The sequence below is a fragment of the Calidris pugnax genome, unplaced genomic scaffold (genome assembly GCF_001431845.1).
Source record: "Calidris pugnax isolate Ruff unplaced genomic scaffold, ASM143184v1 scaffold38, whole genome shotgun sequence".
Lineage (NCBI taxonomy): Eukaryota > Metazoa > Chordata > Aves > Charadriiformes > Scolopacidae > Calidris > Calidris pugnax.
Genome location: NW_015090995.1, coordinates 2,958,956 through 3,101,922, shown reverse-complemented (window position 1 = coordinate 3,101,922; position 142,967 = coordinate 2,958,956). Strand labels below are relative to the sequence as shown.

The 142,967-nt window shown below is 46.7% G+C and overlaps 2 protein-coding genes across 5 annotated transcripts in view; one reads left to right on the top strand and one right to left on the bottom strand.

The window, feature by feature from the left end:
• The first annotated feature begins 66,925 nt into the window (after nucleotides 1–66,925).
• Nucleotides 66,926–127,153, top strand: AR (androgen receptor). Of its 2 annotated transcripts, XR_001413433.1 has the most exons (9): nucleotides 67,357–68,348; nucleotides 99,402–99,553; nucleotides 108,440–108,556; nucleotides 114,566–114,853; nucleotides 122,180–122,324; nucleotides 123,188–123,318; nucleotides 123,857–124,014; nucleotides 124,929–125,259; nucleotides 125,627–127,153. XR_001413433.1 is itself a non-coding variant. In XM_014954960.1 (8 exons), exons 1-8 carry the CDS (start codon nucleotides 67,357–67,359, stop codon nucleotides 125,082–125,084), a joined length of 2,139 nt encoding a protein of 712 aa, XP_014810446.1. In that variant the 5' UTR covers nucleotides 66,926–67,356; the 3' UTR covers nucleotides 125,085–125,093. The 2 variants fall into 2 exon arrangements, 1 of the variants encoding a protein (XP_014810446.1); XM_014954960.1 differs by lacking the exon at nucleotides 125,627–127,153 and having other exon boundaries at nucleotides 66,926–68,348; nucleotides 124,929–125,093.
• A 15,441-nt stretch (nucleotides 127,154–142,594) lies between these two features.
• OPHN1 (oligophrenin 1) overlaps nucleotides 142,595–142,967 on the bottom strand; it is a 68,522-nt gene continuing 68,149 nt past the window's right edge. For all 3 annotated transcript variants that reach the window (XR_001413479.1, XM_014955215.1, XM_014955216.1), the window contains exon 24: nucleotides 142,595–142,967. This exon is cut by the window's right edge and continues 2,150 nt beyond it. The gene's annotated coding sequence lies outside the window, so the exon portion shown is untranslated.

Here is a 142,967-nt window from a genome sequence, read left to right as displayed (position 1 = left end):
GAGCCTTATAATTAAATCTCATCCTATCAAAGGCAATGGCTTACTGTGACTTTTGAATGACAATAACAATTTGAAATAAAAAGCTCTATCAATATGAATGGGCTGCCCAGGGAGGTGGTTTTTTTTTTTTTTGTGGGTTTTTTTTTTTTTTTTTTTTTTTTTTTTTTTTTTGTTTGTTTTGGTTTTTGGTGTTTTTTTTTTTTGGTTTTTTTTTTTTTGTTTTTTTTTTTTTTTTTTTTTTTGGTGGTTGGACTCGATGATCTCTGAGGCCCCTTCCAACCACTATGATTCTGTGATTCTGTGAAAATTGTGCATCCTGTACTTTAAACAGTTATTTCAATGTCTAACAGTTACTTCTAGTAATAATCAATAATCCTGGGAATTGCTCTTGCAGGTGTACAGCATAAAAATGATGAGCTCATTTTCATTTGCTCATTAAAACAGCACAAACAAAAAATATTGTACCTATATTTTTCCCTGCTATGCATGGCTTAGCCATTAATATCCAAAACATCCCCATCTAGCATTAACGTAGATAAATAATCCTACCTCAGATAAAAAAAAAAAAAAGAAAAAAGAGCATTATCACCATTCCACAGATTTCAGTTCCATTTTCTTGATATTATATAAGTAGAGAAAAACCTACAGAATCAGTTATAAACTTAGCATGAAACAAAGTTTAAAGAAGGGGGAAAACCCATATTCTGGTAGCAATGAGATGTTAATAAAAATCCTCAAAGGTTATTTTCCATGAATTTTCTTCTTAACCCGTCTCACAAATTGTTCTGTACAGAGAAAGGAATCGGTTAAATGTTTTGCAGAAAGAGGAAATACTGAGTTTCTTTAAGAAGCAAGGGAAACACATACAGATAACTGTGTGAAACTTGGATTTCAGCTGGATTGTCACCCACTCCATGATGGCAACACCCAGAATTTCATCATTAATCATGCAATGTTCAGATTTTATAGCTTCAGCTCCTGGTGCCAGATGACTACATTCAAACATCAGTCTCATTGTTTGATTGTTTTGAAAGCAGAATTTTAAAGCAAAGCCCTCCCAGTTGCAGAGGTTAACCAAAAAATGGTCTGAAAGTTGAAAAACAAAGCCTTTTTTTTTTTTTTCCACAGTACTCTTTTCAGAAAAATTAGTAACGAATGATTTTGAAGCACTGTCTCCTGGTATTTTAGAGTCTCACCTACGATTCTGATAGATGGGATTACAGCATTACTGTTTACCTTCCCTGAAAGAACATACCAGCAGCGACTGTCTGTCAACGATGTCTCTTTTTAACCTGGTTTCTTAAGTGAGCAGGACTTATCTAATTATATTTTCTGTCCTTACAGCTATTTGTTAATAGCCTCCTCATTAGCTTTTGAAGCCCTTGCCAGCTTCACTCAGATGTGGCTCAACAGCAAAGTTCTTACAGAGACCAAGTCCCTACAGGTTTTGCACGTGGTGTCGGTGGTAGCTGAGAGAGATCCCAAATAATACTCTCACGAAGGGAAAAGCCACAGTGTGAGCTCAGGCACAACCCCGTTCTGCTGTTTGTGTGCTGCTGCCCAGGTGGCAGCTGGGAGAACGGGAGGGAGGCAAGAGGATGTCCCAAATAATACTCTCACGAAGGGAAAAGCCACAGTGTGAGCTCAGGCACAACCCCGTTCTGCTGTTTGTGTGCTGCTGCCCAGGTGGCAGCTGGGAGAACGGGAGGGAGGCAAGAGTAGCAGAATTGGATCAGACAACAGGGGTGGACTCTACACCAGGAGAAGTCAGGAGGCTGTTGGGAGAGATGGAAAGGGATGTGGAATGAACACTGGCAAAGAGATCAGGTGGCGGTGCTGGAAAGACAGCTTGTTTTCAAGGGATGTTGCCTCTTGGTCCATATGGCTAGTACTTGAAGCCTGACGGAATTGTTTCTGTTAAGAGGTGAAAATGATGATGTGAGTCAGATCTTTTTTTGGTTCATTCCTTCCTATTTACAGGTGTCGAAAGTTCTGTTTCTATAAACATGGTAAAGGTCAGCAATAGCTAGAATTTTCCATGCTAGCAGTTTCCAAGCACACTTTTCTAGTCAGTTCTGTGCCCTGAAGCACTTTTTTTGCTCTCTCTCCTTGCACCAAACTTCCAGTGAGTTCTCAGGCTTTCCAATTGCCTTCCACCTGGAACACAAAACCAGACGACGCTGCAATGCCCACAAGCACTGATAGCCAGTTTCCCAGGAAAACATCTTGTTTCGCCACAGTTATTTCTTGTTTAGGGCTTGCAAAGGAACATTTCATCTTGGGCAATGGTTGCTATTGTTTATACTGTTGTTACAAAAAGGCGCATAGTGATGCTTTCCATTTATCAGGATGAGAGGTTGCCACCTCCTCCATTAGCTTTATCAAGAAGTTTGGTTCCCAGCACCCCAAGCACGTCTGTTAACCATCGTTAGTATCTTTTGGTGCAACAGCTCTTTTTCCATAAGGAGGCAGCCTTAAATTGTGATTTCCACCATTCTTAAGGAGGTGTGTGAAGGAGGATTATTGTTCAGTGGAGGACACCTATCACAGTGTTACACGACTGGAGAAACAGGAAAGTGAAAAAATGACTTACTTTCCAAAAATGGATCTTTATCATGCTCTGTAGCTGAATTACATGTTGGAACATGCACACGAGTCATAGATAGCAGATATCCTGACTTTAGATCATAGTTTACAACAACATAAAGCTGAAATGTAAAACCAGTAGAGATTAAAACCAGAAGGGGACAAGCAGATGTTAGCAATAGAAGAACAGAAGGTATCAGAAGGTTGTGTTAGAATCACAGAGGAAAGAGAAGAATCAGATCTGTAGAGCTGAAAGTAAAAGGACTTGCTGACTGATTTGTTTCCCAAATTTCTAAGCAAACTCCAACACACGACAAGGCAGCCAAGGAGATGAAAGGTAAAACTGCATATTTTTTTTTTTACAGCTGAAGCCTTCATATTGATCTCATATACCCGAACCTCTAAAGATGAAACAAATAACCTATGCTGCCAGGCCAGCCTTCCAGTGGCCCTGCTGCACATAAACACACCATGGTTTTGTGCCCAGGGCTTGACTGTTTCGCTTCAGAACTAGCAGCGGGGTTGGAAAAAGCAAAAAGCTTTGCCTGGCTTGTGCGGAGTGGGAGCGAACGCTGCCTGCTGTTCTGCAGTGACCCCCTCTGACTAATCTGGAAGCCGTTCAGGTCCGTGGGAGGCAGAGAAAAGTTCTTAAAGGAAAAAAGGTGAGAAGCTTTACGCCACTCCTCCTCAGTGCAGGCATTTCTGTGCTGAATTCTAAAAACCGTCAATGAGATCTTGCCTAATGTAAGAGAGGAGTTTCTGGAGAATTGGAGGATTCATGCTGAGGCTCACACAGTGGTGTGCTGAGGTGTGCCAAAGTGAAGTTGCGTTTTGTTTCTTCAGTGGCATCTCAGGACACATGCAGGCACACAAGACATAAGAGGCAGGATCATAAAACACACCAGGAAGGCAGCGCCGTGTGTCTGCAATATTTGCCACGCTAAGGCATTACCATCTGACTAGCAAATGTAACAGATTTATAGGTTGAGCAGGAATCCTAAACCTTTGGCGTGGAAACCAAAGCAAGGAAACTAAAGCAAAACCAGCAGATAGTGTGAATTCTTGATTGCCCTAGGGGGGAAAGTTCAGAAGTGTGGGCTGGCCAGGGAACTGTATGTGAACAATGATAGCCCCATGCCTGCATCATGAAAAAGGCATCTTAGTCTCCCTGGACAGCATCTTTTTGTTCTAGAAAGAATAAAGACATCTGTGCGTGGAGGAACTGATGGGAGAATGTGAGACCGCCTGAGGAGCTTGGAAGAATGAGGGTGTGTTAATTGAACAGAAAGGGAGGAATTGTTCCAGCACAGCAACAATATGGGAAGGAAGAAACTGGTGACAAAGGTGCTGTTGCGGGTAAGGGAAGACCTATGGAACCCAGTCTCCAAAGCCTGGTATCTTCTGATACCACCAAGACAAAGCAGGTAGAAAGAATTCCACCATAGAATCATAGAATTGTCTAGGTTGGAAGAGACCTTTAGGATCATCTAGTCCAACCATCAACCTAACTCTGATAAAAACCATCACTAAACCATGTCTCTAAGCACTATGACAACCCTCTTTTAAACATCTCCAGGGACAATGCTTCAACCACTTCTCTGGGTAGCCTGTTCCAATACTTAATAACACTTTCAGTGTAAAATTTTTTCCTAATATCCAATCTGAACCTCCTCTGGTGCAACTCGAGGCCATATCCTCTTGTCCTATGGCCTGTGACTTGGGAGAAGAGACCGACACCCTTCTCTCTACACCCTCCTTTCAGGTAGCATCTAACTTCGACTGTAACTTAAACTTTCATAGAGTTAAAGAGGATTTAAAGTAAGAAAGTAGGAACTCAATGAATGAAAGCACAGCACTTTCACTGTGAAGGGAATGGCAAGAAACGGGATCAGTGATGTGTCTTTGTGAGAAGGTTCTTTAGAAGAAAAAGCAATCTGGGGGATTCTGCCACTCCTCACTTTCCTGCAGAAATGGCAAACATAGGAAAACAAAAGGTAGGAAAACAAAGGTAGGAAAACAAAGGTAGGAAAACCAACAGTAAAAGACAAAAATTGAAATCAAGGAGAATTAGAAGATATTTTAAGCACTTTCGCAATTATATGGAGACGAGAAGGGGGAATGTGCCAAGGCAATGTTCCTATCAATGGGAATGGTGTTAGTGACTGGACGGTGAGATATCTGACTGTCTTAAAGCCATGATGCCAGCACACCAGACGATGCTAACTACTTTGGGCAGTAAATTGGCTCTACCAATGGCAACCTACAGGGAGCCATCGTCACCTTTCCCTATTATCCCCGATGACACTGTGGTGAGAAGAGATGGGTGCAGACAAAGAGAGGGGAGCAAGAGCTTGGGTGCTGAGTGGTCATATGGAGCCGGCACTGTGGGGAACCCACAAGGAGATTTCTCATGAGGGTGGGCATCCTGCTCCACCACACACCTCACACCAGCTTTTTAGGATTACTTCGTATTGGAGCACCACACACTCGTGGCAGGCCTTGCCCTTTCCCACAGCGACCACCATCGACACCGCACACTGCAATATCACCACACGGGTGGCGGTGGGGTTCCAGGAGGCCGTGGGACACGCCGGGGCCCCTGCTCCCCCCTGAGGCACCGTCGCTTCCCCGGCCGCAGGGCGGTCAGGGCAGCACAAGATGGCGCCGCTCGCCATCCCGCTCCTCCCGCCGTCGTCCCCGCTGCCCCGCTCGGCGGCGCCACGCATGCGCGGCCGCGCGTGCCCGCTCCCGCCCGCCCGTCCGTCTCTGAGGCGGCGGCCGCCCTTCCCCGGCCCTGTTGTCCTTTTTCGGCCCTGCCGGTCCCCTCTCGTATCTCAGCACAGCTCATGTTCACTCTGAAAAGCGGGCTAACTTGTGTAAAGCTCGTCCAGTTCGGGGGGATGAAGTTAGATTGTCCCTATGGTGGTTTTCACACAGGAAAAAAGCTCCGGTGTTAAGCCATGAGGTGGCAGCCAGGGCGGAGGGGAGGACGATGGAGGAAGATGGAGAATGCTGAGAAGAGACCTAAATGCAGGAGAAGAGAGCTAAAATGTCTGTGGTGGTGGGCTCAGCGGCCCTCCCACCTCGCTGTTGTTCCAGCAGATGCGGTAGCAGGGCCATGTGGTTTGTTGAGAGAAAAAAAATGGCACAGACACTGTTTATACACAGATTTTAGGGCCTGATTTTAAGTCAGAAGCGAGCTCCGCAGGCAAATATTTTCCTGTTGACTGCACAGTGCTGCTTTTAATCAAAAAAGGCCCATTCAGTAAGGTATCACATACCTGTTTTATTCAGCCACCTTCAGTAGGAGATGATGGTCCATGGCACTTCCTGGGATTTTTTTCCTTTGTGAAGGTAAAATCCTTTTGGCGAGCTATTGAATTTATAGCTCACTGCTGCTTGGACTCAGCAAAGACAAGACACCTCCACCAGTATTTAGCAGCGGGCCAGGTTTTGCTTGCTGGAGAAAATCAATGTTTTGGTTTAAACTGGCTGTGAAATGCTGCTGTTCCGCAGTTTTTCTTGGGTGGGCACTTGCTGCTCTGTTCTGAGCTATCTCGACCTAGATGTGGTAAAGCCTGCAAGTCACAGGATGTGGGGTAGACAGCTTATAGAAAAAAAAAAACTAAAATTAAAACCACACAACAAAACGCCTCACTTTAAATAACCTATATAGTACCATTGCTTTGCGTAAGTCACTGGCGTGCCTGTTGCTTGTGGAGCAAGTTCAAAATCCTCATGCAAATACGCAACACCATGTGCCCCTACTGCTTGCTTTACCCTTTGTGCTCTTCTCTCCTCTATTTCCACAGTGACAAAAACCCCCCAGCAGCTTTTTGGGATGTGAAGAAAGCATTCCTCACTGAAGGGGAACGGGTCGAGTCTAAAGAACACAGGGCGGCGTTACTCATTTGGCCAAAGCTCTCGTGCACCTGCAGCTTTGTGTGATGAGGATGCATAAAGAAGGAGCCCTGGGATGATACCGGGTGGTTATAATGAGCTTGAGCAATTAACAGTTTCGCTGTTGTAGCTGCTTACATTGGGGCCGGATTTACTTGGTGCCAGAGGGCAGTTTTGTTGGAAGAGTCACAACTTGAGTTTTGACATCATTGAATAAAATGGGTTCCCCTTGTTGGGACACCGAAGTGGGTTTCTCTGAAGGAAAATAAAGGAATTGGTTTTGGTTGTGTTTGCAACGTCCAGAAGTTATGGCTGGCCAACCAAATGATCACTGCCCTTCCAAACACATTCCAGGCATTTTCCTTCATGGCTGTGGCTGACGTAGCTCACATAAGGCATTTTGGGGACTGTTCTGGAGTAGCCAAGACAGCTTCCCTGCTGCGGAACTGTTGCCAGCACCAGTATTTACCCCATCCTCCACCTCCCTGTGATGGGGTGTTTCTCGTCACCATGGTCTGTGTATCAGCAGCAGAAGATGGAAAGTTCAGGCCTACTTGTGCTCATTTGAAAATGAAGAGTAGCCCTGTTCTACAAAGCAAGTGTAGGGGCATGGAGAGCTGGATGAGTAAATATAAGAGAGCATGGTAAGCAACATAGGCTGAAGCTGAATGAAGTTAAGATGATCACCAAAAGCTTTATATTAATCCTATGTGATCTGCATGGAATATCTGTAGAGGGAAGATGAAACAGTGAACAAAGTGTCCCAGAAGTTCTCATACGCCAGATGTCCACTAGTTCTCAGGTCTTTTGTGGCAGTTTGAAATTATGCCCATGCCCTCCTCTGAGATTTCTCAGTTTGCTGATAGTGGAATGAACAGTCCTAAAATTTTACTTGTTTTTTTTCTTTTTCAGTTCTTCTGTATAATTTTCTCCAGTTTTTCCAAATACTGGCACACTCTTGTGTTCCTTTTCAGCAGTCCTAGAGTCTGCATTTAGAATTTGCGGCAAAAGAGAGTCCATCACTATGCAAGAATATTTATGAGATAGTGCTATTAAAACCAATGCAATAGACTTAATGGCCCTTTAATCCGCACTTCTTTTTCAAACTTTCCACTACCATAATATGTTTTCTCCTTGATGGAGCAGTATTTGTGTTTCATATTTCATGCATAAAATGCATTCAGTTATCAATTCAAAAGCAAAAGTAAGAAGGCAACATTATCTATGCAAATGCTTTAGCTAAATGCTTCCCTCATTGTTCCCAAAAGGAAGAAAATGAGACAGCATGTAGCCATAATGCTCATCTACAGCATTTCGAATCTTTAGTTTTGTCGATAGTGATTAGGTGCACATACCCGGCTTATGTTCCTCTGCTGGATGTGAGTTTTCTTCTTATTGCAACAGCTTGTACATATTCCCTTCAGTGAGATGTTCAAATTACGTGGCAGCATTTCCAGAAAGATGCTCCAATGTACACCCAAAGTGAGGAAATCTCGAAGAAATCATTTGCTGTCTAGCTGAAGGAAATAACTTTACTGTTACATTATAGGATTTGCAAGGTTTAATAGAAAAAATGTCTAAAATTAGAATTACTGAAGGATTGCTAAAAGTGTTCCTAACAGTGGAAATTGTTGGGTTTTTTTCAGATTTATTTTTCTTGGCTGTTACCATCTCTTTCTGCTCTCCAGGAGATGCTTAAAGATGTCTGCTGTAATTTAGCGGGTAAGAGAGAAATGATCTGCAGTGAGAACTGGAGAACAGTTCTATTCTGTGGGTTTTTTTTTCCTCCTGTTTTCTTATTTTGCTTTTAACCTTTGCCCAAAGAAAATTCACTGTCAGCTAGGCTAGAAGGAGCATCTACCTACCCCTGTTCCCCAGGGACCAGCTGTATTTATGTGATTCCCAAAGGTATTTTAACTTGTTTTTAAAAGCTATTGTGACAACTGTATATTCTTCCACATATGCACATAAATGTCCATGTCCATTTAGATACCTTAACCAGGGCAGCATCCTGTTAATACCTCTATGTACACATCTTTGAAATCTGATTGCTCTTTCCACTGTTACTTTTTGTGGGTGAGGTAATTTTACGTTGGCACAAAACTGCTACTTTGCAGTTTGATTCTATGTACTGCTGTTGTTCTAAACTGCTGTTGTCCCACTACCATGATGGCTGCATAGCATTTATACTGTCTGTCCTCAGAATTAATGTGGTGTGCATTACTGTAATATCTGGGATCTCCTTTAGCAAACACAAACTGAGGCTCAAAACACCCAAGAGGGAAACCCATGAAATCTCTTGAGTATTGCAGCATTCAGCACCTGGTGCTTGAAGGTGTGCAGCCTTCAGGCACTCTGAAGCTTTACACTTCAGACTGCGTGGCCACTTTTATACCTGTAGTGTTCTGTAGGTGGACACTTAAGGCACTTAAGGATGTTCAAATGTCAAGAGTCAGGCACGTCCTGAAGGCACCATCATTTCTTTGCAGACCTTTGCCTGTACAACTTTCTCATGGCCCTGTGGAAGGTCTATAGCTCAGCACAGAGTCCTTAGATCTTCTGAGCCAATATAGTAGGCGCCGATTCGTCTTTTCCCTGTGTGTAAAAAATGTAAAATCAGGTTTGAGAGAGTCAGTTTTTAGGCCTCTCAAATTGTGCAACGCTCCTCAAGGGTTTGTGGGATTGTACACCTGGATTTCATTCCACTCTCTCTCATTTCTCATTTCTGATGAAAGATTCATCAGTGCAGCTGGTAGCAGTGATAACAACTTTTGCAATCCCTCCTCTCTATAGACATTTCATGGGAGCTTGAAGCTATGCCTGCTCCCTGTTTCTTCTGCTATTTTAGTTCAAATGACTAGCATTGTGTTCTTCTGTGACCTCTCCTGGAAGACTACTAAAAACCATTAATTTTGCAAACAGCTGCCTGAAGACAGCACTGTCCCAGCTGCTCAGCCCCACTCACAAGCTACAAGTTTCCACCCCCACAGCTCTGTGGGCAGTTGGGATCACGCGAGTCCTCTCTTCTAGACACAACATGTTAGCCTAGCCTAGTGCTCCAGTGGTGAAACTGGGAGAGAGGAGACCTTCACGTTGTGGATGGTGAGGAACCAGCTTCAGCTTAACAAGGCAAGGTCAAGAGAATGTCTGTAAATGGTTGCTGTCCTCATTTACAAATAAACATTTTTTACATTCCTGGACTGTGTACAAATACTGCAGAAACAAAACAGCCTTTCAAAGCAGAATCTGGAGCACTTTGTGATACAGACTTTATCAGGGTAGCACTGTTTGTCTAGAAAGTCCCGCCGATAGGCTCGTTGTATGGGAGGTTACACAGGATGTTCTTAAGGGAGATGTTCATTGCAGTCAGATGGAGCACAACTCTTCATAGTAACGGGCATTATGATGTGATTTACTGTATAGATCCTACTGGCACCAAAAAATACAACACAATACACAAAACAGAGCACTAATGTTAAGCCTTTAATAAGGTCTGTGCTATGTCTATAAATTTAAACAGCAAGCTGTTTGTGTCTGTACCTTATATGCCAGATAACATAAATTCCATTGTGATCCAGAAATTTACCAGATTATCAAGCAGAAACATCTTGAATCCTAAAATACGCGCCTAAAATCTTAACTGTTTTATCGGTGTATCAACTTCATATCTCTTCAGCATAACTCCCATAAACTCATTCCTAACACAGTATGGGATTTATCTTCATATACAGTGTTGGAGTAAGGAAAAGAATAACATTATTTCATAGAATCATAGAATTGTCTAGGTTGAAAGGCACCTTCAGGATCATCTAGTCCAACCATCAACCTAACTCTGATTAAAAAAAACACCCACAAAAAAACCCCAAACAAACAACAAACCCCCCACATCACTAAACCATGTATTAGGCACTATGTCAGCCCATCTTTTAAATACCTCCAGGGATGGTGCCTCAACCACTTCCCTGGGCAGCCCATTCCGATGCTTAATAACCCTTTCAGTGTAAACATTTTTCCTAATATCCAATCTGAACCTCCCCTGGGATTTAGAGGCAATTACGTACCAGATTTGTAACTTAAATGGTCAGCATACCTCAGTGAGAAGCACAATTAAAACTCAGTTCCAACAGCATTAGATTGTTGGTACTGGTACTTCCTGACCAGTTTGGACACAGAGCGTTTATTCCATCTTTGAGTTAAATTCCAAATGAAGAAAGATAACTTTTTATGTTGAAGATTTCTTGAGTCGTTGTCCTGGTTCTGGTGGGGATAGGGTCAGTCACCCAGAAGCTGGAACAGACATCAGTGGGTGACTGACCCAAGGTGGATCCCAATGGAGCTGCTACTGCACAGGAAAGGGTTCAGCTTATATTGAGCCTGAAGGAGAGAGTGTGTCCATGGAACTCTGCAGCCCAGTGCTTGGGGCCATCACATAATGTCATAAAAGTTGTGAATGTATTTGTTTCATTACCTTAAGGATTCTCGTGCAGCGTAACTGCTGTCTTGAGCTGTCTGCTGCCTCCTGGTACAACTTCAGCAAGGTGGAGTGAAGAAGGTAGGATGTCTGAAAGGTCCTTCATGCTACACACTTGGGAGTTGGAAAAGGAGTTTAACCCAGTTGTCAGATTTCTCAGACAAAAGCATTATTTGCTCAGCCAGTCTGCAAAAAGTTATTGTCATTAGCACCCCGTTGACAACATGTGCATGTGAAAGATGTGGGCGCCCTATTCTCAGTGCTGGAACGATTATAAGTATTGTCATTCACAACTAAATCTGGGTCACCACAATAGCTTTTCAGCCACGGCATTGCTTCATAAACTCCACAGAAACATCGGGGTTTAGATGAATGACTGTTTTGAACTTTGTTGTTGTTTCATCTCTGTGGTTTATTGAAGAGCAAGCTGAATGTTTCTGGCACAAGCTGCTTTGAGGTGTTTTGAGGTGTTTGGCTCTGCTGTACGCGTAATCTGGAGTTGTAGAGCTCACTTTTAAAGATCGGAAAATAAGATTGAATCTAGCCTTTGGGCACACTAGTGCCTAATACTTGCATATTGGATCTCAAATACAAAATCTATTTAAGGAGAATTGTACTTTTTTCTGGCATTCTGGTCTTTTTTTCTTTAGGGATGCTGAGATTTCTGCAAAATGCCTCTGTTTCGCTTCTCACGAGTACTCTTTCAGGAACAAAAAAAAAAAAAAACTGTTCTGGAAAGTGCAGTTCTTCTTTCTCACTTTCTGCAACTTGGATCACAAATATCAACTCGTTTTAGCTCATCATGGCTCCTTTCCACAATAGGAAAGCCCATAGGGTGAAGCCATTTGCTAGTAAATAGATTTGCCATAATGGATTTGGCATAATTGTAAAAAATTGTCCTCACATACCCTGCAGTTATTTGGACAAAAGCTTTAATGCTTTTGGAGTCACTCTTGTACGCATTTCTTTATGGAAATTAACACAAGCCCATGGACAGTTAACAGTTCTCCGTGTTCACTGTCCCTGTATAATATTTTATGGCAAAGCAATCTGGCAACTCCAAACTATAACTGCAATAAGAACATTTGCCTTGTAGTGTGTCTTTGGACATCGTGACTTTTGAGATCCATAACCAGTCACTCAGAATAGTCTCTTGACATTGATACAAGATGTGCTGGATGCATCAGTTTACTGAGTATATGTTTTCTATACATTGGGAATGCCATGACTAAACAGAGCGTGAATCAACCGTTCCACACTATTTGGTGTACTTCTGACTACGCTGCTGTTTATTTGGAATGTATCTGTTCTGATTTCTCAGCTGACACCATGCTTCCTAAAAAGTGTACTGTATTCTTTGAAACAAGCACAGCAACAACAATGACAAAAAAAAACCCAACCATCATCCCTCCAATCCCTTCCTTCTTGGCCGTAATTGAATTCTATTTTTTTCCTGACTTATAAGAGTTTCCGAATATTACCCACGTGATTCTCTTAAGTCTTTGCTGTATATAAATACTAGAAGAGTGGAAGCATTGGAAGACAACAGAAGGGAATTGCCACCAATGTGAAGGTGGTAAACATAAATCATGTCGAAGTTGATAGATTTTTTGTCGTGACATGCTAAATAGACATTGTGGGTAGGGAGGATGACTAAAGGCGGCTTGAGGTTTGGCATGTATGGTGATATTATCATAAACAAACTGGAGAAACATGATCACTAGGAGACTTCCTGTGCACAAAAGTGTTTGGAACCAGTACCCGAGGAGGTTTTATCAACAATTACTGATGAAATGTTTCAGGTGACACTTCAAAGTCATCTGTTCTGGGCTCAACTATGTTAACATCTCCTTTAATGTGCTTCATGGGAAATGAAAACTGGTGTTTTGCAGAAACTGGACAACATGGCAGATGTTAAAAGACAATATTAGACTTCTTAGTATTCTTGGCAAATAAGAAGAATGACTGGGGATCTGTAGGTCTCAGAACAGAGAGGAAAAATAGAGATCAATGCAGTTGAGGAGGAGTGACCAAGGACTAAGATCCAAGGTGAGGAGTGAACGGCTGTCCAGAGAAGAATGTAGAGTTATAGTAGGACACAAACTGAACATGAAATAAAGTCTAACTGTTTAAAAAAAACCCTGATAATATGATGTTTATTTAAGAATACAGCCAGCAAAACAGGTGAAGTAATCTTGCGGCTCAACTAAGTTTTGGTAAAGCTTCCAAAAAGCCATGTAGGGAGTTACTCTCCAGAGAAGATACAAATTGGCTGGAGAGCCTGCAGACAAATAACAGAAATTCATCAGAGATCCTATAACCTGTCTTTGTAACCTATAAAGACAGATAACTGTTTGTAAATATGTAAAATGCTTTTCTGCAGAAGGGAATAATCTGTTCTTTGGGCTCATGCTGGATAAGACAAGAAATAATGTATTTGAACTGCAGCAAGAGTGATTAAAGTGAAACATAAAGGAAAAGAAGTATTGGCAGGGGACAATGAAATCACTAGAATGGATTGCCTGGGGAGGTGGTGACGTCTCCATTACTGGAGGTCTCTAAGAACAGGTTGGCCATGCGTCTGTCAGGAGTGGCTGGTTATGGTTAAGCTTGGTTTGTGGTAGAAAGATGGATTATCTGGTCTCTGGGGCCCCTTCTGGTTTTCTGTGATGCTATTGTTTGTCTGATATGATTAGAGTACTCTTTCTTGTGGTCTGGGCGTGCTGTAGGAGACTTAGTAAGGAGTGTGAACTCATTCTTCTAACCCTCCTGTTGTAGCGAATTCTGCCAAGTGTGTGTTGCCATTGTTTACAAATTCTGTAATGGAGAATGGAGACGAATGAGTTTCCACCTAAGTTATCAAGGATCTCTTGAGTTCATGCCTAAGATGTTCCAGACACAACAGAAATAGGGTAGCTTAGATCGTTTTATGAAACCTCAAAATCATGTCTGATTTTGCCTTTCTCTACAATTGCTGGCCAGTGTCATTATTAATTTTCTAAATTAGAGTCTTGTTAGGTTGGTTGTTTCCTTTGAAATTCTGATACATCCTAAATCTGACTCTCTCCTTGCAGCAGTGTGGGCACAGTATCTCCTGTAAGCTTCCCGTTCCCTGTTGCTGAAATTTTGCAAGCTGACAGAAGGGTCGAGTGTTTCATTTGAGATTTTTGAGATGGATATGATTAATCAGAAAAGTTTGTGATATTTAATTCGCATTTCTTCTTAGGGGCATCCTATTTAATTTTGTCAGGGGTTATTGCATAATATGATCAGTAAAGACTCTTTGTACTCTTTTTTATTCCTTATGATGATGTAATACTGACTCTCAACAGTTGGGAGTTTCTTTTGCTGAAATGAGTTAGATGGTTGAAAGTATCCAGCCCTTCATCTGATACTGGCAGTGCTATGGCTTATCTTTACACGTAATCAGAGAGAAATGCTGCAATCCACATAGTCACTCCAGGAAACTTTCGGAATAAAGACCTCTATTTTCTCTTTCTTAGCTGTGGAAATATTCTCTGCTCTCTTCTTTTTTAAAATTAGTGATTTTTCATTATGTTTTTTTTGTTTTTTTTTTCCCCATTTGGCTTGTCTCATTTGGTGTTTTGAAAATTAGTGATTTTTTGTTACAGTTTGGTTTTTTTTTTTGCTATTTGGCTTGTCTCATTTGGTGTTGTGAAGGTTTTGGCAGACTTTGAGAAAGGGACATGTCTTTTTTTCAGGAAGTCATCTTGACAATCTCTTCAGTGACAATGAAAATAGTCCTAGATTGGGCCTCCTCTCCAACTCACCCATTTTTCTGGCAGGCAGTATCATTTGCCAGGGGCGTAACCATGCAAGAAACGTTTAATTTAGAGTAGCACATACAACTTTTGTTATACCCAAATCTTCCGACATCCTATAGAAGATTTAAAACTCTGTAAGACCAAGAACCAAAAATAAATTATATCTTAAGTGTAAAGCAGTAAGATCTAGGACCTGTATCAGCAGTGGATTTGTTGATTAAAACTGTCAGTGTTCTAAAACACTAACCATGCTGCAGATGAGGGTGAAACAGCTTGTTGAGGTCTCCATCAGACTGACCTGGAAGTGAAGTTACATCATAGGCCTTGATCTAGCAATTTTTCTTGCCATGAGTGTATGAACAAAACTTATCAACCAGTCGCCTGCAATACCACTAGAAACACAAGTGCACATTTCCTACATCTTGTCTGTGGCTGAGTCCAAGTGACATCTTATTTCCCTTCAAGGAAGCAAGTGAGACTCTTGAGTCCACAGTGGGAGCAGATCTGTAGAGTAAGAATGGATATAGGTAACACAGCGCTGCTTTAAAGGTGAAAGCAGAACTAGAAAAAATGGAAAGAGGGAAAGAAATTCACGGTTCTTCTGTCATGCCACAGAGATAATTCAAATGCTATTGTACTAGTTTGTAGAGACACCTGTAGCAATCCTGTCTCCAAGTACGCTGCACAGTCACATTGCCTTCCAGTGTCCCTCATTACCTGCATCACTTGTTTTCTCACCTATTTGAAATTTTAAAAAAATACCCATTAAAAAAGGAAATCAAACAGAATGGACACTAAAGTTGTATGGTCAGTGAAAGAGGTACTGAAACAATGAGCATGTAAAAGGTATATACCAAACTTCCCAGGCAGAGGTTTATCCCATCCTATCCTGTCCCATCCCAAAAGCTGGAGTAGAAAATAACATAGCCAAAAAATATAAATTATAGTAATGATAATAAAAAAGCCTGATAGACATAGGGCAAATACTGCTAACACCAATACAGTTGAACAGAGTGTACTGTGGTAAACATTGCTGCACTGGGCACTGGCCAAATTGCTTTATTTGAATGACCTTTGGTTGCAAAACCATGCCTGTTATGTAAAAAAAGTAAATAAATAAATAAATACGAGTTTGCAGTGGTTAGTTGATCAAAGCTATTTGTCACCGTGTCCTCAGCAGAAAGCAATGTTATAACCTACCGACCAGATAGATTTCCTTGTGTGAGGTCTGATGAGAACTGGTAATTCTATAGTCCAAGAAGCTGAGGAAGAAGAAATAGATGTATATCAGTTTTTTGCTTTTGGGTATTTTTTCCCCCAGTGGTTCTTAATTGTATTTTTGAGGTTTGCTTTTCATACGTCCCATATGAGAATTTCTCAGTCAGTGTTAAGCAATGAATTGTATAAGAAGCCAGCTTACAAATGGAATTAAATGGTGTCACAACTCTGTCTTGTGCCATTGTTCCAACATGTTTATCTTAGAAGTAGATTTAGTAATTAATTAGGAGCAGGTGTGGAGAAAGAATATTCAGGAAAACAGCCTTATGTCTCAGAATCACAGAGAATCACAGAATGGTAGGGGTTGGAAGGGACCTTCAGAGATCATCTAGTCCAACTCTTCTGCGAAAGCAAGTTCATCTAGAGCAGGCTGGACAGGAACACATCTGGGTGGGTTTTGGATATCTCCAGAGAAGAAGACTCCACCACCTCTCTGGGCAGCCTGTTCCAGGGCTCTGCCACCCTCACAGTAAAGACGTTTTTCCTCATGTTGAGATGGAATTTCTCGTGTTTCAGTTTGTGCCTGTTATCCTGTAGCTGGACACCACTGAAAAGAGTCTGGCCCATCCTCTTGACACTCACCCTTGAGATATTTATAAGCATTGATGAGATCCCCTCTCAGTCTTCTCTTCTCCAGGCTAAACAGCCCCAGGTCTCTCAGCCTTTCTTCATAAGAGAGATTATCTTTGTAGCCCTTTGCTGGACTCTCTCCAGTAGTACATTGTCTTTCTTGAACTGGGGAGGCCAGAACTTCAGATGTGGCCTCACCAGGGCAGAGTAGAGGGGAAGGATAACCTCTCTTGACCTGCTGGCCATGCTCTGTGATGGTGTTTGATGAATTTCTGAATGGGGTTATATGATACGGTGACAAAAAATTTGAAGAACTTATGACTTGTATTATCTCTTGTGTCCTCTCTCCCTGGGAGAGGGAGAGCTACCAGTCTGTGCTTTTATTCTAGACTGGAAAACCTTGAAGCAACAACTGTCTACGTTTAAAATGCATAAAATAGTTGAGCCTCACCAGTTCCACAAAACAACAACAATGCTGGAGTTTCTGTTCTCTTACATACTCTGGTGGGCAGAGGCATATCTTTAAGGGTTATCTGTACATGAATATATGTCTCTGGTTCTGGTGTCCTGAGAGTTTTCACTTGTAATTTTGCTTTTTTTTTTTTTTAAGAAAAAACATGCAGATGTGATCCCCTGTAAGGTCACCATGGCCAACGTGTGAGAAAGATTCAGTAGTTCCTCATTATCATCACCATCTACTCTTATGCCATTGCAAAAATTTGTACCTTTTATCAGTTGCAAAAACTGACAAGAATTGTGCATGGGAAGGAAATATCTGGGGGAGTGGGGAAGGGAAAATCCTATTTCTTGCTTTCAGGTAGCCATGTGATGCTCAGAACATGTCAGGAAAGCGAGTTCTGTGACAATCTGGCTTTGAGAATATTCACAGCCAGAATCTTTTTATCTTTTATCATCTTTTATCATCTTTTAGTCTTTTAATATGGGGAGAGCAGAGGAAAAGGATAGGCATGCAGATATTGTGCAGGTGGAGTTGTGAGCTTATGCGTGTGTGGGAGACAGACACAGCCCATTCTGGTGGAAGAGGAGACTCTTACTAGCTCAGTAATTGCTGTCTCCAGGAGCAGTCATTTAGGGATCAGCAGCTGAGCCCTGATGAGTTCAACAGGGTCAAAGCCCAAATAATTTAATCCAAAAGAGGAAAAGGTGGCACAGCAACACAATACTTGTGAGATTTGCTCCCACAAGTACAAGATTATAAAAGCAAAGACAAAGACTAGAAGGCGAGACATGCAGATGCAATGCAAGTCATTTAAGGGAAGAATGCAAACAGAAAGTAACTCCTCCTTTCCTCCCACATCGCCTCACCCCATCCGCTAAATACACATATTTTTGTGAATTTTTTCAGTTAATTTTCAGGCAATTATTGCTTCCCACACAGGAAAGAACAGAAGCTGGCTGATATATTGCATGGGTAGCCAGTGCTGGAAATGGATGGAATTGGGTGGATTAGCCCCGGGACACAAACAAACCTGTTAAAGGGTAACTTTCTGAGTGTGACAGTGCCAGGAGTGGGACACTTGGGTACAACAGCGCTGGACCTGTGGAAATCACGTAGCGTCTCTGTGTGAGCAACAGGCAAGCGTTAAAGAATGGTTTGATACTAAGCTGCAGCTCGTGTACTAAGTGCAGTGTAGTGCACAGTACTCTGAGCTGGAAAAGAATAAACTTTCACCATAGTTTTTTGCCTGAAGCAAATGAGACTCGTATCTCCGAGATGTATCGCTAGAGAGGATCCCGGAAAGAACAGTCTGTACTATTATTTATGCCTAGTAGATGCATAACAAAATGCAAGGTCTGAAGACTCGAGTCAGGAAAATGCAATTCAGGAACATAACATGGATTTTAGCGGAGTGGGCAGCCATTGGAACAGGCTATCAGCTGTTAGTTTTTCAGCACTTTCAGTAAATCAGAATTGGAAGCTTTTCTAAAAGATGTTTAGTCCCATGAGCAGTTATTGAGTTATCAAGCTTGATGAGTTTATTTGCACAACAAGGCAGGCTATATCCTAATGTCCTTCATTTCAGGTATTACTGGGCAAAATTGCTATAGCTTGTGTTTCAGAGCTCGTTAGATACTCACAGTGGCCTCCTTTATCCTTGAAGAATACAGAAAGGTTATGGAAGAGGCAAAATGCAAACGTATACTTTTTTGTGCTGTGACTGTTCTCTTACAACAGGCAGATTTTCACCACCATTATGGGACATTATTAGGGAATATGAGAATGGACTTTTTGTAGCTAGTATAGCTGTGTGAATAAATAAAGTCAGCATATCCCTATGAAATAGATTTTGGTTCCTGTAAAAAAGCATTAATGACTGTGTTAATTATGTAGTGTAGAAGCAGCTTACAGTGACACGTACTTAGAAAATTACGATGGTTAGATATTGAAATATTCCTTTCCACAAGGTTTTTTTTTTTGTAAAAGCTCCATCAATTTGATGAAATTTATGTTGTGTTTTAGTGTTTACTAAGGACTATGGTGACTCTCTGAGGAGCCTCAGGGGTCTATGGTGACTGAAGTGACTCAAATTTCTTTCTTGCTGTGTTAGAAGAAAAGAAAATGCACAACATAAGCTTTCCTTTCCATCACCAGGTCTGGTTGGTCAATCAACCACATACGCAGGTCATTAATCCACAGATAGAAATTTGGGGTTACAAACCTCACAGTCTTAAGCTAACAGTCTGGGGAAGAACAGAAGTTCCCCTTATGTTTGTGTATTAATTTGTATCTGCATGTTTTGGAGCCTGTGGAAATAGCATATTAGTCATTCTCAAAAACTTGATACAAGTAGGTCAAAAGTCTTTCCCAGTATTTCAGTGTCTAGATCACTGCAATCTTGTTTAGCCATTTTTAGAATCTATTTTTTCAGTAAGTTTTAAGAATTCTTGCCTTGATGCATTTACTACTTTGTCATGTCTGGAGTGTGGGCAGGCTAATGTTGCACCTAGGTGGAGAAAGAAGGAAAATTACAGGGTTTGGAAATACAAAGAACGCATAAAATTATCCGTCCGTCTGTCTATCCTTAGATAATGTTCTGGCGTCAGCTGCTGAAAGGATTTTTCAACCACTTTGAAGAAGAGATAATTCCACTGTCTTAAAAACACATGGCTATGAAGGGTTTCCAGATATTCAACCTTAGCAGTCTTCTTTAGAAGAAAAGAAATTCTTCTAATTTTCTGTGTTATTTAGTGGGCTGAAGATGCCTGATTTCATCCCAGTTCGCAGCATTTGAGTGATAATTTAGGAAAGGCTGAAAACTGCTGGATTTTCATACTGTAGGTTTTCTTTGAACAATGTCAGCACATTTACTTGAAGCTGTGTGTCTCCTCTGTGTGGATGGACAGCAGAGGAAGTTTTGTTTATATTTAGACTTGTTCCAGCCATGAAATTAGTAAAATAAATAAAGATAAAAGTAGAAAGATTAGAGAGATTTTAATTTGGTACAGGCCTAATTAATGGTTTATTTGCTTTCTGATCTTGGAACTCGTGCCATCTCTTGATAAATAGAAATGCTTCATAGCAGCTGCAAAGAACAATGAGGAGATGAAGACAGAGCCAAAACCAGCAGAAATTAAGTAGCCTGGGACAGGTATTAAAGTCAAGAGCTATAGGGCATGTCAACACACTGTTATTTTTGACTGATGTAGATGGAAAGTTGCAGATCATACAGAAAGGAACTATCGGGACACTTTTTGTCATTGTTTTGTGCATTATTACTATAGTAAATTGTTAATTAAATGATGTTGTAGAGTTGGTAACAACATAGTCTTCTTGAAAATGAGTTAGAAGGCACTTTCTCATCTATGACAGAGGTTAAGACAGAGAGAATTAAGCATGAGCACTAAATATGTAGATAATTTTCATGGCCTTCCCTGAGACTGAGACATGTTTTCATTTGCAGAAGTCCAAGTGAGTTAAACCAGGGCAACTCCTAGGGGTTCCCTTTCTGAGCTCAGGCTTTTGGCCTCTGCTTTCTCAGGGGAAGACACACCATCACTATCACAAGGTGTAGCATTGCAGCCTCTTCATGTTAACCTGTGACCGTTTTAGCATATCTGAAGTCAGGATGGCTCCTGCTGGTTTTATTTATCAGGGACAAAGACCCAATTAAACAGAAAGTGTCATCTTTCACAAAACTTGGAGATATTTATTTCTGAGTTGCATCATAACACAGAAAAAAAAAAATCATAAAACTGCCAAGAATCCAGTCATTACCTGTCATCCGTGGAGGATTTGCTGGTTAAACACAGAAAATCTGGGGTTCTTTGTCTTGTTCTTCTTGACCACCGTAGCTCTAGCTTTACTCTCTGGTCAGATCATGTCTTTTGGACTTTTTTTTGGCTTTGAGTCAGAAGAAATGAATATTTACAGCTTCCATTGTTAGGATAGAAAAGGAAATTCTTTGAAACCTTCACTGCCCACAGAATATACCAATATTCCTGTTTCTTGCCTCTTTCCCCCTGTGTTTCCCACAATTCAGCATTACCGCAGCATTATTTTTTGAAATATTCTAGGTTCACAACATTCTAAAGTATGTCAGGGAACTGTCTGAAATTTTTGCTTACACATTCTCACATCTGCACTTACATTTCTTTCCTAAATAATGGTGCTGTCCTGAATAAGGCATTTTATGAAGGAAAAAATAAAAATGGTTTATCAGAATAGTCAGTGTTTGCAGCAGATGAGAACATTGGCTCAAAGCTGCTTTACTTCAGTTTTATGCCAACATAACTTTTATAATGGGAAAGAAAGGAGACTTTTCCTACTTTTGCAACTGAATTATTCCTTCTCCTCTGCTGATGTGCCCAGGTTTTCCATGTCCCAATTATCTCTCATTCAAAGGGATGTGTTTCATCAAATTACTAAAAGGATGCTTAGCTGGTTCAAATTTGTAAAGTACTGTGTCATTCTTCTTGAAAAATCTCTGTGTAAGTGTTGATGCCATTCCTAATTGTTTTCAGCTTTGTACTATCTGAACTCACATGATTTTTGGTCCTTTTTCCTGTGTTTATTTCTGTCATTATTGAACATATTTATCAAGCTTCTCTTATAAAGTTTGATGTAATTACTACCAGGATTGTGAGAAATGATATTTTCCTGATGTTTTATTTTATTAGCCTTTGCACATATTGGAAAGAAATACCAACTCAGTTCTGGCTTTAGAACAAGTTTTGCTTTTGTTTTCAGTCAAACTAACATTCTTATCCTTTTAATATTATCTTTTTCAAGTCTCGAGAAGAAATTGGCAGAAGTTAGTGGTCTAGTCATCTTTACACCCTCTAGTAATTTCAGTAGCTCTCCTACTTTACCTTGGGGTGGTGCTGGTGGTGGTTGTTTTCTTTCAAAAATCAAAATCTTTTCTGCCTTGGCTATAATGGATACTTTCAGTGCAGATTTAATGCGTATGGAAACATACTGTCAGGTAGGAATAGATGATTGGAAACCGGCTGAAGGCCCAGTACCTTGAGAACTGCAATTGCATGGAATAATTATGATGCTTTCATTGATGTGTTTAGGAGCCATTGAGTAAATATTATCCTTGATTTACATTTAGACCAAGCACCTTGGCCAAGGCCGAATCTGGAGAAACTGGATTTAAAGTTTTCACTCTGATGAGTGCTTGGAAAATAATCATAGGGTATGCTAGGAACTTGCAGTTCCTTGGCATTTTGATTTGCAATTCATGTGAAGACTTGTCCAATTCTTAGTGAGCAGCATCAGAAGAAGTCACACCTTGACCTTTGAGATCTTTACCAGAAAAATCCAAACAATGGAATTCTCTTCTATTCCGTGCTTGAGAGCTGACAGCCAAACAGATAGTGTTCTTTCCATTCTTCGTGAATATCCTAGAAGATACCCTTCCCAAGCTGATGATTTGGCAATGTGTAAAGTCTGTAGTTTATTTAGGCAGTTGGAGTTCTCTGCAGGCTTCAACGAATATCTAGATCCTCTCCAAGTGAACAGTTTGCCATCAGCACTTCCCCAGTCAGATGAGTGCTTGTTTGGTTGATTAATGCTTGCAATCCAGAAAAAGGATAGATTACAATTGCGTAACAGAGTTCATTAACTTAAAAGCACAATTTGGATGAAGCAATGCTTTAAAGAATAGCTCTTTCCCAATAACATAAATAACTAAAGCTCAAATTCACTTTAGTCATAGAATTTATCTACCAGCGTTTTCTCATGCATATGATTGATCTCCATCCATGGAAAGCAGTACAGCTGACACAGTAAGTCCAGGGGAACTCACCACAGCAATGAATTAGTCATGGATCCGTCATTCCACAGGTTCAAGGAGGAGGTTTTTAATTAAATCTCTTTGTTCTGTGCTTTGCCTCAGATAATGTTAGGTGGTTTTGGCAGCCTTTCCAGCATTCGATTTTCCAAATTGACAAAAATCTTGGAGTCTATCGATGAATGGGTGAATCCCTTGTTAGCTCCCGTTTCACTCAGACATTCAGATATTTTTTGATACTAGCACTGTTTTCCTGCTTTGCAGCAGAGGTAATATACAGTAGTGATGATTTCTCTTTATATTATAACCTTTTTTCTTATTTATGTACTAGTTGCTGTCTGATATGATTGCAGTTTATGATTGCAGATAGCAACGGAAGGTGTGGAATACGCTTGCATCTCACTTAATAGCAGATTCTTCTAGTTAGACATGAGCCAGGTGGAGGTCATCAGTACAAACGCAGAGTACAAAATTGCAAATAGCAAGAAAGTACTAATGTTGATTATTTACCAGTAAAATTGCCCAAACAGTAGGCAGAGTTCTTAGTGGAAGTAATGTTAATTATTTTCTGGATCATATGCTCAGAGCAAGACTTGCAGGGCTTCTTTAAATTTCTGCAAAAAAAAGATTTTATTATTCCTCCTTCAGTCTAGTTTGTGTGAACTGTAACAGAACACTTGAAGCAAGTGTGCTAATCATCTGACTTAAAGTCACCTGGCTTTTTGAAATGCCTGACTTTTTAAAAGGCATAGCTATTAAAATACCTCTGAAACCAATCAAAAAAAAAAAAAATCTGAACACAGATTTATAGGAAAGGAAGCAATTACTTTAACATTTTTTTGGGCATGCATTCTTGTAATGTGAGTGCCTGGGGTCTGAGCAGACCAGGTTTGCCAATGAACATCTACTTTAATTTGTTCCTCCACTCTGAATTCTATCACAGTTTTCTAGAAATCCTGCTTTTTTTACCTGAAGAATCTTTGAGCTTCCATCTTCCAAAATACCCTTAATGATAATAGTTTGTGATACTAATACTAGCTAGCTAGATACACAAAGTTGTGAAGAAATCTCCCATTTCTTTGAGTCTTAAGTCAGCGTGTAATGGACCCATGTCCCTAAAATTGTGCTGACACTGCCCTACTTACCTTCAGCAAGATGGAAAGTCTTGAGTTTGTTTTTCCTCTGTCTGTGTAAATGCAGATGACATCACCTGATGGGCAAATTCATTAATAATTCAGATAGCTAGAAGCCAAGTAATTTGAAATTTTCTATTAGCTTCCATCGAAAAACCACAACATACTTCAAAAAAAAAGCTTGTAAGTCCAGATTCTCAATCACTACCAGAGCAAAGGAATAAGTAATGGCTGTTTTACAGATTATGAAAATAACGTATCAAAGCAACAGCATGCAGCTTTTTTGAATATTTCACAAGTGAAGACACATCAAAGAATCACAGAATGGTTGAGGTAGGAAGGGAAGCCCTGGAGATTGGCTAGTCCGACCACCCTGGCCAAAAGCAGGATCAGTTAGAGCAGGCTGCCAGGTTTGGGTATCTCCAAGGATGGAGACTCCACAGCCTCTCAAGACAACTTGTTCCAGTGTTTACTCATCCTTCCAGTAAAAAAAAAATTTACTTAGGTTTAAACGTATTCTGGTTTGTGCCCCAAATCTACATCAGATAAAAGCACACGCCTTCTCTTCATGTTCAGTTACAGAAGACAAGATGGAGACAAATAAGCAGGACATTCCCCTGACTCCTTGTCCTTTGGCCCAAGCATCAAGCAGCTGCTCTCTTGTTTTTCTCATTTGACTGTCATTGCTACTAATATTAGAGACAAGCTGTTAGCAGACATTTCCTAGGACATTTTCTGAGGCAGAATGCAAGCTGAGAAATACTCATCTTCTCAAGTCTCTGAAATTAAGAGACTTATATACAGCAATATTAGTTATACAGCAATATACTGAGAGACTAATATACAGCAAAGGCTGTTTATTAGCAGTGGAAAAAAAACCAAACAACCCAGAAACAAATGCAAAAAGATGCATGGGCGAACAGGCGTGCCACAGCGCTGTGACCATTTCAACAGCTTTATTTATTACTAGCATTTTGGAAGGAAGGACAAAAGTGTAAGCCAGGGGATGATTAAAGAGGGAGCTGGGAAAGTTTAGACTCCTTCAGAATAAATCTGAGTAATGAACAGCATTTATTATGTCTGTTTAAAGGCAAAGTAATAAGGACAAAGGGCAAAGCTACACTAACAATTAACTATGAATTCTGGTTTGTATTTGTGACTGTGCCACGCAGCTACACCCACATCAGATTTCTATACTTGCTTGCCAGAACAAGTGCTTTCCAAGACCATGATTTCTGCTCAGGCAGGCGGTAGATACACACTCCAGCCATGGTCCACAGCTGTACGCAATCAGTGTGCACCGTGCTTGTGAATACAGATAATTCTTCCCAAGAAAAGCTTATTCCAAGCCGAATTCCTTACTCTGCTATCTTCTTATCTTCTGCCAGCGTCAGCTCTCCCAAATGCCAGCTTCAACTGCCCCTTCAGCCTACCTGGAAGTTTAGCTGGCTGTTTGTAAATCCCTGATGTGCATTTAACCCGTGCCAGACTGGGCTTAGCAGATGCAGAATGGTTCCTTCTTTTTGGTATAACCAGGTGCTTTCATTGTGCTGCCTGAGGAACGTGGTGCTGCTGTGTCAGCTCTTAAAGAAACACAGTACACCCCTTGCTCCTGGTCACAGTAGCCCCAGCAGCCACCATGCCTCACCATTTAGAATGGGCATTTAGGACTGGGCATGCCCTGGCCGGAGTGTAGAGTGGAGAAGGTCTCAAACGTCGCTCTCCTGAACAGCAAAGGACACAAACTAGAGGTGTGATCATGCTCAAGATACGTCCTCGCTCTGCAGAGTACAACAAGCATTTGTCAATTCTTCACAACCTCAATCCACTTTCATTTCCCCTCTAACTTTTTTCACCAAGGGGAAAAACGTCATAACACCATGCCATTTTACACAGAGAAAACTGTGTCACTGCGTGTATCCTGCCCTGTGTTATTGTCGTCTGTGACAGTAATACAAGCTCCCTGGTAACTATTTTTGTCATGAGATCTCAAAGATACCTGAGATTAATTATCAGTGCTGGGTATGTTCTGCCATTGAGAGTGATCTCGCTCAAGGGCTTGTAAAGCCGTTTTCAGACAATCTCTGTCATTCACCACGGAAGTTTGAAGTCGTAAAAACCAAAAAGAATGCCATTGAGGCGCAAACTCCCCCTCTCCTCAAGAGAAGTCAGAACTCATGGGGTAACATGCAAAAAATAAAAAGTTTTCTGTAACATGCTGCCTACCTGACAAATTTTTTAACATGCAGCCACTTGCATATGGCACGAGCCGGTTTTTCAGCCACAGAGGAACATCACTCACATCTTTACACGGCTACACAGCTTTCATGCTTCAGTGTTGGTTAAGCTCTTGGACAGAAAGCTTCAGTTCACAACATTTTAACATCTGTGTGTAATTACTGCGTTCTGTCAGCTTTCATCAGATAACGGAGCTAACTTGGGAGCAGCCTAAAGGTTGTGTTTTGTTAGAGAGCAGTCAGAGCAACATCATTTGCAATTGGAAAGTTCAAGTCAAGTGCCTACTTGGTACTTCATTCAGATGCAGATTTGCAAATTACATTATGTTTAGAGGTACTCAGAACTCAGCTTTCCATTTGAGTCTCTCTCAAACTGTTTGCCTATAAGTAATTATTGTCATATGTGATCCTCTGGACATGATTTATTGTATATGCGTAAGCAGAAGCAAGCATTTCCCCGTTTGAATTACTGGATTTTTTTCCCAGTTCAAGCTTTCATCCACTTTTCAGAATATGACCATATGTTTTATTTTTTCTCCCTTTTTTTTTTTTCTGACTTGCACTATTACCTACTAAATTTACAGCCTGTTTATGTTGGTCAGCAGCTTCAGAACTTATACAAGGCTCCCATCCTCTAAGTACTTGGATGAATCACTCTTCTTTGCAAGATGATATCTGCTGCCGCTGTTCCAAAATACCAAGCAAACTAAAGTTTTACTTGTCCTGTTGAATTTAGTAGTTATTTTGCAGGGACTGCAACACAGATGACTTACAATATTTTCTGCTTTATTCATTTGCATTCATTCCTGAGCTTGGGCTGGATATTTTTTGCTGTTTGTTTTAGAAGTTTAAGTGGGAATCCAGTACGAAATTAGAAAGTGGATTCCATTTACATCATTTCCCTGAACACAGTAGTATTTCTCATCTAAGACCAGCAGCTACAAAACCCGTCTGACCAAAGGAAGAAAATGCTTCTGTTTTCCTCTGTAATTGCATATACCTCACAGTGCGCATGGGACCATATTCTAAATCTTGATAGGAACAGCACAAAATATATGACCTTTCTACCTTGCTTTTTTGGTCAGCATTTTAATACCAATGCTGGGTCAGGCATCTGAGGATCAAAAACCCTTGAGGGTTCTGTCTTCAGAGCGTGTCTGTAATACAAAAAAAATGATGATACACTGGGGGAGGGAGGAGAAAGGCTGTTTGATCTACACTGTATTATAGCCGGTAGAATTTTATAATATATCTTACACCCTCTGCAAAGGAACATGCCCCTAAAGTTGTATTCAATTAATTTCTTAATCAAAGCAGAGGAAGGAGAAAAAAAATTCACAAACACTTCTTTGTGTAGCATATATGGCCCATTCCTGCCTAGTCAAATGGGGGGAAAAAAGAGACAATGGCTGGAAGTCCCTGCAAAGTCAGAGAAGCTTAACTAAGAAAATAAGAAAAACAACAAAGTGATTAAACCCTGGAACAAACAGCCTCCACGAAGCCATGATTTTTTTATTCTCATTAGGTCTCTTTCTGGAACTTACTAGGGTATGGTCTTTCATCAAATATGAGTTGCTGAACTCAATAGAATAGGATATACAGAATATCCCTCCTGATCTTGGAGACTAGGAATTTATAGTTTAACATTATGAGAACAGAATATTCTGAGTTCTGTTTCTCACAGAATTTTTAAACAGGAGTTCCACGATGGACTAATAAAAAAAGGCAAAGAGAATTCTAAAAATATATCTCAACATATCTAAGACCTTTTTTTAGGAACTTACAGGCAGACTTCTTATGCCTTCAACCAGAGGAAATACATAAATATTTTTAATGTTAATTTTTAGCACTTTCTTGGGTTTTGTAGGTGCAGAAATTTGCAGAAGCCTATGCATAGCTGAAGAAGCATGCAAGTCTCTGGGACAGGCTGGAGGCCATTTAAGTGTTTGATGAGCTGCTCAATAGGGTTGTAGTTCTTAAAGGATATTGTCTGCGGAGACTGATAGGGCCTGTGTGACATCCCTGTCCCCTGTCACTCCACCTACACTTGTCTTCCCTTTATGTAGGTAGGAGAAACCATGTTTCTGGAGAAGAAAGAACATCCAATTATCAATCTGATATAAAATTTTCTGTCTACTCCTGTCGCTGTCAACCCCTGCTGAAGTGCAAAAGCAATTGCTGAGCTATTAACTCTTTTATTTCCAGTTTCTGCTGAGGGAATGAGCCATTGACCACTGCCCTCTGAATGTAACCATCCGACCAATTCCTCATGCACTGAACAGTCAACACATCAAATCCATATTCTCTTCAATTTAGAGAGAAGGGTGTGATAGGACGCTGTGTCAAAGGCCTTACAGAAGTCCAGATAGACAACATCCATAGCTCTTCCCTTGTCCACTGATGTAGTCACTCCATCATAGAAGGCCACTAGGTTGGTCAGTCATGACTTGCCCTTGGTGAAGCCATGCTGGCTGTCTCGAATCACCGCCCTGTCCTCCATGTGCCTTAGCATAGCTTCTGGGAGGATCTGTTCCATGATCCTCCCAGGCACAGAGGTGAGACTGATGGGTCAGTAGTTCCCAGGGTCCTCATTTCTATCCTTTTTAAAAATGGGTGCAGTGTTTCCCTTTTCCAGTCACCAGGGACTTCACCTGACTGCCATGACTTTTCAAGTATCATGGAGAGTGGCTTGGCAACTGCATCAGCCAATACCTTCAAGACCTTGGGATGCGTCTCACCAGGTCTTCTGTAGACTTCTGTATGTTCGGGTTCCTCAGGTGGTCACAAACCTGATATTCTCTTACTGTGGGAGGGACTTTGCTCCCCGATTCCCTGCCTTGCAGTCCATCCACTCAAGAGGTGTGGGGAGAGAGAAGTTGCCAGTGAAGACTGAGGCAGAAAAGTTGTTGAGTACCTCAGCCTTCTCCTCATTCCTTGTGACCAGTTTTCCAGTCTTGGTCATTGGGGAAGGGGTACACTTTCTTTGGCCTTCTTCTCTTGGCTGCCATAGGAAAGAAGGTGCCATAGCAAACTGTATATATGGCAAATCTCTGTCTGAAACAGGGGGCTGACCCTCTGTGCTCTCTCTGAGTCTCATGAAGCTGAAATCCAATGTCTTTTGAATTCTTGAAGGCGTACAAAGTTATCAAGGGAAATTCAGGTCCTATGAGAAAATTAACATACACAGTCAGCTATATGTAGCACTGTTACATATGTAGCACTGATATGTATGTAGGATTTATATATACAAACTTGTGCTGCTTTCCTTCTGTTTACATTTGCTGTTTAGAATGAGACCAGGGATTTAGAAAGAGTGTAAAGGCCACTGGTTGAAAGCCCCCATGCTCTGGAGAGGAGCCTGTCTGGAAATAACCATTCTTGGAGCGTTTCCTTCAGCCAGAGCACCAAGGCATTCCCCGTGGTAGATACATGTGTTTCTCACCGTTGGGCTGCATTTTCTCTCTTGTTTATTTCAACAAAAATGTCTTTCTTGCTTCTTTGCTCGCCGTTCCTACTGCATGGCCTTGCTGTGACCGCAGGCTGCCTTGACAGAAATCACTAGCTGGAACGATGTGCTTTGCCAAGGTTGTCTTTATTTAGACAAGGTTTCTGCTTTCTGAATTCTCTTGTAGGAACGAAGGGATCATAAAATAATCGTGCTGCCCCTCAGATCATGCAGGCTGTATGGTGCGCTCAGGGGAAAGTACCTTTGACACCCCTACCTTGTTTAGTTTTTTCTCTCAGTTTTTTACAAAGAAAACAGGAACTTCTGAGTAAGTTAGCAGTGTAACAGACAATATGGATTTTTTTTGTGTTCAATATAAGCCTGGGTTGTGGACAATCCTCCTTTCTACTGAGACAGATAGTCAGGGTGGTAGCCTGAGCTCAGACATTCCCCAGACACTCCTTTCTAGAGGAGTGGCAAATGAACTATGGCTTGACTTTTCCTCCTTTCACTGTATACCAGAGCACGGCGGGCTGCAATGCAATCAGTGTATGTGTTGAGCATGCATATTGTAACTGCTGGTATTCCAGGAGTCGGGAGTCTCACACCCATCATCCTCCTCGAGGCACTGTACCTGTAGACACTATTTATACTGACGAGTTTGCATTCAGAAAGGAGAAATGTTACAACCTGGAGATTAAAAGAGCAACAGAAAAGAGATTTTTCCAGGCCAGTGACAAAGCCAGGAATAAAATTTCCTGTTAAACTAACAACTTTTCCTAAATTTATATCAAATGGGCGTAACAGATCGATCTCTGTTTAATATAATCAAGTTCTATACATATTGGTAACATTTTCTGGTTAGGAGTCAAGCCTAAACCAAAAAGCTGAGATATGAAACAGTGTGTATAATAGAACACTTTTCTGTTTTTTGTTTTTTAACTGGAAACAGATCTCAGAGTTGTGAGCCTGTTGCTCAGTATGGGCTGTGAATTCTGATGAATCTCTGCAGAACGATAGGAGGATGGTATGAGAATAGGTATTGGTTTCATATCCCCACACAGATGATTTAGGATGAATATTTCATCAGTTCAGAAAGGTCTTTGGAAATACACATGATAAAAGAAATACCAGTTAGTTTGAAAGAATTTAACATGTATTTTGAGTAGATTTCATGGGGCTTTCAGCAAGATAAATTCGTGTTTCTTTCCTCATTTCTCTGCTGTGAAACAGTCCTCTATTGCTCACTTAATCTTTTCCTTTCATGGAGGTGGGAATAGGAGGCCTCAGACAAAACAGATGATGTTTGGTCAGATAAGGATTTAAATAGGCCAACTAATGTTGCTGATAATGCTGCCTATTTAAGATTTTTATGTGCTGAAGAGAGATATTTTGCAGTAGGCAAGTAATTTATACCTCTAGAGCAGAATCCGAATTATGGGATAGAATGCTCTGTTACCAGTTTCAGCCTCCCTGGTGAAATATGCCTGCGTGCTTTGCACCTTGCCTGTGAGTGGAATTTGTAAATGCCTCTGGCAGAAACAGCCTTCTCACTGTGCTTATGTGATTTATGTGACATAAATTCATACCAGGCAATCCCTAAACATCAGTGTACAGTCGTCATAGAGTGACAACGTTACAGTCATACAGTCACAATAAATCATAAAGCTGGGACTCCCCTTAAATATGTAATTTTCTCAGCTGCATGCAAAAGTCAAGGTAGAAATGCTATTTTTACCATGGGCTTTGCTACAACCAAGTGATTGCACTGATTATGTGCATGATTTTGCTCTAAAATACTTCTAAATGTAGGTGTGTGACATGCTGGGTGAATTCTTTAGTGAGCACTAACTAAACCTACGGACATGACTCTGTGTCTCCTTAACTCAGCTAATGAGATGCAGCTGATAAATTTGTCAAATTCTAAATATAAAGTATATGTTATGGCTGCATCCCTCCTCTGCAATTGTCACATGCTGTTTTGTTCGTTTTAACAGACCTTTCACCGACAAGAAATATGTTTCCTGACATGGGCATATTTTGCTTTAGAACTTTGTCTTTTAGCCTGTAAACAATTTTGAGCAAAAGGTGCCTATACACTCAACATCTGGACTACACCCTGCCCAGCATAGCTGGGCACTAGCAAGGAGTTCCTCACCCTTCTTTTCTTCTTCATGCCTCCAGCAATAATACAACACAAAGCCATGAAGCAAACGCTATTGTCTCCATCCATAACCACATGCATCAACTCTGCCAAACACACATCATGCACTGGATAGTTGAGGATTTTGGAAATGCACTATGTGGCTCTTCTTGACCCAAGCCAGTGGTTCAGAGAAGAACCCTCTGAGGAGTCACTCCAAAATCCAATAGATACCTGATGGTCATTCAACCTGCTCCTGAGCACAGGGTGTTCAACAGTGTTGGAGGTGGTACCTGATTGCCCCAGTAAAGAACTTGCAGTTGGGAAGCCAGGGTGGAGTGTCTGGCAGTGGTCCATTGCCTTGTCACCGATGGTCCCTTTAGGTCTGGGGTTGCCACATTTGCAGGGAAGCCGTAAAGAAGGCAGTTCTGCTGCTTCCCCATCTGCCAGCATCTCACCCGGCCAGCTGGGTAGTGCCAATGAACTCTTGCTTTCTACCAGCACTAAAAAGAACCTTTTATTTGCCATTACATTTAAAAAGAAATCAGCTATTTACAAGCAACCTGGCAGCTGTTTTTCCCTGAGTGTTTCTTGACATCAGCTCTATAGCATTACTGGTGCTTGCCAGGAAGGGGGCCTTTCTGAGACAGACCAGTCTGGCCCCATCCCATCCAGCTGCCAGCCCCAGCCTCAAGGTTGCAGAAAGCTGAGACAGAATATTTGCTTTATTTGCTTTGTTTTCACTTCTTTTAGAGCTTATTTAAATCTTCTTGTGTAAATTGAACATCAAAACCTCTCTGAACAGCAAACTGCACGTGATACCCAGGATTACCAGAGGTTTTTTCCGTGAGGAGTTCTTTCTGTTATTTGCAGCTTGGCACAACAGGTTTTTACTTTCTGTGATATTTTCAAAGGAATTGAAATTTCAAACAAAACTTAAGCTTGTGCCGTGTAAGTACTAAATAGTCTAATTAGAAAGTCTTGAAGGGTTTCTGGGATGGTCAAGTGAATGGGAAAAATAAGCAGGCATTCAGAAATTGGATATTGCTTTAGCTGAAGATACTGTATGCAGTGGAAGGCACTGCAGGTCCTGCCTCGTGCAGAGATGCCTGCATCGTGTTAGGTTGTCAGTTCTCTCTTATAACAACATGGACTTTAATGTGTCTCCTGCTTCCAAATCCACCGTGATTGCTGAATCTCAAAATTGCTTATGTCCTTCTAAATCTAGAACTACGTCTGGTGTTAACTGTGCAAAACATATTCCTAATATATTTGTTAGCAGATAGAAATCCAGCAAATTCTATGCAGATGGAAAGAACACAAAAAGCCTGAACAACTATGAACCTTTGTGTAAGTACGGACGGAAAGAAGGAACCCCTGGAATCCTGGCAAGATGGCTTGGAGAAGATTTCTTGCTAATGAGAAGCACTGTATCCCGGGTGCTTTTCTGATACCTGTTCTGCAGTGATTACTGGATCATACTGGGTGTATACCTGTGACATGTGAGGACCGGTGTTCATAGGAACAAGCCGTTAATAGTGCTATAGGAACATGCAAGTTGGTTTCAGTAACAAGTCACATCAGCTCACCGAGACAAAAACAGCAATGACCTCAGCACTGGTTTTGCAAACTTAAACTGCGTTAGTTGATTAAAAAGAAAGAAGCGGTAAGAAGGGGGTCATGGGAGCAATCCCAGGGGTATCGTTTGTGTTTGATGAAGGGCTGCTTTTGCAAAAGGCCAAGGCAAGAGCAGCAGCGTCTGGGGCTTAAAAGGGGCTGAAGAACATTCAGGCTGGACAGAGGTAACCGCCTGCCAGCCCAGCACAGAGACAGGGACTGGAGCTGACTTGGGCTCTGAAGGGAGGGCTGGGATGAGGTCAAGCCTGTCTAATGGGAGCCCAGAACTGACCCAGTATTAAGTAAGAAATGCTTTGCCTTGATGCTAGAAATACTTGGGGTAAAACTTCCCATCCATCAATGACAGACAGAAGATCCCGATCCATTGGTAAGGGACAATGTGCAGCACCAGTGACGCTGATTTTCTGGCACGAAAAAGTCTCTCTAGAAAGTCCAGGCCTCACAGAGAAACTTCCAGAGCGCATAAAATCTCAAAATGCTGAAAATTCAAACCAGTAATTGCTAAGCACTCTCAGTTATTTGTTACCCTCCCTTCATACAAACACAGCATTCACTATCTCCTCTATTTAATTGGTTTCTTGGGCAGAATTTCAATTGCATCTATTCATTCTTTAAGCACAAAGAAATAGTTTTAAACCTTTTATAAGTATCTGAAAGGATTATTATCTTTTACACACATACACACAGACTAGTTCCTGTATTCACACCAGGAAGAAACTACAAGCCAGACAGAGAAAGGACCTGGAATAATAAGAGCTAATCTTCATGCTGTCTGCTGGATGACAACTAAAAAGCCCAAAGCAAGTCATCACGTACAGCGAATTATGAAGTGCACCTTATGTAGCAGCATTTGGGAAGCTGAGCACGGCTGAATTCTTTCCTAGCTGTGTCTCTGACTCCATCTGTGCACCTGGGTCTCTCACTTCAACCCTGATCAAAATAACTGGCAGGCATTACATGCTTAATGCAGATACTGCAGTCTAATGGGAAGAAAAGTTCCACCTCTCTCAGACTCCCTCGGACTAGGAAGATGCCTTGTTTGGCCTGAAAGTTCCTTTGGACATATGTGGGTCTGATTCTGGGCAAGATAAACTGACCCAGCCCAAGAAGATTAATGAAGAACTACAAATGAAATAGCACCTATGTTGATTTTTGGACTGCTGGCGGTGGTGTTGGTTCTGCTGAATAACATGTCATCTTAGTGAAAGTATTTGTTCCGGCAGGCGGTTATTACACTTGCCTTATTCCACTATTACTAGATTTATTACTATTATTATACTTGTAATTATTTCCTGACCTGGGGGCATCCAAACATGTAAGAGAGGACCACATCCATAATGCTTGTAGACTAACCTCGCTGGTTATATGCAGAAAGGAATGGCTTCCACCATTCCTGTTGATGCCATTTCTTCTCCTAGAAATGAATGCAAGATTTGCAGAGAAAACAAAGTATGTTGTTAGTCCCGAGAAGAGGAACATGAATACGTGGGGCCTCTAATTCTGGCCCCAGTTCCACTGCTGTTTAGGAATTCTCTTAAGTAACAATTGAATAAACCCCAGATTTCTCTTGCTCTGTTTTCTGCTATTTTGGTCCATTCTCCATTTTTCAAATGGTCCTAGTGACTTCCAAAGCTTCAATATATGCCTTTTGTTATTTCACTTTGCAACAATTAGGATCCATTATCACCATAGATTCACCAAGCATTGAGTGGGCTCTATGAGTTGCTCACATCAGATGACAAACAGGCTCTGAGAAATGAACACGTATGTCTGTAAGTTTGTTGCTGATTTCAAACCGTTACGAAGTGCTTTGCTTTTTTATTTTGGATGCAACCCAAAAGTTAAAATTTTGGGTTTCTTTTGGTATGTTTGCTTTTTAAACTTGAGCGAAGAGCTGTGGAATTCTAGATCATCCATTTACTGCAAAATTGTTTTTTCTAAAGAATGGATGGAGGTATTAAAGAGAAAAACAAAAGAGCACTCTCCAAGTTGTTCCCTGGGTGGGAATGAGTCATCTGTAAAACTTCAACTACTACACAGCACAGGATCCTGTCTTTAAAAAGTTCCTGCAATCATTTGAAATTTGGACAAGGATTTTCAGTGTATCAGCTGAATCTCTTACTACTAAGCAAAAAGAGGGGAAATCAGGAAAAAAAAACTGTATTGGAAGGATGAATTCTTTGTTTTCATTTTTAATTAATTTAAGGCTGATAAAATGCGCTGGGGTATTGGTCTCTGACAATCTCATCCCTGGTTGTCTCCAGACCAGATGCAATGTAGGGATCTCCTGCAGGGCCATCTGTGGGTAATGCAGCTTACTCCCAATGCCTGCCCTAAACAGTGTCCTCATTGAAGAGCAGTTGCACGTTGGTGGCCTAGATTTGAAGTAGTTCCTGAACTAGAACTGCCTTTGAGACAAGACCACATCTTTAAGGCCCCTTAAAATACCAGCTGTTTACAAATTCACCTAATTTCACCTAATTCCCCAACATTCGGGTAGCACAACAGGGCTCTAATCCTCCTCCTTAGGACAAGAGGAAGTGGCCTCAAGTTGCACTAGGGGAGGTTTAGATTAGATATTAGGAAAAAAATTTTACACTGAAAGGGTTATCAAACATTGGAACAGGCTGCCCTGGGAAGTGGTGGAATCATCATCCCAGTGGGTATTGAAAATACGGATAGATGTAGTGCTTAGCAATATGGTTTAGTGATGGTTTTTGTCGGTGTTCAGTTGATGGTTGGACTTGGTGACTTGAAAGGTCCCTTCCAACCTGGACAATTCTATGATTCTCTGAAAAAAGTAATCTATCCAATTTAGCGTGAGTTCAAAGAAGCATCTTTGATTTATTTAAGGGTTATTAAGCAGTGGAACAGGCTGCCCAGGGAAGTGGCTGAGAAACCATCCCTAGAGGTATTTAAAAGACAGGGTTGACATAGTGCTTAGAGACATGGTTTAGAGATGGCTTTTATCTGTGCAACCTGCTCTGGGTGCACCTGCTCGGGCAGGGGGTTGGACTAGATGATCTCCAGAGGTCCCTTCCAACCCCATATCATTCTGTGATTCTGTGGGCTTGCACCTGATGTGCTGTTGATGTCCCTGTTGTCACAGAAGCCTTGGGAGTCTGTGCATCTGTCTCTGAAGCTGAGCAGCACTGGCAGGCTGGCGGGCTTGGAATCCATCTGGTAACTTACAGGAATTGTGGTACATTTTTTCTTCACAGAATCCTAGTGACAGTCTGGGGGCAAAGATCAATCCTTTATGTTCTCAGCACTTTTTTTTATCGGATGATTTAAAGCCCACACACACAGACAGAACTTCTTCTTCAGAAATGGGCTTAGGAAATTAGTGGCCACTAAACACCAGAACATCACTAGTAAGCAGGTGGCAAATTATTCAGAAAAAAAACTGTGAAGGGCATGAGGCATCACCAATTCCTTGCTGTTCTTCTTTCAGCCTTCTTTTCCCAGGTGACTGAGTCCACCATCATGTCTCAACCTCCATATTAATTCCTTTGGTGACCCAGCAAACTTAGCAACCTCAGCACAGTGCAGAGCATTGACCTGAAAAGTGGGCTTTTTGAGTCAAAACTGAGAGGAGGATTGCCATAGAGCAAGGGGTGTTCCTTCCATACTGCTCCAAAGCAAAACCGTCCCAACAGAGCCATAGAATAAGCACTAATAATTTACAGCTGGTAAATTGGCATCTGGAAGCCACAGCAGAGCTAGGAATAACCAATGTGTGTGAACACATTCCCCTATTCTCTTCTGTTTTACTAAAGATTAATTGGAAATATTTTATAACAAAAAAGCACTTATTCATTCTAAAGTGGCATTCCAGAAGGAAAGCATCATGGATTGTCATTGACATGGCAGTGCACCACGACCAGGTCTCAAGACTGACTTTTTCAAAAACAGTTGTATACAAAATTCTCATGGCATTCAGAGTCTTTACCAAATGAATATTTTCTGTGTTGGCTATACTACATATCTGTGATATTAGCAGCATTCCAGGCAAAAATAATTATGAAATTATGAGCTAATTCATAATTTTCCCATGGAGGGAAATTGCCTATCAGCTTGTTCCTGGTTCATCTTGATAGTCCAGTGGCAAACTACAACCCATAGACTTCCACTGGGGAACTCTCTGTCAACGTTCTCATCATATTGCCCTGACGCTCAGATTGAGTTAGAGCACAACTGACTGAATTTCTAGCAAAAATGGATCATATTCATTTTGGAAAAAGCACAAATCAAATGAAATACTGAAATGCGTTCATACTGGTCAAAGACCTGCATGTCCTCCTCACTTTAGTTTGGAAAAAATGATGCTGTGTGCAGAGGAGAGCTGCCATGACTATGTATTATAGACATTTAGAAGAGGGGAGAGAAGGTAACTTTAAAATTTCTATTTGATTTTTTAAAGAATATAATCTCTCTTGTGGTTTGTATTAGAGAACACGCAATTTACAGGGCACACAGGTCTCAGACTCTCCCAGTCTGCAAATGGGCCTTTTAAGGCAGTATTGGTAAACTCATGTATCTGTAAGTTTATACATATTTAGGTACAAATGTATACATCTGTTCTGAGGAAGGTCTGGAAGACGGAGGCTGCCTCACTAGACTGAGGAAGAGATTTGATGTTTGGACGAGCAAGAGGAAAGCTCCAGGAGAGTGGTGAAGTGTATAAAGCTGAGGGCACGCCGGGAGCAAGAAGAGAGGAATAGAAAATGACATCTGGGGAGCAGCGGAGCCAGACAGCCCTCGGAGGGAGGACTAGAGGAGTCAGAGCATTTCAGAAGGCAATCAGAAGGCGGCAGAAATGTTCTATCAGGAGGGGAGAAGGGGGAGATTAATTTCCATATGGCAGATAGATGTGTAGGATCTGATGAGCAATGGGCTCATGAGGAGAGAACTATGCTGGGAACTGCCAGAGACCTGCCAGTGTTCAGCCATAGTACTGGGCTCGCTGTAGTGATTGGGAAGGGCAGGTCACAGAGGGGGAGAGCGGACCAAAAAAGCTTGCCCAGAACATGGGCTGGTGGCACAGTCTGAGATTACTGGATTGGATGTTCTGGTACAGCTTCACAGACACCCGAGACCTTAATGGAAATAGAGAGAGAGAGAGAGCAGTGAGAAAGAGAGCAGGGCAGGGGGAGATAAATTAGCAGCAGTAAAAACTAAAACAGCTGAGACTTGCAAGTTTGAACTGCGAGACCTAAAAAGAGCCGGAGGGAGAAGGTAAAAGAGTGGGTCCAGACATATGTTGGCAGCACCAGGTAAGAAAGTCTGCAAAGTTTCTGCCTGCGAGGCCAGCTGTCAGCAGGTGTGAGGGTCTGAGCTCCTCGCGAGGGCCCAGCAATACATCCAGTGTTCAGCTCATCAGTCTGGAAACTGCAGGCTCGAGGCCAGGTCCAGATGCCAAAAGACAAACAATTAGCCACTTCACCACCCTTCTTACCAGCAGGTCCTGCCTCGGAGTCAAAGGAAGCCCCATGAGGATTTTGGGAGCCATGTGGTCACTCCAGCACCGTTCCCGGTGACCTCGGCTGCACTCCCCTGTCAGGAGATGGTGCCATCAACACCTCCACCCTCACCTCTGCCCATGCTGAGAGCTGACACTGGAAGCAATCCCGCGCTTAGGTCTTTCTCTTTCATCATTGCACACACATAACCTTTTATTAAGCAAAGCATTTCGTTCCCCTCTCGAGTCGGTGTTTTCGCATGCAGCAAGAAGCCCAGCATGGACTCTGGTTTACCTTCATCTTCACAGGAACAACAAGGCAGCTACTTTTCTGAAACTGAGTGAAGAATGTGAGTGCCTGTTAGGAGGAGAAGAAATCAAGGACAAGAACAAGCTGCAAAATCCTGGCCTAGACAAGAAATACACAAAGGTTTCCAAGTGTTGGGGTTTTTTTTCCAGAGGAGCTAAATATCAATGACCTACTTTAACTCTGGTTTCTAAAACTGCCAACAGGAATAGTAAGTAACTGTGCAGGTGGGTCCTGATACATGAGATCCTGTTCATCAGCAAGTACACTCAAGAGCCAACACCTGGGCTTGCTGATAATTAATCCTTCTCTTAAGGAGTGTGTTCCTCAGACAATAGCTCATTCACAGTCTTTGTTTTTTCTGTACCTGCTTCGTAGGGCAGAACATGCTCCTTATATATTCTCCACGGCACTGATATTGATCTCCATCAAAACAGTCCAAGAAGAAAGTACAATCACGGCAATGGATAGAATTATAGTACAGTGCCTCGAAGCTACATAGTGACAGCTTAATAGACCTGCAATAAATGAACAGCAAGACAAAAACAATATGCTGTGGGAACCATAAATATGTGATTATGAAATAACAAACCAGGATTCTCTAAGTGCCAACAACGTTCTGGCATTCCATTTAAAAACCATAAATCTGCCATGGCCCAAGTTAAGTAAATTCCCCTCGGTGTATTAAACTCTTTGTTTACAGGGAGGGTAATTACACTGACTCTCAGTGCAAAGAAGCAATGCTCACTCCAGACCGTGTAAAATTAAACAAGGACATTTCATACTAAACTGAAAAGCTCCCTCTGACATTTGGGAAAAGCTCCCATTTTCTCCGGCAGGAATAGTCCATACCCAGCATTGCTGCATACCTGCAGCCTCTGCCTTGGGGTGGTGGGAAGGGGTTAAAGTCTCCTGGTGGTTGTTGTGGGCAGGAATGGCTCATTCCATGTGCCAGTTGTAAACTGAATGGGGAGGTTTTCTGCAGGAGAAGCAAGGTCAGATCCCAGGAACAGGAGCTAAGGATTTCTGAGCTTTAACCTTGATTCTGACATTGACTTTTTTGTGAGCTTGGAGAAAACAGAGAACTTCACTGCGGATAGGTGAAGGATCAGAAAGCTCACCAACCTTAAAAGGAAGTTTTGCACATTAATTGGGGTTTATTTTCATGGTGCTTTGTATGTAAAAGGTGCTAAGAGATACGTCTGATCAGAAAATTTACAAAAGGCCAGAGACCACAGCTGAGAAAGCTGTAAAATATTTGCTGCAAATTCAGTGGGAGGAACAGGAATGGTTCAGATACGAGAAAGGAATGGGAATAGTACAGAAAAACAACTCAGTTTCCAGTTTCTGAGTAACATCTGAATATAGGTCAGGAGGCTGCCAAAGAGAGACAGCATTAGAGCATTTGCTTCCACCATCGACAACATTAATTCTTAATGTTGATGGGTAATTACCAAATGGACTTCCAAGGATACTGTGCAACCAGTGCCTGATACTTTAATCTAAAGTTAAACTGTACAGTGGTGAATAAGCTTAATTATGCCTTAGGGAGAAATGAAAGCTGAGAAGAAGATTGACATCAACTTAATGGTCCTCAGAAATAATCACGGAGTAGAAGTTCAGGTGAAAAGAAAACAAACTAGACAGTGAAAATGTCTTTGTACACATTGGCACAGGACAGACACTGGTGTCATGCTGAGTCACTGGAGGAGCCATACAAAGGAGCTTGAAGCTGAGGAGGAATCACGGCCACACAATTTGGCAAGGAGATGGAACACAGCGGTGTCAGTTTATTCACGGTGAATCTAGAGATCCTGTCTGCATGTTGAACGATATCTGTGCTGCACCTCAGGTGCTAATGTGCTAGGCTTGTTTCTAGCAGCTCCACTCACTGTCAGTTGTCAATACCTTAGCACTCAGCTAAGCTCACAGTGAAAGCTGCTAAAAAGGCTAAAATTAAAGGAACGAATCATTGCTTAGAGTAAGACTGAGGCCCAGGAAGAGAGCACAGAGATCCCCTTCAACACACTGCACACTCCAACCCCTGTCTGATATCTCACTGCATATAAACACTGCCCACAGCCAATTTCAAATGTTGTGATTTGGCACAAATGATGCCATAGACTTGGCTTCACAGTTCAAACCTGCAGGTTAGTTGATACTTTTATAAGAAAGCAAGCAAACTTCAATCAGTGTGAATTTTCATGTCCAGAAGAAAGAAATGGGAAAACATTCTGCAGTGTCCTAGCAGCTCAGACCTGTTTGCAGTTGACAGCTCTGCTTCTATTGCTTGAGCTTTCCAGATTTTCCTATATCCAAGTGCACCAAACAGCTTTGCCTGTTTTGCCAACTAAGATTCAGGAATATTGTGTGCTGCTGTCATTTGTACAGTCACTTTGGCTCAGAAATCTGGCAAAATGAGTGTTGCTGGTCCCCTTGAACTTTCTTTCAAAAAGAAAGTTAAAAAAGAAATTACATCTACTTGGATGTAAATTTTACTTATTACTTGTTAAGTATCAAAACTGCATGATGCTATTAATAGTTCTTGCACTTGTATTCCTAGATAGAGCCTTGAAGTTCACTAATCTCAGAGAAATGTCCTCTTTGTAATTATAGTCTGAACTGTTTTTTCGACATTGGAAATCTCGTCTTGTTGCATTATATAAATTGGCTTTTTCTGAATTACTGTTACCAAGCTGGTAATTTTTTTTAGCTGCTTGAACTCTCTCCAGAAATTGTCCATCCCATAGAACAAGGAACTCTTCAGCGAGTTTATGCAAACCCTTCCTGGAATTTTTCTGAAACAAGAAGTTGCTCAGATCCTGTTTAGCCTGAGCCATGTATTTGATCCTTGATTGAGATCAGAGGCTGGAGTAAATAGAAAAATCCTGTTCTTTTCCCTTTCCTACCTTTTCTCCAGCAATGCAAGTTGCCTGTAGTGGCTTTAAAGAGCACTGGCCTGAGCGCACACCCTTACAGACGTGCATCGGCGCTGAGGTGTTGTTCTGCCAGAGTACATTGGAGTCTCAGAGCAGAGTCCACCAGACTCCAAACCTCTCACAGGTGATTCCTAATTATGTCAAAACCCTAGAGAGAATCAAGAGACCATTTTGGTTTATTTTGGAAGTCCTCTCTAACCGGGGTTTGCCTTAAGAGGCAATCTTGCTTTATACCCAACTCTTTAATTATGATTGTATTTAATAAGCAGCTTTGCCTTTCCCACAGGGTCGTGGCCGTAGCAGACCTTTCCTCTGGAAGGCTTGATGAGATCAATTCAAATGTGGCTTTTCAACGCTTCTCTTCCAAGGAACCCAAATGGGCAGGTTTGGGGGTGGATTTCCCTCTTATTTCTTCCCCTTGGCTGCACACTGGCTCTTGAACTGCTCCCACACATGGTGACTGTGAGGTGGACTGAACAAGGAACACTGTGTAACGTTCTCCAGCTGCATCGGCAGCAGAAACAAAAGTGATTGGGTTTTGGAAAACACAGCATAAACAAAAATATAAAGTGGTAGTCAACAAAAAGGACGCTTTAAAACACATGCAAATTCTGGGCATGAGACCTCAGCAGGAGGTTAAATTAAAATGAAGATTAAGGCATCTGGTATTAGGTATTAATATGCCATTTTTAGAATGAAGAGTGACTCTGGGAGAGGAGCCTGGAGTCCTGGGCAGGGGCAGAGCTGGGTACCACCCTCTGTAAAGGAGACACCACCAGGTCCTGGGTGGGAAGTTCTACAAGACACCACAGTCACGGCTCAGTGGTGCTCGCTCATTCCTTGCTGTCACCAGCCTATACAGACTGGCAATTTACGAGAGAATTAAGTATCTTCCTACGTGTTGATCCTGACATAATCATTATTTTCTGCACTGGAGTTGCATTCCAGGTATTCGTAATGTATCTTTAAACAGCATTCGTGCAAAATCATCTTTATAGACTTTGAATACTGTCAGACAGAATAACTTAATTTTAAATGAATGGATTTAACCGAGACAATTCATATCTATAACCTGCTTTTAATTTGTTTTTAATAAAAAAAAATCAGAGTACAAGAAATTCTTCCATCAGTTATACCCCAGCAACTTAATTAAACTGAAAGTAAACTGATACTTCTTTCAGGAGACACTTAATTTAAATTCTGCAAAAGTTAAAGAACTCCTGTTTGTTTCATAAGAAACTGTATCTTTAGAAAGCTGTGGTTCTGAAAATCTCAAGGAAAACAAGCCATTATTTCCAATATATTACATGCCTAGAGTCAGATACCTAAATACAGATTACATTAGCTCAGTGGCTAGAAATTCAGGCAAATGCAGAAACCCCCGCCGCAGCACGTCTAGCTGCACATTCACTCCACACATCCAGGACCCATCTGCTGAAATGAAAATAATCTCTACACTAGCATTTTTCCATCTGTGTCTTGGAGCACTTTACAGAAAAGGGTGGAAAGACCCTTGATGCTAAAATCTTATCTGTGTGTTTATCTGTCTATCTGACAATTTACCTGTCTGGCTAAAGCCTGCCTAAAGGATTTTATATTTCTGAGTTCATTGACAATTGCTGTGTTTCCTCATTCTTCTACTAGGATCAAAGCCTTATTAACCTCATTAGCCACCAAAACATTTGAAGTAGATCTGGTGACAGGAATCATAGACCATGAGCCGTTGTCCAAATGAGCAACAAATGCAGGAAGCAGTCACAGAGAGCAAATTTTTGCCCTTTTTCTTCCTTCACCTGCTCAGATGCAAGAAGCAAATGCTAGCAGTGCTGTCAGGACCTTTTGCAACTCCAAAGAAAGTAGAGGAGCTGGGTTTGTCACGAGAAAAGGACTTCGGGCAGCTCGGTGCTGCATGAGCAGTCAACACCTTGATGGATTGTCTGGTCAGTGTCTCACTGAAGGATACAAAAAATCTAAGTTCAAAACAGAAAGCTATTAGATTAGACACCCAACACCATGGACAGAAAGGCAAGAGTAAGTGGGTTTGGGGAGGATTCGTGCACATCCTTGGACCCTCCTATTTTACAGAGCAAGCAGAAGCTGGCCGGGAATTTGGTGCTTTGCCGTAGAAAGTGCTTGTGTCTTCCAGCTTGACTGTTGCCAGAGTTTGGTTCCAGGGGAAGTGGTGTTGACAGAGGCAGAGGAGCTGGTCCGCTCCAAGGACTGTGGAACTTTATAGATGGAATTCTGTCTTTTATGCCAGTGGCCTTACACAGAGGAAAAGGAATTTTCTTTCTACTTGAAAAGACCACTTTGTCAAGATAGCAACACCCTAACCATTCTAAGGTGTTCCTCTTAAGAGATGACGTGGAAGGTCTCTTCTCTCTGTTGGGTGTTTGTGATTCTTTCATCAATTTTTTTTTTATTTATTGACTGTTATATTGTAGTCTCTGCAGCTCTTGATCCCCCATTTTTCTCTCCAAACTTATAATTTCATCCAAAACGAATAAGGTCCCGCCCTTAAAAATTACTGAAAGCATTCTCTGAAACTTAGCGCATGTGAAATGTTCTTGCATGGCTGAGAAGAAGACAGATAAGGAATAAGGAATTGCGTTTCACTTTGCCAAATGAGTTGACACAATGAAGGCAGCATTCAGTCAGTAAACATGAGACAGAACCTGGCACCTTCTTGCAGATAGACAGATAGATAAGACAGTATGGAGGCAACATGTCCCGTGTTACCCAATAAGCAGCTAATACAGATTTGCTGCTTGTCGTTGCTGAGGTCTGGAATGAGAGCAGAGAGTTTGTTGAAAAGAGATTTTCTTTGCAGAGAAAAAAGATGAATTGGAAATATTATATTGCCCACTCTATTAATATCTTTGAGACGCACTGGGATTTTTCAATGGGACTTTAAATACTTGCTCTCCCATTGGTGAAAGTAACTGATGTCTTTTAGCTCATAGTTCTTCTGAGCTCTTAAATCTTTTTTCTCCAGAAGATCATGGATAAGACTTCAATCTCATCTGCAGCGCTGTTACACACTCTGATTCCTCCTTCTTTGAATCAGGTCTCTGACTCTTCAGGCCTGGCTAGATTCCACCACCAAGTACAGATGGTTTGGACTTTACACAAACCCCAGAGCCCAAAAGATTGTGAAGGCCCAAAGATATGCAAAAATCTCATTCTCAGACTTCCCTTCCTGGCCTTTGTTGTCTCTGAGTATCAGTTACACTGGAGAGCAAAACCAGCCAATTCGAATTTCCTTGTTGTTTGTCATGCGGCTCATTGATCTAATAATACTTGATGTGTTTGTGTTTCCAGGTCTAACAGGATTGTTTATACATAAACCGGCCTCGTTCTTGTTTGCTCAGATCAATTTGCTCATCGCACTCGAATCCAGTTTTGTGACAACTATGTTTTAGGGCTGGAGAATGTGACGAGCTCCACTGGAGAGGCAGCAGGATGATTGCACTCCTGCACCCGTGAGACGAAAGCATCTGCCACATGTGAGCACAAGGACAGCAGCTGGACTGCCTGCACCAGGATCGCTATGCAGAGCTGTCTTCTCTTATAAAAAGCTCAATGCCCTGAAGGCACTGAGGTCACTGAGGGATTACAGACCTAATGCAGCATTGTAAGAAGATCAAAAAAGGGAAAAGAAGGACTAACCACCACTAAAATGAGAAGAGGGAGAGCTGCATGCTCGTATTTCTCCCTGTTCTTCGGCTGCCAAAAATTGCCCAGCCATTTGCCTCTCCCTTTTCCTGTAGTAAAATCGTGGACATCAAGGGGGAAAATCGCCTGCTTGGCTTTATTGTGGTCCTTGGGGCATCCACTTTTTGCATTTCCTCTAAACCTGTTTCTCCCAGGCTGAAAAGATTTGGGGATTTTTTTTGTTTGTTTGTTTTTTGCTACCGCGTGAAGACCAACTGGGTTCAGGTCATGTTCAACAGACAGTATAGATTTAAGGTAGTCAAAGATCAGTTGTGAGGCAGGACCTGAATAGCGGCAATCAATTTGAAACAGACTGCTCATTTTGTTTGTTTCTACTTTATTTTGCTAACTCCAAATAGGATTTTGTCTAACGAAGCAGAAAACGGATGCCCCTGATGAGCTGATGTGAGCAGCACTCGTGAAGAGGAAGAAACACTAAATAATTGGTTGAAACTCTTGGCTTCCCAGAAAATAGTACAAAGAAGACTGTCAGACAACTGACAGAGATTCTGACACAAGGGAATTCCATTTTCCTTTTAGGCTTTGTTTTCTATAACACGGCTGTTTTACCTAGCTTTCTGCTGCATATTTACAAACACAATACTCATCCTCCAGCAAGACGGCTCTTATAAATCCATGCAGCTGCCTTCACTTCTGTAACACAGCCAAAAGCCTCTGCTTTCAGCAAAACTGATGGACGCTGTGGAGTATGTGCTTCAAGGGATCACAGAATATACCAGCTTGAAAGAAATGTCGAGTGTGTGTTGATATACTGGCCCAGCTTTGTTATACGCCTGGGCTGAACTGCTGCAAGGAAAATCATGTAACAACAGTTTTATGTGCTCTGTGGCTCAGTGACAGTTGCCTGCTTGGCGCAAACGAGACCCGAAAGTTAGTATTTCAGGCTGACTCTGTGTAGATTAGAACATGAATCTGCATCGGGTTATTTTTGAAGGGTTCCAACTCCTCTATCTAAATGGAATAAAAAGCATGAAACAAAATTCATCAAAATAAGCAAAGTGTAGCTCTGCAGAACTAACAGAGCTGCAAAGGGTGGTTTATCCACCACCACCCCTTCCAGCCAACTGTGTCCAAAATGACCCCAGGTTCAGGGGAAGAAGAGGAGAGCAGGCACCACGAATGAAACCTGGTGCTAGGCTTCTAGATGCAAAGGAACAAGAGGCATCAGGCTTCCCTTCAGCCAGCAAAAAGACAGAAGCTTGCTGTCCCTTGGGAGAGGGATTGCAAAACAGTGACTGGCTGGTCACAAGGATGGCAATTATGGAATGACTCTGATAACGGGCGAGGGGTGGACACCAGGCTAGGCAAGTCTCTCCACAGTGAGGATAGGTCAGGATTTCAAAACCTGACTGGACAGAGATGGTATTTCTTGTCTTTGCTTTCATAACAGGGCTGGATACCAAATGTCCAGATTCTGTAGGGGAAAAATTGAAAAACAACAGAATACAAATGTATGCAATTACTGAAGACTTTTCTTGTTTAATAGGGAGCTACAGTAACAACAACAAAAATGTTCTTTTTTTTTTTTAATATTAGTAAAGCTGCCAGTTTCTGGATGTTTCAGAAAAATGAGACATCTGCCAATAATTTATGAGCAAAAAAGACTCCCCAAATGAACTTGCAACAACAGCTTATGAAAGTACCCAGAATATCACGTGATGAACAATAATCAGCTCTAAAAAGGCAGCTTTGGACAATACAGTTCCAGTTACTATTATGTAAAATTTTAAAGTCAATAAACTGCTGTTTTTGATTGAGGGAGGCACAGACCAACGCTTAACTTGGTAGCATTTCTGTTCTCTGTTCAGTCCACCAAAGGGTAAGAGACAGGTGGTAACCACTAACAGCTTTCCTTACTTCTGTTCCCAGTATGGGACAAAACTGTGGCCACTCAAATACAAATCTAGTGTTGAAGACTTGAATTTGAGAAGGTTGGTTTTGACTGCTAAAGCCTTTCCTGAGATTTCACGACACTTCAGAGCGTAGTAAGATATTTCTCAACCATGTATCAGAGGAAGTATTGATAGCTCAGTCCTGCTAATCGTATAGTTCCTGCTACGTCCATCACTTAGGTGTGCCCTGCAGGGCCTGGCATTGCAGTTTTCTTATGGTTCAGAGCAGGAACCTGTCTGAAATGTGACAGGGCTCCCTCCTGGCTCCTGCCCCCAGGCTGCCTTTCCAGGGAAAAAGGATACTGGCACTATCAGCCTTGTCCTGCTGTCAGGTTAAGATGTTGCTGAACTAGACAGCTCGACACAAGAGATGGAAAGTGCTACCTGAGTCCCCAGATTTAGACATATTCTGTACAGACAGTATGAGATCTGCTGATAAACAGACACCTGGAAGCAAAGTGCTTTGTCTGATCCAGCAGTCTCCTGTAATGCATATCTATATGCACACACTGCCTTCCTTTTCTGGGTTCTTGTCATTCACAGGTGCTGGAAGAACTGCATCATCTGGGTGTCTGTGTGTGCCCTGATATGTGTGGTTAAGGCTGGAATCAGAGCAGCAAAGATAAAGCCTAAGAATTAAAGACAACATCTCTCTCCCTGTGGGAGCAATATTCTAGAAATACTGCTCGGGATGCCGAAAGGCTAGAGGTCTCTGTTCCCTGCTTATGCCAAGATTTACTGCCCTGTAATGATGTCACTAACAATTTTTTGTACTGTAAGCCAAAACTTTTCAATACTAATTGAAAGGTAGTAGGAGGCAAATCACTGAAAACCTGTTTCACCACCAGGACGTTACTTTTATTCTGCAGAAGAACACTTGCTGAACATAAACCCATCCAGTCTCTCAGAGCTTTCTTTAATTTATTGTCACCTCTATTAAGGGTGTTTTACATTTGTCCTGGTCAGTTCACATTCCTGCACAAAATGATTTCTTTATTTTGATTCACTGGAGACACTTTGGAGACACTAAACTAGGCTTATAGTGACTTTAAGTCAATGGTATGTTCTTATTAGGAAGACAAAATCGATTACATCTTTTTATGATGATCTATCTATACCTGCACCTGAACTCACTGGTCTTTGCCATCCTTAAATCTCTTGGTTCTTTCTGTTCAGTATCACCTATGTTAGAGATGGCACAATTTGCTGTGCAGCACAAACAGAATTCAATGTTAGTCTTTAAGATATGGATCCTCAATCCATGGTACCCTGCTGCATTCTGGTATTTCTTATGCTACAGAAAATTTAAAAAATTAAGACTTGAGACCAATAGGAACGTGAAGGAAGTTGTTACCCCTACCAAGTGATTGCTAATGCATCAGTGCAGTGGATGACCCAGAGACAGTTCCCTTTTATGCATGAACTCAGGCTTTTTTCTTCTGTTAAATCAGGTGAGACCTGTGTATCCTGTGGGATACTGACCTCCCAGTCCTGGTCAGTGGAGACAGACGACTCTTAAGTACTGTTTCTGGGGAACAGATTCCCCACCATAAACTCATCATCACAAGTGGGTCTAATTAACAACCACCATCATTTTAACTTTCCACACAAAGAAGCTGAGGCTTTGGACCAGCTGTGCTGGGCTTTGCTGTCACATTACCCTCAGTGGGACATCCTTACAATGTAGCTGGGGTGGAGTAAGGAAGAGTTGACATAGCTATTGCCCAGATGTGTCAGTGCTGTGTGTCAATAGCTCTCCTGCAGACTAGCTGGCATTCTTCCCATCATTGTGCTTAGTAGCTGTAAAAAAAGAAAGGGTGGAGGGGGACACAACCCTTCACACCTGTGTATTACAACCATTTTGCTATTTACAGCTTTCTTTTCCACGTTATCTAAGCGAGGTTTCCCTTGCCAAATACTTTTCATCTCTCTTGTCTCCCTTGGGGATGCACTATTCTAGTTTTGTTTTTAATGTATTGCACAAGCGTGCTTTTTCCTTATTCCAGGGAGTCAGGGCAGTTCCTCAGAAAGTGCACATAAGCAGCACACACCAGCAAGGCCTGGATTTACCTGAGGCAAGCCCAAGGACACATCTAATCCACCCAGCCTGTTATATTCCAGGATGCTGCGTGGTCTGCAGTGGAAAATACAATTGCAGCTGCTCAATACCCCAGGGTGTGTATTAGTCAGCAGAGGAACCACATATGGAGAAGAACAGAAAAAACAGAAACTATCCTCTTCAGAATCTTGCCTTACTCTATAAGGGACAAAGGGTCTTTTCATTTGTGGAAAGCCCTGCAGAAAGAGCTCTGTGTTCAGTTAAGGGGGACAAAGAGCTCAGAAAAGACACTAGATGGGGATGATACTGTAGAGAGAACTCAAGAGTCAAGAGGAATGACTTAGACTGGCAGGGAAGTGATGCAGGTTATGTCAGTGCAGTGTGTGTAGATAAATTAAACATCCAGGCAGTTTGCATTTGTGTATTTGGTCACTGCTTACTGATGTCTGGATCTTTGCCTGGGCAAAGATTTTTCTGAAAGAAGGATGGATAAGGGGACTAAAGGTTAAAAATCAGAAAAATCAATTCTGCTCACATGGAGTTTAAATACATTGTCATAAGATTTGGGAGATTTGCAGTCTCTTGCTGGCTAATGGTTGTGTTATCATCAAACTCTGTGACAGTGGATCTACAGATACCTACAGATACCGAGGAATAGCTGTCCTTAGTTGCTGCTCCTCCTTAGAAGCATTCCAGGCAACTGGAGCAGTGATCAGCTCCATCCTGAGCGATGTTTTGCTTCCAGTTCTCCAATCTGTGTGAGCTGCTATTCAGAGTTTCAGAAAAGGTAAAATATGCTAGTGAAGGAGTAAGTTTTAATAAAGATCTAGAATGAGTTAAACTACTTATTCAGTCACACAATATATTTACCTAATGAAAGAGCGGACTCTTCAGTGTCTGATTAGTAGTGAAAATACACTTATGAAGTAAATTGTACAAAGTCTTATACCTCTAGGACATTGCATCAGAGTTTTTGTGACCGGTACTGTAACAACGTGGTAGAGATGTGTTGTTTGAAGTTTCCAGTAGGAAATTACCTTCCCACAGCAGCTTATGATCAACACAACCTAATCCCCTCAAATCACACTCTCAGCTGAGCCATGACACATTTTTCCTCTATGATATTCTTTAGCTATGTTACAGGACCTTTAAATAGCAGTGTTGGAAACAAGAACTTAAAGGAACCTCCAAGATGTACTGAGGAAGAGCAGTGCCTGCTAAGATGGGACAAAGACCAGTAATGTCAGAAACTTCAGATGAAGGAAAACATTCTGACGCTTCCTGGAGATCCTCACAGTATTCAAACAAGCAGCAACAATGTAATATCAACTATTTATTTAAGCTTGGATGAAATGATGGAGTTCTGAAGGCACCAGCAAAGTGCCCATGGACTTGTCCAATGAATCTCCATCAACCTCTGCTATCTCAGCTGAAGTGGTCATTCCTGTCTGGCAAACACAAGTGGCCTTATCCCAGCCTTCTCCCAGCTGGGAAAATGAATCTGTCAGCATTGCTGCCTTGGACCAGATTTCATATAGGAATTTAGAAGTCACAACCCCATGTGTTACCTCCCCAGCTCCCAAGGAACTTCAAATTCTGCCCAAAATGCAATTGTGTTAAACACGATAAATGGTACAAATGTCTGTTTCATTAGGAATGAAGTTTCTTAAAGCTCTCAGCGCTGCAATGATTGCCTTTGATCAAATGGACCAAGCACTCCAGTCATTTCATTAAGGTGTACAAACAGGCTGTTCTGAAAGTCTGTCTCCAATTTGCATGAGAAGGAAAAAACCTTGGTGATTCTTTGGAGGTGACAGGGATGAATTTGGGCAAAGAGGAGGATAAGGTTTCAGACTGTAACTGTTCCAGAAGTATTACCTAAGGCACCTGCTTAGTCCTGTATTTAAAGCAAGATTTGTTTCAAAACGTGTGAACGAAGGCATGTTCTGCTGCCTTCTGTGCAAGGATGCTGATGGTTGCTGAGCAACCCAGCTCCGGCCTGCTGCTGCTGCTGGGCAGGGGCTGGCTGGTGGATGCCTGGAATTCCACATGCCTGGAATTGAACAGGCTCACCTTCTCCGAAGTGCTTGCTTCTTGAGAGGTAATGATGCTCAGTCATTGTCTCCCCCACTCACTGGGACAACACATGCGGGGTGAGTGGTGAACAGTGACGGATCCTCCCACTAATCTGTGCCATAAATGTGACCAAAACTCGCCGAAGGCAGCGACAGGAGCCAGGCAATTCCTTTTTCAGGAGCACGTGAGTTTTGGGCTTTCTTCAGTAAAAGCAGCATGAGTGTTGGACATCAAGAAGAGGTACAGGGGAGAGTTAAGCACCCTATGGTCCTAAATCAGAAGAATGCAGCATACTGAGCAACAAGAGATGTAAAACATTCTTACCTTTTAGAATTAAAATAGATGAAGGTGAAAACATTTTCTATACCCATCTCCAAAGACAATTTTTAAAGCTGTTTAACCCACCCACAGGAACTCACATGTCTGCCCAACAAGACAAGGCAAAGTTAGCAGCCCAGGATTGATACAAGTAGCCAAAACATTCCAAATTTTAAGAAATGTGCTACTTCTGTGTAGCACTAGGCAATCTAAGAATAACAGCCTCAATCAAATAATGAGGAAGAGCTGTGGGTGGTAGAAATAACGAAGCCTGGTTTCCTGCAGACTTCTGCCTTGTTACCGTCTGTAGGTGCTGACTGGTGGGAGGTCTCCGGGGTTTGTCTGCTGTTCTGGCTCTCCAGAGCCTAATAACCCATCACCTCACATCGTGGAGCCCTCAGCGACAGCACCCAGAGGAGGTACAAATAAGATCTCTCTCACATGCTTGCCTGTTTCTTTCCCTCAAATGACAGGGTCTTCACTGCCGCTGAATCCTTGCTTCCCTGTCATAATTAGGTGAGAACAGTAACAAGTTCAAACACACACATGTGCTCACACCACTGCTGGAAGTGCCTTTGGCTAATGAAGCTGCCTCTGCCCCAGGCCAACAGTGGGATGTCATTTGTGCTCTAGATTCTTTTTGAATATTTGCCATTATTTTAAGCACATGGCAATAACCATCCCTAATTTTCCCATACAGCTACTGTGGTTGGAAAGGACTTCATTATTACAACATTTATGGGATGTTAATGAGGCAGGTTTTCTGCAGCCGTATCAAAAATAGATTAATGATCCCATAGCTGGTATGGCACAAAAGAAATAGTACAATCAAGATAATACTATAAGCAACTGGCTAATGGATAATGTCTGCAACTTGCCCTAAGTAGGTGGAAGCCAAGCGGTTGAGCTGTGTGCTATTTGCCTTATTTTAGTAGAGATTAATGGCAAAAAAAATGATTGATTCTGTTCCTGGCAAGCTCCACAAGACTACGATAACATTTCAGCTCTCAATGGCTGTAGGTTTGTGCTCTTAAAGATCATTTGGTGTTGAATTTTTTTTCAGGAAACAAAACAAAGGAACAGCTGTTAATCTTGAGTCTAGAGAGAAATTTTTAATGGAATGTCCCCTATCTATCTGAAAAATGTTATTTGCTGCAATTCTGAGCAGTCACATAGGATATTCTGAGCCAAATGATTTTATCAGAAAAAGTATTTTCTTGGTGTCTGATGTATTTGACACGACTTCATAAATAATTATTTTGGTACTGATCCAGCAAAGCACTTAAGTCAATACTTAATGTTAAGTACACGAGTATTTCCTAGATTTCAGTAGAACTATTTATATACTTACAGATGAAAACGTGTTGAAGTGTTTTGCTGGATCAGACCATCATCCCATGCCCTAATCAGATCTCATGCTGCTCCTGGTGAAGTCAGACAAAGTGCCTGCTCAGTAATGCAGAATCTAGTCCATCAGCTTTTATTTTTTTTCCTCTTCGTGCATTTAAATTGACTTTCTCTGAACTGAACAACAAAACTCTCAGTGACATCCATAGATCAAACCTAAGCCTATGGTGAGAGTCCCTTATAAATATCTGTAGGGGACTTGAAAATTCACCCTTAAAAAAATATTTACAAACAGATACAAATTACCTCAATATGTGCTGTTGAGAGAATGGGAAAATAAAATTCAGATTCAAAACAAGTTCTTTTTCGTACTGTTCTCTCAGGATATTTTGTTTACCTCCTCTGCCAGGCAGCCCAGGTTTCTCCTCTGCCTTCTGGAAAGCAGAGAGGCCAACGCAGCGAGAGAAAGGCTGGCTTTTGAACTCTGCTTTCCTTCACTCTCGGTGAGGGTTGGGGAATATGGGAGAAAAGAGAGCTGGAATTTTTTTATCCTTATTTGACCCAGCAGTCCGATCAGTTGGAAGAATCCTGCTCTGTTTATTGAGCAAGCTGTCTCTGCAACTGACTGAGGAAGAAGAAATATGAAACACCCAGATAGATGATAGCTTTTCTAACTGTGACTGATTTGCAGCAAAGCCACATGTGGAAAAACCTTGAAGTCAGAACACAAGAAAGAGAAAAAAGTGTTCTTTTTTTCCTTTTCTGTTCCCAGCTGCGCCACTGACTCACTGGCTGATGGCCACCAGGTCACGCTGCCGCACAGCCACCACATTTCCCAGGGTGGGGAACTGGGCCAATTAGCGATACCACTGCCTCCCTCTTCCCGAATCTGCACTGAGGTTCAATTTGAAAAGGGTTGTAAAGCATTTTGGTGCTCCCAAATGGGGGAACCGCAGGAATGAGAAGAGGAGAAGATGTCTGACAGTCTTCTACCTACTTGATCAACGAGATTAAATTTCTAGAGGCTGCATATCTGAACAGTCCTTGAATGAAGATTAACTCCTCTGTATTTTCCACTGATTTTTTTCCTTCACATCTTAGGAATACAAATACTTTGCTTTTATAACTAGTGTATGTTTCTGCAAGGTAAGTTCCCCTGCATCCTGCTGAACAAGTGATCTGTCTCCTTCTTTCCCCGTTCCCCTCGTGTGTTCAGAGACCCTGCCCTGGGCTGGGTGGGAAATGCACTTTCTGGCCCCACAGGCTGCTCCAGTCAGCTGCCTCTATGGAAGAGCCATCCCAGTTCTCCATTGCCTGCAGGAGAGAGGGAAGAGACCCCCAGAAAGAGTGACAGCAAAAGGGAGATAGCCAACATACCCAGGGGACGTGGAGGGGACAGCAAAGGTGGTTCTGTGAAAGAAGGTGGGAATTCCCATCCAGTTCCTCCCAGGGGTGATATCTCAGCAAATACCACTGATGGGCTGACACTAATTTGAAGTTCTTCCTGGCAATTTAGTGTTTTAGAGTATTATTAAGTTGTAAATGTTAACGAAACTACCATGTTCATTAGAATTGCTTCTTTTTTTCCCCTTTTCCAAACATTTTTCCAATAGCTCTAGCTGGCAGTTTCAGTGAGAGGCAAAACACTGGTTGTGGCCATGGGAATGGACTTGCTTGCTGTCAGCTGACCCCTGGAGAGTATGTGGGCGAGCTCAGGGGAAGCCTGCACCATGGTATGGTACCTATTTTCCTATTTTCTCCATTTTTTTTTGGTTGGACACTCTTGCCCACCCTTCAACTCTGCAGCCAGCCCACTGCTCAGACTGCAGCGATGCCAGTTACACTGAGCAAAAGTTGTGGAGAGTTGAATCTTGTATTTTTAACTGCTGGGATGGAGGGGGGGGGCAGGTGCAGAGGAAGATGAACTATTTTACAAGCTCTTCTTCAGACCCTCCCCTCCCCCTAAACTGGTGTGTCCAAGTTGCCCCTGTAGAACTGCAGAGTTATGGTTTTAAACAGTCACGGTCCTCACCCAGTGCCCAATAATTCTCCTCAACTAAAGAGCTCTCCACATTTCAGCAGCACAACCAGCTTCAGTGGGTAGGTGCTGGTGGAGGGGATGAATATCCTGAGTGCAGCAAGTGTTGTTCCACAGGGGTGGGACGACAGACGGACAGAGCTCCCATACAGAAGGACACGAGGCCAAACAAATCAGCGCTGGGTGCTCTTTGTGTTACTTATGCCCCAAACAGCAAATGCTTATCACACCTTGTTTGCATTGTTTTCTGCTATGGCAAGCCCTGCTGCAAATCACTGAAATATAGAAAAATCTTTTCACAGAAGGTAATAACTTTTCCCCCATTGTGCAAGGCCCTGATCCAATAACGCAGGGTGGACCCATGCTGAATTTTAAGCATAGAGGCCTCACAGGCTTGAAAATAGCTTTTTTTTTTCTTTTCCCCCGCTAAGGTTAACAGCATGACTACTATTGGCTGCCCCAGGGCTTAAATGATTTGAAATGAAATGGCTACTGCAACTCTTGTTTTCTGAAACCTTGATGACAAAGTCTAAAATACTCAAAAAAGAATGATGATTTCAGTGCTTAAGCTGAAATAGAAAATTTACAGGCAAGGTTTGAACAGATTTCTTGCAGCTAGTTTAAAGGGAGAAGTGTTAAAAGCATTTTTGTATGCTGTAGACAGGCACAACCAGCCCGCTGAAGATGTATGACTTCATAGTAGAAAGAAACTGAAAATTGCATACAATAACATTTTCTGTCTGTGATCAGAGTGGCAGAAGAAACCGTCTCATTTCCTGTGACAGTTGGTTTCAAGAATAACTAACCATCCTCAATTTACTGTTGGCTGTCCTTTAGCAAGGCCTGAAGAGTATTTATAGCTGTTGTCCTGTTCTATCTATGGAGCATGGAACATTTTGAGCCAGATTCTAATATACGAGGTTGCACTGAATAGCCCTGCAATCATCTCCTTGGAGCAAGTTCCTACAGTGTGGGATCCTCAGACTCTCACCTACCCGGGTACTAAGACCCTGCTGCCAAGTCATATTCTAGCATGTTTAAGTCATACAAAAGGGAAAGGTTAATAAGATAAAGATTCCTAGTTAATACAATTAGAAAAGGCATCCCGAAGGACTTTATTACTCAAGCAGCTGCAGCACATAGTTAGCTCTGTATATGATTACATATTTAAATACTGGGAGCCCCCATTCAATCAGTGGAGGCCAGTCCCAGCTCCCAGTAAATACCGTCTTTTATAGGCTGCTGTTCCTGGTATTTTCTTGCCACAGTGTTTAATTTTAACTTTAAGGCAATTCCCAGTCAGCTACTGCATAAGGATGAGAATCTATTTTAAATTTGCCAAGCTTGCATCTCAGCTGCAAACCGCACCTTACCCACGTATCAATTAGCATCTGGTGTAATCATTTCCACCGCAACACCCGACGAGTGTGTATCAAGTTACCGCAGGAAACCCCTGTGCTGTTCTCTTCCTTCCATTCTGAAAAGTCAATGCCTCCTTGATCTTTCCAGGGATGAGCAATTGTATGATGTCTCCAGAGAGTATTTTCATCTGTTATAAAACTCCTGATCTAATTCAGCTGCTTGACAGGGAAAGCCGCCTTGAAGAATGACCTCCTCTGACTTTCAAGAGAAGGTGTATGTTCCAGATGAATGAAATTAAGTCACAGTGAAAGACATTTTCGCTGTCACACCAAACAGAAGTAGCAGGTAATTGTGTCAGGCTGATGTTTGTCTCCGTAGGGTCTCCAGAGAATCCATCTGTCTGCCCATCTCACTACTGGCAATTTTCCCCCACCTTCCTCTTGCCCGCTGCCGTGACCGTGTGGTCCTGTTGAGGCTTCTCCTCATGGCTGCTGCGAGTGAGAGAACAGCCAATAAATTTTTGGTAGTGTAATGAAAAACAGCATTTTGGGAACTGATTTTTTTTTTTTTTTGGTAAGGATTCAAAATGGAAAATGCTAATAAGGGCTGGAAGAGTCAAGCTTTTTAACTTTGTGAGTCTGTAGGTATTATTGAAAAGATCGCCAAAAGCCCCTCGGGCATCAGCAATGCAGAAACAAGCTACAGAGAGAATGTAGGAAACGTTTATAGAACCTTAGAATCATGTAGGTTGGAAAAGACCTTTAAGATCAAGTCCAACTGTTAAACTAGTAGTGCCAAGTCCACCACTAAACCGTGTCCCTCAGCACCACGTCTGCCTCCAGGGATGGTGACTCATCCACTTCCCTGGGCAGCCTGTTCCAATGTCTGACAACCCTTTCAGTGAAGACATTTTTCCTAATATCCAACCTAAACCTCCCCTTGCGCAACTTGAGACCATTTCCTCTTGTCCTGTTACTTGTTGCCTGGGAGAAGGGACCAACCCCCCCTGGCTACACCCTCCTTTCAGGCAGTTGTAGAAAGTGAGGAAGACATTTTTCCTAATATCCAACCTAAACCTCCCCTTGCGCAACTTGAGACCATTTCCTCTTGTCCTGTTACTTGTTGCCTGGGAGAAGGGACCAACCCCCCCTGGCTACACCCTCCTTTCAGGCAGTTGTAGAAAGTGAGAAGGTCTCTCCTCAGCCTCCTTTCCTCCAGGCTGAACACCCAGGAGAATGCTGTGGGAAACGGTGTCAAAGGCTTTACTAAAGGCTGGGTAAACAACATCCACAGCCTTTCCCTTGTCCACTAAGCAGGTCACCTTGTCATAGAAGGTGATCAAGTTTGTCAGCAGGACTTAAGTAACGGCTGGAGTGGTGTTACAACACGGTGATGGGTTTTGTCTTACTGTCAGTAACACGTTTTTCTGCATCCTGCATTTTCTTCTTCAAGCACGTTCCATGGGCAAGTGAGGTCAGCCATTAAGATGTGAACACGACTGGGGTTCTAAAGGGCAGTGATGCGCAGTATTAGGATAAATACTGTCGTGCTTTTGGATTTAATGTAATTAATTTTTCTCAGTTTTAACTGTCTTCTTGAGGTGGATAGCACTAAATAAAATAACCACGTGAAAATGGAAAGAGAAGTTGTTCTCTTACTTCTTTTTCATGGGAGGCAGAGTGCTGGGAGGAGGAGGAGGAGGAGGGAAGGATGCCCTTCCTTGAAGAGGGGATGGTGTGGCAGGAGAGTGGAGGATGTGGGGAGTGCGTGGGTGGGTTCCCAGCAGAAGGGGAGAGACCGGAAAATCTGGGTTTCAGAATAATTCAGCTGTTCCCCTGACTCTGCCCAGGGGCTCCTGTAGTGCCCGAGGCCAACCCTGTACATCACATGTTGCCACGAACCACAGAGAGACACTGGGCAATGCACAGGTGGTTTGGATAAAGCATACTTAAAAGCTCAGGATTAAAATAGGTATTTAATCCCTTTTGTCTGTGTCTTTATGCATCAAGCAGCTCCAGCGGTGAAGGACGTGGGTTCCCATCCAAGGCACTTCTGGAAGCCAACGCCTCCCTTTCTCGGAGGAACGAAGGGACGTGTCGCTGCAAGTCCTGACCGTCCCTCTGGCAGGGCTGGAGCCCAGGTGGGGCCTTCTCCTTCCCATTGGGAAGGGCCAATCAGGAAGCCGTGGCACGCACACAGATTTATATTTTATAGCTTAATATTCTGTTCCTGCAGGATCTGCTCTCGCTCCTTTCACCAACCGGTTCCCAGCAAGAAGAACCATCCGCTGCTGGAAACCAAACGGGCCCCAGTGTTTGGCTGACAAGAGGTAGCAGCATCCTTAGGAAACGTAAAAAGATGAGTTAAAAGCATCGCAAAAAAGCTGCAAGGGCTTGGGAAGGACAGTTGGTCGGATGTTAAATAAAATCCCTCAGATTTTTTGCCATATCTGAGTGATAAATATTTATGTTAATGTTGTTTATAATAAAACGTAAATGATTTGGTGTTGCATGAGGGTCATTAGAAAGCAAATATTAGACCTTTTTATTGGTAAACAAACTTTTGTAAGTACAAAACTAGAAGCTATAGGAATACAGTATAGCTAACACAGAGCTGCTCTTAAAGTCCCAAAGGTTTTTATGTCAAATTTTCATGTATTCTATTTGGGCAAATTGTCTGTTAATCTGACATCAGTCATAAGTATTTGGTTACGTGAAATCTTTTTTAATTTTGGCACTATAAAGGATATTACTGCCTTGTAGCCAAAGAGATTCTCATTATAGGCTGGCTCTCTACAGAGCAAGTTTAACAAATCCAGCTGTAGGGGAACCATAAAGATTTCTAACACAAAGTAAATGAAGTAGCACTTTGCTTCCATTTTCTTGGCTATCTTTAAGCTGTGCCCAACCTCAAGGCAAGAAGAGTATGTTCTTTTAAAATATTTTTAATGGACAAACTACTTGCAAAATACATATAGTCGAAATACTAAAATACGTGTAAACTGTTTTTTTAAATTAAGATAATAGAGAACAATATCTCTAGGTGTTTTTTTTTTATATAAATGGATTCCTTTATTAAAATGTCTGCTTAGTGTTGCAAATCGAAGAAATGGACATAGTGCACTGCACTAATGCTCTTCCCATCCCAAATACCCAAACAAACAGGCAAAACTATGTCTTCTTTTACAGCAAAGCACAGAGTTACCTCACTCCGTTGCTTTTTGTGTTGTATTCAGTACAACACGTACAACACACTGGCTATCAAAATAACTTGTATTCTCCACACAGGTCAGGCTAGTAGGAGGCTAATCAATATCAAGAGTTTTCATTCTCTATGTAGGTAAGAAAAACATACCAATAAAATAGAACTGTTTCTTGTTCAGCATTATTTTTTCCAGATTTTTGTTAACATTCATTACATTAACAGTGATTGAAATATTGCTTAATTATAGTATGATTACTCCTTTTCTTTGTGTGCTGTATCAAGCTGCATTTAAAATTAGATAAAAAATACATGCAGAATTTTAAGATTGTTTTTACAGTTAAATGCTATTAAATTCTGAGTATGAAAATACTTTATTATTTAAATGTCAAAAAGTATTTTATTAAATAAACAAAGCGCCATCCACATGTAATACTTTGCATTAACTGCACGTGGTCCCTGTTTCCTTCCTGATTTTAGAAGCAGTAGATCTCATCCATTCACAGCCCGTTTTGACCACAGGATAGAAACAGAAGGGTTTTCCTGCCTTTCCCAGTTTTGAGCACGTGAACTGGACTCAATTGAATGAGCTGAAATGAAAAATTCCCTCTGACCCTTCATAAGACACTTGAAAACGATGGTTTAACTTTGCAATAAACTTTAATTTTAGGTGCTCGTGTAGTGACTTCCACCAGGCGAATGACAAAAATAATCTTTGTGATCCTGGGAGAAAATACAGAGAACAATATGATGTTTTAATCTTTAATTTAACATATTTTTATAAACTATATTAAGTTTAGACATGAATCTAGGGTCTCATTTTTACAAAAAAATTAATCAATATGTAATTAACGACAGAACAAGAGGGAACGGCTTCAAGCTCCAACAGGGTAGGTTTAGACTGAACATTAAGAAGGAATTTTTCACGGAAAGAGTGGTCGGGCATTGGAACAGGCTGCCCAGGGAGGGGGTGGAGTCCCCATCCCTGGATGTGTTTAAGGGACATTTAGATGCAGTGCTGAGGGATATGGTGTAGGGGAGGACTTTGTAGAGTAGGGTTGATGGTTGGACTCGATGATCCCAAGGGTTTCTTCCAACCTGAACGATTCTACGATTCTGTGATTTATTTTACATCAGTAAACCACTAGTAAAATAAAGGAAGTGATGATGTTTCTCTTAGAATTATTCTGTGTACTTTATGTATTTTATTTTATAAACATCTCCTTTATTTGTATCTTTTCACTCCCAGCCCCACTACACAAACTGACATCTCTCTGAATGCCAGGTATTACCACGTTGATCTGCTGCTCGCGCGAAGAATAGCAAACCCAGCAAACAAAAAACCAAATTGGAAAGAAAAAGGGAGGCAGCAGCTCCTTTGCACCTCTGGAATGAAGAGAAGAGCTTTGCAGAAGCCCTGGCCCCCGTAGGCACCCGCCTCCTCCCTGCCCGTTCACCCTCCAAAGATGCTGCCGCCTCCCCCAGCCGCTGGATAACCTGGGTTAGCAATAACCTGCTCTTTCTGCATCACCCCCCCCTTTCCTTTCCCCATCTTCACTCAGCACGAAGCCCCCATTACCTGAAGGAACTGCAAAATATTCAGATAAGTGCTGGCTTTTATTTTGAGTCGTTATTTTATAATAAAAGCCACATGTACCTCGGTTTGAACGAAATTGGTTTGTGAAAAAAAAAATAATCTATTTTCACCGGCGGCTAATTTTTCTTCTAAATGATGCATTATCCGTAGCCAGGAAAAAACAGTGACTGGGGGGAGATGCAGAGAGGGGCAGGGTAGTTGGAAGCCCCCAGGGAGGGGGTCACCAACCAAATAACTGTGGGCTTCACTCTGTCAAAACAGTCCATACGTCTCTACGCTTCTCCAAACATATTTATCTGATTTAAAAAGCGGATTTTAGATTGGATGTCCACCCCGATTGCTGATTTTAATGTTATTTTTACGTAACAGAAAATAATGTATTATAATGGTCCCTTCCAACTCTAAAAATTCAGTGAAATTCAGTGAAATAATGATAATTACAGAATCACAGAATCACAGAATTGTAGTGGTTGGAAGGGACCTCAGAGATCATCGAGTCCAACCACAAAAAAAAACCCAACAAAAAAACCCAAAAAAAGCCCCACAAACACACACACAACAACACCAGCTCCCACCACCTGAACACACAACAACAACCTCCAAACCAAAAAACCATCACCCACCCACACAATACCCCACCACAAACCAGTCATCTTGGGCGCTAGAGCATGCCCTGAAGAACCATGTCTACACGTTTCTTAAATACCTCCAGGGATGGTGACTCCACCACCTCCCTGGGCAGCCCATTCCAATGCTGGATAACCCTTTCAGTAAAGAAATGTTTCCTAATATCCAACCTGAACTTCCCCTGGCGCAACTTGAAGCCGTTACCCCTTGTCCTATCATCTGTAACTTGGGAGAAGAGACCGACCCCCGTCTCTCTACAGCCTCCTTTCAGGTACTTGTACAGAGCGATAAGGTCTCCCCTCAGTCTCCTCTTCCCCAGACTGAACAACCCCAGTTCCCTCAGCCTCTCCTCGTAAGACTTGTGCTCCAGACCCCTCACCAGCTTCGTTGCCCTTCTCTGGACCCGCTCCAGCACCTCAATGTCCCTCTTGTGGTAGGGGGCCCAAAATTGGACACAGTACTCGAGGTGGGGCCTCACCAGTGCCGAGTACAGGGGGACAATCACCTCTCGGGCTCTACTCGCCACACTGTTCTTGATACAGGCCAGGATGCTGTTGGCCTTCTTGGCCACCTGGGCACACTGCTGGCTCATGTTCAGCCGACAGTCGACCAACACCCCCAGGTCCTTTTCTGCCAGGCAGCTCTCCAGCCACTCTGCCCCCAGCCTGTAGCGCTGCTTGGGGTTGTTGTGACCGAAGTGCAGGACCCGGCACTTGGCCTTGTTAAACCTCATCCCGTTGGTCTCGGCCCATCGATCCAGCCTGTCCAGATCTCTCTGCAGAGCCTCTCTACCCTCCAGCAGATCAACACTGCCACCCAGCTTGGTGTCGTCTGCGAACTTACTGAGGGTGCACTCGATCCCCTCGTCCAGATCATTGATAAAGATGTTAAAGAGAAGTGGCCCCAGTACTGAGCCCTGTGGGACACCACTCGTGACTGGACGCCAGCTGGATTTAGCTCCATTCACCACCACTAATTACACTTACATGTAATGAATAAACCCAAGTACCAGTGGAATGTTAGGAAAGAATGCTACGGTGTTCGTAGGGCAGGAAAGTGAAAGGGAATACTTCCAGTCTGCCTTAACGTTTTAGCAATAAAATGCAATAAAATGCATGAATACTTTAACTCAGCCTCCGACAGGCGGGCGGAAGGTCCAGGCAAACAATCCGTAACACGTTCTTCGACTCCCTTCTGAAGGAGAAGCACAGACACATTTACCAGAAAGGCACTTTTCCAAGACATGCGCAGGCTCATACTGCTGCTCATTTTTTCACCAATTTCATAACCAAAACTACATCTGCATACAGGAAAAATACACATTTGCCCAGGTTTTTGGCTGGTCTCTCCATAGACAATGCCTATTTGACTGTCTTAAATATATAGCGCTCGGAATTCAAGATGCAAGCTGAGATTGTGGTTGACTTCTAAACTGGAGAGAGTGATTTTTATGGAAAGGATTTAACTCAGCTGTAATGAAACCCGTAAAAGAACTCTGAAACACTTAAAGAAAGCTACATTTTAGTATTTGTAAGATAGTAACTGCGAGTAAAACACTCCCTGAAAAATCAGTACGGATATTTCTTCATCAATTAGGTATAAAAAATTAAAATACATTAAGTTTTTAAAAAATAGCATGCTCAGCCAGACACATACACATCCAGAAAAGCCATTAACATTTAATAATTTTTAAAAGAAACGTGCGAATACCAGGAAAACAAAACGCTTGCAAAATGCCTTTTCAGGAAACATACTTAGGAAAAAAAGAAAAAAAGAAGAAAGAAATGAAAAATGATTTCTTGAGATTTACGAGGAGATGTAATCACAAAATTGCTTTTAAAATAATACGTCTTAACCACGCAGACAATCAGTCAAAACTAAAAGTTGGCTCTGTAAACTAAGAAGAACATAAACCATTTTGCAGTCTTCCCTGATGCGCATCTGCTGCGATTTGCATCTCCCAAAGCCCGGCAGCAAACTCCAGCTTGTGGGAAAATCCACGCACCCGCAGATGTTGTGGAGATGGGAGAGCACAGGAGAACATCGAGAGCAGCAGGACAAGAGACAGAGAGCCAGGAGACACATGCGAAGACCCAAATATATCCCATCCTTAGCAGAAAAGGCTCTTTGACCATAAAAAAATCTCACTTGTACCAAAGACTTCACGGCTCCTGGTGTTTTCAGTGAGTTCGAACTGGGGACATTTCTTCCTTGGTGGGAACGGTGATGTCAAACAAAGTTCTTCCCTGGTTTGTCAGGGCTTGTCAGTGAATAATCCGCTTTTGGTTTAAAACACAAAGCTATCTGTTTCTTACGGGATATTACACCACATCTCCGATCCTCGTGTTTTTTTTCAATCCATTTCGTGATGCTAATCATGAGAATCCCCCCCTTGATGTTTTCCATCTATATATTTCCATCTATATATTTCGCTCCAGGAGCTTGACAACTCTTGGGAGGCTCAAAGAGCAAAACCACTTGGAATCTGCATCCACTTGGCAGGTACCTGCAGGAATTTGTGGCAACAGCTAACTTTTTTGGGATGGAGGGCGGGGGGAGGGGTGGGATTTGCATCGTTTACAGGGGATATCATAACAAGATTCAGTTGTGAATCCTGGGTTTGTGCCTCTAGGTTTTTGCCATCGTTTCTGAAGTGCAGAGCAGCTCTGCAGTAAAATTAGACTATCATTATTACTGCCCAGCTGGGAGGAAGAGTGATTTCATACACTCATCAGTGTCCAAGAGGGAAAAAAAAGAGGTACTAATGGCACTAATCTTTCAGAAAATCCAATTAAAGCTTTATATCAGATCTTTGCAAAGTGATGTACACAACCTTACTTCTGCAGGAGACATTTCTTCGCAGGCTTTTCCCCAGGTGGGTACATGGAGAACAGTTTGTAACGTGGTTAACGCTTGGCCACACAAACATCCTTCTCATCTCTACAGGTTTTCTTTCCATCCTTCCCAAACACCTCTCTGACTGTCTCCCTTCGTGGTCCCTGCTCTCCTTTCTGGGGCTGCAGCTCCTTTTTCCTGCAGGGCTGGGACTGTCCCCAAATCACTGGGCTGGGGCTTCTGGGCCACAGGCAGGGAGGGAGCCCACACCGAGCTTCAGCCTGACCCATCTCCAGTGATGCAGGTGGGATCGCTGAGACCCACCAGTGTTTAAATAGCCACTTTGCACATATTTTGCATTATCTCCCTCTATTTTTACCTCCTAGGGTTTTCCCTGTGCTTCTGTATTATTTTAAAGGCTCTATTACTTGTCATTAAAATCCAACGTGGTGCTTCATCCCTACTGGAAGCCTACAAGGTTCCTCTGTAAATTCCTCACCCATGGCCAGGAAGGGATGGGGACAGTCCTGGACCCCTCACTGCCTTGGGGGGCAGCATCCCCTGCCCGTTGCCTTCCTGCCCCATGGCACCAGCGAAGGGTGAGGTCCGTGGGGCGGGCAGTGACACTGTCCTCACCTTCTGCACCATCCCTTGGCCTCCTCCAGCAGCTTTGCCGACGGGAGGTTGGGTTCTCTGGCCACTCAGGCCATAGGGTGGACACTGCCAAATTTTGCTTGGCCGCACTTAGTTTTCTATTTTTATCTTCCACGGCTTGCAAAAATACTTTTAAAAGGCCGGACGCGATTCTCCCTTTTCCCGACTGGCTCCACTTCTCCATTTGCAGCAAATTATTACTTTTTTTCCCCCTTTTTGTCTCCAAAGGGATTGAAATTAATGGGCTTATTTAAACCTATCTCGAGTAGGATTCCATTACCAGGCTGCTTGGGAACGGTGCTTACTAGAAGTTGCTTTAAAACTGTTATTACAGGGCCAGTAAGGGGAGCTCAAGTCTTGTTTACGGTAGGTCCTACACTAATTATTTCGGCTTATCTGCTGGGTCTTTTTCAACCTTCGGTGATACGTAGCTACAAGATGCCGGGACCCGCTGTTTCTGGCTGGTGGCGAGCGGGGATTATTGCAAAGCGTGGAGCAGAGGGAGGTCGGGAGCAAACTCCCGGTTCCCCCCGGTTGGAAGGTGCTCGGGTGCCGAGTTAGACCCTTTGGGCCAAGGCGGGCTGGAGGAAGCCTTTTAACCCCCCACCGCTCCACAAGGAAAAAGAGCGGATTTTCCGCTCAATTCCGCCCAGCTGGGCGCACTCCACGCCTTACGAGACGTGGAGGGAGGGGAACCATCCCGGATCGGGGCTGCTGCTGCCGTCCCCCCCCCAACCCGGTCCCGCCAACCGGGGGAACCCAGGCAGCCGCGCTCCGGTTCCGCCCCGGTTCCGCCCCGGTTCCGCCCGGTCGGGAGGTTGCGGTGGCGGGCGCTGTGCCCCGGCGGGTCGGGCAGTCCCGTCCCGTCCTATCCCGCCCGTGGGGGCCGGCTCCGGTGAAGCGCCGAGCTCAGAAATTACGGCGAACGCCGACGGCGGCGCTGCGGTACCGGGGGCCGCCCCGCGGGTTCCGTTCGCCGCCGCCCCCGCCGCCCAGCACAGCCCAACCCAACCCAACCCAGCCCGGTCGCCGCCGCCACCACCGCCACCGCCGCCGGAGGGGGAGCCGAGGCGAAGGCAGGGCGAGCTCCGCTTCTCTCTCCGCGCCGGGTCACCGGATTAATCATTGCAGAGCCCCCGGACGGCGCCGGCGGCGCGGGGCGGGCTTCCCCCGCCGCACCTCCTTCCCCCGCCAGCCTGCCTCCCCGCTCGCCGCCGCTCACACCGACCGGAGCCAGCCTCCCGCCGAGCCCGCACCTGCCCGCTCTCCCGCCTCCAACTTTTCCTCGCCTGTTGCGCGCACCCAGCATCCCGCCGACCGCTCCGGCGGGGATGGACGCCGCGGGGAGGCACGGCTGCTAAGCCGGGACGGTCGGGGAGGGGCGGGCCGTGCTTACCGCGGGGGGGGCTCTCCGTCCTTTACCTCGCCTGCCGTTGCCGTTTTCGCTTCCTCGCTCCCGGCGGGCATGGAGGTGCAGCTGGGGGTCGGCCGCGTCTACCCGCGGGCGGGCGGCAGGACCTTCCGTGGGGCTTTCCAGAGCTTCTTCCAGAGCGTCTGCGAGGCTTTCCAGGCGCCGCGGGAGGACCCGGGCACCAGCCAGCAGCCGCCCTGCCCGCCGAGCCCCCCCCCGCCGCCGGGTTCCCCCCCATGCCTGCCGCCCCAGGAGCCCCGCGGCCCCGGTAAAACCCTCCCGACCGGCGGCCCCGCCATGGGTTCCCCTTTTCCCTGCGCCGGGGAGCTGAGGGAGCTGCTGTGCGAAGCGGGAGCGTTGCCGTTGCTGCCGCCGCCCGAGGCCGAGCCGGCGGCCAAGGAGGACCCGTTGGGAGATAGCGCCAAACAGCTCTGCAGGGCCGTGTCCGCCTCCATGGGCCTGGCCCTGGAAGCTCTGGAAGCGCCGGGAGAACCGCTGCCCCGGGAGGACTGCATGTTCGCCCTGCCCGCCGAGCCCCCCCGTGCCCCGCGCCCCCCCGGCGGGGACCCGCCGGAACCGCCGCCCGTCCCGGCCGCCTTCGCCGCCCCCGAGGCCGCCCTGACCGTCGATCCGCCCGCCGCCGGACCGGGGCTCTACCGGGGTTCGCCGGGTCCCGCTTCTCGGCCGCCCCCCGCCTTCAGCCTGGCCCCGCCGCCCGCCCGCATCAAGCTGGAGACCCCGCCGGGGCCGGTGGCGGGAGGCGGCTGGGGAGGACTGTGCCGCTACGGAACCGAGCTGGTCCCCCCGGGCTCCGCGCCCCCCTGGCCCACCTTTTTCGCCGAGGAAGGGCAGCTCTACGGGCCCTGCGCCGAGCCGCCCCCCGGGCCCTTCGGCTGCGGGCGCGGGGCGGCCGCCGAGACCGCCGACTTCCCCGCCGACGCCTGGTACCCGGCGGGGCGGGCTCCCTTCGCCGCCCCCGCCGCCTGCATCAAGAGCGAGCTGGGACCCTGGGCCGAGGGCTACGCCGGCGCCTACAGCGAGGTCCGGTGAGTATTTGCGTCCCGCATCCCCCACCCCGCATCCCACCGGCATCCCCCACCCCGCATCGCGCATCCCACCAGCTTCCCCCACCCTGCATCCTGCCGGCATCGGCATCCCGTATCCCGCATCCCACCGGCATCCCGCGCCCCCCTCTCCCCCAAGCCCCCCCTGCCGCCGCGGGTCCAGTTCTCCCCTGTCTCGGCTGCTCCCGGCTTGATTCACCCCTCTGCGGTCGGAGCCTTCTCTTTTTACCAAAAATAAACTCCCTGTCACTTGTGTTAGGCAAGATTGTGCCAGAAATCCTGCGCTAAACTCCTGGTGTTCTCCACCACCCCCCTCCCCGTGATGGGTTTATCTCATTTCCTTACGTGTCTGTTGTCCCCCCTTCTCTCGGCTGCGGGTGGGAATCGGGGCGCTGCGCTTCAGGCACCGACCCATCTGGAAATTAAGTTAAAATTCTCCCTGCACCTTGCTCTGCCGTGAGCTGGCTGTGCAGAACATCCTGAAACTGCTGAATGCCCAAGCAGAGAAATACCACATGTGAAGCTCTGTTTTAAGTACAGATAGGAGATGTGTTTTGAAGTAGACAGTAGAGTATTTAGGAATACGGCAAAGGAGGAAAGGCTTATGTGTTTGAGAAGGAGGATTTGTTCAGAAGTAATTTTTCCTGGTGGATTAACCTCAAAAAAAAAAAAAAAAAAAAAGGAGATTATCTCTGTAAAATGTGTACGCAGACAGTGGGAATCCTGCATCATCACCTTCCATCACGGCAAAGCGCGTTGCTGCGCGAGGGAATCGCTGCAGCGGATGGAAGCGGGAGGGAGATCCTGAAATGCAAGGGGGTATTTTTGTGCTGCCTTGGCGGTAGCCCCAGCCACAACAAGTGGTTGGTAGCAGCCCTCAGCCGGGGTTTGCGTCGTTGGGAGTTTCACATCCGCACGCTCACCCTGTGGTACTCTGTGTGGTGGGAGCAAAGATTAAAACCCACAGTTAAGATTTATTTTTTTTTTTTCCCCCCTTTTAAATTAGCACAGGGCAAACGCGTCACACTCCTGCTTCTGGTGCTTGTTTTGCTGCTTTAAAATGCTCAGGGCTTTATTTGGGCGGTGTAGTAATTATCATCTACGCAGCAATATTCTTGGAAATTTTAAGAAGAAACTGAGGGCTTGGCAAAATAAAAAAAAGGGGGGATAAAAGTAAGGAAAGGTCCAAATGAGCATCGTACTGGTGTCGGGAGTTGTGTGTGCTGTGTGTATCCTCCTCTGGAGTGTGGATAAATCTCTGCCGAAATCAGCGCAGGGTGAGCAGGGATGAGTAAAGTTGGGAAAAGTTCAGCCATGGAAATGCAGTCGGTGGATGATGGAGGCTTTTGATAGCAGAAGGCTCAGCCTGGTGATGGTTTGTTTGCCCACGAAGCCTGGGCCATAGGACCTTGGAGAGACAGGGAATATTTTTGATGAGACCAGGTTTGGGCTTAGGTGGGTGGTCAGCAGGAGGTCCTGTGGGCTGGACCTGGCCAGCAGGTAAATTTTTCCTGAACCTCCTTAGAGATGAATGACATCTCTCTTATTCCTGTGGGAAATGCTGTATCCTTCTCTTCCTCGTGGCACCGTTCGATGTGCTGTGTCCATGTCCCTGCTTCCCTGGCACAGTGGGGCCGGGAGAGCCTGGGCTCCTGCTGCCAGACTTCTGCAGGGATCGGTGGAGCCGGAGCTAATGCAGAGAGCTTTTAAAATACCACTGTCTTGTCCTTTGAGCTCCCTTGCTTGCACAGCATTACCTACCTGCTGCGAGTGAGCGGTGGGCTGACTATTTATACCCTTCTGTGTGCTCGGATGCGATTTTAAAAAGCTATAAGGAAAAAGGAATGGTCCTTTGCGGTCTGTCTAAAGCCATATGGGCTCATTGCTGCCAGGTTTCTATTTCATCCTAGCAAAGTCTCCATTAACTTTGCAGCCTGGTGCCTATCAATTGCCGTAGCTTTTGACTTTCTCCTAGTGCCAGCGCAGTGAGCAGCCTCAGCTGGAGCTGGTGGCAACAGATCATGTACCAGCTTCCTAGGTAGGGAAAGGAGGTCATGGGAGCTGAAATGCTTTATAGTAAAGTTCCCTCAGGATGGTCAGCTTTGGAGCTGAGCTCCCCCGCTAGCCTCTAGTGCTAGGTTTAAATTCTTGCGTGGCGTGGCGCAGAAAGCTTTACTCTTTCAGCCTCAGAAAATGTGGCCTCAGCATTTTCTTGCAGGGCAGCGCTGTGGGCTGGCTGCAGCTCTCCCAGCCTCAGGAGATGGGCACTTCAGAGCCCTGTGCTGCTGCAGTGCTGGTGGTGGCAGCTGCAGACACAGCCCCGTCTTCCTTTGAAGACGAGTAAGGAGCATTTTAAGGTGTGTTGCTCCTAGTTCTTTCCCTTTTTGAACCCTTCTGCTTTGTGCTAACGGGGCTGCATCTCTTCCCTCCAAGGCAAACCTCTCTTCACAACCCCAGCTCAGCTCTGGTGCAGCCTGGGTAGGTGTAAATCGGTATTTTTGAAGTTAGAGACACCCCCCGGTTCCTCCTTTACATATGACGCTAAAGCACAAACAGTTTCTTAATGTTCCATGAGAGTTGTTTACATTTTCCCTTCGTATAAACTCCTGTCGATTTGGGTTTTGGGGTTCCTAGTGGAAGAGTTTACCTCTAAAGCTGTGAGAAAGGGGGGGCTGGGCTGCTCGAGGGGTCATTAGTGGAAAATTGGGTGCTGCCTTCCACCTCGGAGACGGCACACATAGCTCATAAAACAAAATGCTGTCACCGCCTGGGGGATGCCAACAGATCTGAGGGGACTGAATGAAGGTGCCCCCTTGGCAGGAGCCATCCTTGCAATTTCCTGGGGTGGTGGGTGGTCTCCCCGGGGGTGGGATGGGTGCTCAGAGGGACCAGTGACCCTGCAAATCCATAACCACTGCTGGCCCCTTGGCGTGTGTGGATATTGGTCTGGGTTTAGAGGCACTGGAACATTGCAGAGTAAAGAAAATAGGCATTAACACAACTTGATTTAATTTAAAGCTTTTGATTCTGTGTACCTGATTGTGCCAGCAGTGATTACATACAATTAGCAAATTAATCCAAGCTTTTGTTACACTGGGGACTGTTTACCTTTGTGGTCTTGTTGTTGCATAATTATTACCAGCGGTTGTTGAGGTGACTAAATAATCTCTTCCAAGAGCGAGATGCAGCATTGGTAGAATAACTCCAAGGTTACCATGTCAAAACGACTTCTAAGACCAGAACACAGCACTGGGTGAGTGATATGGGTGGCTTAAGCTAAAATGGAACCAAAGGAGGAGCTATTACTGAAGCAGTGGAAATAAAGGTGATTAAAAAAAAAGGTGAAAAAAGAAGTGTAGTGTCAGGACAAGGGGTAATAGTTTTAAGTTGGAAGAGGGAGATTTAGATTAGATATTAAGAAGAAATTCTTTGCTGTGAGAGTGGTGAGACACTGGAACAGGCTGCCCAGAGAAGCTGGGGCTGCCCCATCCCTGGAGGGGTTCAAGGCCAGGCTGGATGGGGCTTTGAGCAACCTGGTCTGGTGGGAGGTGTCCCTGCCCAGGGCAGGGGGGTTGGAACTCGATGATCTCTAAGTTCCCTTCCAACTCTAACCATGCTATGATTAATTTAGGAGGTAACTGGCTCAGAAAAATCTTAACTGTCCATGTAGTTTCAGATGTTTTCTTAAGTGGCATTTGCTGTTACTGTTGCTACCTCTTTGGCATCCCTGTGTTTGCAGTTACACCTACCTGCGGATTCCTTTCTCTGGTTGGGTTGTAATCGGCTTGGGCCCGCGCCATGTGTTTATGCCTCGCCTGGCATAATGGCTATATAATCTTTTTGTGACCAGCTATGTAATTGTGATACCGCTTACAGATAATACCTGTAGTAATTTCTACCTACTGGAGGAGATAAGAGTCAGATAAGAAGATCAAGGGCAGGTTATTACACCGGCAGATGAGAGAAGGAGCAGGAGGCCGTTCTCCAGGCAGCCTTCACTCCTGGCCACCGTCTGTCCTGGTGCCCACCTGGGGTCTACTCTGGTGTCCCCTTTCCCAGGAGACATCTGGGGGACCCTCAGCTCCTCACTGCTGAGACTTAAAAGCCCCTGCAAAGGGGATGACCCTCCTGTCTGTCCCTATGACCTCTCTGTGCAGGAGAAAGGCAGCATTATGTAAATATTTCTTTTGAAGACAAGCCGTGCGTGGAAGATTGCTCATTCTGAAGCCTGTCCCTCCGGCCAGCGTCGTGGTGCGCAGCTGCTGGTACGGATCCATGGATTGTGAACCACGGGTGGTTGGGAACGTCGTTGATGGTTCCCGATAAAAGCAGAAGAGAAAGCATAAAAAAAGAAAAAGTTTTCTTCCTCATCACCTTTCAATTCTGATTTTCAGTTCTTTAAGCTTACACTCCTACTACCAGTGCTCTCGGCTGGAGTCAAGTCCTTCTTCTGAGGTGCAGCTGAGGTTTTCCTCTTTTGAGGAGACTTTGGCCATGGTGTTCTGAGGTTTCTGCGTAGGTAGGAGTCGTCGTGGGACAAACAAATGCTGTTACAGAGCACTGCATCTTCCCCAGGAAACATCCCTTTCTTGTCTCTCTTATTTAGTAGGTGACAGAGTTGATCTCTTGTCAGATCTTGTTTGGAAAACCAGATTCCGTGGTTTTTCCTGATCACTTCCAGATTTTAGGCCAGTCGTGGGTAGCAGCGAGTTCAGCGGTGTACGCTTACATCACGGTCATCTGTGTTTTCATGTTGTGCCAGGCCAGTTCGCATCGCTGTTATTCACTGGGAGTGACTGTGCCTTAAATTAGCAATTAATTCTCCAAGTTGCGACAGAGATCCTAGCGAGTTTACAGTAGGAGAAATCTTTCCTAGGACACGCCTGAGAAGTATCCTGGATTCATGTAGGTGCTTGCCAAGCTGTCTTCAGACCCTGCAAGCTCTTGGGCTTCATCACAGTCAAAGGGGGAGCCCGGGGTGGAAGAGGGGACACCAGACCCTTGTGGCATTTGAGTGACGGGCTCCCCAGCTTCAGCAGCCATGGGATCTGGCCTCTGGTTTGAAGCCTGTAGATCTGCAGGGTTTGTAACTGTGTGCTAAGGTCTTCTGCAGCCAAGTTTTGTCCCTGGCTGCCAAACCAGTGCTCCGCTTTTCCGTGCGGAATGGGATCTACATGGAGCACGGCTGAGTCACGAGTGGCTTCTGGAGCATGGGGCAGGGTGGCTGCCAGCCTGTGCCAACGGGGCTGCCTTTCCAACTGCCTAAACACAGAGGGGAAAGGAGCAGAAGCCCCGTGCGAAGCTGGAGGAGGGATGGGAGCTGAGCTTTCCCAGGATACAGCATTAATTAAAAGCCCCTTTCAGAGGTTCCCTACCCACAGGCAGGAGGAGGCTGTTATAAACACGGCACGAAACGCCCATCCTGCACCAGTGCTATGCCTGGTTTGGAGAACTCAGGACATGTTTAAAAGTGAACTGGCACGCTACCAGGCTGTGGCATCTGTCCTGGCTTGAGTTAAGGTTGTGAAACAAGTGATACGCTGGGGCAGGGTAACTGGAGAGGCTGGGATGTTCGCAGATTTATTTTCACAGCCTGACAGCGGGTGCAGCAAACCCCTCACGACCCAGGAGAGTGGCAGAGATGGGCGCTGCTGGCTTCTGGCCACTGGGTCACCCAGTGCTGGGACACGGTGCTTGCAGTTCCTTTTCCTCGCTCCTGGGAGTTGCTCTCTGAAGGATTGTGGTGTGCGAGCCAAAGCTCATTCCTTCTCTTCCATGGTTAGCTGATCGACTTGCTTTCATTTCCTTTTGAGGATGCTGATTTATTTAGTCTCTCCCATGAGTTAGTTTTCATTTAAACTGATAAACAAGATTATTCTTGTACACATCGAGTCACCTAGACCCGTCCTGTGGTGGTGTGAGGACAGCAAGTGGCCCTTTCTAGAGACGGGACGTTTGACTTGATGCAGGGTGTGCGTTGAAATCTGCTCCAAGAGCTGGAGTCCTGGTGCTGTAACGCAGAGAGCCTGGCTGTCAGAACTGGAAAGATTGTGGTCTTTGTGTTAACACACTCTCTGAGCCCCATGGGCACTGGAAAAGTGTCAGTGGTCTCAATCCTCACTCAGGTTTATCCTTGTGGGTGCAGCAGTGCTGGAGGTGGGGAACAGTTCTGCCTGAGGGGCATCCTGTGCCATTAAATTGGGATTTATGTCCCTGGCAATGGATGAAGGAAGAATAACTGTTTCCAATGTTCTTTATTTTCCAATTTGCTCCTTTCACTCAATTGATTTTGATTCTGGAGTTTTCCCAGTGTTTCCACAGCATACACCAAGTGCCATAAGACGGTCTCCTTCTTTCCCCCTCCCTCCTCTCTCCCTCCTTGTCTTCTGACTCTCCCACTCTCCAGCTCTCCCTCTCCCCCTCCCCACTGGAAGGGGAGATGCATCACCTTGTTAAGGGACGGCTGTGGAGGGCACACACGCACGGTGTGTTTGTGTGGGACCCGCCTGTCTGCTCTTACCACGCAAAACATCTATTTCCTTTTTTACTCATTCATTGTAAGACTCTTCAAGGGCAGACGTTCCCCCACCCCCCTGTGTGCTTTCCCATCCTCTTCTCTCCGTGCCTTGAATTTCTGAGCTCTTACAGAATCTGAAATCTGCCCCCAGAGTCTCATGCTCGATACCAACAGTGATTACTTCCTCCATGTCCCCAGTTTCTCTCAAGTGCTGGTTGCAGCGAGAGGATGCACTCCACGAGACTCTTGGCATAGAAAACAGCGGCTGAGAATTCAGAAAATTTGACCAGAGAAATAATGCATAAAAAACTGTGAGGGTATTGGTGGGTTTGAGTTATACAGGCATTTTGTTTACTCCATCCTGTATTTCCGAGGACTTGTGGGCAGGAAGCAGTAAAAGATTTGCCTGTGGCAGCTCTTCTACTTGTACTGCTTTTACGTTTTTTTTCCTGTTTGAGGTATTCACTGGTATTTATTTGTTACGCAGATGCTAGTTGGGCTCTGCTGGTCTGTAGCATAACCCACTGCGTTTCCTGTTCTGAGAACCTCATTTCAGCCACAGAGAGCTAGTTAAAAAGGGGGGAGTCATTTGGTGCTTTTTCTGAGGCCAAAAGGACAACAGACTTCAAAACACTGATTGTGAGTGAGAGAGAGAAAGCGTGTTCTGTAGCCCTTGTAGGAATCTGTGGCTTTGTGTATTGCTGTATCTGAAGGAAAACAGTGCTGGTTCACAGCTGTGCCCTTTCCACCCATGTTTCCTTCTTGGGAGGCTGTGGGGATGGGCATCAGGTCCCCTTGGTGGGGACAGGCATTGTCCCCTGGTGCAGCATCACCCCCTCATAGAATCATATGGGGTTGGAAGGGACCTCTGGAGATTATCTAGTCCAACCCCCCTGCCAGAGCGGGTCTACCCAGAGCATGTTGCACAGGGACTTGTCCAGGTGGGTTTTGAATGTCTCCAGAGAAGGAGACTCCACCACCTCTCTGGGCAGCCTCTTCCAGTGCTCTACCACTCTCACAGTAAAGAAGTTCCTCCTCATGTTTAGGTGGAACTTCTTATACTCAAGTTTGTGCCCATTTCTTCTTGTCCTGTCACTGGGCACCACTGAAAAAAGACCAGCCCCATCCTCCTGACACCTACCCTTTAAGTATTTGTACGCATTAATTAGATCTTCCCTAAGCCTTCTCTTCTCCAGACTAAAAAGACCCAAGTCCCTCAGCCTCTCATCATAGGAGAGATGCTCCAGGCCCTTAATCATCTTTGTGGCCCTTTGCTGTCCCCTCTCCAGCAGCTCCCTGTCCTTCTTGAACTGGGGAGCCCAGAACTGGTCCCAGTGCTCCAGATGGGGCCTCCCCAGGGCAGAGCAGAGGGGCAGGATGACCTCCCTCGACCTGCTGGTTGCGCTCTTCCTGATGCACCCCAGGTTGCCATTGACCTTCTTGGCCACAAGGGCACATTGCTGGCTCATGGTCATCCTGTTGTCCACAAGGACTCCCAGGTTTCTTTCCACAGAGCTGCTCTCCTGGGACATGCCTCCAGGTGACGATTTGTCACCACCCTGCTGAGAGCATCGTGGGGTAGGAGATATCTGGATGGGGCAGGGGCCATGCCGAGGAGCTCAGGAGCCTCTGTCAGGTTTATGGGCGCTCCTGTTGGGAGCAGACCACTGTTGCTGCCCTGTCCCCATGGCACGGAGCCGGCGATTCCTGGAAATCTCTGCCTCTGGCCCCTTGCTTCAGATTGAGGAAGGCGTGGGACAGTCCCGGCAAGAATTAAAGCAGAAACAGTGTAACCAGGGGGTGGATGCCGAATGCTATCCATGACCCGGGCAACCCCTCCGGGGGATGCACAACTCCCCCGGCCTCCGCTCCGAGGAGCCTCCAAGGCCACCCTTAGCTCCGGGCAGGAGACAACGGTTCGCTCTGTGTCCCTTGCCAAGGTGGCATCTTTGAATTGGATCTCTCAGGCAAATGAAAAATAAAGGCAGGCAGCGCTTCCAGGGCGAATGTCAGATGGGGAGTCCAAGGGGAAAAGCACAGTGGAAACTGGAGCTGATCAGAAGTCAATCTGTGCGTGGGGTGGGGGTAGAGAAAAAGTCATGCTGGTGAACTGGGAAGAAAGCTGGAAATGCTGCCATTCGTTGCAGGAAGAAGTTCCAACATTTCTTAATATATTGGAAATTTTTTCAGTCGTATTGGGAACATTTTGTTTTGGTGTGGTGAAAGCTGTTTCATTTCACCGAGCGAAAAGTAATTTGTAACAAGAAAGAGGTAGTTCAGTTTCTTTGTATTTCTCTGTCATTCATTTTAATTACATTTTTGTCTTAGCACTGAGCTTCATTCATATTTTATAAATGACTGATTTTAAAATGGCTGTCCTAATTTGCCATTTCTGTGATGGCATTTGTTGTTCTAATTGGCTTTGAAGCTGTACTTGGCTCGCTGGCTGGTGGCTGTCCACTGGGCTGCTTTGGTTGGCTGTTCAGCTTGAAATAGATACTTTCCGCTTGTGATAGTAGGCTAAAATTACAAAGTTAAATATAAAAGAAAAAAGTGGCATTGTTTCATCAGCCCGTGGAACATTTTTTTTTTTTTGTAATTTATCAAATGAGCGTTTGCTGAAAGAAAACTATTCTGTGGGAGACTTTCTACTACTTCTAGTAAAAAACGTTTCTTTCTTTGAGCTTCTCCAGTAGATCCCAAAGATGGTGCAGGGGTTGTGGGACTCTGGCAGTTAAATATTGGAAATATACTCCTGAAAAGCACCTCCCCTCAGCAGGTGAAGGAGGTGATTCTCCCCCTTTGCTCTGCTCTGGAGAGACCCCATCTGGAAAACTGTGTCCGGCTCTGGGGCCCCCAACATCAGAATGACATGGACCTGTTGGAGCTGGTCCAGAGGAGGCCACAACGATGCTCAGAGGCAAGGGGCATCTCTGCTGTGAGGACAGGCTGAGAGAGTTGGGGTTGTTCAGCCTGGAGAAGAGAAGTCTCTGGGGAGACCTTAAAGCCCCTTCCAGTACCTAAAGGGGCTACAGGAGAGATGGGGAGGGACTCTTGATCAGGGAGTAGAGCAACAGGATGAGCAATAGTAGTTTTAACCTGGAAGAGGGTAGATTTAGATTAGATGCTAGGAAAGAATTCTTTCCTGTGAGGATGGTGAGACATTGGCCCAGGTTGCTCCGAGAAGCTGTGGAAGCCCCATTCTGGAGGTGTTGAAGGCCAGGTTGGATAAGGCTTTGAGCAACCTGGTCTAGTGAGAGTTGGGGGGGTTGGAACTGGATGATCTTTAAGGTTCCTTCCAACCCAAACCATTCTATGACTATGAAAATGAGGTTTCCCCCTTGCACAGACATTCAGCTCGAGGCCTGGGAGCATCTTTCCCAATGAGGTGCTCCCAGGTGGGGCTTGTGGTGTCGGCTGGGACTGTACTCCTGCTGTGTGGGGCTCAGCCCACAGCCCTGGGAGTTCCCAGGCTCCACGTTCCCTGAGGCAGCAGATGGGAGCCCACCATGGCCAGAATGGGTTGAGAGAGGAGATGCTCCTGGACAACAGGACCCAGCGAGGGTGATGCAGCTCAGCTGGTGTGCAGTAACTCGTGAGTGTCATCTGTGAACTCACTGCATTGCAGATGTTTGTAGAGGTTCCAAGCAGCCTTTGGCCCTTGTCACGCAGTTCCTCAAACCCCTCCTTTGCCGCTAGCAGCTCACAGACATCTTGACATAATAGCGCAATAAACCTCACACCTCCGCATACGTGTGAGCTTTTAAAGGAGGATTTTAATGTTTGGTATATTGCAAGGTGATTTATATGCCTTTAGAGGTATCAGCTTTAGCTGTTTGCTCTATTCCCCCTGCATTCCCCTGTTGGATTTTCAGGATGTGAGCAGTCTTGAATGCCTTTGCAAGTGGAAAAAAACAGTTCAGCGTCATAAGCCAGAAGGCAGCGCTAAGCAAGAGGCACCAGATGAACCTCACTGCCTGCTGGGCTCATGAGACATGGTCTTTTCATCCTCCTGTTCAGTTTATTTCAATATATTTTTGCAATTTAGAGCGAATTTTCTTTTTCTGAAGAATGTTTTCTGCCAAGAGGGACATCTGCACTAGAAACAGACAGAAAGCGGGAGCTGTAAAGTCATCTGCAACAGACCAGCCACCTCGTGTCAGCTGGGAAGAGACTGCTCGTTGATGCCACATCAAATTGGTGACACGGCGCAGAGGGCATGGGCACCTTTCTTCGTTCTTATCCTTAGCAGTTACCAGAAGTGATCTCCTCTCACCTTGGGTGAACCGTATTCTTGGGAATGCAGCAAAGACAAAGTTTTCTGCGTGGGTACCGGCTCCTTTCCAGCTCTTTTTTTAACTCAAGAGAGCCGGAAGACAGCGTGCACAGGAGGCAGATGTCCTGTCTCCCTTTTTAGTGAAGCGTTTATGGCTGGTAAACAATTAAGAGACGGATACAGACATGTTCTATCTTAATACTTGGCCAATGCAGACATGCTGTCCTGCCTCTGCCAACTTGTCACAGTTGTTGGATTGCAAACCAAACTGCGGTATTGCAACATCTCCTTGCTACCAGGGTTCTAGAGGCAGCTACAGAGTGAACCTCACTGGCTTCTGCCTGGAAAGCTGTGGCCATAGAAAACACCTGGCAGTGTCTTTTGTGAATCTCTGCGTCAGCCGGATCTTCTCTTCCTCCTGCACAAGCTGGCACAGATACCAGCAGGGAACACCAGGAAGACACAGATCTGCCTGGGAAGCATACGCAGCAGCAGGGACTTAGAGGAGCAGTAACCTGCTCAGAGTCCTTCTCTATAGCTCGGGCTTCATGGTCCAGCAAGTGATGAGGAGGGGGAGGCCACAGGACCACTGTCTGGATCTTGTTAGTGTTCTTTGAAGAAGTCTTGAGGACGTCAACAGTTGCCTTACCTTCAAGTATGCTGGTAGGATGTGGTGAGCGCTGAGGGGTCGCACTGCTGGGGGTTAGGATGCTGCCACACCAGAGCTGAGATCCAGCATTCACCCATGGGGTGTCCCTGCCCCATCCTGCTACAGCTCATCTCAGATGGGAGTCCATGAATCTGGGTCCTGCTTCCTTTCCCTCTCATCTTTGGCTGTGAGGGCAGACCAGCTGGTACCTTGGTCTCTACTGGGCCTGGCAAGTTGGTTGTTGGATACAGGATGCTGTGCTTGTGGTGTACCCTATGGAGCACCGTGTTGCACGTGCAGGTACCCTCCCTGCTTCTCTTGGCAGCCCAGGGGAGCCCTGGTGGCCACGGTGTCCTGCTTCCTGGGCACCACAGGAGATACCCTCATGCATCAGGTGTTGGCACACATATGGGTCCTTGCAGAAGCTTGTTTTGCTCTGTGTAAGAGCTTTAAATTAATTAGCAGAAAGTGTAACTTAGGATTTGACATTGAATATGAACAGCAGGAGGACACAAAGAACTTCTACCTGATGCACGAAAGCACCTTCATTTTCTTGTAGGTTCAGATCTTTTCCAGAGATGGGTCCTGTGACATAAAGCTGAGTAAATATGCTCATTTATTTGTGGAAGTGAGAAGCAAATCTTAGATTTTGCATACCCCCAGGGGTGAGAACGATATATTTCCAGTGACCTCATCACTCACAGTTTTGAGTTGGCACCTAAATGAGGAGGGTGGATGTCCAGAGGGCTCAGTCTCTCGGGCTGCGGTTGCAGAGTGACGAGCCTTCCTTCGGTGAAGAGTTTTGGGATCCAGGGGTAGGAAGTTGGGGCTGGCTGGAGGCAGTATTTGCTTGGAAAAGCTAAAGCCTGTAAAAGAAGTTGTCTTGTGAACTTCAGATCTGCGCCGTGCAGCAGAAAGTGTAAATTGTGAAAGGAGAGCCCGTGGCAGAAGGTGCAGTGTCTCTGTGTGGCTGACGGCGCTGCTGGCAGCAGCGATGTTCCTGCTGACCCGAGTGCATTGCTGCAGGGAGCCTCATCTATTACCACACTCATGTGCTGACAGCAAAGGATCCCTGTGACATTTTGTGATCCCAGAGGAAATCCCAGGAGCCCAGGCTGGGACCGTGGGAGAGTTCACCCTCTGCCCGCAGTTTATGCAGAGGGAGTTGCATCTGGAGCTTGAGGAAACTGGCAACTGGGCAAGCTGGAGCCTGGTGGGGCAGGTGAGCTGCTCTTGACAGGGTGAAAACATCTATCTTTTGGGAGGGAGGTGTTTTAGGGCTTGGGCTTTACAGAATACACAGCAGTCTTGATGCAGGGGAAGGGAAAAAATGTAGAGATTATGGTCATTTTCCATTTCAGCGATTCTCGGCATTTTTGAGATGCTGGTTGTGACAACGGGGGACACCCAAAGGGAAACCAGAATGTGATGAATGGCTATTTTATCCTTTTATCCTCCTTTGGCCGGGGTGGAGTGTTCTGTCAGTCACTGTCACCGGCTTTCCCGGCTGTCGCTGCAGGGTGGCTGGACGCTGTAATCTGTTCTGCCATTAAGATACAGAGTCAATTACTCTTCAGCCAAGGAGAGCAGGGTTTGTTTAGATTAGTGAGTCTGTCACAGCACTGTTGGAGTTTGAAAAAAGCCTGAGGGCTGTGACCAGCCCAGCTGGCCCTGGGTGGCCACGGGCGGTTGGGCACAGCCGTGGCGGAGCCACCATGCCACAGCCTCCCCGGGGAGCAACGGAGCAATCCCTCCTCAGCAAGTGACAGGTGAGGAATATCTCCCTTGGAGGGAATCAAAGGAGTTGGCCTCAAGTTACGCCAGGGGAGGTTCAGGATGGATATTAGGAAAAATTTTTTCACTGAAAGGGTTATCAGCCATTGGAATGGGCTGCCCAGGGAGGTGGTTGAGGCACCATCCCTGGAGGTGTTCAAAAGACGGGTTGATGTAGTGCTGGGAGGTATGGTTTAGTGATGGTGATGCTTCTTGTTTGTTGTGCGGGTGTCTATTTTTGTCAGTTAGGTTGACGGTTGGACAAGATGATCTTTAAGGTCCCTTCCAACCTAGAAGATTCTGTGATTCTGTGAGTATCGATGGCTGCGTGGAGATAGGTGGTTTGATGGCCACGTCTGCATGAATGAGCATTCCTGGCTTTTGAGCTGGAGTGACCTCGTCCGGCCGTGACCTGGTGCTGGAGGCTGTGGAGAAGCCAGGCTCTGTCTGTTTTCCAGAGGTGGAAGAAAGCATTTGGGTCACTTTGGGATTTTTAACTCAGGCAGGCTGCTGGTATCCATAGTCCCTGTGCACTGTGGGGACCAGAACTAGCTTCATTTTTTTTTTAACCATAATATGGGTATGAGTAAGCTCATTAAACTAAAAAGGAACTGACCTAGTTGTCATGGCAAAGACTTGTGACGGAGGTTCTTCATCCATATTCCCTTTTGCTGTATCCACCGCTCGCTCTGTCTTCTCCGCTGACCTGCCTGGGCATCTCATCCAGGTCCAACTTCAGCTTAACCCTTCTCCCAGCTCTGGGTTTTGGGACAAAGAGAAGGAGCAGCCCCAGGAGAGCCCCACAGTGAGACACCTCACTCACCTGGCAGGGGCAGCGTAGCCCACTCTTCCAACCCCTAGTTTGTGTCCGATTCTGCTTCAGAAATGATGAGTATGACCCCGATTCTTCTCCTGACTATTTTTTAGGTGAGGTTCAGTGTATCCTGTAACAGGAGTGAAAATACTACCCGTAATAGTACTTTGTGCTTTTGTGGCAGTTTGCTTCTGAAGCACTTAGGAGTGGCAATTCGTTTAGCCTCCAGGCAACCGTGCAGAGTAGGTATTTTTCCTTTTCCACAGATGGAGGGAGGTGAGGTTTGTCGTGAGCCGGTGGCTTTGGCAGCAGTCCCTCAAAGCCTACGAGTGGCCATTGGAGCTGGGCTCCCGGGGTGGGAGGGGCAGGCTGGGGTTTGAGCTCCGTTTTGGGAGAGATTCCTGCAGAAGCGGACTCGTGCGCTGGACTTTACGCCCTGTCCAATAGTCCCATTTACTTTAGTGGACCCGAGTGGTGCCCTCAGGGATGTCTGACCCCAGCTGACTCCCAGGCTCCAGGACAGTGTTTGCAGGAGAGGGGTTAGAGGAGTGCAGCATCTCACCTCAGGGGACCTGGGCAGGAGCCTCCGTGCTCCAGGGGTGGCGGGCAGGGACAGAGGGGACAGGCAGGGAGGGCAGGCCGGGCTCTGGCTTGCTCTCCTACTGCGGCTTTTTTCCTGTTTAATACAATCTGAGCAGAAGCCAGAAAGAGCAAGGTCACCCACGCTCCTCTGTGGATTGAAACTCCCCAGCCCCCTGTCTGGGGAGGCCTTTTTAAATAATGAGAACAAAACTTAAGTCAAAGGCTGACATGTCCTCGGAAGCAGTAAGAATGGTTTGTCGGGACACAGACCAGCGATTAAATGACTTTTGCAGTAACAGAAATCATCTTTAAAATATGGCCCAGCTCTACAGGTATTTATAGCTGCTGCCCTTTCTCCAGGCAGCCGGCACCCATCCCACTGGGGCAGGAATTGGATGCTGAGCTGCTCTGTGCATCTCAGGTATCCGCACAGGCTGGATTACACCCCAGGCTGGTGACTTTTCTGTGCAATCAAAAAGTGGAATGGAGCACACCGTGATAAATAAATAACAGTCCCCAGTGAAGAGCGGTGGACAAGCCCCTGGTTTTGCTGGAGGGGTTGGTTGGGTGCCCCCATCCCGCTGCCCGGGTCGTGGGGCTGCTGAGGGGCTGCCAGGGACCACGGTGAGCCCCTTGAGATTGTGGCAAGGTGGCTGCTGCTTCCAAAGCAGCTCTGAGAGAAAAAGATATGTCTTAAATAAGGCTTGGAAAGTCAGTGCAGAACCACCAGCATCGGGACACCAGGAGTGTTTGTACCGCCTACGAAGCTCGGGGTTAAGCTCTTGCTGGAATCTGGGGGGTCTGATGTGCTGGTGAGTTGTTGGGGATGGGTGGGTGCAGGCTGGTGGATACCCTCTCCCCCCTGCACCAATGGGTTCCTGCTGGAGCTAGAAACTGGGACTGGCTGCAGTTGGTGGCTTTGGGTAGAGCCCTGGGGGTATATCCTGCTTTACAACAGCATCTTCACCCCTGCTGCTGGACCACTGTCCCGCTGGGTCTTCCTGGAGTTGCTGCCATCGGGAGCGATCCACAGAAATACCAGAGTGCAGGCTGCAGATTTCCTAAAATGCCTTTTATAGAGTCACTGGGACATGGTCAGTTCCCAGGATGAGATTGGAAAACCTTGGACTTTGCTTCCTCTCCCCCCCCTGTTCTCACTGGTTGGGGAAGGCCTTAGGGGGCTGCTTCGTGTCTTCCCCGAGATGATACTTTACTTCTTTTTCCAGTGTTTTCTCACCAGCCCTTCAGCAGTTTGACTGGTGTTACATATTTTGGCTGCATTAGCTTCCTTGCGGGTTAGAAACGGCAGAAAAAAAACAACCAAAAAACTGCTTTGACCTTGGCCCGTGTGCTGAGAATGGAGCCCAGGCGCAAGTTTTTGTATCAGTAATTTCCTAGCGAAGGCTTCTGCCTCCTCCTCCTCCCTGACTATCTGGAGCACTTGCACATTTTCTGGGAGGGCTCGGAGGGGGCTGTCTCGGCAGCTCCTCTTTTCTCTCGTAAAAGAGAGGAAAGAAGAAAAGCTATTTGTGCGCGCGTCAGGTGAATTGCTTTCATCTGGGTGGCATGAAAATTAGGTGGGTTAACTGGAAAATGAAGTCCTGCCTGCAAATACTGTTTTCTTGAGTCGTGTGTGTTTGTGTGGGGGTCTGTGGGCATGTGTCGTCTTCTGCCTGCGGACGCGACGCATGGGGTTTGTGTGTGTATTGTCAGAAGATAATAGAAAGGAGATGTACAGAGAACAACTCCATCCCTTGCTTGGTGCCTGCAGCAATCCGTCTGCAGACACTGTGGAGGAGATGTGGACAAAGGGGGCTTTTGCCCCATCCTGTCCATGGGAAGGTCATAGGTGTCCCTCCCCAACTGGATGGGGCTCTGCCAGCCTCTGCCATGACGTTGTGAGGATTGCCATGAAATCAGCATCACTGCTTCTCACTGCTCTGGTACCAGCTTGAGAACTAACCCTTCCAGGTTGCACCCTGTCCCTTCTCCAGCTCTCTGGAAGTGCCAGCTCCATTCAGCGGGGCAGATCTGGGTGGCACGTGTCCACCTGGGGTCCAAAGTCTGGAGCTGTGGGTCCCACGGGGACCGTGTCCCCTTCTCAGCCCTCTCTGGGCTTTGTCCCTGCCCGTGTTCCTACACTTCAGAACGTGTCAGGTCATCCCAGTCAGCTCAGCCTGTTCACATGGATTTAGTTTTCTGGTCTTTAGTTATTTGCTTTGTTTTGATGTGTCCCCTGTGGTCGGAAAGTCTTTCCCCGGTAACACGCTCTTCCACTTGCAAAGAAATCGTTACTTCCCGATCTGCTCCCTAGTCCCCAGAAACATCTTTAAATGGTTAGAAAAAAAAGAAAAAAATAGCAGCACAGGGATTTATTTTCTTTTTCCCCTTTCCTGTTTACAGCACAGCCTGTGCCAAATGCCAGGCCCTCGGTTCTGGGTCGTTTGGGAGGGTGGCTTTAAAGGGGGGGGGGCAGAGCCGGGGTGCGGGTGGGATGGAGCATCCTTCCCCCAGAGCTGTGCCCTGCTGTGGGATGGGGCTGGGCTGAGGGACAGCCCTTCTCCCTTCATTCAGCTTGTCCTCCGTTTTGCCACGTTGGTACGTAAAGTCTTAATTAGAGCCTGAGCTGGAACAGTTGCCCGAGTCGCCGGCGCGTCGGCAGATTTCAGTGTCTGCCTGTGTTTTATGGGGGTTCCTCCCACGCACGTGGGTCCCCTGGGACCAGCTGATTGCTGCTGCTGCTGCTGCAGGGTTCCGCCCTCTGTATTTCCCAATAAATCCTTTCAGCCCCCAAAATGACAGGTCCGGCCGGCTGTGCCCTGTGGCACGAAAAAGAGCATGCTGGCATCAAGGCACCCTTTCCCAGGTCCATGCTGGGCTGGGATGCTCTGGGCTTGCCCTGAGGGTACCACTGGGGTTGGTGCCAGCATGGCTTGCTCCTTGTCCCCACCAGCCCAGCCTCACCAAGGTGCTGGGGTCCTGCCCCAGGTGTGGGCAGCTGGTAGCCATGGGCATGCACGGCCATAGGGCAACCAGCAGGGAAGGCAAGGCCACGGAGCAGGAGGACCCGGCTGGACATTAGGCAGTTCCTGCGGGATGCTGAGGAATTTGCCTCCTCTGTTGCTGAGATCAGGGCAAAGAGTGCCAAGAAGACCATAGATATGTGAAACCTTTGCTATAATTTGCGTGTTTACTCTTTACGAGATGACTCAAAGCATGATCTGCTTTGAGGGCACGGGGAGATGTTATTGTTGCGTAAGTTGTGAAGTCTCCAGAAAACAAGTGGTTTGCCAGCAGAAAAGAAGTTTTGCAGATATAACTTACACCCGATTCCAGACATAATAAGGGAAAGCATTTTTATGCCCTTGCAGCTGCGTCTCTGCAAAGGTTTGGTCTTGGTATAAACATGCCCAGTGATAAAGCAGTTCTGCCAGGAGGTTCTGGCACCAGATGAAGTTTTTACCTAGGCCAGCCCCCAGACCCCACTGCAGGCTCTGGGGGGCTGCACGGGGAGTGGTGCCGGAGCTGGCATGGCTGGTGATGCGCAGCCACCACGGCAGGTCCTGGCATCCCCCTCCTGGGAGAGGGGACGCTGATGGTGGGAACCTCTGGGACGTTGCTGCTTCTTCCTCCCTTCCCCATCCATCCCTGGTGGCTGTTGTGCTTTGCTGGGAGGAAGAGGAGGGTGCTGGTCCACTATGGTCCACTCCCCACTGGTAGGGGGGAGAGGCAGGAGCAGTGGTCCTCCCATGGGCAGCAATGGGCTGGTTTTGCTGCCTGTGCCAGCAGGTCTTGCTTGCCTGGTGTGCCCCCCGGCATCCTCCCTGGTTGGCTGCCACCAATATAAGTGGTATTTGTGGTCTTCTCCTTTTTTCCATGCTGGATTCCTCTCTTGTCTGCCATCTGCCCGTTTTCAGCTTGTGCTTCATCCAATAGAGACATAAAAATGCAGAATTTGCGGCACCGGTTTCCTTAGCAATAATTCCACTGCCAAATGAAGTGGGAAGAATATTATGTTTTATACAGTCCGCATCTGGAAGTCACTCCTGACATCCCTCAGCAATCCGACTGGGAGCCTTCCCGGTGTACTGCTGGTTTGAATGGGGCACAGGGAGCGCTGTGGTCTGCAGCCCCCCGTTTGCACCCACTTGTTTTTTTGCGTGGAATTGCCAAGGAGTGGGATTATCGGACAGGTTTCCATGAGTTCCCACAGGGGCAGTGGCAGATGCCACCTCCGGCTGTGGAGCCGATGGGGCGGTTCATGGTCCTTAAGAGGAACGCGGAGAAGGACGTGTTGCAAGTGGGGCGAGGTGTGGAGCCATATTCCCACTTTCTCATCACGGAAGAATGTGGAAGCCTGTTTTTACTAGAGTCTGTGAAACTCATGGGAGGTCAGTAAAATATAATGGTGGGTGGTTTGTGGGTTTTGCTGGTATCTTGGAAGAGGTCGGGCTCCTGGGAGAAGGAAGCATCTCAGCACCAGGAGTTTGCCGTGTTGCTAAACCAGTTTAGGAAAGCAGAAAAAAATCCGGTTTATTCAGCCAGTTTTGTTCAAAGGCTGGTCATTCAAAATACAGACCTATTCGGAGTTGAAAAAGCCAGAAAACGTGGGAGGTTTTCTTCCAACCTGTGTAGAGAATGAAGCATAAGACAAGTGGCATTCGATGGCTATTAAATCTTGGCAATCCCTTAGAAAAGGGCCAGTCAGCAGAGTTTGCAGCTCACAGATAAGCCTGACATGGCTTTAGTCAATTGATTTGAAATACAGTCTGCTTTGATAAATTTAGTTCTGACTTACCAGAAGAGCAATTTAAAACGTTCACATTTACATTGAATTTATGGACCCCTTTGAATGCAACTTGTCACGTATCACAAATAAAATATTAAGTATGAAATGTGTTGTATGCCGTTTTCTAAGTTCTAGGATGGAAAATCAAAAGTCATGGCAAGCTGTAGAATTGCTTAAAAAAGCTCAACCGCGTGTATTTACTAAAAAGGGAGATGGCTCTTGCTAACGAAAAGAACTGTCGCATCCTCTGCAGAGCATCAACATGGCCCTATTTAGAATGAACACGTTCTGCAGATTCCGCAGAGAGAAAATGCGAAGGTAGGGAATGTTACTGAATACATTCTTTGGGGCAAATCCCTGCAAAAGAGACGTAGAAAAGATAAAAATTGATTATTTAAGTGGAGGGATCCCTGTTGCCAAAATAAATTCTGATTATGTTAGAAGCTCGATATGATGTTGATTTAAATCAGCCCACCCTGGTTTTCTTTCTGCAGTACTTTATTATAGATTCTGTGGAGTTGGCTGAAGGTCCAGGGATGGCTGGAGGGGTCAGCCCGGTGTTTGGATGGAGACAGCATGACTCGGGGTGACCCCCGGTGGGGATCTCAGGGGGGGTTCTGCTGCCTGGTTCTGCTCACATCATCTCTTCTGAAGTGTTTAATAAGTATCACTTATTTTCAAAGAGGGTGGGTCTCTGCCAACAGCGCTCGGGGGGGACACAGGCCCTGAGGTTTCCCGTTCTGTTTTAGAAAGCCAAGGTTGGTGAATGAGGCTCATGATGCTCCTCCTACTGCAGGGCTGTGGAGGAGGTGTCCACGGAAGAGATGTCCTTCCAGCACAGGAATGACCTGGACCTGTTGGAACATGTCCAGAGGGGGGGCCACAAAAATGCTGCGAGAGTTGGAGCACCTCTGCGATGAGGACAGGCTGAGATAGTTGGGGTTGTTCAGCCTGGAGAAGAGAAGGCTCCTGGGAGACCTTATAGCAGCCTTCCAATATCTAAAGGGGGCCTAAAGGAGAGATGGGGAGTGGCTCTTTATCGTGGAGTGGAGTGATAGGACGAGGGGTAATGGTTGTAGACTGAAAGAAGAGAGATTTAGATTATATATTAGGAAGAAACTCTTTCCTGTGAGGGTGGTGAGGCACTGGAACAGGCTGCCCAGAGAAGCTGTGGCTGCCCCATCCCTGGAGGGGTTCAAGGCCAGGCTGGATGGGACTTGGAGCAACCTGGTCTGGTGGGAGGTGTCCCTGTCCAGGCCAGGGGGGTTGGAACTGGATGATCTTTAAGGTCCCTTCCAACCTGAACCATTCTATAATTCTGTGGGCTGGAGAGGGGCTCTCTCCTTGCCCGAGCACAGAGGTGAGCAGAGTGTCTCTGTACGGCATTGCCATCAGTGTCCCCATGCTGTCAGCACCGGCCATCCCCTGTCGTCACTCCTTCCAGCAGCTGCTGTTTTCAGTTTGAGGTCTGACAGAACTTTGTGGATTGGCCAAGTGATTTGTGGAGATACCTTGGGGACCAAATGGCCGGTTCACATGAGGTGCTCTGGCTGTGCCCCTGGAGCCAGCTCCCTTTGTGCTAGCCGACCACTGGCTCCTGCAAACCTCCCCTGATCCCTGCCAGGGAAAAGGCTCGGAGCAGGTATTGTTCTACAAAGGCTTTGAGAGCAAGAGCAGGGACAACTGGTCTAATTTATAAATGCCGTGCTGGCATTAAGATCCATGTATTACAAAAACAAAGGAACATTAATCTGTACATGAAGGGAGTGTGGAGAAAGCAGCTTTGGTCTTCTGCCCCGTGTTAATCTCTGTGGTTGCGTGAGCCCAACAAACCCTGGGAGAGGACAGTGATTCCTGCTGAGAACACCTCTCCTGCCCCAGGATTGCCACCCCAGGGATGTTCGAGGTGCCTGGAGCCACGCTGCTGGCATGACTGGCTGCGGGTCCCATCCCTTTCCCAGCCCTGTGAGACGGGGAGAGCCAAAGGGTGGCCCTGGCCAGTGGGATCAGAGCTGGCACAGGCAGGGAGATGTTTTGTTGCCTCTGGAGAATCGCTTTTCAGACCTGGCAGTTGTGAAAAGCCGCCAAGGAGCTCACATCATCTCTTCTGCAGTGTTTAATAAGTGTCACTTGTTTTCAAAGAGGGAAAGATAAATGTGGGAAAGCCAGCAGGGCAAAAGAGGTGATTCTGCCCCTCTACTCTGTTCTGGTGAGATCCCACCTGGGGAACTGCATCCAGCTCTGGGGCCTCCAACATCAGAAGGACGTGGACCTGTTGGAGCTGGTCCAGAAGAGGCCACAAAGATGCTCAGAGGCAAGGGGCATCTCTGCTGTGAGGACAGGCTTGAGAGAGTTGAGGTTGTTCAGGCTGGAGAAGAGAAGGCTCAGGGAGACTTTAGAGCCCCTTCCAGTCCCTAAAGGGGCTCCAGGAGAGACGAGAAGGGACTTCTTATCAGGGAGTGGAGCAACAGGAGGAGCAATAGTAGTTTTAATCTGGAAGAGGGTAGATTTAGATTAGATACTGGGAAGCAATTCTTGACTCTGAGGATGGTGAGACACTGGAACAGGTTGCCCAGAGAAGCTGTGGAAGCCCCATCCCTGGAGATGTTCAAGACCAGGTTGGATGGGGCTTTGAGCAACCTGACCTGGTGGGAGGTGCCTCTGCCCGTGGCAGGGGGGTGGGAACTGGAAGATCTTTAACGTCTCTTCCAACCTGAACCATTTATGAACAATTTTCCTGTAAAAGCAGACTGTTAGTATGTGATACTACAAGCCTGTGGTGCCCTGCCCAGTATGGTAACAGCCAGGGTGGTTCCTATGGGACTCTAAGCTCCCTTTCTGGCATGATGACAGCATCTCTTGGAGCATGAAATACATGGATCCAAAATATCTCATTATTTGTGATTTTCTTTATAGACACATTTTCTTTTAGTCAGCAGAGGAGATGGATTTGAGAATGGAAGATTATGGTGTGGGTTAAACTAACTTAAAAAATATTAGTTGGGACAGAGTGTTTCCTTGGGAAATAAGTCGGGGTTTCTGTGCACCGAGGACACCAAGGTCTTGTCCTTGGAGGCTCCAGGTGACTCTGCAGTCACCAGGATGATTCGGTGTACTGTGCTGATGACCTCGGGAGCGCTCGTCAGGGCTGAAGCCTGCTTGCATTACTCCTGTTTTGCTTTTCGTTCCCTTCATGCTTCATGATCAGGTGAGTTCCCATCTGAAGTAACCTGCCAATATGTTTATGCCCTCTCTTTTGATAGATACCTTCCCTGTCTGGGGAAATCAAGTGTTTCATTTTCTCTGAGTTGATTTATTCAAGCTGCTCCCTGAGCTCGCTGGCTGGAGATCAGGTTTTGAGGGAGAAGTTTTAGTCTCGGTACTGTATCCAAAATACAGAGGCCACCTGTGTGGCACAGAGGCTGCAGAATGGCTTTGCATTTTCACCTGCCTCATTTGACCTCATTAATCTCATTTTCTGCATCTTTCTGAAGGGTGAGTAGAAAGCGAGAGCAAAGGATGGCCATTAAAATCAGGAGGCTCCCTAGTGGTTTGCATTATGACATGGCCTCTGCCATCCATCCCATAAATAGGTGTCAGGTGGCTCCGTTGGTCCAGGTGGCTGTTTGGTACTGTTACCTGGGTGCCAGGGCAAACAGCAGCCAGATTCCAAGCAGGAAGGAAAAGGAGCAAAGGAAAGCAAAAGGAAAAAGAGCCATGGGCTTGTGTGGGCCTGGGCTGGTGGAGATGGGGCTTGGGCTGGTGGAGATGGGGCTTCAGCTACGGCTGGGACCTAGTGTGTGAAAAATAAACTCTCCAAAAAAGGTAAATGGGGCATTTGAAACATTAAAAAAAAAAAAAAAAAAAAAAAAAAAAAAAAAATTTTGGGATTTTGGGGAACAGAACTCCTTATGACTTTTGCATTATACAAGAACTGGATAAAAAAAAAAAAAAAAAAAAAAAGATAATGTAATTTGGGAGATTTGCGAATGGTTTTGTGCACCTGGGCTTGTTGAAGCTATTTGTGCTCCCCCCCATGAGGGATGGGAGGCAGCCTCTGAGCTGCTGCTGCCCTCTCTGCTGGAGAGCCCCATGCTGCTGCTCCTGGGACCTGCTGGTGGGAGGACCTTCTCCTGAGGGCGTGCTAGTTCTGCCTGCCCTCACTGCGAGGGATGTTTGGAAAAACCTCTTGTCATCTGCTAATGTTTATTTAAATCCAATGAAGATCAAGTTCCCATATGTGTTTACCACGGCCATGTCCCTGTTGTTCACACTGTGCACCGTGCTCTGCTCTCCCCGAGATGCTATCTCGCCTCTCCGCCTCCAGCAGTCATACATGAAAACAAGGCATGGTCAGTTTAGAAACATATTCAAGGCTATTTAGAAAAAAGGAAATAAATTCAGTGTACAAGGCTGCGTGTTTATAGATTAAGCTGCTCAAAGCATTTTAACAGATGGGATGCTTTAAAGTTCCCGTGCAAGCCTTGTTATCTGGCTCGGGGCGGCTCAGTGGCTGTGGCCTGAAGGTTCGGTTCAGCTCTGGCTGAGGCCAGGGACAGTGAAACAGGGGTGTGCAAGAGGACACGAGACTCGTGCCTGAAATAGACAGTCCTGCTCTTGGCTAAACGTTGGTCTTACCGCCTCGGTGGGAGTCACAGATCTCTGTGCAGGCAGGGGCCAAGCAGCTCCTGCATTGACGGGAAGGCAGTTCTTTTTAATACTGCATTTGAAAACATCATGCCCAGATGATGCCATTTTAAAGGCAGCATTTACTACTGATAACATCACAATGTCTCAGAAATGGCAGTGCTTGCAATGACTGGGCAAGATTCCGTGTCATCCGAGTTTGTGTCCGAGCACTTATTTCAGTTCAGGGCTCAGCATCTTCTGGAGCATTATAACCAGGCAGATTTTCAGACTGAGCGTGGTGAAGGTGCAAAACCACCAGCCGCTTTCCCCAAATGTGTGCTCTGCTCTGGGGATTCCCAGCTGATGGCTGGTGGGACCAGGATGAGCTGGGATGCGCAGCAGCCGCTGTGGGTGGGCAGCCAAATCCCAGTTAGGGATTCTCCGAAGGCCAGCCCAGCTGAGTCCCCGTGTTTGCAAATCCCCCCATTGTGCTTTAGCAGATGTGTTTCTGGATGTGGCAGCTAAATCCTGAGGTGGGTTCTGAGCCCGACACCGAGTGGTTGACCCGGTGAGCTGGTGGCACGAGGAGGCTGTGCCAGCCCTTGGGGCACAGCCGTGCAGAGAACAACGCGGCCGCCTTTCACTCCAGTCTGGTGGGTTGTTCTCCTGGAGCTGATAGAGTGATTTTAACACGGAAGATGCAGTCCAATTTAAGAGTGAAGGAGGTGGAAGTTGTGTTTGTTCAGTTGTGTCAGACTGATGGGAAACAGAGTCTAGGGGAGTTGGACTAGATGGTCTCTAGAGGTCCCTTCCAACTCCGTCAATCCGTGAATCCGTGAGAGGGAGTGTAAGAAATTCACACCGTGTTATATTAGCACGGTGAATTGCTTAATGAATTAATCTTATTCAAGCAGGTAGGCATGGGCTACAGAAGCCATGCAGATAAAGCAGTGAACGTACTCTTTTGTGGTCTGTCTTTGGAGTCAGAAGTCTTGGGCAGGGGGAAGTTGTGCCTTGGCTCCTTCTGGGGAGTGTGTGCCGTCTCTTGCTGAGACGGAAGCTTTCTTTGTGGGTTATGAGAAGTGGTTGACTTTTCTGTTATCCATGATTGCTCTTGGGTTTCTGGGTATGTTATGAAACCTGGGCTGTTGGGTGAAATCAGCTATCGACAAACGAGTGCTTGCACTGCAAAACCATAGTTCCTACTCTACAGAAATATTTGCGTATGGCAGGAGCTCAATAGATTCTATTTGTTTCCTCAAAGAACCCTTCTGAAACGACAGTGAAATCCTTCCTGTAGCCGTAAGAGAGATAGTGAGGTTGTTTTTTCTCTCCCCCCTCTTTTGTGACCAGCCCTGACCTTGGCCTTCAAGCCGTGTGCCAAAGCTGGAATCTGCCCGACGTCACGGGCTGCACCAGTTGTGTCTGCCCGCGCCGCGCTATCGCCCTGCTTTGGGTTTCGGAGGCGGTGTGACACTTGCCATATATCGTCCAAACTGCGGTCCCGCATTCAGGAGCCCTCCTCAATGCTCTGGGTGGATCAGTGGGGACCCACGGAGAGAAAACTTCTGCTGGGAAGAACACTCTGGGCAGCCCCGGGTGATGCTGCTGCCGAGCCACCCCTCCGGTCCCCTCCCCGGGGGCCAAGGAGCTAAAAACACCGCTGATGGCTGGATCCCCCCTGTAGGTGGGTGTCTGGGGCTGTGCTGCCAGTCCACACACCCCTGCAGCCTCTGCAAGCCATCTTTTTGGCTCATTGCAGTGTTATTACCTACATATTTTGAGAATGCCTTCAAAAGGTCTCTTGGAAACTGGAAAGTAGATTGTTAAAGGTACCATTATCACAGCTCACGCTGAGTTGCCCACATTTGCAGTTATATCTTTTTTCTTACCATTTTCCCTCTAAAATAAAAAAGAAAATGTAAATTGGCGTCTTTTTAAAATCAAAGGGCATTCCTGGGCAAATCGTTCTGCTCTGTGGACAGTGGCTGTCGGTAATAGAGGTGCAGGAGAGAGCTGGAAATGGTGTTGGTGCTGCCAGGGCTGGAGCCGAGCTGCTCTCCAGCTGCCAAAACATCAGCTCCCGAGGGCTGCTCCCTTGTGCAAACCCCGAAGGCAGGAGGATTAGACCTGGGATGAGCTTGTCTCACAGCCAGGATTAACCCTCAGGGTCTGGCAGCTCCCTCTGATTGCCATCTGTAAGTGGGTGGCAGGGGGGTGAGACTGGCCGAGCACAAGAGGAGGCTTGTGGGGAGACCCCCAGCACCCCTGGGATGCTCTGCTCAGCACCCTTCATAAGCAGATGCCACATGTATAGGTGCACTAGATAGGTATATGAAGGCATATTTCTGCTTGCACAACTCTTCTGCAGAAATAGCTATTTTAAAAGCTGTTTAAAATTGCTAACCTACTTTGCAGCTTTGAATAATTAAGCCTCAAAAATACCCCGAGGTCTTCTGGGGGTCCTGCTTCTCTCATCACAGCAGCTGCTGCTGGGAGAGTCGCTTTTGCTCCTTTCCAATCTGAAATACATAGTGCAAAGAGCAAGGAAAGCACAGTATGGAAGGCTTTATGGAAAAACAGAAATTAGCCCTTTTCAGATTTCTGATTGCGTAGAGAGGAGAAAAAAAAGGTAACGGGTCATTAGAGGAAAGGTCTGGTACTGCTGGAATCTGAGAAATTGCTGGGTAAATAAGACATTTTTAGCAACGCTTTTGTATCTGCTGCTGGTTATTTCTTAGTAGTGCTTGCTCGAAGTAGCACCTCGCAGCGAGTGCTGAGGCTGTGTAGCCTTGGGGTTTGTGGCGTGAGAGAAATGAGGGGGTGCCCTGGGCTGCTGCTGGGGATGGGAGAGTGGAATTGCACTGGGAGGCAAGGCAGGGAGATGCCCATTGCATCAGGACCTAACCATGGCAGGTATGTTGCAGCCAACTGTGTCTCCTCCGTTTAATGGGTAATTCAAGAAAAGCCTTGGAAATTGAGATTGTCAGGGACGAGTGGTTGAGCAGCATCTCCAGATGAATCACTGATTCTGATTGCTGCTGCTAAAAAGATTAGAAATCACTCAAAATGTTTCTTGCCTTAAGAAGAGAGGATAAAATTGCTGCTCCAGTTATTAACCTACAATTTAAGTAGGATCTGCATAGCTCTCATGTGAGGAATAGAAGATAGCAGCCTTCTTGAAGGACACAACTGAGAGCAGGATCAGAGGAGAGAGGCAATCATGGGTTTTGGTCTCCCCAAACAATTGTCCCATCTCACTCTTTGCTGTCAAGGTGTGAGGGGCTTCTTCAGCAGAGAGCCCCCACCTGTGCGAAAGGCAAACGGTGCTGGTAGTTGGGTCACAGAGTTGATCTTTGGTTGAAATTAAGCATCCCAGTAGTAGTTCACGTAACAGTAGCAACAGTCCCTGGAGTCCTGTCTGCACCTGCGGGTATTTTTCAGCCCATGGTATGGTTTAAACCAGTCAAATCACGGAATCACGGAATTGTCAGAGTTGGAAGGGACCTCTAGAGATCATCTGGTCCAACTCCTCTGCTAAAGCAGGAACACCTAGAGCACATTACTGAGGACTGCATACTAGTTCCTCGTCTGTTCTTGAGGAAACACTTGTCATTTGAAACCCTCTGTCTGCTTAGTTTCTTGGGAAGGAAACGTGGGGACAGAGTGTATTCTCAGCAAGTTCGCTGATGATACCAGACTGGGAGGGCTGGCCGACACTCCAGAGGGCTGTGCTGCCATCCAGCGTGACCTGGACAGGCTGGAGAGCTGGGCAGAGAAGAACTTACTGAGGTTCAACAAGGGCAAATGGAGGGTCCTGCACCTGGGGAGGAAGCACCCCAGGCACCAATATAAGTTAGGGGTGGATCTTCTGAAAAACACAACTCAGGAGAAGAATCTGGGAGTCCTGGTGGATGGCAAACTTTCCATGAGCAAGCAATGTGCCCTTGTCATCAAGGGGGGCAATGGGATTCGGGGCAACATCGGGAAGAGTGTGGCCAGTAGCTTGAGGGAGGTCATTCTCCCCCTCTGCTCTGCACTGGGGAGGCCACAACTGGAATCCTGCGTCCAGTTCTGGGCTCCCCAGTTCAAGAAAGACAGGGAACTACTGGAGAGAGTCCAGCGTAGGGCAACAAAGATGATTAAGGGATTGGAGCACATCCCTGATGAGGAAAGGCTCAAAGAACTGGGGCTCTTTAGCCTGGAGAAGAGAAGGCTGAGGGGAGGCCTTATCTACGTTGACAAGTACCTAAAGGGTGGGTTGAAGGAGGATGGAGCCGGACTCTTTTCAGTGGTTTCCAGTGACAGGATGAGGGGCAACAGGCACAAGCTGGAACATGGGAAGCTCCATTCAAATATGAGGAAGAACTTCTTTAGGGTGAGGGTGGCAGAGCCCTGGAACAGGCTGCCCAGGGAGGTCGTGGAGTCCCCTTCTCTGGAGATCTTCAAGCCCCACCTGGATGCTCCCGAGTGATGTGCTCTGGGCAACCCTGCTTTGGCAGGGGAGTTGGACTAGATGGTCTCTAGAGGTCCCTTCCAACTCTGACAATTCCGTGGTTCCTTGAAACCAAAAGGGAATGGATAGTCTGGGCTAAATTCTCTTATTACCAGAATTAAAGAGCTGAGCGAAAGGTGATTAGCTGGCAGCTGCCCCTACACGAGTGCGTCATTGTCCTTGCCACAGTTCTCCTGAAAGGCGATTGCTCTTTAAGCTCTTCCCACCATAAGTAGTTTTAATCCCCATGTCTGTGGGACTGCTGCCTGTGCCAGGGCAGGTTGCAGGATCTCCCCGTGTTTTGGGAGCAGTGAAATGAGTCGGGGTGGGGAGAAGGAGGAGGGAGAGGGATGGAAGAGGTGGGGGGACCGGCCGACTGCCCCGGTGCCTGCTGCAGCCTCAGCCCAGCAAGCGGGGGGCATCCTAAATCACTGCGGAGATGGAAACCCCAGGGGAAAAGCTGCTGATTAACATCCGACAACATGCAAATCTTCCCTTAATTAAACCTGCTGCTCTTTCGGTGTGTGAGATGTCCCCTTGCTTGTGCTGTGCCCTGGAGGTTGGAGCTGCCACGGGTGGCAGTTGGGGGCAGAGGGGCTGAGAAGCAGGACGGTGTTCCCTTGCCCCCGGGGTCTGTGTTGGCGTTTGGCCCCTTCTTCTAAAAGTTGCAAGGCTTTTCAGAAGATACATGGTGTGGGTTCTGCCTGCCGTCTCTCCCAGGGCTCTTCTCTGTTTCTGTGGATTTTGGGTTTGTTCACACTGTGGGTTCAACTGGGGCTTTTCAGAGCATAAAGACTTTTTCCAGAAGTCCCGGCGTTGTTACATTCGCTCTTAATATAATTTGATATCTAAGAGCTCACCTGCAAGCTTTCAAACAACCTCAGAAGCCAAAAGCAGATCTAATTTTGACCAAAAAAGTTGCAGTGACCTGCTGGCTGTTAGAAGCTAATTGCTTCATTCAGTGTTTTGACAAAAAAAGCGTGTTTTAGCAAGTAACTTACCATGCTATTGCTCCCCGTGCTGCCTGGGCATGCGTTGGCTTGCGGTTCTGATAATCACCTCTCGTGCTGCCGTGCCTTCCAAAAAAGCAGCTTCTCCTTAGATCTGATCAAGCAAGTGTGTGGGAACGTGTCAGGAGTGAGGTGGCAGAGATGGGTACCAGCCAGGAGAAAAGGATTTGGGCATGGAAGGAAGCGTGAGGAACACGTGGTCGGATATGAGGGCTGGCTCTTGGAGTGTCTCGATGCTGTGGTTGACGTGGCTGGTTGGCACAAGTCCTCCCCCAGGGTCCTGGCTCATGGGGATCCAGCCCCACGTTGTCAGCACAACTCTATGGGCTGTGCTGGCCAGGGAGCAGTAGGAGGGGGGGTGGTGGTGGACCACCGCAGTCCTCTCACTGGGCTTGGCACCTGCTTGGCTTGTGCCAGGGCTGCAGGAGGCTTCCCCAGCAGAACTTGGAAGCAGTTGTGTCAAAACTGATGGCTGGGGGGAGGAACAAGAGGCAAAGATGACCCAGGTCCCCGTGGGAGTCCATGCTCTGCCCCTGGTTTCTGTCCCCAACCTTGTTTCTAGCCCGAAAACCTTAAACGTGTTGTTCAGACTGCTGAGCTGGAGAGTGGAAAATGTGAAGCTCTGTAATCCACACTGACCCTCTTCCATCATTTAATCGTAATTATTATTTGACAGACCTTTTGCCACTTTTATTTTTGGCTCCGGGGTTTATTTTCACCATTCGGTGGTTGGCAGCGCCGTGCTCTGCCCATGGGGCCATTCCAGGGCCGGGACCTTGGTGGCACTATCCCAATGTACCCTCTGTGGCTGGGAGACGTGGAGGTAGTGCCTTTAGTCATGGGGTGGGTATAAACAGGAGTCTACTTGGACACATTCGCTCTGGCTGGTTTTAGTAGTCATGTGGATGAGCAAGGCATCCTGGAAGAAAGTTCAGTGCAGCCATTGCTGGGTGTTGACAGAGGGGATAGGTAGAAAATAAGCAAGAGAAAAAAAGGAAAAGAGTAGCTTAAGGGAGTTTGATACCTTAGGAAAAACTAATTTGTTTAAATTAAGAATCAGAAGGATAGATATGTCTGTAGTTAAGTGACAGAGAATGACTTTAATGGAGTGGGATCATGTAGCTTAATGAGCATGCAGAGTCCTTTCTTGATGTACAAGCCTCACCCTTGAAGGCAAAATTACATGACAACTGCCAACAGCCAGTCCTGGTCGTCTTCTCTTTCTAGGCTTTGCTGTCACCACGCCTGTACTTTGTCACACATTGTACTTAGGGGGAATGTCAGGAGGAGCACCCCAGCACAGTATTCTGCGTGGTCAAAGCGAGGTTTGGCTTAGTTATCTCTTGCCTCCTTTCTAATCAATGCTTGGCTTGTCCCATCACTGAAATTTGGGTTATGCCATGAAAGCTGTTCCAAGTGCCATCCGCTGAGCTCACCCACAGCTCACCCTGACCTCATCTGCTGACCCTTTCCCTTCTTCTCTTTCTCTTTTACACTGCAGGTTGGAGACTGGCCATGAACATGTCTTGCCCATTGACTATTACTTTCCACCTCAGAAGACTTGCCTGATCTGTGGAGATGAAGCGTCTGGGTGCCACTACGGAGCCCTCACTTGTGGTAGCTGCAAAGTCTTCTTCAAACGAGCGGCTGAAGGTAATGCATACAGAGAGGGGAGGGAAAATCACTCCCACCTCCAAGTGTTGGCTTTCTCTTGTAGTAGCTTAAGAGTCAAGATATACTGACACAAGTTCTCTTATCAGCAGTCAAGTCATTAACATATAAGCACTGGAGGCGTTTGCAGCATCATGATATGCTTTCTTCTTCTTGAAAGATGTTGAACAACCTTGCTTTGGGGAGCCTGCCAAGCCTAGAGGACTGATGCAGGAGTGGTGGGGACAAAGTGTGGTAGATTTCTAAGGTCTCTTAAGCTAGTAAAGGAGAAAATTCAAGGATAAATTGATTTCTTTGTCATATGTTTGTCATTCCACCTGACAGATTGCCCTCAAAAAGTAGTCAAACCAGTTTGCAAAACAGTCCTTTTCAGTGCCTGATTATCTTAGTGACCTGGTGAGACATCGGAGCAGTCAGTGTCTGCTTCTCCTCTGGACTCTCAAGGGTGCTTTAAGTCCCCATCATCCCTCCTGTGATCTCAGACCCACAACTTCAAATTTAGGGGATGCTTTTCCTCTCCTACATCCCTCTCAGAGGGTCACTTTTCTCAATACCTGCAAAAGGGCAGAACCATCTGTTCAGTGAGAGCCGTGCTCTACCCTTGGTGTCCAAGCAGTTGGAACTGGATGATCTTTAAGGTCCCTACCAACCTGAACCATTCTATGATCTCTGGGAGCAGGAGGGACTGCAGTTCCCAGTGGTGGCCAGTGACACAGGGATGGAGGCTTCTGTCTCTGGCTTGTCTTGCTGTGACCTTCTCCTCCTGTGCCTTATGTCACCCCTCTGCTGAGCAGAGGTCCCAAACTGATGGGTGCTCAACTGCCGTTGTCAGAGCACTGATTTCGGGTTGATTCCAGCATTATCCTGCACATTTTCCAAGTCGCGTTTTCCCTCATTCATCGTGCATACCAGGAGTGAACTTGCCAGCACTGCTTCGGAGAAGAATCGGGGCTGTGCAATAGAGGACAACAGCATCCTGTTGCCATAATAAGGCAGTCAAACAATATTAATAGATAATAAGTTTGGCATAATTTCCCCAAGTAAATCATTTACAGATATGTCTCTTTGCTATACACTAATTCTGTGTAAGGCCAGATGGATTGGCTTGTGCAGCCAGAGTAAATAACAGATGCTTGTTTAAGTCAGCAAGTTATTGTTGATTTATAGTAAGTGGAGTCTTGGCTCTCTCTGTTAGATAAAGTGCTGTTGAAATACCCGGTGTCAGCTGGCGAGTCCCAGAAGGGTGCTTCTCCTTTTACACCAGGGTGGGCTCCATCCAGCAAATGAGGGCTGTGGGATGTCCTGGGGGAGAAGGGGCAGCTGGGCTGCTCGCGCAGCTCATTATCACACACTCTGGTGGTGTTTCCCTCTCTTGATTGGGTTAGATCATTAATTTAAATCGTATTTATGCCTCTTAGCAGTTAAGCCTCGAGGTATCGCCGGGGATTAGAAGTGTTTGGTTGCATTAGGAGCGGGCGGCAGCAGCCCTTTGCCTTTCTTCTGGGTGAGACCATGGAGTGAACCGTGTCCGCAGTGAGGAGCAGCAGCGGTGGGGGGGACCTGTCTGAGCATGAGGTTTCACCTTATGTTACCCTCAGGTACATGGACGGAGTCTTTATTTTGGAGAAGAGACAGTAAATCAGAGTCCATTATAAATATTGAATGCGGGGTGGTGTTAGCTGGTGATTTATATCCTAACTCTTGGTGGTTTTCCAGCAGACCTTTCCTCTTTCACAGTTGAGGAGCAATATTGCAAGCTGATATTTCAGCGTGTTCTCATGCTTTAAAGTCCATAAAATGCATCTCCGAAACCCTTAGGTCATCTTTGGAAACTTTATACAACAGCAGATCAGAAAGCTTCCCCGATGAGAAAAGAAAGCTTTTCTTCTGCCTCTGTGACCATCCTGTTACTGGTGTAAACCAGCAGCCTCCAGTGGGTCAAAGAAGCAATGGACTGGGAACCGAAGAGCAGCACAAACAGATCTCCTCAAAGGGAATGGAGAATAGCTAGATATGTAGTTTTTCTTTTATCATATTCTTTCCTAATATAATACTGAACTAATTTGACAGTAATTCAGGTATATTGATGAAAGCTTCTAAGGGATTAGAAAGGGAAAAGATTTAAAAAAAAAAAAACAAGTGTCAATATTGATTCCTCTTCCCTTTCAAAACAAGCTGAGGGATTCATGTAGTTTCCAATAGAGCAGATCACTCCTGCTGTGATAAAATATTTGGCAGATATGAGGTTTTTTTCGAGCTCAAGTCCAATTGGTTCTTCCAGAAAGATCCTTCAAGAGTTAACAGAAAAGGCACGAATGTTTTCCTGATCTCTTTCTGTCAGCTCCCTCAATTTATAGACTATCTCGAGATGTCCAGGATATATATAGGCAAGCTCTAAAATACGGCCTGCAGATTCTTCAGCTGTGATGTGGACTTCTTCACTTGCAAGATGGCCAGCCTCATTTTTGTAATTAAACTGGGCATTTGTCTCTCCCTTTCCCTTACCCTCTTCAGTATTTGAGCACTGAGGGATCCAGAGGGTTGGGGCTCGCTGCCCCGGTGAGAAGTTCTGCTGCTCTTCTGCTGCCAGACACACTCACAGCCTGCAAAGGAGGGGGAGGACTCTTTCTAATTCCTCTTTCTCCTACAATAACAAAGGTTTGGTAAAGAAAAAGTGCATCCACCTCAGCAGAGGTTTAGCTTTTCTCGACATGCATAGGCAAGTCATCACTTTGCACAGTTAAGGTCGCTCAGATGAGTTGAAGACATCAGGGTTTGGTCCTCATGGTACCACAGTTGTCCCTGAAACAGGAAAAACACAACAGCCTTCTAAATCAATTGGCAGTCCAGGTGTTTCTGATGTGCCATCCCCTCCAGGAAGGGAGTAGTCTTTGTGTCCCCTCCAATCCATCCCTGAAAAATGGTAGAACTTCCTCATCCCCCCATGATTGCAGGAGATCTGGTAGCCGTCTTGGCCAGTTCAGAGCCGCCTCGGTGCAGTGTTCCTGGCAGCGCAGGGCTGGGATGCTTTAGGCCGTGTTTCTGACAGGGCTGCCTTTAAATAGCAGAGAGCTAAATGAAAAAAAATATCACAGTATTTGGCAAATTTCCTCTTGGGCTAACAGCCAGACTGCTGTGCAGGCTGTCCCGATTCCCTTTCGGTCGCTCTCCATATGGATAATTGTTTTATGTCCTGACCTGCTGGGGACTAGCCTTGCACCGGAGAAATGTCTCCGGGCCAACTCAACACTTTCTTGCCAGTTTTCAAGATGACAACAAGTTAAAGTTAACTGTTTTCCAAGACGATCACTGTGTTTTAAAGTTCCTTCTTTTTCTTCCCGTGGCTGATCTGTCACTATGCAAAAGAATCGTGTCTGCAAAAGACTTATGTGGTGCTGCAGCACCATGATGCTCCTGCTGCAGTGGTGGGTTTCTCACTATCCAATGGGTATTATTGGCCTTAAAAATCCATGGGAAGAGCAGAAGGTGGAATAACCCGCCCTTGGAAAGCTCAGGACCTCCTGGCACAGTGTGATGTCTGTCTCCTGCGTGTCCCCCTGCCAGGTGGGATTGCTCCTCTCTCCCCTTGGTGCCCACAGACCAGGTCCTCCCAGTGCTTCTCAGTGGGTGACCTGGTCTGTTGGCACCTGGAGAGGGGGTGACAGCTCTCTGTGCTGTGCCACAGATAGGCAGCTGCTCATGGCTTCAGCCTGGGCTCCAGCAAGCTGTCAGTGAAGTGTCAGCCATGACGCTGTTTGGAGACTGAAGCAGACAGTTTGTCTTCAAGGAGGCTCAGGAGTTAAAAGGTTATGGTTTTGTCTTGTTGCCAGAAAGCTGAGCAATTGGGCCACGAAGATGCTCAGAGGGCTGGAGCACCTCTGCGATGAGGACAGGCTGAGAGAGTTGGGAGGTCCAGCCTGGAGAAGAGAAGGCTCCGGGGAGATCTTATAGCCTCTTTCAGTGCATAAAGGAGCTACAGGAGAGATGGGGAGGGACTCTTGATCAGGGAGTGGAGCCATAGGATGAGGGGTAATGGTTTTAAACTGAAAGAAGGGAGATTTAAATTAGATACTAGGAAGGAGTTCTTTCCTGTGAGGGTGGTGAGACACTGGCCCGGGTTGTCCAGAGAAGCTGTGGATGCCCCATCCCTGGAGGGGTTCAAGGCCAGGCTGGATGGGGCTTTGAACAACCTGGTCTGGTGGGAGGTTGGAGGTTCGCCTTGGCTTGCTCTGGGCTTCTTGCTGGATTGTCTCCTGTACGGAGCTGTCACCTGCCCATGCTGTTAGTTCACCAACATCTGTAGCTTCCACGCTGGTGTTTCTCTGGCTGGCTCGTGTTTTCACTTGCAGACCATGATTCTGGGTTCCCTGGAGAGCTTCCCCCTTGCTCTTCCCGCAGCCAGCCCTCCTTCCCGGCCACCCCGGGGCTGCCGAAGTCACTGCCCTGAGAATGAACTGGAACTGGTGCTGGAGCCCAGACTCTGTCACTGGGGCTGGACGCTTTCCTTTTGTTTATTTTAACCTTCTGGTAAATACAGGCGACTCTTAAGAAAATGAATTTGCAAAGATAGTTTATTAATAATGGCTTAGTTGTTTTTACAGAAGAGCACCAGAAACCCTGTGGTTAGAAACCCTGGGGGATTTGCTTTCTCAGAAAGCTTGGCCTTATCCCCAAGCTGTTATAATTTGGTTTATGCCCTGAAATACGAGGATATCTCTCTCTTCCAAAAGGCATTTAAGGGGTTTTCATATTCACAGTCATAAATCTTACTCCAGATGTTTGCATAGATTACTTTGCTTTCTGGAAGAGAAAGCTTCTCTAAGCACAACAATTCATGTGACAACAGGCTTTTAGTTAAATAACTTCTCTGGACTGAGCAACTAATCTTTCTCTGTAAATCTGTATTTTCAGTCAAGGCAGGAGAACTGCTGTTCCCCTACTGCCTCTGCTGCTGATGCTCATTGCAGGTGATGAGCAGGAGGACTCGGTGGTGGCAGAAGTGTCTTTCTGCCTGGCATGAGGTGGCACAGGAGGGATCTGGAGCCAGCAGGCATGTTCCCAGTGAAGGGGACAGTGGGACAGCAGTGTATAAGGGGGGACCTACAGCAGGCTGCAACACCCTTGGTTGCACAGTTGTGATCTCCTGGGAGTCTTGTGCTGGTCTGACACAGCAGAGAGGTGCTGAGTACCTCTGTAGCTTCACTTCTCACCTACGTGCATGTCAAACAGTGTCTGGAGCAGCAGGGAAGGAGAGGGGACTTCCCGAGGTGCACATCTCTGGTTGTTGAGCAGAGAGGATGGGCACAGGGGGTTCAGGATGGTTGGTTTCACCAGGGCAGAGACCTCTCCTGGGTCTCAGATTCCATTCACAAACCTTATCCACAGCTGGGGATAGTAGTGATGAGGGTGCTGGGTTTCTCCAGCAGTTAAACAGGGAATCTCTGCATCCCTAGGAATTAGGACAAGAATAGCAAGCAGCTTATATCTCATGCTGGGCAGAAGCAGACTTAGGAGTAGCCGTTGCATGACCATTTGTTTCCCTTTTTGTTAATGGCTAACAGCTTAAAATAAACAGTGCCAGGCTGTATATGTGCAGTTAACAGAGAATCGGTTCCTGCCCCAAAGAGTTTATTTTGTGAACCAGGAAACAGGCCCTTCGCTATTTCAGCAAAATCACTGTACTGTGACCGTGGGGTGAGTTGTTGACTGAATGCAGCTGAAAAGCCTGCGTTCACCCCAGCCCATGGGCAGGGAGGTGAAGCTGTCACACAGACTCTTCTCATGTGCCCAATTTGTGCATTTTGATCCCGGGGGTGGGGCACAGGCACTGAGGCACCTGCCTGGATTCAGCTGGTGGGAGATCGCTCCCTCTCCGTGTCCCTTCCCAGCCCTGCCAGGGGTGGTGGATGCTGCTGAAGAGCTGCCTCATCCAGCAAGGCTTGGACCCGGTCCCCAAATCTCATCCGCCCCCTGCTCCCCTCCCGTGGGTGCCCTGGGGGGATGGAGTGGGGTGGGGGATGAGCCTGTGCATCCGACGCTGCCCGGAGCGTGGGGGAGAGGAGAGGGCTGGGGCTGGTGGATGTTCCTCCTCTGGGCAGAAGAATTTAGATAGAGCCGTGCCTGGCCCTGGAGCGTCCTTGGGGAGCTGGGGCAGTCACTGCGCCGCCGTCCCTTCCTAAAGCCATTCACAGGAGAGGCTTGACCTTTTTAAAGATTTTGAGCTGCTATTGTTGCAAAAAAATGCTGTAGTTTAGACTAGAGAGGCAAGATAGGGATAGGAGCAGGAGCCGATGGGTGAGCAGGAGGGTTGTGGGGTTGCTCCCAGAGCAGCATCACTCACAGCAACCCGACGGCCTTGGCCAGAGACCGAGTTGGCCCCGTGGGCTGGGCTTGAGCCTTCCCAGGTTTATATTCATGGTAGTTTTGATGGGCTCCGGAGCATCCCGGTGTCAGACGTCGTCACGAGAGAGGAATCCTGCAGTGCAGCTGGCGGGGACGGAGAGCAACATCACCTTACAGCTCCCCATGCCCATGCCTGAGAAAGTAGGGCGCCCATTCCTCTCGGATGCGCGCACATAAAGAGGTCGAGCGGGGAGCGTACGGCCTTGGCACTCCTTTCCCATAGCACAAAAATAACTCCAAGTAACCCAGTTTCAGCTGAAGTTGTTTATTACTCAACCTCCTCAATGAACTGTCGAAAGGGAGGATGGTGCTTGTGTTCTCCAGGGTTTGGTGTAATCGCCGCTTCTGAGGCTTGCCTAAGTGTCCTTAACGCTGCTAATGAGCAAAGGGAGGGGGGGATGAGACGAGGTGCTGATGAGAATGGTGCTAAAAGGGTTTAGCAAAGTGTCACGTGCTGCAGGTAATGCAATCTTGCCCCATTAGGTCTCCAGTCTTTACAGCTAAGGCGCTGGGGGTGGTGTGATGATCAGCTTTTAATGGGGACGATTCCAAGAAGTGCAAATGCATTTTTGCAGCCCTGTGCACGCCCCGTGTGAGGAGGAGTTGGTTTGTACACCCCGCCTTCGAATGATGTTTCTGGTCATTCTGTGGTGAGGGGCTGCAGGTGGGATTTTGCAGCACTGGGGAGGAGCAGTGGGACCTTCTGTGGGCTCCCCAGGAGACAGGAAACAAAGCTGCTCTTTGGAAGGGTGATGGGGAAGCAACAGAGGGTACCAGTGAGGTCTATGATACCAGGCTGCTAAAAATTTGCCGCTCCTTATGACTCCAGTATCTTCAGAAGTTGTGGATGTGTGTGTGGGAGGTGGGGAGCTGTTAAATCAGTGCACCCACATCGGTGCCTCTCTTGTCAAAACTGGTACATTAAGCAGTTAGATTCAACCTCATCCTTTTAATGGATCTCTGATGACTCCAAAGGGCTATTCCTATAAGAATACAGAAAGCAAACACTTGCAGGGTAAGTAAAGGGTAAGCTGGATATAGACCAATTTCCCGTGTAGGCTACTTGCTCAGAGTCTGTGAGGTGCACAGCTCTATTATTTACGGAGATTGGTTTAGTTTGGAACAGTATGAAGAACATCAGATAAATCCGGATCCAGTAAACTTGTTTGGACTTGACAAGAAAACAAATGATGAGTCAGGAAGGAAAATTAATTCTTGGCATGTCTGGCAAATGAAGCAGTGGAAAAAAAAAAAAAAAGAAAGATATGAAATCTGGAGCTCTAAGGGCTGCTCTCTAAACAAGTGGAAAGGTGAGTCTAAGATACCGGTTATTCTGACAATAAGTGACTTCTGAATTTTATCCAAGCTCCCCCCTAAACCTGCTGCTGCTCAGGGTCTCCCTTGCTGGGAATCTCTGGGAATCTTCTGGCTGTGAGTGCAGCCAGGAGACAGGATGACTGGTGCCATGAGACCCCTGGGGGCAGAGCCTGTGGGGCAGCAGCTCCCCACACCGTCACTTCCCCAGCCCCAGTGGCTGTAACCTGCAGACAGCAAACACAATTAGTATTAATGGATGGCACCAGAGGAAAAAAAAAATCCAGTTCCAAAAAGCACTGTAAAGAGAGTCGTGGTTGTAGAGGGGAGGTCCCTGTCTGGGAAATATATTCAGCAAACTGTAGGTAAGTGCTGTGGCAGGAGGGATCACACAGAGTTTTGAAGGTGTTCTGGGAGAAAAACAGCTCTTCACAGCAAAAAGCCAAGCAATAGACGTATGACATTTAAAAAATGAGAACCGATATCCATATTTCATTACTTTTTAATTGCTGCTTATTGACTACCTCTGCTGTGCTGCACAGTGCAGAGTGATTTTTCTCCTTGGACATTTTGGTCTAAAAGCCTCTGCCCTGTGGCTGTCAGGAGGAGTGGAGCCACTGGGCTACGGGGGGGTGAAGAATGGGAAAAGAGAAGTGACTGCATCTGCATTTCGGGTTGCCAGCTCTTGTACAAAGCCTGTGTATCTGGCAGCAAACTCCTCCTGTAGCAGCAGAGGATGAACAGTGCCATTTTCCCAAAAGATACCAACTTCCAACTCTCAATTTCCTGCTGAGGGGTGAACTGGGAAACCGGCACTGATACGGTCCTCTCCACTCCATCTTCATCTTCCTCTCCATCTTCCACTTCCCTCTCCATCTTCCTCTTCTCTTTCCATCTTCCTCTCCCTCTCCTCTCCATCTCCCTCTCCTCTCCATCTCCCTCTCCTCTCCATCTCCCTCTCCATCTCCCTCTTCCTCTCCATCTCCCTCTTCCTCTCCATCTCCCTCTCCTCTCCATCTCCCTCTCCTCTCCATCTCCCTCTCCTCTCCATCTTCCTCTCCTCTCTGGTGATACTGAGAAAGCCTGAGCCCTGTAAACCCCTGATGGGATGGGTACCCACCACTCACCTGCCGTTTCCGTTGATGTTTGTAGGTAAACAGAAATACCTCTGTGCCAGCCGGAACGACTGCACCATCGACAAGTTCAGAAGGAAAAACTGCCCGTCCTGCCGCCTGCGGAAGTGCTATGAGGCTGGGATGACTCTTGGAGGTACGGTCTGAATAATGTCCCCTGGGTCCTCGCGATGGGCTGGGGATGCTGGGCTCATCCTGCAGATAACGAATGTACTTGGCATATTAATCATCAGTAAATGTCTAAATAAACGAGGCTGATGGAGCGTAATGAGCTTTGGGAAACGTTTGCAGGTTTCTAATACCAAGCCTGTGAATTTCATTAAACTTTTGTTTGAGTTTCAGGAAACATTATTTTCCTTAATTTAAAACCTTGTTAAATCTGAAAAAAAAAAAAGGTAAACGTCTGGGTAAGCTGGATTCTCAGTCACACCAAAGCCTCTTTGAACAGAGCAAATACATTTTAAGATGAATTTTCCCAGGCAGAAAGGGACATTTTTCTTGATAAAATTATAGCCCCAGTATTATTCTTCACTGAATGGAAGTTGCTCCTCTGTCACTGGTAAAAATCCTTGTTACTGTTTGTTCCCAAACCTGTAGCTCTACCAAAACCTGACAGAGTGCCCATATCCAAAATCCAAGGTTTTCTGCTCAAAATCTAGATGGTACAATGTAGCTCAGTGGGTGGCTCATCTCTGCGTTCGTTTGATGTGAGAGTGAGGAAGGAAATACCCTGGGAAACAGAGCTGATGGACCTAATTCAGGATGGAAAGGCCCCTGACAGCGAAGCGGAGGAGATTCCTGGGTGATACAGAAATGAAACCCACTGGCAGCGTTGGCGCAGCACAGAGGGAGGTGGGGAGCCCTGGCCAGTTAAATGTGCCAACATTTAAATATAATAATAAATACTGAATAATAACATTAATAATAATAACATTTAAACACAATCATAAATATAATAAATGTGCCAACTTTAAATACTCCCACCATTGCTGGGATGGGCAGTGCCTCCCGGAGCTGCTTAAGGGTTGCCTTGAAGAACTTTCTACCGAAAAGATTCTGGTTTATTGTGGTTATAATTTTGTTTCTCCCCAGAATAGTTCTTACAGCTCAGGTACCAACAAGCACGTCCAGTCGGTGGGACACCAGGGAGGTGCCCCATCCACCTGGTGTGACCGAGCAGGCACTTGGCTTGCTGAAGGTACTGGGTGGATCTCTCCAGCTCAGTTCACCATCTGCTTCCCCAGTTCTGCCCCCAGCCCTGGTCACCCAGCTGAGCTGGGAGGGCGAGAAGCCAGAGAAGCCTGTCCCTGCCCTGTGCCTGCCCACACACCTTCTAGTTTCTGATGACAGTCATTTTCATGGCCACTGGTGGCCGTTGGTAGCCGTGGCTTCCCGGTGGAAGCAGGGAGACTCCTCTGGGAAACTTCCCTTGTGGGACTGGGATGCCACCACCCCGGGATGCCGTTGCCCTGGGCATGGGATTGCTGGGCTCCCGAGCTGGGGGGATAGGAGTGAGGAGCCAAACCCAGCTCCCCAGCCCACAGCCAGCAGAAAGGCTTCATAATGCCATCCAAAACAAGCATGCTCTTATTTTTAAGTGCTCTTTTCTGGTGAAATTTCCTTCAGTAAGAGAAGACATACACCAGCGTAGCCTTCTTCTGCAGGACACACTGACAAAATTAATGCTAATAATGATAGCCCCCCCCCTCCCTTTTTTTTTTTTTTTTTCTTAAGCTCTTTGGGTCATCCTGACCTGTTCTGCCTGGTCTGTTTTACATTTGTTTTGAATGTCGGTTTAAAGGCAATTGTTAAAAACACGCATGCTATGAGTTTGTCCACAGTCGTTTCTCCCACAGTAGAGAGGCAGAGCATTTGAAAATGCTCCCAAGCTCCAAAACAGTTGTTTTTAACTGCCTGTTAATTACCAGTCACTTGTAGGGTATAATGGAGCTGCCTGTGACCAGCAGACCCGCAGCTCTCAGTATGTTTAACGGGAGGAGGAGGTGACACACTGAATACCTTATTTAGGACTCTCTGCTTTGGCACAGAATGGCAATATGTCGAAGCACTTCATTATTGATTGAGATCACTCTGACCTGCAAGCTGAAATCCATTAAACAGAATCTTCTCTACCAATCAACACTGTAAAACCCAAGAGAAGGAAATTGAAAGAAAAGAAAAAAAAACTGAAAAAGAAAAAAAAAAAAAAGAAAAAGGAAAAAAAAAAACCCACCCCAAAGTGATAATGCCAATTTCATGTGCTTGGTTCTGCTGGTGCACTGTCCTCCCTCTCCCACAGCAGTAATTCCTGCTGCGAGTGCAGGTGCCTGCACGGATCCTGGTACAGGTGTCCAGACCCCTCTGTCCTGCTCCATTCCGGACCCTGTCCCTCTACTCTGCTCTGGTGGGACCCCATCTGGAGCACTGTGTCCAGCTCTGGAGCCACAGCACAGGAAGGACATGGACCTGTTGGAGCTGGTCCAGAGGAGGCCATGAAGATGCTCAGAGGGCTGGAGCACCTCTCCTATAAGGACAGGCTGAGAGGGTAGGGGGTGTTCATCCTGGAGAAGAGAAGGCTTCAGGGAGACCTTAGAGCCCCTTCCAGTATCTAAAGGGGCTACAGGAGAGATGGGGAGAGACTCTTCATCAGGGAGTGTAATGATAGGACAAGGAGTAACGGTTTTAAATTGAAAGAGAGGAGATTTAGATTAGATACTAGAAAGAAATTGTTTCCTGTGAGGGTGGTGAGACACTGGAACAGATTGCCCAGAGAAGCTGTGGATGCCCCATCCCTGAAGATGTTCAAGACCAGGTTGGATGGGGCTTTAAGCAACCTGGTCTGGTGGGAGGTGTCCCTGCCCAGGGCAGGGGGTTGGAATTGGATGATCTTTAGGGTCCCTTCCAACCCAAACCATTCTATAATTCTATGATCGCTCGCCCAGTGCACCTCCTGCTGAAGGGCAGAGCTCTGGATTTAAGGCACATCCTGTTCCTGTTGCCTGTGCATTTTCAGTCGTGGGTGCGAGGTTGTGTAGGCTGTGCCCCTTGTGAGACCCAAGTGGTTCTGCCCTCAGTTGGAGCTGGCAGCTGCCTGTGCTGCAGAACCTCTGCTCTGCACCTTCAGCCTGGCGACTGCGCTGCCTGCGGGTCCTGTCTTGGGGCAAAACCTCCCAAACATGTAAAATCCAGCTCATTTCATTGATGCTAGGACCAGAAAACTACTGTAATAACTGCTGGTATCTTGTAAAAGCCCGAGGCATGAGTCATACGTGTATTTAGTCCTAATTCAGGTCCAGTTTCTGTGGTTAAAATAGAGCTCATGTCTTATAAAAGCATTTGATATCGATGTAAGCATTTCCAGCAGTGGGGAATCTCACACATTTTTTTGCCATGTGGCTACAGTACTTAATTACATTCAGTGTTGTGAGAGATGTACCTAATTTTTCATCTTGTCTCTCCTTAATTTGCAGCAACTGGATCTTTATTACAGCTTTGCTTGCTAGATTGAAAAAAACCTACTCTTATTGAATTTCTGTCCCCGCCGTGGGTATTTGTAGGCTGTGACTTAATAACTCATTAGCCTTCTGCATAACCACCTTTATTTCCGTGCTCCAAGGTGCGTTGTCGCGTCTTTGCTCTTCTTAGGGCTTCTGCAGATTGCAAACAACTCCCTCGTACAGTGAAGTGAATCACAGTTTCCCAGTATCAGCAGCATCAGTGCTTAAGGGTGGTGGGAAGATGCCCTCCAGCCTAGTGGTTTTTCCTCCTTCCCATGACATGGGATGCTGTTAGTCCTCTGCCCCCGAGCCACGCTGCCACCTCAGCCCTCTGGGTTTCTCCCTCAGCTTTTGGTGCGAGCTCACTTTTTCAGTTGCTCGATAGATATCTGCTTATGGTGAAATGTACTCTGCTTTCATAGACCGACCTTATCAGCAGACCTTGATTAGAATCACAGAATCTTCTAGATTGGAAGGGACCTTAAAGATCATCTTGTCCAGCCGTCAACCTCACTGACAAAAATAAACACCCGCACAACAAACAAAAAGCACCACCATCGCAAAACCGTATCTCCCAGCACTACATCAACCCATCTTTTGAACACCTCCAGGGATGGTGTCTCAACCACCTCCCTGGGCAGCCCATTCTAATGTCTGATAACCCTTGCGGTGAAAAATTTTTTCCTAATATCCAGCCTGAACCTCCCCTGGTGCAACTTGAGGCCATTTCGTCTCGTCCTGTCGCCTGTGACTTAGGCTGCTCAGTGCTCAGCCTTTCATGTTTGTTACTGCTTTCCCGTCTATCCCCTGTCTTACAGGCCTTTTTAGTAGAAATATTTAATTTTCTTTTTGGAATGAATGTAGGCGTTCACTTTGCAAAGAGCAAGCCTTATAAGAAATGAACCTGTCTGCTCTTGCTTCAACATTTGTAATTACTTTTGAAATGTATCACCCGTGTGATTTATAACATTCAGCAGTACCGTCTGATTTTATATCATTGGAGTTCTTTAAATTTGTGTGGGCCTGACTGACATGTCTGCTATACCAGTACTATTACAATTATCAACTAAAGTTATCCTGCCAGAAAAGACTGATAGCTTGACAGGGTCTGGTTTTGACAAGCCACATCTTGGTTGATGTTAGTAAGAAATTTGAAGAAGAGGATGTGTCGAGTGCTGTTTCAGTTTCTCTGTCATTTCGCCTGCAGCTGAAAGCAGTCTGTGGTGCCTGAGGTTGGCAGGATTTCTCTTTCGTTGCTACTGCAAAAGCAGTTTTCTTCCAGGTCCCCAGAACTTCCCTGAATCCCAGCACTGGTGATGCTGAAGGATGTCACTCTGCACTGCAGCCCTGTTTTCCTCTTGCTCTCTTTTTATCTTTATTACTCTTTTTCCCTCCTTTTAAGACAAGAGCAGCCTTGTCTTAATTGCTCATGCAGTAGATGATCCAAAGTAAGTTACTTAAAGATCAATGTTTGGAATTGATTTACAAAGCTGCTCTTTAACTTGACATTTTTATGTTTCGCTGCTTATTTTTCTAATTACAGCTGAAAGGAAATTTGAGATAAGTATCATGTAATGAAGGAGCCAAAACCCCAAGGGCAATTGGTTTGATGTTATATTCTCCGCTTGAATTAAACAATTGGCTTTTTTTTCTCTAATTAATTAGGGCTTTTTGGAGTCGGGAAGGGGCGAAAGCTGTTCCTATCTGCAGTAGCTTGCCAACCCGTGTTGTGCTGAGCACCGTCATGTAGATATCAAATTAGGTGAACACTAACTCCCTTTGTAGTCACACATCTGAAGCTCCTGGTGTATCTTGCTAGCAGACTAGCATCTGTAATTAAAGAGCTGCGTGCACAGGAGGGACACTTTGTCGCTGTGATACGGCCACAGTTGTTAGCTTCCTCAAGTCCCAAGCCCACAAGCCCCCTCTGCTGACGTTGCTCTTGAAGCTGGCCAGCAGACCAAGGTCACCCCTGCTTGAGTCTTCTCCTCGCTGGTGCACTAACTGGGGAGACTCCAAGGAGGTAGCTGTGGGATGACCTCCTGGCTCTTAAAATGTATTTTCCATAATATATTTGTGGAGTAGTGACCCATCTAGGGGAGCTTGTTTATAGGGCAGTGGGCCTTGAGAAGCCCTGGGCAGGGAGAAGGCTTTTCTCTCGGTTGCATTCCACTTCCACTCTGGCCTGGGGTGGAACAATCCCACTTGAGCATCCGAGTGCAATAGCTTTTTTCCCTGGAATGTGACCAGGTACTGGGTTTATTTGATGCATTGTTTCCCTTTTTAATTGCATGTGAGTAGTTGTTTGAATCGAATTGCCTCTTCCCTCTTTTCCCCTGTTTTTCCTCTCCATTTCGAAGTGGGAGTTAACGTGTGACGAGTCACAGCCGGACATAAATAATACTTGTTCTTTTCCATATAAAATTAATGAGCAAATAGATTTCCTTGTGCAGTGTGTGCTCCCTTTTGTCCTTACGTGAGGTCTGCGATGCCGGGGCACTCTTTGGATGGCGTGCACTGGAGGACTAGCTGCTGCTGGCCATCAATTTCCCTTTCCTCATAAATATAAGTGATGGAGCTGGAGGCTGAGAAACCTCAAGCTTCCTTTTTATTTCTAAGTCTCACACTTAAACGTGTCATTTCCACAGCTCGCAAGCTGAAGAAGCTGGGTAACCTGAAGACACAAGACGACACTGATGGAGCCAGCTTATCCAGCCCCACAGAAGAGCAAGCTCCCAAGATGGTGATGACGCGCATTGATGGCTATGAGTGCCAGCCCATCTTCCTCAACGTCCTAGAGGCCATCGAGCCTGGCGTGGTGTGTGCCGGCCATGACAACAGCCAGCCGGACTCCTTCTCCAACCTGCTGACCAGCCTGAATGAGCTCGGGGAGAGGCAGCTGGTCTACGTGGTCAAATGGGCAAAGGCTTTGCCAGGTGAGGAAGAGTACTCAACAAATCCCATCCCTTCCCTGGCACATTCCTAAAGTCCCCTGTTTATATCATCTGGGGTGGTTGTCCAAGAAGGTGGTCTGTAGCCTGTGTCCCACCATCACATGGTCTTCCCAAGGTGGCTGGCTGTGTAATTTCCCCATAAAGCAGGCTGCAGCAGCATCAGGTTTGTCTCCTTTGATGGGAGAGGTGATGAAGGGGTGGCAAAGTATGTAGAAACTTACCCCTTTGGGTTCTGATAACCCCTGGCATGCAGTAGGGTGTATGTGTGTGTCTGCCTCCCTGCAGGGGAAGGGCTGTTGCTGGTCAGGGGTTCAGCATCTTGTTCTCTTCCTTCTCTCTGTGCGGCAGTTTTCCTTCACTTCCAGAGCTGTGTCCACCAGACCTGCTGAAGTTTTCTCTAAACAAGTATTAGGCCCATCCTGTAACCTGCACAAAGTGGTGAAAATGGTAAATTCTCCAGGTGAAGCATCCCACTTCATGGTGTGAATGTGAGATGGGGGAGACTGGGCTGAGAGGAGCTGAGGCTTGAGAGACGGGAGTCATCCTTCCTTGCTTTTTGTTGTATTTCACAAGCCAATTAATTATAAAAGAGTGAAAGAGAGATACAAAATCCCAAAGGGCTTCTTCCTGGCAGTCAGGTTGCTCTTGCGTGACAGATTGCTAGAATATATTTATGATGCATTCAGAGACATGATATGGGAGTACATTAAGGGTCGGGGAGTTTCCAAACAGTAGGAGTTATCAGGTGCTGTAAGTGGAAACATCCCGGTGATGTATGAGTTCCACTGGACACGCTCCTTGGTTCTGAGCGTAGAGGTTTCCAGCCTGGAACATGCTGCCCATTGTGTGTCGTAATCCTGCCAACTGAATGAGTGCAATTACAGAAGATGGAGATCTCTGGGTGCAGCAGGATCCAGTTCACCTTCCAGCATCCCTCAGACTGCGGTGTGGGGATGGTACTGAGCTGCCTTCCTCACCCTGGCCCTGGTCCTCAGGAAATACCGCAGGAAACAGGGGTCCTACACTTTATGTGCTGGTTGATAATGACCAAAGAAGGAATCTGAGGCAAAATAAGTTCACTGCTCTATGCCAAAACCAGACATTTGATGTTCCCAGAAATCGGGAAGCAGCTGGACCTGTGCTCCAGGAGGGGTGTTAGTCTGAATATGCTTAAATGCAGAATGGCCCATTCTGTTTCTTGTGGTTTTGAGTCAGAAAAGGTTCATCTGGTCTGTGAAACCAGGGACAAATCATGCTTTCTCTTCTGGCTTATCTACATCAGGCATTAAGATTTCTTCAGAAAAGTACACGGAGACACTACCAAACCTGACCAGTGATCCGGGGGCTGAGGTTATAAAATGGCAGTAGTGCTAATGGAGAGGGAGAGAGCTATGAAAAGTATTTTTCTTTGTAATCACCCCCTTTGCAAAGGCTTTCGCTCTGCTGCCCTGTGCTGGATCCCTCACCGGCGGCGCTGGCTGCTGCACTGTGGCGATGGCATCTGGGCAAAACTAATCCTAATTTTCTGATGTCGAAGCAGTCACCGCTCTCTGGGCAGGGGATCCGTTTTGGAGGCCAGCCCTCCTGCGTGGAGGGATGCTGCCTGGCTGCCTCCCCATCCTGCTGGCGCTGGGCTGACCATTAGCATCCCTGTGCCGGGAGGCAAAGCCACTTTGTTTTCCCTGGCTTTCTCTCAGCAGTTCCCTGCCATGTGCCAACTGTTATTCAACAGTAATAACCACAAATTTGCCACTTAGTCATTCCTGTGATATTTTCCAGGGAAGGAGTAAACAAGCGCAGCGCCATTGCTGTGTTGGTGCTCCAGGCGGTGGTTACGCAGCCCCTTGGCCCCAGCAGGAGCCTGGTGGGTCTCATCCACTGCTGGGTCCTGCCCTCTCTGGTTGCTGATGCTCCCCCTGGGAGCCGTGCCCGGGTTCTGCCACCTGGCTTTTTTTGGGTAAACCTTTCAGAATGCTAGCTGTGATGGAATTTAAATTCTATTTTGGTTAATAAAGCAGCAGGGTTTTCAGGTTGGCTGGGCGGCCGGGCAGGCTGTGGAGATGGGCGATGAACGCGTGCAGGGGGAGACGTAATGGAAATAAAACCCAGGCAAGTTTCAAGCAGCGGGATGTGGTTGTTTTTATCAAAACAGCACGATCTTCACGGGGTCTGTGGGGAGGCTGGGGGCTGTTTAATGAACGCCGTGGCTGGCGAGGTGCAATGGGAGCACAGGGCACAGGCGGCATCGGCCAGGAGCAGGAACAGTGCCCGAGGCTGGCGTTTCTGGTGCCAAGCAGAGGCAAACCTCGCTCAGTCCTCTGCCCTGCATGGAGCCCAGAAGCCAGCATCAGCTGCCTGGTCCTCAGCAGGTCCTCAGTGAGGGTGGAAATGTTATCCCCCTCTTCTTTCCCCGTTAAGGAACCACATCTGGCATGAACATTGGCTTAACTAAGCAGGAGTAGCCCTGCCTGTCAGTGAAGATATATATCAGTGTAAAGGGGCAAAGGTTTGACTTCCCAGTGACTGCTGCTGATGGGAGGAGGGGGAACTTGCACATGTAATAGAGGTAGCTTCAGCCTGATAAGACTGGCAGTAGATTAATATTGATAGGTGATTATTAACCTCGCATCCTGCATTAGCTGTACACCAAGAGTGATGAGTATGCAGCAAGGTGTTCCTGCGCCGTGAGGTTTCAGTGATATCCTAGAAACAAGACTGCACCAGGTAGGAGCAGTATGGAATCCTGAGTTCCCACAGTAGCAATATCTGTCCAGTGGAAAAAATGAAAAGTATGGCCCTTTGGACCCTGTGGAATTGAAATTCTGCGTAGGAGAAGGTAGAATCAAACTGTGGGTTCCCTGGAAATAGATTAAACAGCCACAGCTTGCCAAGAAGGCTGCTGAAATGCAGAATTAAAAAATCTTATTAAATCCATAAAATGTGTCCACTGCAGGGTAAGTGAAAGGAGTATGTATTTTCCCTTTCCCATATATATAAATTCAGCCAAGGTGTTACAGTTCATTTATATCGGCACTCAGACACATTAGGGTAAAGATCTATTTTAGCTGGCAGCAAATGAAAAGACTTCAGTTCATTCCAGAAGCTGTTTGGGAATCAGGCTATAAGAAATACCTGGCCTGTGGGTGTGCGGGGAAGCAGAGCTGGGGGGAGGGCAGGGGCAGCCCTGCTTCTGCTGCCAGCGAGGAAGATGAGCAGCCTTCGCATTTTTAGCAGCTCAGTGCCCCTGTGCTCAGGTGAAATACCCTCCCTGGGATCACGGGAGATGGACCTATTTATTAGGGAGGGTGCAGAATCTCTGTGTACTTGCCCTGGGTTAGGGCTTTATGGGTGTTCCAGGCCATTGCTTGCATTTCTGTTTCAAATCTACTGCCTTATACTATTATCTAACTCACCCTTTCAGTATAAGGATGCAATTCTCCATTGCATCCTTATACTGCCATTCTCCAAACAATAAAAATTCCACAGACAAACCGAGTATTTCTTTATCTTACATATGTTAAATGTGAGATGTTCAGCTGCTATCTCTTAGGAAGATACCATTCTGGCACAGCATTGCATCAAGAGAGAAGATAAAGCCTTTCTTTCCGAACTATCTGGCTTTAAGATTATTCGCAAGACAAAAGGTTATGCATTGATCTTTTTCAAGTCACCAGTAAATTGAATTTTACTTCTGCTGGGATTGCTTTCTGTAGAAGGTATCTTCATTTGTTTTTCTTCAAACTATGCCAATACTGAAAATTTAACAATAGATTGTGGCATGAGGTTTGTATTTATTTTCTTATACAGTGATTTTGGCCATACATCATCTCAGATGCCTGGAGGGAGGAGGTTTCCAGAAAATGATAGGTATCTGGTTTCTGCAAGTCAGTTTTGTTTCAAGGCATTTCAGTTCAGAAACTGGAAGTGGTGATGCCTTTTAGAAACAGTGAGCCACTGGGTTTCTAGGGCCTGTTTTTGTGGACAAGCAGAAAGCAAACGTTAAGTCCTGCAACAACAAAACTGTTGTGTTCAAATACCTTCCCTTAAACAGTGATAAAGCTTGCACAAATATTTTTTTTCGGTGAACATAATTACAAGGTAATGAACAAGTGCACCAAATCCTTCTTGTGGCAAAGATTAGGGGCAGCAGATACTTTCACAGATGCATTGAAAAGCTGATACTCGTCCCAAGTCACATACAGAGTGTAGGTTTCCTCGTTGGTAGTAGGTTTTATGGGCTTCAAGCCAAGCACCAGAGACCTCTGGTTTGCCTTCTTCCTTCCCCACCTCATCCTCTTCCTCATGCCCTGGTTTGCAGTTCATTTCTGGCCCTACAGCACCTCTTGGACCCAACTTCTTGTTGGGACATTTTTGCATCTCTTTTGAAGGCAGAGCATCTGCTGTCATAAATATGTTTGTGTTCGTAGGATTTTCTTGTCTGGGTGGTTAAGAGCATTGTGGCTGCCCCATGCCTGGAGGTGTTCAAGGCCAGGTTGGATGGGGCTTTGAGCAATCTGGTCTGGTGGGAGGTGTCCCTGCCCATGGCAGGGGGTTGGAACTGGATGGTCTTTAAGGTCCCTCCCGACTCTAACTCTTCTATGAGTCTATGATCTTTCCTTTGCCCGAGCATGCTGGACTGTGTCCTCACTGTCCTGTCAGAAGGGCTGCGCTGAGCCTTCTTCAGAGCTTTTCAAACTACAGAAGTAGTTTTGGCCGTCAGCCTTCAGTTTGATCTACTCTTTAGTGTTTGCCCTTTTTTTTGTAATAGAGCATTTTCCGCTAATTCTCTCTGAGAACAAGATACGTTTTTCCTTCAAAGAGCAATTTAAAAAGGGGAAAAACCCAACCTTAAGGACTTGGGGTGGGGTGAGTGCTTAGCTGGCTGATGAAATGTTAATCCTCAGCACTTGGTGCCGGCATGGGAATGTTCCTGGCACCATCTCACTGCCTACTCATCGCACAGTCTCAGCTACTGGGGCCAGCAGCATGGCTCCTCTTCAACTCAGGTACTCAGGTTTTTCCCATCTATTCAGAAAGCCTAGGCAAGGAAAAAGACAAGGAAAAGGTATGGAACAGGAAGATATTCACTGAATTTCACTGAATTTCACTGAATTTCTAGAGTTGGAAGGGACCATAGAGATCATCTAGTCCAACTCCCCTGCTGAAGCAGGATTGCCTAGAGCTAGAGCATGTTACTCAGGACTACATCCAGGCGGGTTTTGAAAATCTCCAAAGAAGGGGACTCCACAACCTCCCTGGGCAGCCTGTTCCAGGGTTCCGTCACCCTCACCGTGAAGAAGTTTCTCCTCATATTTGAGTGGAACCTCTTATGTTCCAACTTGTGCCCGTTGCCCCTCGTCCTCTCGGTGGGAACCACTGAAAAGAGTCTGGCTCCCTCCTCCTTCAACCCTCCCTTGAGATACTTGTAGGCGTTGATAAGGTCTCCCCTCAGCCTTCTCTTCTCCAGACTAAAGAGTCCCAGCTCTCTCAGTCTCTCCTCATAAGGGAGATGCTCCAATCCCTGAATCATCTTTGTAGCCCTACGCTGGACTCTTTCTAGTAGTTCCCTGTCCCTCTTGAACTGGGGAGCCCAGAACTGGACACAGTCCTCACCAGTGCAGAGTAGAGGGGGAGAATGACTTCCCTTGACCTGCTGGCTACACTCTTCCCTATACAACCCAAGATACCATTGGCCTTCCTGGCCGCAAGAGCACACTGTTTACTCATTGCCATTTTACTGTCCACCAGGACCCCTAGATCTTTCTCTTCAGTAGTTGCCTCTAGCGGGTCCACCCCTAACCTGTATTGGAAGGAAGATGTTCTGAATGGCTTAGGTTTTACTAGGCAGTGAATTCTTCTCTGACTATATTTACAGGATAAATAGGACAGGTTTTTATAGCATGCAGGAGTGTAATTAAATATGAATATCCAAGTCAGACATGTCCTAGTGATGAGTGTGAGTGATTTTATGAAGTCCTTGAGTTGCCCAGATGCCTTGTCTGTACTGGTGTTGCTGTTAATGAGTTTCACTCTGGCTCCCAGAAGGTTCATGTTCAGTCAGTAGCTGAGAGCCCTCTGGTTGGAAATCACCTCTTCGGGTTCGGTAGGACACTACTTGCACGCAAGCTTCAGGTTTTTTAATCCACTGACACAGAAGCTGAAAGGAAAATGTACAAACGTAAAGCAAGTTTAGTCAGCAGTAAAACATGACTTGTGCTCATTTGCAGTTGACAGCTTCCCAAGCAAGAGACAGATGCTTGCCTCAATGGATTATAATTATACACTGGAGGTGTTATAATTGCTTTAATATTTGATTGAAATAGCGTATGATTTTCTTGAAACCAGATTACATTTGGCTATTTACAAGTAGCTGGAAAAAAAAAGTAGTGTTGGAGGTGATGTTTGTGCGTGTGTTGTAAACATGCCTGGGATTTAACTGTGAGCCACCATCTGGGAATACTAATTTAAATTTAATTGATATTTTTGTCTAGCTTGCAGTTCAGCAGAGGTTTTCATATTCATTTTCATAGTCATTAGATAAATGCATTGTGTGTTTGATGGAGAAACTGCAGTCTGTTAACCATGTGATGAGGCCTTGGGATTACTTGCTGGCTCTGAGCGTTATACATTAAAATCCATTTACTTAAATCTGGTGAAGTCCTAAAGGGGATCTAATAAAGGAAGTTTTTTGGCTTATTTCCTTGAGTGCCAGAATTGCTCCAACTGAGGTAATTGGTTAATGAGGGCTTGTTTCTGCCTCAGTGCCTGGAGAATGTGATATGGTTAATTGTATTGCTGCTGGGGCTCCTGCTCCCCTTCAGCTGATTTATTTGTTGGCAGAGCAAAGCAAACAAATCCTCATCGGCTATTAATTTCACCCCCTTTTGACATACTGTCTCACGTGGTAGTTGCGAATTGTTTTGGAGTGGAGACTTTGGAGGTTACGCCGAGACTGCAGAGCATACGGCACAGTAAGACTCGGTGGGTTTGGGTGCTTAATTAGTGCCAGAAATGAGGACTGTGGCAAGGCCAGCTTGGTTCTGGAGGAGCTGGACCTGCTCACCCCCCCCTGGTTGGACCCATTATCCTGCGGGACTTTAGGAAGTCACTGAATCCCATCCTGCTGGATCTTTTTTGGCTGCTTTCGTTGCAGGATGAGGCTTGTTCACCTCACTGGATGTGAAACAACTTGTCATAGGAGGAGACCCCTGTGGGAGGGCTGGAGCCTGCCTGAAAACAGTCCTGGTAACTGCAGGAAGCCAACGTTAATTTGTAATATCCCCCTCTTTTTTTTTTTTTTTTAAATAGGATTTCGCAACCTGCATGTGGATGACCAGATGTCAATAATCCAATACTCTTGGATGGGCCTCATGGTTTTTGCTATGGGTTGGAGATCTTTCACCAACGTCAATTCCAGGATGCTTTACTTCGCTCCAGATCTGGTCTTCAATGAGTAAGTGTGAAATATCAGCAGTCTAATAGTGTGCTCTGTGCGGGTCAGGCAAGGTGAGAAATGAGAACAAGACAAGGAATGTGCTTACCCGTTTGCTTATGAAACGTACAGCTTGAGTAATTGTACTTTCAGAGCTGGCCAACAAAACATAGGAGGGCCCTGCTTTTCCCCTCTAATTGCTCTGCAACGATCTCCAGGAGCAATAAGGAGATTTGCAAGCTCTCTGCTGGTCCTTCTTCCCTTTCCTGCCACCTTTCCTTGGGTTTGACTTCCATCAGGGCAGCAGCAAGTGCTGGTGCAAGGTGTGAAGGGCTGGTCCGTACAGACCTGCCTTTTTTCTGAGGCATCTGAGCTCCTCTTTTCAACTTGGTTGGCCAGCTGGAATGAGCAGAAACAGAAGTAAACATTTATTCTGAGTTCCTGATGGGGTGTCTGTGGTGTAGCATCAGCTTAGAACTGGGGAGGGTTTGCTGACACTGAGGTAGAAGAGCTTAGAAGCAATAAGTAGAGCAGCAAGCAAAACCACACCTTCTCTCTGAGAGCTCCAAGCTCAGCTTGGCATCTCCTACGGGCAGCCCTATTTGGTGAATCACCGCAGTCGTTTTTTCGGGAAGGCAGAGAGTCAGACTAACCCTGTAGATCCCAGGTAGATCATCCACGGGGTGGTAGATCACCCACGAGGGTTACACACGGGCATTTTGGAAGAACATTCCTTTCCTGCACGCAGGCCTGTTGCTGCCAGCATCCCCCGAGATAGAGCCTGGGTTCCTGGCAGTGGGGATGTGCCAGGCGAGGCCGGGATCACCGGCTTGGGCACAGTGTGTCCTCCCCGCCCCACATCTCTGATCTCCTTGCCCTGCCAGGTACCGGATGCACAAATCCAGGATGTACAGCCAATGCGTCAGGATGCGGCACCTCTCTCAGGAGTTCGGGTGGCTTCAGATCACACCCCAGGAGTTTCTCTGTATGAAGGCTCTACTCTTCTTCAGTATTAGTAAGTACTCCCATCTTTTCCTCAACAGTTGCTCTACGCTGTATCGCCCTAGAGAGACCTGGTGCTTTCCCCGGCCATGTGCATGTGCTCCTTGGCTTTGAATGTTCTCTCTGCTTCAAGCTGAGCTGCTCAGAGACAATGAGCTGCCAAGCATAGGGGTGCCACCACCCAGCCACCCTGCAGCCAGCCCATCCCACCTATGGACAGTGGAGCGTTTCTCCATTTAGCTCTGGCAGGAGGTTGCTCCTCAGCCTAACTGCTGTCATCATGGGGACCTCCAGCCATCACCTGCTGAGCAGGAAAATAGCTCTGCAGTTTGTTACCGTGCTTCTCTTTTATAACCAGTGCTGAACAAGGGTTCTTGGGTTAACAGTAGTCCAACAAGCTGGTCAGAGTGAGGGCCATAGTGGAAGCAGGGCTAGTGGGCAGGTCTTCCCTCTTAGGTCTCCCCTGACCACTTCTCCAGCCTTCCTCTTGCCCTTTTATTCTCTCCACTCTCTGGGCAACTCTTACTGTTTCCTTCCCGTGTTCCGTCCAGTTCCAGTGGATGGCCTGAAGAACCAGAAGCTCTTTGATGAACTTCGAATGAACTACATTAAGGAACTTGACCGTATCATCGCTTGCAAGAGGAAGAACCCTACCTCCTGCTCTCGGCGATTTTACCAGCTCACCAAGGTCCTGGACTCCGTGCATCCTGTAAGAGAGGACAGTAAAATGTCTTATCCATACACATAAGAAACAATATAAGAAAAACCTTTTCACAGTGAGAATGATCATTCACTTGAACAACCTCCTCAGGGTTGTGATAGTCCCCATCATTGGAGGTTTTCAAGATACAGTTGGATAGGGCACTGGATAGTCTCATCCAGGCTCCTTTTCCTAGGAAAGGTTGGACCAGGTGACCTCCCAAGGTCAAGGTCGCTTCCAACCTGGGCTGTTTGATGATTTTGTTTTTTAACTCTTGGCACACCTTTGCAGGGACAGTATTGCAGTGTGCTCCCAGATTAAGTGACAGAGGAAAGATGGCCACTAACTCTGCCAAGGGAGTGGAAGTTACCCTTGTCTATCACTCCCTACAATGACCATTCTTATGCATGGGTTTATGGGCTTCGCTTTTTAGCAATGAAAAGCTTTTTGTAAATGATACTTGTCCGTCGTCAGCCCAGCGGAACAGCTCAAAATCTCAGTGCCCCCAGTGAATCTTCTCTGATTACAGCAGTTATGTGTTTACAAGCAAAAAGTAATTCTTAGTAAGTGAAGTCAGCAGCATCTGCACACAGTAAGACAAGTTTCTGCAGGAGAAAGAAAGTACCATTTTTAATACATCCCTGTTTTGGTGGAACTCAGTCACGTCTGAGAGTGAAGGGCCATGGCAAAATACGCTATGTGCTCCCAGACTGGGTAGTTCCCTCGCTCATCTTTGGGGTGCTTTCCTGCCATCTGATAACTGCTAACCAGGCAGTGATGGCCAGAGAGCAGGTCCAGAGAGCAGGTCCTACCACAGCAGGGCTGGCCCTGACCTGCTGTGCCTGCTAACGTCTGCTCGGTATTTTCTCAGAGAAAACGTTGACCAGGCACTTCTTGCTTAACGAACTTTCTTCCTTTCCCAGATTGCCAAGGATCTGCATCAGTTTACATTTGACCTTTTAATAAAGGCGCATATGGTGAGCGTGGACTACCCTGAAATGATGGCCGAGATCATCTCTGTGCAGGTTCCCAAGATCCTGTCTGGAAAAGTCAAGCCTATCTACTTCCACGCGCAGTGATCTTCTGGAAGGGACCTTCCCAGTTCTGCCACCCCCATTTCAGCCATCTCCTGCCTGTTATTTCTGCACTACTGTACTGCAGTGCCTTGGGGAATCCCCTCTACGGAGGCCGAGAAGACGGGACGGTAACGAGGGACTACCCGCTGGGATTCCTGACGTTTCTATTTTTCCTGAGGTACCTCTGAACTGAACTACCTGCCGCGGCTTCTACCTGTGTTTGGCTGGCTCGCTGTGCTGGGGACAGGGGACTGGGGCACGGTGGCAGCGGCGCTGTGTCTACGCTCTCTCATTTGTGTGTTTTCTGCAGCGACTTTCAGTGGCCCGGGCCACGGGAGATTGGGAGAAATGCCAGCAGTTGTTGGATTTGTGCTTTGTTTTTTTTTGTTTGTGTTTTTTTTTTTTTTTTTTTTTTTTTTTTTTTTTTAAAAAAAACAATTTTTTTTTTTTTTTTTTTTTTTTTTTTTTTTTTTTTTTTTTTTTTTTTTTTTTTTTTTTTTTTTTGTTTTTTTTTTTTTTTTTTTTTTTTTTTTTTTTTTAAATAGAACAAGACGAGAAGCCGGTTGAGCCTATAAGTTTGAGCGTGGGTAACTTTACTGGCCTCCTCCGGGACTTTTTATTTGCATTATGGTGCTGGGAAGCAGATGAGTTAAAATATGGCAGTAGAGAAGCCGCGAAGAGTTGGGGGAAGAGATGAATTTGCAGCTTGATGGATTGCTGGGACACAAAGGTGCTGTGGGGTCTGCCCGGACACCACCCTGCTGCCATCCTGCCTGCCCAGCAGCGTGGAGGAGCGTCCATATGTGCTGGTGGACTCTTACAGGGTTGTCAGCAGAAGAGCTGGAGGGATAGGTGACCTTTGGAAATCTCCAGAGATGGCGGATGGCTGCTGTTTTTCCATCTGGGATGTTTTTCCTGCAGCCAGTCAAAGCTGGATCTCGGTCTGCCCTGGGGCCACCCGGGCGCTCAGCAGTCACATTCCCGTCCTCGGCAGCTGCTGCTCCTCCAACACGGCCGTACCCACCTCCGCAAGTGCCTGATGTCCTCAGACCTCACACTCTCCCCTCCTCCCGTGGGCACCCCGAGGCCCCTGCCCAACCCTTCACCAGCTCTGCTCCCGTGAGGTGTCCCCGGACACCGGGTTTCCAGCTACACTACATATTGCCCGTTTGTCCCAACTATTCTTTCCGATGCCAGCATCAAGTGTCCCAGGAGCAAAGCAGCGGGGCTGGGATCTGCAGGACCTGTGAGGCCATGGGACTGTTGTCCCAAAACGGGTTCGTTTACCCCATGTGCAGGACGCCAGCATATCCAGGACTCTTGCTGCTACTCCTGTCCTTTGAGAGATGGCTGTGGTGACTTGGCTGGTGCTGCCATGATGGTTCAGGGGGTTGGAAAGGAAACACTGAAGAGACCTTCTGCCTTTCTAAGCACTTCTTGCTAATTGCAGTGCTTGATTGCAGGCCAGGGGGACACGATCCTACATGCACCACCTGTCCCCAGCAGCTCCAGGTGGCATGGTGGTGGCACTGGTGACAAGGTGGTGGTACAGCCTCGTGGCTGATGCAGGACAGGCTGTAGCTCTGCCTGAGGATGGATAAACGTGCCCTGGCAAACAGGGGCACTCAGTCCACAGCCACCAAACAGCAGCGGTCAGTGGGTCCGCAGCTGCTGGTGGGTCCCAGCAGTCAGGAACATCTGGGAAAAGCAGGTTGTTTTTTCAGGCATAAGCATTGGCTTGACTCTGTGTCATACCTCAAGTTCAGAAGGAAACACAGGCCTACCCAACACCTGTATTCAGATCTGTTTATTTGGTGGGCTCTGCTTCCCACAAAGTGGCCAAGCCTGCATTCCCCATGGTGTTTCGGTTCCCCCCTTCCCTCACAGTCGTGAGCCCACCAAAACCACCAAAAAGACCTGACCAGGGGTTGTTGGCAGGCATGGCACTTACAGGCTTTTGCCAAGGTAATCACAGAATGACATGGGGTTGGAAGGGGACCTCTGGAGATCATCCAGTCCAACCCCCTGCCAAAGCAGGTTGACCCAGAGCAGGTTGCACAGGAACGTGTCCAGGTGGGTTTTGAATGTCTCCAGAGATGGAGACTCCACCACCTCTCTGGGCAGCCTGTTCCAGGGCTCTGCTACCCGCAAAGCGAAGAAGTTCCTCCTCACATTTAGGTAGAAGTTCCTATGTTCAAGTTTGTGCCCATTTCCTCTTGTCCTGTCCCTGGGCACCACTGAAAAAAGACCAGCCCCATCCTCCTGACACCCTCCCTTTAAGTATTTGTAGGCATTGATCAGATCCCCCCTCAGCCTTCTCTTCTCCAGACTAAAAAGACCCAAGTCCCTCATCCTTTCCTTATAAGAGTGATGTTCTAGTCCCCTCATCATCTTCATAGCCCTTTGCTGTACCCTCTCCAGCAGTTCCCTGTCTTTCTTGAACTGGGGAGCCCAGAACTGGTCCCAGTGCTCCAGATGGGGCGTCCCCAGGGCAGAGCAGAGGGTCAGGATGACCTCCCTCGACCTGCTGGTCATATTCTGCCTGATGCACCCCAGGTTGCCATTGACCTTCTTGGCCACAAGGGCACATTGCTGGCTCATGGTCATCCTGTTGTCCACAAGGACTCCCAGGTTTCTTTCCACAGAGCTGCTCTCCAGCAGGTCAGCCCCCAACCTGTCCTGGTGCAGGGGGTTATTCCTCCCCAGGTGCAAGACCTTGCCCTTCTGAATTTCATCTGGCTCCTCTCTGCCCAACCCTCTTGCCTCTACAGGTCTCACTGTATGGCGGCACAGCCTTCTGGTGAAGGGGACTGCAACATGGTCTGACTTTATGATAGACGTCTACAAGGGCTCCTTGTGCTGGTGCAGGCAAACAGCAAGTTAGTAGTTTCTTGGCAGGCAGTGATTTTGCCACTGTGGTATGGAGCGGGGCTTGTGGTGGAGCTGTGCCCACCCAGGGCACTGAGGTGGTCTCCTGGCACAGAGACACCACAAGCACAAAGCCAGTGCCAGAGCCTGGAGAGGTGAACCCCATCAGACACGTGCATCACGTCACGCTGCATCCCCCTGCCTGATACCACCTACTGGTGTTGGTCAGATGGCTTTAAAAGTGAAGAGCAATGAGGTTCAGGCTGAGTGATTGCCACGTACGAGTCGTGCAGAAAACAGTGCTAATGCTTCTGCTGCTTGGACCGTTCACAGGCTGAGGATCACTGCCAGCTCTTCGGGCAGATGCCCTTGTGCAACGTCTGGGTTCTTTGCAAACTCTCAGTAAGAACAAACACATTAATTTTCCTGACACTTTTCAATCGTGCTGTCATCTTTTCATCAAGGGAAGGAGTAGGGAAAAAAAGCCCCAAAACTATCGAAGGGGAGGATCTCTCTTCGCAGTTATTTATGATGAGTTTTCTTCCCCTGCTAGATATGGTTCTGATCATGCTCTTCCTCCTGAGATCCCTTAGTGTAGGTGGCAACAGCAACCTGTAGATAACCTTCCTGAATGCCAGCCAACAGGACGATGTTCTCAATAGCTTTTCTTATTTTAGAGGGCTGCAAGTGTTTCAAATGTAGATACGATCTCCTAATATTTGCTAATGAACCAGTAAAAAGATCCTGCTGGTGCGTTCCTCTCTTCTTGAACATTTTCTGGCTGTTAGCAGAAGAATACAATGAACTACTGGGTTGGTAGTGCCCTGATCCCTGTTATCGACAGAAGGATGTTTATGAGCAATCTGAATAGCTCCTTTGGAGAGCTTTGTATTTTGCACAAGCTCATGTCAGTGAAGTTTTTATTAGTTAATAAGATTGGAGGTATCCTGCTGGGGACTTTTCTGCTGGGAGAGTGGGAAGAAATCAAACTTCATCAGGATTTGCATACCCTGATTTGCTGGTGGGCTCATAGTGCGAATGAGAAACTATTTAGAAGGGGATACTGCCTATGTGTTGTCTGCCCAGTGCATGTAACACGTGTGTGCAGCCCCTCCAGCAGTGTTTGCTTTAAAGGGGGAGCAGGAGCTCATATGAAGTACCCCCTGTCCCTGGGCCAATGGGGCAGGGGAGCAGTGGGGCTGCCTTTGGCAACTGGGGTTGTGTTCCCTGTCTCTTCAGCACCAAAGTAAGCTTCTGCAACTTTTTTTTTTTTTTTTTTGTATTCAAAAGATGACTTTTTATGACATTATTAGAGGGATGACTGGAGGAGATGGGAACCAGGATCAGAAGCACTTGTTTGTCTGTTTGCCAGGGCCGGGGGGGAGTTAACACTGTTTCATTCCTTATTTTCATGGGCTGCTGCAGAAACTGGGGAAAAAAGAAAAAAAGAGGTTTTCGAAATACCAAAGTCCAGATACTGCCATGTGTCTTTGTAAAATTGTGGGATTTTTTTCTGCATTTTCTTGTCTGCTTTTGCTTTAATAAAGCAAAGAGTATTCCATCATCTTCACAATTATTTAGAAGCCATCCCTGAGGCTTCCCTCAGAGAGGGGACCCCCTTGGTGTCACTGACTCGCAAGCCAGGACAGAAACCACGTCCATGTCCCCCTGAGGTTTTAGTGGCTCTGCTTTGGTCTTTCTGGGAAGCATGTGGGCTTTTGTGCTGGCTTAATCCAGATCATGGCTTGGCCCATCAGCTCCCGCTGGAGGCGGCAGATGGAAGACAAGGAACACACGCATTGGTGTCAGCCTGGGAGCAGCGCTGTCGCACGGAAGGGTACGATTACATCAGATAAAGGGTGTGAGATGTGGTTGCCTTTAGTTAGTGCAGGAGGAGCTCTCCCTCCATCCTGTGGAATGCCAGAAGATGTGAGATGGATGACGTGGTGCAGTTGCCTGCCTGGGTAGCCAGCTTTCCCAGGCCAGTGACCGCAGACCTTCGCCCACCTTCACCCAGCGGGCTCCCACCAGCACCATCCATGGTCAGCAGGGATCTTTGCTTAGCAAGAGGAAGAGCTTGGGTAGTGGCTCTTGGTGAGACTGTGCGATCATTTCTGGAGAGCCTGGCAGCATCTGAACACCATTCCCAGAGAAGTTGAAAGCCCCTTTTTTGCTTGGCTTTGGGGAAAAGCAGAGTTAAGCCAGGAGCATCGCACACGGTGCACGGGGAGGTAAAGACCGAGTGAGTCGTCCCTGTGGAGGGCAGGCAGGAGACTTTCCCCCTTCACCACCACGTGCTGGTTTCACACTTGTCACTCTGGCCTGGGTGGTGCTGATGGGGTCATCGCCATGGTCCATAGGGATGCTGAGGTGGTACCCAAGGCATCACCTGCCTCCTGGCCATAGGGGCCAGCAGAAGAGCTGGCCCCCCTTGCAGAGTCACTTGCCAACGCAGGCTGTCTCCAGCTCCCAGCTGCCCCTCCACTTACCGATCTCTTTCCCTTGACGTTTCAATAACAAACAACAGAGTTTCCTTTATTTCTGCCCTCTTTGACTGCACAAAGTGTCCTTGCACTTTAGGGCAGAATCCTGGAACGAAGAGAGCGGGAGCTGTTTTCTAACTGTTTCAGAGCAGACTTTTAGAGGCACAGAAATCCTTTCTGGTACCGTAACGACTGGCCGAGTCCGTGCTCCTCACCATCACGTCCTGGTGCCCGCTCTCAAGACGACAGAGCACCTGGAAACCTGCAGGCTCCGGGCAGAGCTCCAGGGGATGGATGCTCCAGCCTGTTCCTGGGGTTGGGGGGGACAGAGGACTGGGGGGGGTCTGGAGGAGATACAGCACAGGCTGCAGCTCTCCCTCTCCCACCTTCGCTGGCTCAACCGCTCCCCGGCAGCAGGGAGGGACTTTTTGCTCATTCCCTTTTCAAACGGCAGGGAAACCTGCTCTTGTGATTCAAAAAGTAAATATCTGCACCACACGTAAAACCACAGCAAATTTATAATAAGCTGCTCTCTGTGCCGGGTATTTTGTGTTCTGTGGCAATTTAATGCTGTTTTTATTTGTTAACATGTTTCTGTAATAAAAAGAGTTCTCTATATTGATATATTTTATTTTCTTTGTAATAAGCCAAAAAAAAGCTCATTGCTGGTGCCTTTTTTGCCTGGGGAGGACTCTCAGCCCACAGCTATAGTATTCATGGAAGTATCAAAGCATAATGTCTCTGCAAGTGCTCGTTTTCACCACAGCTGAGTAAAGTCATAAAGCAAACGCCGCAGGATTACCAAAAAGGAAAAGAACAAGTGGCCGACGGAAGGGGCAGAAAGACTTTCAGGTACAATAATGTGGTTGTTTCCCCAGGCCTGGTTCCAAGGCGAGGGCTAAGCTTTCAGCTCCTTAGGTGTGACACGGAAAAAGCCTTCGCCCTGGCTCGGTGGGACTTTGCTGCTGCGGTCGCGAACCTCTGTCCTTTGCAAGGTGAGCAGTGAGGTCCAAGCATCCTCACACCATTTTCTTTTGGCTGCTGTCGCATTGCGGTTGCAGCAGGGTGGTCTTTTTCAGTCACCTTTCAGAAACGGCAGTGTTTTTGCCTAAATTAATAGCATCTGAGGCCAAATTCCGCTTCTAGAGAAGGACGTTAGTTGGATTGTTGAGACTCCTCTTTTTTTTCTTTTTTTTTTTAAAAAAAAATAAAAATAAAAATATTGGAACTGATTACATTGAATGAGGAAAATAGAGACCTGCAATGTTACGATGTCATCGAGACTGGGGAGCAGTGACAGCCACTGCCTTGGCCGGCGAGATGTGGTGGAAGATGTCCAGGAGATGCCCATCACTCAGAAGTCACAGTAGGGGACTGAAGGACATTTATTCTCATAACCAAAAAAGAGGAGCCTGTCTGGCATCCAGGCTGAAGACAAAACCAATTGCACTGCGCTAGGAGAAATTAAAAAATATTTACTTTTTTGACTGTTTTAGTCCATGCTTGGGTCTGATGCAAGCCCTCAGCCTGTGCTGTGCCACAGGGCAGACCTTCACGCTTGGTGTTCAGCTCTTTTTGTAATCTTAAAAGTCTGTTGTTGTTCTGAGTACAATAAAGACAAAAATTCTCATTTGTTGGAACACTGCTCAGTGCGTGTGTTTGGCTTTCGTTTCGGTTATGTGCATGAAAAACGTTATCCAGTGTGACGAACATTAGCTATTGAAGATGCCAGGAATAAGTGGGTCATTTTTCAGTGGACGAGGCTGTATGTTGGGTCATTCAGAGGCTATTTTTCACAGTCAGAGTTTGCTGAACTGTTAATTCATTTACACGTCAATTGACTAGTCCTTTCATATATGCCTCTTTGGGTCTTTTAAACTGAATTTCATTTGATTAATGTATTTCTCAAAGCAAGGAGCTAATAAAGGCCAGTGTCCTCCTCCTTTTGTTGTTGTTTTCGGTATCTTTATGAGCAGTTGTAAATCCATTCTGCTGGAACTTCTTTATAAAATTGACCTGTGCTCTTCAAGTAATAAAAAAAGACTGCTTATCAGCCCACTTCTAATTCAAGGCACAGATGCGAATACTGCACAGGGTCAAGATTTTATTCGCTGTGAGACAAACTAAAGAGCTTGGAAAAAAAAATAATACCTCATCAGTCCACAAATAGCTGGCAATGCCTAGAGTATAATTGCACAGCAGTGGTACATGTACCAATACCCTGCACGCTGGAAGCACAATGTACTTAGCAGTACAAAAAGCCTTGCCCATGTGGAGCGGTGTCATACTTAGTCATCTGCAGAGAATCGAGTACTGTGTCCAATTTTGGGCCCCCTACCACAAGAGGGACATTGAGGTGCTGGAGCGGGTCCAGAGAAGGGCAACGAAGCTGGTGAGGGGTCTGGAGCACAAGTCTTACGAGGAGAGGCTGAGGGAGCTGGGGTTGTTCAGTCTGGGGAAGAGGAGACTGAGGGGAGACCTTATCGCTCTGTACAAGTACCTGAAAGGAGGCTGTAGAGAGACGGGGGTCGGTCTCTTCTCCCAAGTTACAGATGATAGGACAAGGGGTAATGGCTTCAAGTTGCGCCAGGGGAAGTTCAGGTTGGATGTTTTTGGTTTTTTTTTTTGTTTTTTGTTTTTTTTTTTTTTTTTTTTTTTTTTTTTTTTTTTTTTTTTTTGTGGTTGGACTCGATGATCTCTGAGGTCCCTTCCAACCACTGCAATTCTGTGATTCTGTGATTCTGTGAATCTGGTCCCGTCCCTCTGTTTGAATCACAGTTAAAAATGAATGTGCTATTTTCAAAATTCACCCTTAAGCGACACCGAAAAATCCACCACCGTTCACGGGGGGTTCACTGCTGTCTCACATACTATGTCAATATGTTAGCCCCGGTGCCCCCCATCAATCTTGGCCACCAACATCCTCCAGGACATTCAGAAGCTGCCAATCCGACAGGTCACGAGGTGACAGACCCAGTCCTTCACGTGGCTACACATCTCCTGGTCTTACCTGGCCTCTTGTCCCCAGCCTTGTGTGGTTGCACAGGATTTGCCTGCATGAGAATGGTGAGGAAATTATTCTGAGTTTGGGTCTGGCCAAAAGGGCAACCTCACTTCATCTGAGCTAGTTTTGCTCTGCTATGCTGCAGCCATTTCTGCTGCACATGGTGCATCCATCCACCATGATGTTCACTGTGACCTACGAGTGACCATGGACATTGGTGATCCCCCTGACTGCGTCTAACGGCGCGTGAGCCGTGCAGGCTGGCAGAGCTGGTGACTGCCACCTTGCCAGTGTGGTGATGGTGCTCCTGCTGAGAGAAGCCCTTAGAGAAGCCTCTGCTCTCCAGCTGAATGGCACCAAGCTCTCCAAAGAAAATCCAGTTACATTGAGGAAGAAGAAGGTAATTGTGGTGCGCAAGACCAGGATGGGTTCAGCATCTTCCTTCGTATGTCCTTATTCTCTGCCAAAGGTGAGCCCCAGGGCTTGTTTTTGTCTCCTAACCAGGTCGCAGAGCACCCGTCACTCTGATGGTCGTTCATCATTCCCCGGCCAGAGGAAGAAGACTGGGTAAGAGACATGGTGGCTGCAGGTGTGGAAGGGCTCCAGGGTGGACAGGCAAAGAGGCTGGGGAACCCGGTGCTTATGTTGGTGCGGGGTGTCTTTGGGTGACGTGTTTCCACACAGAAAGAGAAGGAGGAGAGACAGACTTGTGGAATCTCATGAAGGTTGTCATGCTGGGAACCATGAGCTGGGCACTGTCGGGCCTTCCTGGCTCTCTTCAGGGCAGTGGCTGGCACTTGGGTGTCTCTCATCTCTGCTGTGACTGCAGGAGAGTGAAACCCAAGCCCCCCAGCTTGCTGTGCAGGCAGAGCCAGGGCTCGGGCACCATAAAGGGATGTGGGATGTGCAGCTCCTGCCAGGTGAAGCCATGGTCCTCTGACCCAGGCAAAAGCCACCCCAGCCCTTCATCCCAGTGGAGACGAGGGGCTTAGGGGGCTCCAGGGAAGGGAGAAATGCTCGGGCCAAGTGCTCTGTCCTTAGCAATGCTCTTGGATCTGGAGCAGAAACCCACTTGATAGCCACAATAACCATTCAATTTAGAAAAAGCAACACTTTTCAGGACTTGCTGGGAGGTCTAAGAGGGCTGCAGAGCTCCAGTTCATGCTGCCAGGTACATTTTTATATAGGTCTCTGCAGACTCCTGGCCCTAACCCTCCCGGCCCTAACCCTCCTGGCCCAGTTAACAAAAAGCCCCGTCCCAGGCAGGCTGCTGGGTGCCCTTTCTGGGCTTTTTATGATAATTGCATTCAGTGTGACCTTTTCTGAAAGCCTCCCTCAGCCGAGTGGGGGCTGTGGGGAGACACAGGGAAGCAGCGGGGAGCCGCCGGCTGAGCCTGGCAGGGGGCCCGTCTGCTGCAGGATTGGGCTCGAGCAGCAGAAACCAACCGAGGAATCAGTCTTACTTCTTTTCCTTTTATTTTTTTTTTCTTTTTTTTTTTTTAATTTTTTTTTTTTAATTTCTTGCTGAAAACATCTGCTGTCAAGCAGCCCTAAAATGGCTCCATGCTCTAAAAGCAGTTTGCTTGCCTTTGTCCTTAGAACAGCCAGTGGGAAATTTTTAAAACAGAAATATGGATCCATTTCCTGAAACAATAATTTCAATAGTGTTTTACCTCCCCGGGGGCCCTGGGGGGGCTGCGTGCACTAACACAGCTGCACTGGCAGCCGTTTCCCTGTGTGCCTCCCGGTTCTATCAGGGTTTGGGCTCTGCTGACTCTCTAGGGCTGCATCAGAATGAGCTGGTGGAGGGAGATGCCCTGCACGCTGGATTATTTCAGGAGATGCGGATGGACCTCATGCAGCAGCACAGCCCAAACCCATTCCAGCTGCGGGGTTGAGGCTGAGCAGAGAATGGATTGAGATGGACCCTGAGGAGGACCTGGGGGTGTTGGTGGATGAAAAGCTCAACGTGATGCAGCAATGTGAGCTGGCAGCCCAGAAAGCCAACCGTATCCTGGGCTGCATCAAAAGCATCGTGGCCAACAGGGTGAAGGAGGGGGGAATTCTGCCCCTCTGCTCCCCTCTGGGGAGACTCCACCTGGAGCACTGCCTCCAGCTCTGGAGTCCTCAGCACAGAAAGGCCATGGACCTGTTGGAACAGGTCCAGAGGAGGCCATGGAGATGCTGTGACAGCTGGAGCACCTCTCCTATGAAGGCAGGCTGAGAGAGTTGGGGTTGTTTGGCCTGGAGAAGAGAAGGCTCCAGGGAGACCTTAGAGCCCCTTCCAGTATCTAAAGGGGCTTCAGGAGAGATGGGGAGGGACTCCTGATCAGGCAGTGGGGCGATAGAATGGAGGGTAATGGTTTTAAACTGAAAGAGGGGAGATTTAGGTTAGCTATTAAGGAGAAATTCTTTCCTCTGAGGGTGGTGAGACACTGGCCCAGGTTACCCAGAGAAGCTGTGGCTGCCCCATCCCTGGAGGTGTTCAAGGCCAGGTTGGATGGGACTTTGAGCAACCTGGTCTAGTGGGAGGTGTCCTGGCCTGTGGCAGGGAGTGGAAGTCAATCATCTTTAACATCCCTTCCAACTCTAAGCAATTTAAGATTCTGTGATGCCCAGTGTTCCATTTGGCTGGCATCCCTGCACGAGACCTATCTGAGGTGGGACTCCATTGCTCATCCTCCAGCTGTGGTCACAATCTCCTGTCCCTGGTGGCCCAGGCAGCTCCTCCGTCCACCTCACCAAGCTCCGTGGCTGGATGAGCACAGGGTGGGTGCTGTGGGAGCTGAGCCATGCTGATGGTCAGGCTGGTGCCTGCACACGCAGCCCAGGGTGGTGTCATGGCTCTGCATCGCATTAAGGGTCCAGAATCTGGCTATCAAACTGTCCTGTGACTGATGATCTCTTACAGCACTTATTTATCCCAGTCAAAGAACAGAAATAAGACTAGAAGCCACAAGGGCACTAGCTCTCCATGGGTCTAAAACTGCTTGTGGACTATTTAAACAAAGCAATTGCAAACAATGGCCCGAGACTGCTTTTCTTTCCAAACCCAAGGGACTCCCAGCTGCGAGAAACTGAGTGGGATGATGTTCCTGAGGCCACAGGGCCTGGTAATGAGCAAATTTATTGCTTATTATGAAAGTCCTCTGAATTTAATTTAGCTCCTCTAGTTTGCATAACAGAAGTTTTCGCAGCTCCCTCCGGGACAGACTAATTAAACCCCCAGCAAACCTGGAGCCCGGAGAGGGAGCTTGGCTGTTGCTATCCCACTGCCTCCTCCGGTACCCGGGCTGGTTTCACCGCTGCTGGGGAGCCCCCCCAGGAGCCCCCGAGGTGGCTGTGGTGCTCCTGCAGCTCAATGCTCCTTACCCTGCCCAGCTCAGCAGTTTGCTCAGCCCAGCCCCAATCCCTGGGGCAGCACCACAAAGTACTTTCAGGTGCAGGTTTTAACAGGAGAGCAGCTCACGTTGGTGGGAGCACAGCCAAGTCTCTGGTATGAGGATTTTTGGGGCTGTTTGTTGGGATTTTGGTTGGTTTTTTGGGGTTTTATTTTGGTTTCTTGTTTTTTTTACCATGTGTGCACACACCAGCTTTCACACAGAAATCCTCCTTATGGTCAGAAAAGCGTGGAGGTGAGTACCAGGGCTGGCAGCACACGTTGCTGAGCTGGGGCAAACTCATCATGTTTGCCTTGTGGCCATCTCTCTGGTGAGGAGAAGCGTGACCTGACCAGTTTGGCTCCAGCAGCCCCCAGGCTGGCTATTCTTGGGGGGAGAATGATGGGGTTCCAGCCCCCATCCCTCTGTGGGGTTGTACCTGCCCTTTCTGTGGGGCAGCTCCTGAGTGTCCCTGCAGCTCACCCCATCCCTTCCCAGGGGAGCAGCAGGGAAGGGGCAGGAGCTGTCAGCACATGGTGTTACCTCTCAGAAGATCCCATCAGGGATCAGGGGTAATGGTTTTAAAGTGATAGAGGGGAGATTTAGATTAGATATTAGGAAGGAATGATTTCCTGTGAGGGTGGTGAGACACCGGAACAGGTTGCCCAGAGAAGCTGTGGCTGCCCCATCCCTGGAGGGCTTCAAGGCCAGGTTGGATGGGGCTTGGAGCAACCTGGTCTGGTGGGAGATGTCCCTGCCCAGGGCAGGGGGTTGGAACCGGATGATCTTTAAGATCCCTTCCAACCTGAACTTCTTTGATGAGTAGCACCAGTACATGGTCCACCGGGTGAGGAGCACCCAGTGAAGGCACGGCTGCTTCCCTGGAGGGGTGCTAGAGCCACCAGGAGCTTGGTTGTTTGATGATGGGGGTTGCCTGCTTCTCCCTACTGCTGAAGTTCGTGTCTTGGCACCTCCTGGATCCCTCCTGGCTTGAGCAAACAGAGCTGTGCAGGGCTGGGAGCGGCGCCGGGAGCCGCTCTGCCCTCGGTGTGTGCTGGGCTCCAGCAGCTCCCAGCCTGCAGCAGCCGCAGACCTCAGCGGGGTCACGCCGACTCAGGTCCTCCCGACACCAGGAATGTCAGCCAGCTCTGGGGTTTTTTGCTCCTTACCCAAAATTGCTGCCGCCTCCCACCCGCCGCCGGTGGGTAGATGCCAAGAAGAGGGTGAGCAGGGCCCTGGGTGACACGTGTCCTGTCCCCGGTGGAGCAGAGCGACCACAGGGACATGGTGCTGGGATGAGCCCGTGGGGCCGAGGCGCCAGGGAGGGACCAGGGTGTGCAGGATGCAGAGCAGAGGATGCCAGACCTGTGAGAGGACAGAGGTCCTGGGGGGGCAATGTGCTTTGAGGGGGGAAAGCGGTGTATTTCTCTAAGCTTCCATGGGAATGGCAACATTTTCTATATGATTTCGAGAATCTTCACGACTTTTGCCTTTTAGGAGCTCTCTCACAGGCTCTGATAGAGGCTGTGAAAGCACTTCTTCCATAAACTTCTCAAAATGTAAGGAAAATAAAAAACATCACCACTTTTACTGGTTCAAAGCATCTCCTGATTTTTTTAAGCCAATCGCAGGATTTTTTTTTTTTTTTTTGTGGCCCGACTCTTGATTTATGGATATATAGGCCAAGTAATGCTCCCGACGGCTGCCAAGAAAATGTCCGGTGTAGAAAGCCGGTCCTAAATCAGAGCGTTCAGCTGGTGAATTGTGCAGCGAGTTGGGCCAGGGAGAATTATGGAACTTAAAACTAAGACTCTGATCTTGCAAGAAGTCCTGCGTGGGTGGATTCCTGTGCCTTTGTGGGTCTCTGTGCAGCACATAAATTTAAGATGTCAGTGCTCCACTAAGTACATTTCAATTCTAAATTTATCATATAGATGTGTCTACTGAAATGTGCCTTTAACCTCTCCAAATTCTTCCGCTAGGAAGTCCTCACGGAGGCCTCGTCTCAAGCTCTGAAACCTTGTTTTGAGATCTTCTCTCTGCATAAAATCCTGTCAGGTTTTACTTACGCTGGAAAATATTTTTCTTGCTCAGATGAAATCAAAACGTTTTCCTTCAGAAAGCAAACCATGTACCTGTGGGTTGGGACACTGGAATTGTTGGGATAGAGCCTCGGTGCTGGTTTCAATCTGTAATCATTCACTACGCGGCCTAATAGAAAAAGAAAACAGTTTCTTTGCCCAAAACACTGCTGTTTTGAAGGCATCCATCCCTGGAAAAAATACAACCCTGCCGGAAAACTTTAGAGAAACAAGGAGCCAGGAAAAAAAAAAAAAAAAAGAAAAGAATAAGCCCTCAAGCTGCTGCTTCAGCTTGTGCTACCTGGGCTTCGAGACCCCGTGTCTGTCCCAGGCAGGGGATGCTCCCGGGCACCCGAGGGGGTGAGATGTGTCCCCAGCAGGTGCCTGGCTGGGGGTTTCTACATGTGGAGCTGTGCCCGCTGCCAGCCCCCCCCTCCCCTGCTCTGCAATGGTGCCATTTGTTTTTTCCAGCTTTAACAAGGATCTTCTGTTAGTTCTGGGTTTGAAGCATTCCCTACTCCACCAGCAAGCCCAGACCCTGAGTGGCTCAGGAGGCATCAGGCCCATGGTACCCGATGATCCTTTGGGCGCAGGTGGGTACCACAGCTGCAGCAAGACATGAATGAGCATCTCGTTTGATGATGGGGAGAGAGATGGGGGCTGCTCCCAAGCCCACCCACCCCTCCACGTGTTATCCAACCTTTCCCTGCATCCCACAGTGCTCCCAGCACACAGCCCCCCTCTTCATCTCCTGCTCCCGGCTGCAGCAGGACCCTCAACTGCAAGTCCTGGTAAGCAGTTCCTATCTCTCTATCACCGTTTCCCTCCCCAGATTATTGCTGACAAACCTGCACCCCGAAGGTAACTCAGCAATAACAGCCCCAAATACTCCCAGGATGAAAAATGGGGAGGTTACTAATTGTGAAAGGCGTGAGATTTCACAGCTTGCATCCTTGCTTGGCGGGGAGGGGGGCGTTAATCAAACCCTAGCCGGTGTTAAGATGGGATTAGGACACAGACACACACATTGGCATCTCCAGGCCATGTCCCAGCGGCTGCCTGCCCATTCCTGCCCTCCCTGGACCCTCTCCTGCCCCGTGCCAGAAGGAGCACCCCAGGGCCAAGCTGATGCCTGAGCACCTGCCTCCTGTTTACAGATTTGATCCCAGCCCTTGAGAGGGAGCGATTTCACCATCTGAGTCCTCACGAGCTCTGATTATAACGAGCTGCACATGAGGCTGGATGGGGCTAAAGAGGAGTTCTCTGCCAGGCTCTCCGGCCCATCGTGCCGCTGTAGTAATTTGATCGGGACTGCCGGGCTCCTGCCAGTTTACTTTATTAGGATTAATCTTTCCAGCTGGAGAGATGGGGGAAAACCAAACAAAAAACCACCACGAGGGAGCGAAGGAAGCCCTGCACGTTGCATGCCATGAGACTCGTGCATGGGGAGGAATAACCCCCTGCACCAGTACAGGTTGGGGCTGACCTGCTGGAGAGCAGCTCTGAGGAGAAAGACCTGGGAGTCCTGGTGGACAACAGGATGACCATGAGCCAGCAACGTGCCCTTGTGGCCAAGAAGGCCAATGGCATCCTGGGGTGCATCAGGAAGAGTGTGACCAGCAGGTCGAGGGAGGTCATCCTGCCCCTCTGCTCTGCCCTGGGGAAGCCCCAGCTGGAGCACTGGGACCAGTTCTGGGCTCCCCAGTTCAAGGACAGGGAACTGCTGGAGAGGGTACAGCAGAGGCCTATGAAGATGATGAGGGGACTAGAACATCTCTCTTACGAAGTGAGGATCTTGGTTTTGTTTTTTAGTCTGGAGAAGAGAAGGCTGAGGGGGGATCTGATCAATGCTTAGAAATACTTAAAGGGTGGGCGTCAGAAGGATGGGGCTGGTCTTTTTGCAGTGGTGCCCAGTGACGGGACAAGAGGTAACAGGCACAAACTTCAACAAAGGAAGTTCTACCTAAACATGAGGAACTTCACTTTGAGAGTGGCAGAGCCCTGGAAGAGGCTGCCCAGGGAGGTGGTGGAGTCTCCATCTCTGGAGACATTCAAAACCCACCTGGACAAGTCCCTGTGCAACCTGCTCTGGGTGGACCTGCTCTGGCAGGGGGTTGGACTGGATGATCTCCAGAGGTCCCTTCCAACCCCATGTCATTCTGTGACTCTGATTCTGTAACTATACGACTAGGCCAGCTCTTGCTCACTGCCTTCACAGTGATGAAGAAATCAGCGTTGCACTCCTGCTCCCTGCCAGGAGGGTCATTTTATTCTTCACCAAGAGATGAAAGGCCAAGACTGTCAAAACACACAGAGCAGAGTAAATCCTACCGTGGGGAAGCTGCTCTGGGGACTTCTTTTCCATTCCTGTTCCCCACAGTGGGGGTTAATGGGCACCAGGGATCTGGAAGAAAGATGCAGTGATTTGGGGGTGCTGGAGGGGCAGGTCTTGAGCCCCATGCCGTGATGCTGAATGGGGAACGGGAAGGAAGGACCTTGCTCGGTGGGGATGGTGCCCAACTGGGTGCTTGCTCAGAGGTCTGGAGCCAGGGCAAGGCACAAGACCTGCTCCGAGCCTTCAAACCTGGAGCTCAACGCTGCAAAGCTCAGCACCCGTCAATGAGGGCTGGGATGGTAAGAAATAGTTGCAGTGAGAATTCTGAGAAAAATATGGCAATTGGTGTAGGAGACACTTCCCATTGTTCAGCTGAAGACCCTCAGAGACACCAGAGCTGGATTCATTCATTTCAGACCACCCCAGTGACATATTCCATCTTCCAGCACATTGTCTCCTGCTACGAGTTCCTGTGTGGTCACCTCGGTCAGGAACTTCTCCATAAGTTTAGGGTCAAAAGCAGGTTGCAAGGCTTTATGAGGGAGTGGAGTGATAGGACAAGGGGGAACAGTTTTAAACTAAAAGAGGGGAGATTTAGATTAGATATTAGGAAGAAATTCTTTGCTGTGAGGGTGGTGAGACACTGGAACAGGTTGCCCAGAGAAGCTGTGGCTGCACCATCCCTGGAGGGGTTCAAGGCCAGGCTGGATGGGGCTTGGAGCAACCTGGTCTGGTGGGAGGTGTCCCTGCCCGGGGCAGGGGGTGGGACTGGATGCTTTTTAAGGTTCCTTCCAACTCAAACTATTCTGTGATTCTACGATTTAAGAGAGAAAGCCTTTTTTTTTTTTTTTAACTTCTGTGAGAAATCTTTTTGGCAAATAAAAGCAAGAAGCCTGAGCAGTAAATGCTGATGCCCAATGTCACAATGCACAATGCAGGGGATGGGAAAACAGATGTGAGGAGGGGAAAAAGATGCCAGATAGATGGAAAGAAGCTGGTGCTGTGTCTGCAGTAACCATAAATAAGTAGAAAGGTGTTTGTGCTGACAGAGGCAGCTGAACAAGCATCGGGCAGCTGAAGTTAGAAATGAGAAAAGATTTAAAAGCCACATACTATCAAATCCATCTCTCTGTAACAGGCAGAACAACCCACCTCTGCACAAACCCACTCCCCAGACCCAGGCTGGAGTGTCCTGGTCGGTGTCGGGAGGGTTGGCTGTGTCCCTGGGGTGCTGGGATGGGTCCTGTGCTGCCCGTGGGACCCCAGCACTGGGATCAGCAGAGCAGAGGACGGGCTACAGCACGTGCAGCCCCGGGGGCATTGCTTCCAGAGGGAAAAAAAACACCACATTCGGACTCTTTCTTTTTTTTTAACTTCATGGAAACTTTATAAACACTTGAAGGAATCTATGCTTTTAACGTGACAAAACGGCTCTGATGGCTGATGTCTGGGGGCCCCGCCGTGCCGCACGGGGAGCATCCCGTGTTCCCAGCTGTGTGGCTCCAGTGGCACTGGCAGCAGGGGCCAAACATCCCACCACCACTGTTGGTCCCCAGCGTTCGGCACGGAGGAGGGGAAAACCAGCACAGATACACATATGACAAACGACTTAAAAAAAAAAAGGACACAATGAAATACGTATCTAATAAACTGCTTCCTTCCATTGTTCACGATGTCAAACTTTAAACCAAACTCCCTCGGGTTTCTCTCTTCCCACGGACCCCAGCTCCATCCC

What these genes read in the sequence shown, in the direction of transcription:
- AR (XM_014954960.1), top strand. Translation starts at nt 67,357, where the DNA reads ATGGAGGTGCAGCTGGGGGTCGGCCGCGTCTACCCGCGGGCGGGCGGC. An exon ending in GGCGCCTACAGCGAGGTCCG is followed by an intron (nt 68,349 to 99,401) that starts GTGAGTATTTGC and finishes TTTACACTGCAG; the next exon opens with GTTGGAGACTGGCCATGAAC. An exon ending in CTTCAAACGAGCGGCTGAAG is followed by an intron (nt 99,554 to 108,439) that starts GTAATGCATACA and finishes TGATGTTTGTAG; the next exon opens with GTAAACAGAAATACCTCTGT.